We start from the raw sequence: 143,556 nt of genomic DNA, 5'->3' as shown, positions 1-143,556 counted from the left end.
AAAATGAGAAGTTATCCAATTCAGTAGGAAAAACAGAAATACAGAGTATTTCTTAAATGGTGAGAGATTGGGAGTGTTGATGACCCAATGTTCCTGGTGCTCTGTTCATGAGTCACTGAAAGTTAACACAGGTGCTGCCAGAGATACAGAGCAGATGATCCATCTTGGCCTCCTCCAGAGATCCCCCACATCACAGACGACAGTCTTCAGCCAATTCGATTCACTCCGTGTGGTATCAATGAACAGCTGTAGGCACTGGATACTGCAAAAGATATGTGCCCTGACAATATTCCAGCAATAATACTGAAGACGTGCTCCAGAACTTGCCACACCCTTAGCCTAGCTATTTCAGCACAGCTACAACACTGGCATCTACCCAGCAATGAGGAACATTGACCAGGTATGTCTGTACACAAAAAGCAGGACAAATCCAAGCTGATCAATTACCACCCCATCAGTCTACTCTTGATCATCAGTAAAGTGATGGAAGAGGTCATCAACAGTGCTATCAAGAGGCACTTGCTTAGCAATACCCTGCTCACTGATGCTCAGTTTGGGATCCGCCTGGGCCACTCAGCTCCTGACCTCATTACAGACTTGGTTCAAATATGGACAAAAGAGCTAAGGTCCAAATTGAGGTAAGAGTGACGGCCCTTGACATCAAGGCAGCATTCAACTGAGTGTGGAATCAAGGGGCCCTAGCAAAATTGAAGTCAGTGAGAATAAGGGAGAAAACTCTCCATTGGTTGGAGTCATACATAGCACAAAGGAAGATGGTTGTGGTTGTTGGAGGTCAGTCATCTCAACTCCAGGACATCACTGCAGGAGTTCCCCATTTTCAGTTGCTTCATCAGTGACCTTCCTTCCATCACAAGGTCAGAAATGGGGATGTTTGCTGATGTTCAGCACCATTGTGACTCCTCAGATACTGAAGCAGTCCATGTCTAAATACAGCAAAATCTGGACAACATCCAGGCTTGAGCTGACAAGTGGCAAGTAACATTTGTGCCAGACAAATGCCAGGCAATGACCATCTCCCGCAAGATGGAATGTAACCATCACCCATTGACATTCAATGGCATTACCATCGCTGAATTCCCCACTATCAACATCCTGGGGGGTCACCATTGACCAGGAACTGAACTGGACTAGCCATATAAACACTGTGGCTGCAAAAGGCCTATTCCTGTTCCTATTTCTGATGTTCCTACTGACCCTTCTGCCACTGGAAACATTTTCTCCTTCTTTACTCTATCAAAACAACTTGTGATATTGAACGCCTTGATTAAATCTCCCCTTTAACCTTCTCTGCTCTAAGGAGAACAATCCCAGCTTCTACATTCTCTCCACATTAACTAAATTCCCTTCTAGCTGGAACCATTCCAGTAAATCTCCTCCGCATGCTCTAGGCCTTGACATCATTCCTAAAGCGTGTGGTGACCAGCATTGCTCATAATACTCCAGCTGAGGCCTAACCAGTGATTTATAAAGATTTACTATAAATCTTTTGTCATCTATGCCTCCATTGATAAAAACAAGAATCCCATATGCCTTTTTAGCAGCCTTCTCAATTTGTCAAGCAACCTTCAAAGATTGGCTCGCTTGGATCGCTCTGTTCCTGCATCCTCTGTAAAATTGTACCTGTAGCCCATATTGCCTCTCCCCATTCTTCTGATTAATATCTGACTAATGTTTCACACTTCTCCTTTCACAATCAGAAGTAACTCCAAGGCACTTCTCAGCCAATTAAGTGTTGTACTTTTTGAAGTGAAGTTACAATTGTAATTGTGGGTAAGACTAGAACAAGGGGACCATCAATATAAGCTAATCACTAATAAATCTAATTGGGAGTTCAGCAGAAACTTCTTTACCCAGAGAGTGGTGAGAATGTCGAACTCACTACCTCAGGGAATGGTTAAGGTGAATAGTACCGATAAATTTAAGGGGGAAGGTGGATAAACACATGAAGGAGGGAGGAATGGAAGGATATGGTGATGGGGTAATATAAAGAGGGTGAAGGAGGAGGCTAGTTTAGCATAAACATCAGCCTGTCCAGTAGGGCATGTTTCAGTGCTGGAGATGCTTTGTAATTGTACCTATATTTAAGGGTTGCAATATCACTTATGACATTCTAGAAGTACACCTCACTCAGTCCAGATGCTGGAATCATACAGTGCTAAATTTAACAAGAAGCAACTGTTTTAAAATTTTGGAGGCTTGAAACATATTAGAGATCATTCTTTCATGGTATTGCTTGTAAATTGATTCCAAATTAACTTATTTTAAAAAAGTTAACAGTTTAAAATTTGCAGGAATGTGGTGAAAAGGCTGGGGATTTGACACTATATGAGTTGCTCTTACAGAGAGATAGCTGGACACGATGGGCTGAATGTCATTCTTTTGTGCCGTAATCATTCAATGATTCTATATGATTCCAATTCCAAGGTCAGCGGTTGTTTGTATTTCTCTGGCGCTGTTGATTACATGAAATAGGCACTGCTGGAATTTATTGCCACGACCTTTGAGGCTTTGCTTCCTAATGGTGTGTTTGTTTGTTGCTTGTTGATTGCTGCATCATTTTTTTTTTGTCTTTTCAATATCTGATTCTGTAGTGATATATAGAGTCAAAATAGCTGGAAACCCAAAGCTTAGGCTGTGGGATCGTGCCCATACGACTGGGTGAGAGCTGGGTTACTTTGATTCTTAGAACTTGGGCAAGGCTTGCATTTATGCCCATCCTTAGTTGGCACATGTTTTAACATATGCTGAATTTGCAGAGATTAACATCTTCACAAAGGTTACCTAATATATTATCCCTCTACGTTAAGTGTAATGGAGCTATTTCTCTGAGAGCAAGATAAATTTCAAAGAACAAGCAAAATCATCTTAAATGCATACAACAATGCCATATATGCATACAATTGTAATGCAACCACTAGGCTAAAGTAACACAACCCAGAGAGCAATAATATAGAGGGCTGAAGAGCATTAAGGAGTGAAGGTGTAAGTAAAAAAAAGACATCATTAACCATAAAAATCAAGGAAATGCATAGACAGCTACTTGGATTTTGATTGTATTTGTACTGAATGCAAAAAAATAACCATAACCACAGTGTGTAATCTGTGCACAAGTTCAGTCCAATGAATCTTTGAAATCTGTCGAATTACAGAGACATTAGGTTACCGAGCAGGAAATGTACAAGGACAGGCAGTGTTTGTTTTCCAAGCAAAAGGAACTACTCAGTATGAAAGCAGAAATGAAACTCACAACCAACTGCTGATTAAAAAGCTTGGAGTCATATCCTACATAGTGGGTAGAAAATTGCTGAAACGAAAAAAAATCACATCTGACTCCCAAAGATTTAATAACCATGTACCATTGAAATTGTGAGGGAAATGTTTGGAGAGAAGAAGGCTGGATTTGTTTTTTAAATTCATTCATGGGGCGTGGGCATGGCTGGCTCAGCCAGCATTTATTGCCCATCCCTAATTACCCTTGTTCAGAGGGCATTTAAGAATCAGCTGCAAGTGTCGTAGGCCAGACCAGGTAAGGACAGCAGATTTCCTTCCTGAATAGGCATTAGTGAACCAGGTGGGTTTTTATAACAATCGGCAAAGGTTTCATGAACATCATCAGACTGTTAATTCCAGATTCTTATTGAACTCAAATTTCACTACGTGCTGTGGTGGGATTCAAACCCAGGTACCCAGAGCATTATCCTGGGTCCCCAGAATACTAGGCAGCAACAACGCCACTATGCCACTGCCTCCCCATCATGTCAAATGTTACTGTCAAATGATGAAGGGAGTAAATGTCAGAAGGGAGGGTTGTAGGGCATTGATCAGCTGCATAAAAAGGACTTGCCAAGTGACTTGATGAACCCACAAGCACTTCGGAAATGTCCCATATGCTCACCTGTATTCGGTATGTCTAACAAAAACTGCCAAGAAAACCAGCTCAGGATGAAGCTTCAGCAGGCAATGAGCCAAAGGCCTCGTTTCAGACAGAGCATTCATGGAATTGGGTATGTGTGGAATAAGGAAGTAAAAGACAATTTTTTTTTGTCTTGCGAAAATCTCAAGACAAGAACAGCAATGTCAGATGCTAATTTTTGAAATATCAAATTATTTTATGACTTCAGTAGAAGTCAGCTGGATGAATTGCACCGACAGGTCTGCAGCAATGACCTGAAAACATTTTAATTTTTCTGATTGGTGTCTGGTTGGAATCATATCTAGCACAAAGGAAGATGATTTTGGTTGTGGGAGGTCAATCATCTTAGCCCCCAGACATCACTGCAGAGTTCCTCAGCCCACCAGCTTCAGCTGCTTCATCAATGACCTTCTTTCCATCATAAGATCAGAAGTGGGGATGTTCGCTGATAATTGCACAATGTTCAGCACTATTTGTGACTCCTCAGACACTGAAGCAGTCCATGTCTAAATGCAGCAAAATCTGGACAACATCCAGGCTTGAGCCAAGTGGCAAGTAACATTTGTGCCAGACAAATGCCAGGCAATGACCATCTCCAATAAGATGGAATGTAACCATCACCCATTGACATTCAATGACATTACTATCGCTGAATCACCCACTATCAACATCCTGGGGGGTCACCATTGACCAGGAACTGAACTGGACTAGCCATATAAACACTGTGGCTGCAAAAGGCCTATTCCTGTTCCTATTTCCGATGTTCCTACTGACCCTTCTGTCACTGGAAACGTTTTCTCCTTTACTCTATCAAAACAACTTGTGATATTGACCGCCTCGATTAAATCTCCCCTTTAACCTTCTCTGCTCTAAGGAGAACAATCCCAGCTTCTACATTCTCTCCACATTAACTGAATTCCCTTCTCCCTGGAACCATTCCAGTAAATCTCCTCCACATGCTCTAGGCCTTGACATTATTCCTAAAGCGTATGGTGACCAGCATTGCTCACAATACTCCAGCTGAGGCCTAACCAGTGATTTATAAAGATTTACTATAAATCTTTTGTCATCTATGCCTCCATTGATAAAACCAAGAATCCCATATGCCTTTTTAGCAGCCTTCTCAATTTATCAAGCAACCTTCAAAGATTGGCTCGCTCGAATCGCTCTGTTCCTGCATCCTCTGTAAAATTGTACCTATAACCCATATTGCCTCTCCCCATTCTTCTGATTAATATCTGACTAATGTTTCACACTTCTCCTTTCACAATCAGAAGTAACTCCAAGGCACGTCTCAGCCAATTAAGTGTTGTACTTTTTGAAGTGAAGTTACAATTGTAATTGTGGGTAAGACAAGGGGACCACCAATATAAGATAATCACTAATAAATCTAATTGGGAGTTCAGCAGAAACTTCTTTACCCAGAGAGTGGTGAGAATGTCGAACTCACTACCTCAGGGAGTGGTTGAGGGGAATAGTATCAATAAATTTAAGGGGGAAGATGGATAAACACATGAGGGAGGGAGGAATGGAAGGATATGGTGATGGGGTAAGATAAAGAGGGTGAAGGAGGAGGCTAATTTAGCATAAACATCAGTCTGTCCAGTTGGGCATGTTTCTGTGCTGAAGATGCTAATTTTTGAATTATCAAATTATTTTATGACTTCAGTAGAAGTCAGCTGGATGAATTGCACCGACAGGTCTGCATCAATGACCTGAAAATATTTTAATTTTTCTGATTGGAGTCTGGCTGGAATCATATCTAGCACAAAGGAAGATGATTTTGGTTGTTGGGAGGTCAATCATCTTAGCCCCCAGGCATCACTGCAGAGTTCCTCAAGGTAGTGTCCTTGGCCCACCAACTTCAGCTGCTTCATCAATGACCTTCTTTCCATCATAAGGTCAGAGGTGGGGATGTTCGCTGATGATTGCACAATGTTCAGCACCATTCACAACTTCTCAGATTCAGATGTACTCCATGTCCACATGTCACAAGACCTGGACAATATCCAAAGCTTGAGCTCATAAGTAGCAAGTAACACTCACTCCAGACAAGTGCCAGGCAATGATCATCTCCAGCAACAGAAAATCTAACTAGCTCCCCTTGACATTCAATGGCCTTACCATCGCTGAATACCTCACTCAACATCCTGGGGGGTTACCATTGACCAGAAAATGAACTGGGCTAACCATATAAATACTGTGGCCACAAAAGCAGGTCAGAGGCTAGGAATTCTGAGATGAACTCACTTTCTGACTGCCCAAAATGTACAAAACACAAGTCAGGAGTGGATGGAATACCCTCCACTTGCCTGGATGAGTGCAGCTCCAACAACACTCAAGAAGCGTGACATCATCCAGAATAAAGCAGCCTGCTTGACTGGCACCCCATCCACCACGTTAAACATTTGCTCACTCCACCAGCGACACACAATGGCAGCAGTCTACAAGATGTACTGCAGCAATTCACCAAGGCTCCTTCGACAGTATCTTCCAAACCATAAGACCATAAGGCATAGGAGCAGAATTTAGGCCATTCGGCCCATCGAGTCTGCTCAGCCATTCAATCATGGCTGATAAGTTTCTCAACCCCATTCTCCCGCCTTCGCCCCGTAACCTTTGATCCCCTTACCAATCAAGAACCTATCTATCTCGGTCTTAAATACACTCAGTGACCTGGCCTCCACAGCCTTCTGTGGCAATGAATTCCATAGATTCACCACTCTCTGGCTAAAGAAGTTTCTCCTCATCTCTGTTCTAAAAGGTCTTCCCTTTACTCTGAGGCTGTGCCCTCGGGTCCTAGTCTCTCCTACTAATGGAAACATCTTCCCCACGTCCACTCTATCCAGGCCTTTCAGTATTCTGTTAGTTTCAATCAGATCCCTGCTCATCCTTCTAAACTCCATCGAGTATAGACCCAGAGTCCTCAAATGTTCCTCGTATGTTAAGCCTTTCATTCCTGGGTCATTCTTGTGAACTTCCTCTGGACCCTCTCCAGGGCCAGCACATCCTTCCTGAGATACGGGGTCCAAAATTGCTCACAATATTCTAAATGTGGTCTGACCAGAGCCTTATAAAGCCTCAGCAGCACATCCCTGCTTTTATATTCTAGTCCTCTCAAAATAACTGCCAACATTGCATTTGCCTTCCTAACTACCGACTCAACCTGCAAGATAACCTTAAGAGAATCCTGGACGAGGACTCCCAAGTCCTTTGCACTCCAGATTTCTGAATTCTCTCCCCGTTTAGAAAATAGTCTATGTCTCTATTCTTCCTACCAAAGTGCATGACCTCACACTTCTCCATGTTGTATTCCATCTGCCAGCTTCTGCAGCCTCCCTGCCTCCTCAATACTACCTGTCCTTCCACCTATCTTTGTATCATCTGCAAACTTAGCCAGGATGCCCTCGGTTCCTTCACCTAGATCATTAATGTATAAATTGAAAAGTTGTGGTCCCAACACTGACCCCTGCAGAACTCCACTAGTCACCAACTGCCATCCTGAGAAGGACCCCCTTATCCCCACTCTCTGCCTCCTGCTCGACAGCCAATCTTCTATCCATGCTAGTACCTTGCCTCTAACACCATGGGCTCTTATCTTACTGAGCAGCCTCCTGTGTGGCACCTTGTCAAAGGCCTTCTGGAAGTCCATGTAGATAACATCCATTGGCTCTCCTTTGCCTAACCTACTCGTTACCTCCTCGAAGAATTCTAACAGATTTGTCAGGCATGACCTCCCCTTGATGAAACCATGCTGATTTTGCCCGATTTTACCATGCACTTCCAAATATTCTGAAATCTCATCCTTAATGGACTCTAAGATCTTACCAACGACCGAGGTCAGGCTAATCGGCCTGTAATTTCCCGTCTTTTGTCTCACTCCCTTATTAAACAGGGGGGTTACATTAGCGATTTTCCAGTCCTCTGGGACCCTCCCTGATTCCAGTGATTCCTGAAAGATCACCACTAACACCTCCACTATCTCTTCAGCTATCTCCCTCAGAACTCTGGGGTGTAATCCATCTGGTCCAGGTGATTTATCCACCTACAGACCTTTCAGTTTTCCTAGCACCTTCTCCTTGGTAATGGCTACCATATTCACCGCTGCCCCCCGACTCTCTTGAACTTTGGGGATGTTACTCATGTCTTCCACCGTGAAGACTGACGTAAAGTACCTATTCAGTTCCTCCGCCATTTCTTTGTTCCCCACTATTACTTCTCCAGCATAATTTTCCAGTGGCCCAATGTCCACTTTTGCCTCTCTCTTATCCTTTATATATCTAAAAAAACTCTTGCAATCTTCTTTTATATTACTGGCTAGTTTACCCTCATATTTAATCTTCTCCCTCCTTATTTCTTTTTTAGTTGTCCTCTATGGTCTTTGTAGGCTTCCCAATCCCCTGGTTTCCCACTGTTCTTCACCGCATTGTATGCTTTCTCTTTAGCTTTTATGCTGTCCCTGACTTCTCTTGTCAGCCATGGTTGCCTCGTCCTCCTTTTAGTATGCTTCTTCTTCCTAGGGATGAAATTTTGCTGTGTCTCCCAAATTAATCCCAGAAACTCCTGCCATTGCTGTTCCACTGTCTTTCCTACTAGGCTCATCTCCCAGTCAATTCTGGCCAGCTCCTCCCTCATTCGTCTGTAGTTGCCTTTATTCAACTGTAATACCGATACATCTGATTCCAGCTTTTTCCTCTCAAATTGCAGGGTAAATTCTATCAAATTATGGTCACTTCCTCCTAAGGGTTCCTTCACCTTAAGCTCCCATATCAAATCTGTCTCATTATACATCACGAAATCTAGAATTGCCTGTTCCCTAGTGGGCTCCACCACAAGCTGCTCCAAAAAGCCATCTCGTAGATATTCCACAAACTCCTTTTCTTGGGATCCACTACCAACCTGGTTTTCCCAGTCTACCTGCATAGTGAGGTCCCCCATGATCACTGTAACCTTGCCTTTCTTACACACCTTTTCTATCTCCTGGTGTTTCTTGTACCCCACATCCTGACTACTGTTCGGAGGCCTGTACATAATTCCCATTATGGTTTTTTTACCGTTGCGGTTCCTCAATTCTACCCACCAGATTCTACATCATCTGACCCTACGTCATTTCTTGCTATCGATTTAATTTCATTTCTTACTAACAAAGCAACCCCACCACCCCCTCTGCCAACCTGCCTATCTTTTCGATAGGATGTACATCCTTGAATATTTAGCTCCCAGTCCTGATCCCCTTGCAGCCATGTCTCCGTGATGCCCACCCCATCATACCTGCCAATTTCAATCTGGCCACAAGCTCATTTACCTTATTTTGTATAATGCGTGCATTCAGATACAACACCTTCAGTCCTGCATTTCCCATCCCTTTTCTCATTGCCGTCCCTTTATCTGATGTGCTTGAAGTTAGATTCCTAGCCCTTTCCAAACACTCTGTCCTATGTTGTCTTCTGGAGACTTTAATAGCCTCTCCTGGGCTCTCCTTTCTTTTCAGTTTTTTCATAATTTTCCATGAAGTGGAATCGACCACCCCCCACCCACACACGCCAACCTGCTGCTTTGTTTCCCATTAGTCATACTTCTTCGAGTTTTACCCTTCCCTCCCCCCACCCCTCACTTTCTAGTTTAAATTCCTGTTGACCACCCTATTTACCCTTTTCGCTAGGACATTGGTCCCAGATCAGTTCAGGTGGAGACCGTCCCAATGGTACAGATCCCTCCTGTTCCAATACTGATGCCAGTGCCCCACGAAATGGAACCCCTCTTTCTCGCACCACTCCTTTAGCCACATGTTTACTTCCCTTATTCTCGTGTCCCTTTGCCAATTTGCATGTGGCTCGGGTAGTAATCCGGAGATTATAACCCTTGAGGACCTGTTCTTTAACACTCCCTGGCACTCAGTGCTCACACAAAACATCCAGATACTGCACCTCATCCTCACACACCTACCAATGCTGTCAATCGCTCAACAATCTCTTGTTGTCTCCACATACCTCCAGCTATTCGGCTATGTCAGGCACATTACCCAAACACAGGGCTACACAATCACTGATATTCCCCCCTCTCTCCTGTGACCCATAATGGCTAGCCTCTTTTTTTTCTTTTATGGCCAGCGCAGACACAATGGGCTTGTTAGGGGAAAATTAAAAATGCTAAAAGAGAACACTGTAAGAATTTACTGAAGAACATTTGAAATCTCCAGGCAGACATGGCTGCTAAGCATATTAAGAATTGACGATTACCAGATGAACATTGCACAGCCTTGAGAGTCAGGCTGAAAACACAGGCAGGACATATAAAATAGATTAAGTGCATTCCCATCTCACATAGGGAAGGGGCAGATGGTTTTAGCTTAGATATGGGAAAACATACAATGGACAAAGAGGGGACTTTGATGAAACACGAACAGTCTTGAGCTATGAGAGCCAAGGTCTTTGCGTATGTGTTTTAATTTTGATTGGATAATATATTTTATATAAATATCCTTTAGAATAATTGGTTAGCAAAATCATATGTTTATGTACTCAACAGGATAGTGTTAGCATGGGACCGGCGTGTCGGTTACTGATTAGATGTATTCAAATGTACTCAAATGTATTATGATAAGAAAAAGTACAAAAGTAATGAAATGTAATCAATTTGGGAGCTAGGTCTTCATTCTTAGGAATGATTGCAACTCCCTTGCATGTGCTTGAATAAAACTGGTTAAAGGAAGCCTGAGACTCTGTGGTTGCTGTGTGATCGGGGATTGTAACTTCTCCTCTTCAACTGGCCTATGCAGTAGTTGCTGGATTGCAGGGGGTACTTTCTTCAGGCTGAATGCCCTCTTTCTGCGCTGTAACATTTCTATGGTTTTATAACATCAAGGAGCAGAGCTGACCCTGGGGGTGGGTGGGTGGGTGGGTGAGGGATGCACAAGGCCGTCTGCATCTCCTGAGCCCTTTGGAATTCAGCTCCTTCTGGCACAGGCACTTTGACCACTCTTCTCAACATGACATGCAGTGGCTACATGCTGGAAATGGCTGGAGAGCACGCCCTAAGGAGAGTGTTCAGTCAACAACAACAATGTCAGGCATCTGATTCTCACACCCATAGAGTACACTGTTGGGTTACTACTGGGTTTGTTTCAGTATTGAAGACATGGTGAACTTCCTCAAACCTGTCGTTGAGCTGATTTGGATCACTCTAATTTGATGTTATACTTGGACACGCTTCCCTTTTTATCTCTATGCATTACCCAGGACACATGGAACACTCCTGTCATTTTCTGTTGGCAATGTATTTTCAGTGTTGAAGACACATTGAACTTCCTCATAGATGTGGTTGAACTGGTTTGGATACTTCATAGAGTCATAGAGGTCTACAGCCCAGAAAAAGGCCCTTCAGCCCATCGAGTCTGCGCCAGTCAAACAAGTATCTAACTATTCTAATCCCATTTTCCAGCACTGGGCACCATGGCCTTGTATGCCATGGCATCGCAAGTGCACATCCAAATACTTCTTAAACGTTATGAGGGTTTCTGTCTCTACTACCCTTTCAGGCAGTGTTCCAGATTCCCACCACCCTCTGGGTGAAAAAAATTCTTCCTCACGTCCCCTCTAAACCTCCTGCCCCTTACCTTAAATCTATGTCCCTGGTAATTGATCCCTCCACCAAGGGAAAATGTTCCTTCCTGTCTACCCTATCCATGCCCCTCATAGTTTTATATACCTCAATCATGTCTCTTTAGAATTTTAATCAGACACTCCCTTTCTCTCTCTATTACATTACTCAGGACACAAGGAGTATCCATTTGGTTGCTGTTTGGCTTGTTTTCTTCTTTCTGTAGGTTTCCTGTGCCTTTAGATGCATGAAGCAGATGAATCATGCACTTACATTTGCTTTTGTCACTCCATTTTCCTGGAACAGATCGCTTAGCTGAAGCTGGAGGCCAGAGCTTGCAGAATGCCACTCCTTATCTAGCATGGTTGACCAGGAGACTCTCCCCCTCGAAGCACCTCCCATTGGCATATTGGAAGGATTTGCAGGTTGATAATCAACCTGTTTGGCCAAGGCAAGGAAGGAACTCAGTAGACAGGAAGGAACTTTTCTCCTTGGTGAAGGAATCAATAACCAGGGGGCATAGATTTAAAGTAAGGGCAGGAGATTTAGAGGGGATGTGAGGAAGGATTTTTTTCACCCAGAGGGTGGTGGGAATCTGAAACTCACTGCCTGAAAGGGTGGTAGTGGCAGAAACCCTCATAACTTTTAAGAAGTATTTGGATGTGCACTTGCGATGCCTTGGCATACAAAACTATGGGCCTAGTGCTGGAAAATGGGATTAGAATAGTTAGGTACTTGATTGACTGGTGCAGACTTGATGGACCAAAGGGCCTTTTGCTGTGCTGTAGACCTCTTTGACTCTTTGTTGTGAACAATCTTCCGTGGCCATCAATTCCTGTCATGGAACACAAACCCAGGGCTCTGGCTGAGAGACAGAGACTCTATCAACTCCACCATAAGACCTTCTTGGGCTTGTTTTGGTATTCAAGAAAAATTGAAGCTGCTTATAGCTGTAGTTTTATCAGCAGACATCTTTTTACCTTCATGTGTGTTACCTCTAACCCAGTGAGCAGAGGCAAGACTTAACAGTCTCAACAGGGAACTGGCAGTTGAGAGTGGAGTGTCAACACACCACCCATTGTAAGTACTCAGACCTTCCTGATAGGGCATTGTTAGTCAGGCTAAGGATTTGCCTCTGTAAAAAGTCTTCATTATGGAACACAATTTACTGGATGTAAAAGCAGTGGAAGGAATGCGTTGTCTCATCTTTGCAATGATACATTAATCCTGAAGACGTAGGTGTCACTGGCAAGGCCGATGTTTATAGTCCATCCTGAGACATCCCTTGAGAAGGTGGTGATGGGCCTTCTTCTTGAGCCGTTTCAGTCCCGTGTGCTGAAGGTGCTCCCACGGAGCCGTTAGGGAGGCAGTTCCAGGAATTTGTCCCAGTGACAATGAAGGAACGGCCGGTATATCTCCAAGTCGAGGTGGTGTGTGTGTGACTGGGAGGGGAGCTTGGAGGTGATGCTGTTCCCACGCTCCTGCTGCCCTTGTCCTTCTCGGGGAGGCTGGAGGTTGTGGATTTGGGAGGTTTTATTGAAGAATGTGGAACTGGGAACAGAAGAGAAGGACGACTTGTGCTCCTTGTCCTGTAGCCCTCCTCTAGAAGGCACGGAGGAGACTTGATAGAGGTTTGCAAAGTCTTGAGGGGTGTGGACAGAGTAGATAGGGAGGAACTAGAGAACCAGAGGGCACAGCTTTGAAAGTGTTTTGCAAAAGAAGCAAATGCCAGGTGAGGGGGGGGGGGGGGGGGGGGGGGGGGTGGGGGGGGGGGAAAAAAAACTTCTTCACACATGGAGTAGTTAGGGTTTGGAATGCACTGGCTGGAAGTGTGGTGGAGGCAGGCTCGATGGAAGCATTCGAGAGGGTATTGCATGATTATTTAAACAGAAACAACCTGCAGGGTTAAGGGGAAAAGGCCAAGGAGATTGGCACTGAGCTAAAACGCTCAGGGAGCCGGTGCGGACACGATGGGCTGAATGGCCTCCTTCTGCACCGCGACGATTCTCTGAATCCCAGGCAACGAATTCATTCCTTGAAATAGAAGAGGCTCCTTTAGAGTGAATCCAACTGCTTCTCCCGTCCCAATTAAATATTTTCCCCTCCAACAAGTTCTTCTCCGAGCTTCCTTCATGAGACTCTTCCCTCCAATAAGCTGAACGTACTCAGGTCGGCCATTCAGTTTTGGCTGTGGTTTGTTCGTCTGGCTCTGGAGCCGCCAACAGACACCATTGGAGGGTGGGGGAGGGGGGGGAGGGGGGGGAGGGGAAAAGGACGGTTCAAATTTAACGGTGGGCCGGGAAGTGCGGGGGGGGGGGGGGGGGGGCGGGGGGGGGGCCACCCTGTCAATCGGCACGGGCCCGGTGCCAACCGACCAATCAGGTGTCGGAATAGCTGGTCAATCAGCACTTACCCCGCCCCATTGACCATGCACCAACGGACCAATCATTGCTGGGTCGATTTGTCTTTTCCCGCCGGGGCCAACCTGGTTCAGGGCCAAGGATTTTCTCCAGCGGGGCGGGGGGAACCCATGCGGACGCTAAGAGGAAGTAGGGAGGTGGGGGGTGGGGGGGGGGGGGGGGAGAGGAGGGGTTGGGTAAGGCGGAGGGGCGGAGCGAGCACTGATTGACATACCAGTCCTGAGCCTGATTGGTTGGCTGGCTCCGGATCCGCTCCGGGCGCGATGGACAGTCCATTGCGGGGGGGGGGGGGGGAACCCCAATGGTAATTTCCAGTTTCAGTTTTTTATCCTCAGTTCCAGGTGGTTCCAACATTAAAGAAAGGCCAACAATTCTCCAGCCTTCCACTCCGGGAATGCTCTACCCTGAAGACAAGGCCCATGGCTCAGCATCTGATAAAGCTTCATCCTGAGCTGCCCTTGTCCCCACTCTCGGGGGGTGGAGGTGGGCGGGGGGGTCGAGAGAGCGCGAGAAGGCAGGTCCCAGGTTCCTCCTTTACTAACTTCTGGGGACTTGTGCCAAAACTGGGAGAGCTGTCTCACAGACGAGTGAAGCAACAGCCTGACACGGTCATCCACACGGAATCATAGCTGATGGAAAATGTCCCAGAAACCACCATCGCCGTCCCTGGGTATGTCCTCTCCCACCTGCAGGACAGACTCAGCAGAGGTGGCAGCACAGTGGTACACAGTCGGGAGCGAGTTGCCCTGAGAGAGTCCTCACCGTCAACTCCTGACCCCATGAAGACCCAGGGCATCGGGTCAAACATGGGCAAGGAAACCTGCTGCCGATTCCAATGTACCGTGGCAAACCCCACCACCCTCCTGAGCTGATGAATCAGTGCTCCTCCATGTTGAACGTCACTTGGAGGAAGCACTGAGGGTGGCAAGGGCGCAGAATGTACTCTGGGTGGGGAACTTCAGTGTCCATCACCAGAAGTGGCTTGGTAGCACCACCACAGGCTTGCTGGCTGAGTCCTAAAGCTCAGAGCTGCTAGACTGGGTCTGCGACAGGTGGCGAGGGAACCAATGAGAGGGAAAAACATACTTGACCTGCTCCTCACCAACCTGCCTGACACAGATGCATCTGTCCATGGCCCTATCAGTAGGAGTGACCACCACACAGTTGCTGTGGAGGCAAAGTCCCACCTTCACATTGAGGATACCCTCCATCGTGTTGTTTGGCACTACCACAGTGCTAAATGGGATAGATTTTGAACATATTATAGCAACTCAAGATTGCAGAAGGACCGTCAGCATCTAATATGTACTCAGGTCACTGCAATGGGGTTTGAACCCACAACCTTCTCAAGCTGAGGTGAGAGTGTTACCCACTGAGTCATGGTTGACATGTGGATACCTGTCGCCCTCTGTTAGCCCCGCATCAACATCCATTCTTCAGGTGTGAGTTTTGACAGTGAGGGTTCAATCCTCAATTGCCTCATTCCGCCAGGAGGTGGCGCCGCTCTCCAGCTCAACCGGCCAATAGAAACGGAGCAGCAGCGCCACCTAGCGAACGAAAGGCGTCATTGCAGCAACTCGTTGCAGCAACTTTTAACATAGACTTGCATTTATAAAGCGCCTTTCAGGACCACGGACGCCTCAAAATGCTTTATAGCCAATGAAACACTGTTTTTTGAAGTGTAGTCACACTTGTAATGCACTAAACAGGGCAATGAACTTACACACAGAAGCTCCCAGAAACGCCATCAAAAAAAGGGGTTTGCTTTTTGTGATTTCTTTAAAAATTCATTCATGGGATATGGGCGTCGCTGGCTCAGCCAGCATTTATTGAACATCACAATTGCCCTTGTTCAGAGGGCATTTAAGAATCAACCACATTGCTGTGGGTCTGGAGTCACGTGCAGGCCCAACCAGGTAAGGGCAGCAGCAGATTTCCTTCCCTGAAGGATGTTAGTGAAGCAGGTGGGTTTTTATGACAATAGTTTTGTGGTTATCATCAGACTTTTAATTTTAGATTTTTATAGAATTCAAATTTCACTATCAGCCAAAGCATGATGTGAACTCAGCGCCTCAGAGAATTACCCTGGGTCTCTGGAAAACTAACCCTGTGATAATACCACCACTTCCCCATTGTGGTTTTTCTAAGGCACCAGGGAAAAGTTCTCTGTTCTGGTTCGTCATAGTGGCTTTGGGAGTTTTTCATCCACCTCAGAAGGAAGACAGCACTGCATTTTAATGTTTCACCCTCTATTTTGAATGATGGAACAAGCTTTGGGAGCCGAACGGCCTCCTCCTGCTCCTATTTCTGATCTTTTGAAAATGGATGTTCCAAGTGTGGGAAGGACAGTCCTGCCTATTGCCCTGTCCCTTACAGTGTGTAATGAAGACTCGGTGGTGTGAGGGACTGAAGCCTCCACCAATATCACGGCTTCCCCATGGTTCAGTGAGTAGCTCTGAGTCTGAGTTCACAGAGCCACTCCAGAGAGCTGAGCCCAAATTTCATGCTGACTTTCTTGAGCACCAGTACTGAGGGAGTTCTACACTATCAGCTGGTCAGAACTGTGGGAGAGCTGCACTGCCAGAGGGTCAGTACTGAGGGAGTGCTGCACTGTCATAGTTATCATTTGAATGAGACAGTGAAACAAGGCTCAGTCTGCCCTCTCAGGTAGATAAGACAACATCACCCCAACCACTAATTGGAAGAAGGACAGGGGAAGTTCTCCCTGTTGTCCTGGAGCCAATATTTAGCCCTCAATCACTGAAAACAGATGATCTGGGTTATTATCACATTGTTGTTTGTGGGAATATGCTGATGGAATTAACACGCTCCAGGATCTCTAAGGTGGTGACCTGATCCTGCCAAGAGATGCTGAGAATATGTCTGAGACACAGAATGTGGAAACGGTTCGGTGTTTTCTCCTACTGAGTGTATGTTGTCCAGGTCTCAGTTCTGTACAGGAGACGGCTGAAGATGCAGAAATCCTGGAACATACTAATTCCCTCAGCCTCCTGTCATTGCTAAGCCAACGATGCCTGTGCTGGCTCAGCCACGTTCATCGGATGGTTAATGGCCATATACCCAAAGGCCTTCTTAACGATGAAGTGGCCACTGGGTCCCGACCCCCTCAGTGTCCATATCACCACTGTAAGGGACACCTGTAAGGGAGATATGAAGATGGTAGATATTGACATTGTCAATTTGGAGACAGCTGATGGCTGTGACCTCTAGAGGCTGAACAAGGGCAATTAGGGTAGAAGCGAGCAGAAACAAAAAGCTCGGCTGGCCAAGAAGAGGGCCCAGAGAAACCAGAGGCCAGAGAATCATGCACCTTCTCAACCCACAGTCTTCCACTGCAGCAACTGTGGCAGATACTGTCATGCCAACGTGGGGTACCACATGGCCTATGGAGACAGGGCTGGCAATTAAAAGGAGTTTGACTGTGTGATTGGTCATGTTGCTCAATTGCTTTAATAATGTTTTTCTCAGGCTGTTGAATGCTTCTCCCAATCTACTGCTGTGTGGCACCAGTACCCTCACAAGCTGGTGCAATATACCACTTCCTCCCAGCCCATCCCCGATTGGCTACTATCTGATACCCAGACTGGACAAGGGCCTATGTCCTCCCCCAGGCTTTCTCCTGACTCAGGGGCAAGCCCACCACTTGAAGATTGGCAGATGATGCAAGTAAGAAGTTTCAAGTTTGGCCAGAGCTGTGCCCAACCCTGTGCTTGAGGCTCTGTACGAACACCCACGGGCAAGCCTGCAAGCAGGTGAGCTGTGTGTGTGTGTGAGAGAGAGGGGGATATTGCTATATTCAACGTTCACTATGTGTGTATATTTGTGTATGCGTGCGTGTGTGCGTTTGTAAGGCTCACACTGCCTGTATGTAAAGTTCACCTGTGGGTGGTGTATATTTTATAATTGAGGCATTCTTTGCATTAGAAATCTAAAAACTCAGGGATCTTAGAAAATACATGGTGTGTCCACATTGCCTGACAACTGATTGCTATTTATAATATTTACAGCAGGGAGTGTGTAATATTAAGCAAATATCCCAGAGATTCTGTTACTATATATCCATAAAATAATAATCTATCTGGTATATGTGCCTGTTTAATGTTTTGTACTGTTCACTCCTATTGAAATTTATGAGCCTCTCTCTCAGATATGAAGCTTCACGATGATGTGGTGACGTTGTGATATTGTCACTGGACTGCTAATCCAAAGACTCAGGGTAATGCGCTGGGGACTGGGGTTCGAACGCCACCAGGTGGAATTTGTGTTCAGTAAAAATCTTGAATTACAAGTCTAATGCTCGATTGTCATAAAAATCCATCTGGTTCACTAATGCCTTTTAGGGAAGGAAAGCTGCTGTCTCAGCTGGTCATGCCTCTGTGATTCCAGATCCGCAGTAAAGTGGTTGACTTTGAAATGACCTAGTAAGCCACTCAGTTGTATCAAACCACTAAAATGTCAATAAAAAGCAATGAAACCGGACAGACCACCCAGCATCGACCTAGCCACCGGAAACGATAAAGCCAAACCAAGCTCTGTCAAGCCTGCAAAGTCCTTCATTACCAACATCAGGGGACTTGTGCCAAAATTGGGAGAGCTGTCTCACAGACTAGTGAGGCAACAGCCTGACACAGTCATCCTCACGGAATCATATCTGACAAAATGTCCCAGAAACCACCATCGCCATCCCTGGGTATGTCCTGTCCCACCTGCAGGACAGACTCAGCAGAGGTGACAGCACAGTGGTAAACAGTCAGGAGCGAGTTGCCCTGAGAGTCCTCAACATCAACTCCTTACCCCATGAAGACTGATGGCATCCAGTTAAACATGGGCAAGGAAACCTCCTGCTGATTACCATGTACTGTGGCAAACCCCACCACCCACCACCCCCCACACCCCTGAGCTTATGAATCAGTACTCCTCCATATTGAACATCACTTGGAGGAAGCACTGAGGAAAGCAAGGGTGCAGAATCTACTCTGGGTGGGGAACTTCAATGTCAATCACCAGGAGTGACTTGGTAGCACCACCACAGGCCTAGCTGGCTGAGTCCTAAAGCTCATAGCTACTAGACTGGGTCAGCGGCAGGTGGCGAGGGAATCAATGAAAGGGAAAAACATACTTGACCTCATCCTCACCAACCTGCCTGCAGCAGATTCATCTGTCCAAGACAGTATCAGTAGGAGTGACCACCACACAGTCATCATGGAGGCAAAGTCCCGCCTTCACACTGAGGATACCCTCCATCGTGTTGTGTGGCACTACCAACGTGCTAAATGGGATAATTTTGGACAGATGTAGTAACTCAAGACTGGGCATTCATGAGGCACTTTGGGCCATTAGCAGCAGCAGAATTCTACTCAACGACAACCTGTAACCTCATGGCCCAGCATGTTACCCGCTCTACCATTAACAAGTCAGGGGATCAACCTTGGATCAATGAAGAGTGCAGGAGGGCATGCCTGGAGCGGCACCAGCCATACCTCACAATGAGGTGTCAACCTGCTGAAGCTAACCCAGGACTACTTGCCAAACAGCGTAAGCAGTCTAAGTGATAGACAGAGCTAAGCATTTCCACAAACAATGGATCAGATCTAAGCTCTGCAGACCTGCCATAAACAGTCATGAATGGTGGTGGACAATTAAACAATCACTGGAGGAGGCGCCACAAATATCCCCATCCCCAATGATGGAGGAGCCCAGCACATAAGTGGAGAAGATAAGGCTGAAGTATTCGCAACAATCTTCAGCCAAAAGTGCCGAGTGGATGATTTGTCTCAGCCTCCTCCAGAGGTCCCCAGCGGTCTTCAGCCAATTCGATTCACTCCACGTGATATCAAGAAACGGCTGAACGCCCTGGATACTGCAAAGGCTATGGGCCCTGACAACATTCTGGTAATAGTACTGAAGAGTTGTGCTCCAGAACTTGCTGTGCCCCCAGCCAAGCTGGCCCATTACAGCTACAACACTGGCATCTGCCCAGGTACGTCCTGTACACAAAAGGCAGGAGAAATCCAACTTGGCCAATTACAGCCCCATCAGTCTACTCTCGATCATCAGTAAAGTGATGGAAGGGGTTATGAACAGTGCTGTCAGTGGCACTTACTTAGCATTAACCTGCTCACTGATGATCAGTTTGTGTTGCACCAGGGCCACTCAGCACCTGACCTCATAACAGCCTTGGTTTAAACATGGACAAAAGAGCTGAACTCAGGTGAGGTGAGAGTGACTGCCCTTGACATCAAGGCAGCATTTAACAGATTGAGGCATCAAGGATCCCTAGCAAAACTGGAGTCAATAGGAATCGGGGGAAAGCTCTCCACTAGTTAAAGTCATACCTAGCACAATGAAAATGGTTGTGGTTGTTGGATGTCAATCATCTCAGCTCCAGGACATCATTGCAGGAGTTCCTCAGGGTAGTGTCCTAGGTCCAACCATCTTCAGCTGCTTCATCAATGGCCTTCTTTCCATCATAAGGTCAGAAGTGGGGATGTTCACTGACGATTGCACAATGTTCATCACCATTCATGACTCCTCAGATACTGAAGCAGCCTATGTCCAAATGCATAAGGCTGGACAATACCCTGGCAAATAACATTTGTGCCACACAAGTGCCAGGCAATGACCATCTCCAATAAGAGAAAATCTAACCATCACCACATGACATTCAATTGCATTAACATCGCTTAATCCCCCACTGTCAACATCATGGGGCGAGCAACTCTCTGGAATCCTGAGGTGCACAACTCACCTCCTGACCTCCTAAAGCCTGTCCACCTGTCTACAAGGCACAAGTCAGGAATGTGATGGGAATACTCCCCACCTACCTGGGTGGGTGCAGCTCGAAAAACGCACAAACTCGACACCATACAGGACAAAGCAGCCTCCTTGATTTGTATCACCTACAAGATGCACTGAGCAATCACCATGGCACCTTCGGCAGCACAACCGCTCCCACCTGGAAAGACAAGGGCAGCAGATGCATGGGAACACCACCACCTGGAAGTTCTCCTCCAAGCCACTCAACATCCTGATTTGCAACCACATCGCCGTTCCTTCACTGTCGCTGGGTCAAAATCCTGGAACTCCCTCCCTAACAGCACTGTGTTCCTACAACACATGGACGGCAGCGGTTCAAGAAGGCAGCTCACTACCACCTTCTAAAGGGCAATTAGGGATAAGCAATAAATGCTGGCCCAGCCAGCGACACCTACATCTCATGAATGAATATTTTGAAAAATAACAGGAGACAGTGAAAGTGTTACCGCTCTCCAATTTGTGAATGGGAGGCTTTTTATAAAATTCAGTATTTATTTACTGACAGTTAAAAATTCCACAGCTGAATATCTGTGATTCAATACAAATTCAGCAAATTTATCCCAATAATAATGCATAAATCTGAAGTGTGATTAGGTGCTGCCTGAAAGGGCTGTGGAAGTAGATTCAATAGGAACTTTCAAAGGGGAACTGGGCAAATACTTGAAGGGGATATAATTGCAGGCGTCTGGTGGAAAGAGCGGGGAATTAGGTCTAAATGGATATAAAGTCACTACAAGCATGATGGGCTGAATGGCCTCCCCTCTATCATTCCATGGCTCCACCTATCCAAGGTTTGCATTAAAAACTGTGGATTAAAGCGAGAGTCAAATATACAAATGCATAATTTTTGGTCACAGGCAGTTTTAATCTGTAAACCAGTTAGAATCAAAATTCTGGATATAAAACAGGCACTGATAATAATGTAATAATAATTCCAAAAGAAAAGTACCATTTAAATATAAATATGTCTGCATAATACATATAAAATATTTAATATATCCATTGACTAATATGACCAGAGTTGAAACTAAAACTTCATTGTGTTAATAACCATTCTAAAAATATAACGGAAAAGTAAGATTGAAAGAAAAGGATATATCAGCATATCTTTGGCCAGATGCAGAGGGAATTTCTGAAGCCTCTTTCCACATTTACCTCCATGGGAGCAGCATCACTACAAGGACTGCAGTGCTTCAAGTAGTGATGGACAATAAATGGGGCCCTGGCAGCATCATCCACACTGAGAACAAGTGAATACATTCACCAGAAACTGCCTGATGCTCCCACTCACTCATCAATAGGATTTTTTGGAAGTTACCATCTCACACGGAGTGGTTAATGGGTTACACAGCTAAAGATTGTCCTGTATGTTCCTGAGAGTTTGAAATACTTGGACTACTTTTCCAGTAAAGGGAAAATACTTCCACAATGAGTTTCCCTCCCGTTTGTGCAAAATGGGAAGTGATTGTTGGTCCCAATCCTGAGCTCAGCCTTTCCACCAGGAATCACTCGATAACCACAAATACTGGGCTGATTTTCCCCTCCCTGACCCAGGCTCAGTGCAGTGGAAGGTCAGTTAATGCTGGGCAGTCCTGGTCCCCAGAAGATTTTGTTCTCCAGCCGCTCCATCCGATGCTCAGGTGCTGTTGTCACAAGGCCCCGTGCTTCACCTCAATAGGTTACCTCTGTCAAAGGACATCATTAGGTCCTTCATTCTGATTGTTGGAGTGTTGATTTTGAACACAATTCCTAGGAGAGAAAAACCAGCAGAGTTCAGGTGACATGAAAAGAATCCAACACTTTGGACAAGTGTGTAAAGGAGCCGTTCAGGAGCACAGATCGATGAAATTACACTCCATATTCTGGGTACCAATGACAGCTGGCAAATGGGTCACAGGAGCTGCACGGTGATGGAGCACAGAGGGCAGAGGAGAGGAGGCTTATAGGGGAGGCAATGGGCAAGAGTTGGACACTCCACAGGAGCTGTGGAAGGGCCAGGGATAGAGTTAGAGAATCCTCCAATAGTTCCTCCTCCCACTGTGAGGGGCGTATGTGGGGACAGGTGGTGAGCATGGAAATGTGGAGATTGAATGAAACAAGGGAATCCAAGATGGCCTTCCCAGTGACTGAATCATCAAATATCCTGGTTAAAGGGCAGTGGTTTGAAAAGTGTAGCATACTGAACAACAACAACTTGCGTTTATATAGAACCTTGAACAGAACATATCTAAGTGCTAACGAAGCAAATTTTGACATCAAGCTACACGAGAGTTCAGACAGTGGGGTAGGCTTTAAGGAGCAAATAGTGTTGTTCGGAGGTAAGGAAGAGAGACAGACACACACAGAGAGGCAGAGGTTGAGGGAGGGAATTCCAGAGTTTGGGCCCAGGCAGCTAAAGGCTCAGCCACCAATGATGTAGCGATGGAAAATCAAGGATTCTGAAGACACCAGAATTGGAGGAGTGCAGAGATCTGAGGGTTGTGGGGCTGAAGGAGGTTACACATGGGGAGGAGTGAGGCCACAGAATGTTTGATAAAAGGATGAGAATGTTAAAATCTGTCTATCTCAGTCCTAAATAAATTCAAGGATGAACAGCAGCAGATTTACAATCAAACCCTTGTGGCACGGGGCCCCCCAAACAATAGGGGAGTGGGGGGAAGGGGGGGAGCGAGTGAGTGCTGAACTGTTGGAAGTGCTGTCTTTCAGCTGAGATGTTAAACTGCCTGCTCGGCTGTCTAGCAGCCTCCTGTGCAGCGAAGTGTTCGGGCACAGCATGCCGAAATTATTCACCAAAACCACTTCCCGGTCTCTGGGCTCTAGCTCGGCCAGGCAATGCACTGTGGGCAGCGCACAGCTACCGTTTTCCGTAGCCAGCCAAGGCATAAGACCATAAGATGCAGGAGCAGAAATAGGCCATTCAGCCCATCAAGTCAGCTCTGCCATTCAATGAGATCATGGCTGATCTGATAATCCTGAACTCCACTTCCCTGCCTGTTCCCCATAACCCCCGATTCCCTTACTGATTAAAAATCTATCTCAGCCTTGAATATACTTAACGACCCAGCCTCTACAGCCCTCTGCAGATTCACAACCCTCAGAGAAGAAATTCCTCCTCAGCTCTGTATTAAACAGGCGACCCCTTGCTCTGAGAGTATACCGTCTGGTCCTAGACTCTCCCACAAGGGGAAACAACCTCAGCGCTTCTACCCTGTCAAAACCCTTGAAGAATCTTTAATGTTCGAATAAGGCCGCCTCTCATTCTTCTAAATTCCAATGAGTACAGGCCCAACCTACTCAACGTCTCCTCATAACAAAAGCCCCACAAGCAGCTGTTGACCATGTGTCAATCCCACCGTCCATCCTGGAGTTATGGCCCAGAAAGCAGTACTCAGTCTCTGCGCCATCCTGCAGCCGGGCAGAGAGCCAGCGGAAGGGCACTCGCACCGGACTACACACGATGACAAGCTGGAAGTGATTGGATAATGCTGCTCAACGATAGGGTGGATTGAAGCATCCTCACAGCTCAGTAAATGGACAGGTTTAGATGTCAGCAATATTGAAGAGAACATTATAAAACAAAAACAGGATTAAAATGGAAACAATGAAACATTCTTCAACTCACCATTTTTGTCGCTTTTGGAATACGCAAACCACAATTCCAGAAAGCAAAACTCCAGCAAAAAAACCAACAAGAACTCCAATTCCAATTCCAAATTCAAATCCAGACCGTACTCCTGTACAAAGTACATGATGTAGCGACAGAATGAAGATATTAACAGACTGGGACACAGTAACAAAATTAACAGCAGAGACCTTCAGCACCTAGTGTTTCAGAACCAACCCCACTACAAACAGATCCCCGGTTAATTCTAGACCTGGAGGGATGTGGGAGGTTAGATACAATTATCACACACACACACCAGGCCACCCCACAGCTTCTTGCGCACACACTTTGTCCCACAATGTGATGGATACATGCTTTCCAATTGAGATAACTGGACACTGACCAGCAACAAACTCCCTCCAATTAAACCCAACTGTCCGCTGAAATAGAACGTGAATTTTAAACTAATTTGCAGATCAGGAAAGCCACGGGATTGCGTGAAACATGGATTTACACCCAGGTCAATATTACTCTCCACTGACATCAACCAGTGTTACACCAAATCCCCTCAGTTTCCCAACAGGAGGTTTCGGTTATAATTGTACCGAGACTTTCCACACAGAATTCCAGAATGCTAGTGGGAACAGGAATCCTCAGAGTTTTGCATCTGAGAGACAGGAAGGTGAGATTCAAACAGAAATAACAGTTCCAGGTAGTTTAAGGACAGTTACAGGTTACAGTGATCCACACCATTCACTCTCACAGAATCATTCTATGGTGAAATACCACACAGCATTTCAAACCTTCCATGTTACTACCTGTCTCTGCAGCATGTTCAAATGTAAGAGCTGAAAACAAATGCAATAGTTTAGATACAGATTTACCTGGTACAGGCATGGTCGGTACAGGTGTTTGATCTCGCTCTAAAGAAAACATCATTTGTTTAGTATTGTGTGTGAAACAAACTGCAGAACTTTTCAAAGACTCTAAATTAGTCCATTAGCATAATCACTGACCTCTGAAAGCATAAAATCAGAAATTAAATGAAGAATGTCAAAACCCGAAACCGCTCACCTGTCAGAAAGAAGAACAGAATCAACTTGCTCCCAACTAAAGCGCAAACCCATCCTCCTGTAAATCTGACATTCATATTTGTTCTGGTCTGACTCCCTGAGGTCAGAGATCAGAACTGACCAGTTGCCTTGTTCCAGTTGATCTTTGAACAGGTTTGTTCTGTTTCTGAATTGTGGGTCTTGTTCTGTCAAATCATCTTTCCCATCGACAAACTTGTGTAAAAATTCATAATTGGGTGTGCCCCAGATTACCTGTAAATCCGAGACTGGGACAGTCCCCTTGTAGGTACAGGGCAGCACAACCTGCTCCCCAAGGAACCCAGAAACTGGGACAGGCGAATCACCTAGAAAAGCTTGAAAGTATTTATCAACAGATATAACCTCCCTGCTGATACATTACATCCCAAGCTTCACATGGTTACACTGTGATGCTCGATTTACAAGAAACACTGATCAGTAACTCTTTTCATTTCTGTGGGAAGGTTAAAGCTCAGGCATTAAGGGCTTTCAACTAAAACCAGCTAGTGCTAGATATTTGTAAGCACAGAGCAGCTGGACAGCACTTTGAATCACGTATCCTCCCAGCGTGTGTACAAATGGAAAATATATCAGGATATTGGTCACCTCCCTTGGGACACAATTCACAGACTATGGGCTGCACAATGTGAGGTGGAGCTCAGGAACAGAAAACTGACCCTGAAATGTAAGATTGGAATCCCCAGTCCTGATGACTCTACTCCCCATGCTCTTGGACAATTCCCAGTTCTATTTGATCCCAGGACTGTCTCAGACTCCTGATCCCAGTGCTCAGGACCCCATCCCAGTCCCACCGGATCCCAGTCACCCATCCCAGTGTCACCCAGTGTTGCTCAGTGTACAAATCCCACTCTTCACATCACAGGGGTTAATCTGAAGACATTAACTGCCTTCCTTTCAACTCTCATGGTCATTATTTTATGAATAAAGTATAGTTTTGGAGAAAGAAATCTGAATGAACATTCCAAATCATTTCAAAATGGTGATTACACAAAGAGCAATGAACTTCAAATTTGACATAATGTTGCACTTGAGATACCTCAATACCACCGTGATACATGTGACATTTAATATATCAAATCAATGTCGTGCATACAGCCCGAGGGGTCTACACAATTCCCAGCCCCTCTGTGCGCTCTATCTGGAAGGTCAGAGACAGTGACCTTACCCCATTGCATCTTTACGCCGGCTGCTCCAAGCAGTCGTGCATGTCTCAGCACGTGGTCCTGGATCTTGGAATGTGCCAGTCTGCAACACTCGGTCAGGGACAACTCTTTGTGCTGGAAAACCAACAAGTTTCGGGCCGACCAAAGAGCACTGAGTTGATGATCCTTCAGCTGCAGTTGATGTTTGTCTTGGTGTGCTCCCTGGGAACAGCCCATGGAGCATACAGTCCTGTGTCACGGAACTGCTCAGGATGAACCCCAACAAAAACCACTGCGTCTTGTTCCAGACCTTCTTTGCAAAGGCACATTCCACAAGAAGTTGAACAACGGTCCCTTCCCTACCAAAGCCATCTCCAGGGCAATGGGGATGAGACTCCTGGCATGTAGGAAGGATCTGACGGGGAGGACATTTCTCACCACCAGACAAGCTACGTCTTGATGCTTGTTGGAAAGTTCTGGTGATGAGACATTCTGCAAAATGACTGACAGTCTACACAGGGAACCATCCAACAGGATTCATCATCTCCTTTTCCCTCAGGGCCTCAAGGACATTGTATGCAGGCCACTGCCTGATGGGCTTGTGGTCAGAAGGCATTTTCTGCATAAACTTCTCCATGAGGGACAGGTCAGAAGGCATATTCTGTGTAAACGTCTCCATGAGGGACAGGTTGAAGGGCACGGTCTAACTACTTGGAACGTTCCGCAGCAGGGTGGCCAGACCCATCCTTCACAACCTCAGCACAGAGTGACGCTTGCTGTTTGCATACCGAGGGACTACAAAAAGATGGCCAGCAGGATGAGGGCGATGTTGAGCTCATCTTTCTCCCACGCACACCTCTCTATCCAGAGCCTCTGGCATCCCCATGCACACAATCCATCTTTGACCTCCGGATAAAAAGTCGAAGGTAGTTCGGCTGATCACTGCTGCACAAGATCAGGGTACAGGCAACACCTGCGCCATGAACAGCAATGCCCAGAGTGCCTCACACCTCATAATTAATCCTATCATGCCCAGATCCTTCCTGATGGACTCAGTAACGGATTCTATGCAACACACAAACAGGACAGGGGAGAGACGGCAGCCCTGCCTGACTCCAGATTTCATTGGAAAGCTTTCTGATTCCCTCGCATTGATTGAAACTACACTAGTGATGTTTGTGTAGAGCAGTTGGATCCAATTGCAGATTCCCTCCCCAAACCCCATTTTAGAGAGTACATCCACCATGTAGGTCTGCGTTATTCTGTCAAAGGCCTTCTCCTGGTCCAGGCTGATGAGGCAGGTGTCCACACCCATGTGTTGTACATAGCCTTGCACTACTCAGGGAGGAAATGGCGGTGGATGATCCTTTGAATGCGGAGGCTGGTGGGGTGATAAGTGAGGACAAGGGGGTCATCCTCCGCCATTTCCGCCAACTCCAGCATGATGCCACCACCAAACACATCTTCCCTTCACCCCCCCTATCGGCATTGCATAGGGATCGCTCCCTCCGGGACACCCTGGTCCACTCCTCCATCACCCCCTACTCATCAACCCCCTCCTATGGCACAACCCCATGCCCACGCAAAAGATGCAACACCTGCCCCTTCACTTCCTCTCTCCTCACCGTCCAAGGACCCAAACATTCCATTCAAGTGAAGCAGCATTTCACTTGCATTTCCCCCAACTTAGTCTACTGCATTCGTTGCTCCCAATGTGGTCTCCTCTACACTGGAGAGACCAAACGTAAACTGGGCGACCGCTTTGCAGAACACCTGCGGTCTGTCCGCAAGAATGACCCAAACCTCCCTGTCGCTTGCCATTTTAACACTCCACCCTGCTCTCTTGCCCACATGTCTGTCCTTGGCTTGCTGCATTGTTCCAGTGAAGCCCAATGCAAACTGGAGGAACAACACCTCATCTTCCGACTAGGCACTTTACAGCCTTCCGGACTGAATATTGAATTCAACAACTTTAGCTCGTGAGCTCCCTCCCCCATCCCCACCCCCTTTCTGTTTCCCCCTTCCTTTTTTTTCCAATAAATTATGAAGATTTTCCTTTTCCCACCTATTTCCATTATTTTTTAAAAAAACACCCTTACTAGAGCTATACCTTGAGTGCCCTACCATCCATTCTTAATTAGCACATTCGTTTAGGTAATATCACCAACTTTAACACCTATGTGTTCTTTTGTATATTGTTGTTGACATCTTTTGATGATCTGCTTCTATCACTGCTTGTTTGTCCATACAACCACACCACCCCCCCCAATCCACCTCTCTCTCTCTCTCTCTCCGCCCCCCCCACACACACCTTAAACCAGCTTATATTTCAACTCTTTCTTGGACTCGAACTCAAGTTCTGTCGAAGGGTCATGAGGACTCGAAACGTCAACTCTTTTCTTCTCCGCCGATGCTGCCGGACCTGCTGAGTTTTTCCAGGTAATTCTGTTTTTGTTTTTGTTCTCCCTCCCGATCCCAGTTCTATTTTTTTAATGTTAATCCCCGGTTCGCGGATCACTTCAGTTTCCTTTTGCCCCACATTTCACCCGCATCCAAACCCCCCATTCCCGGTCCCCACAGCTCCCTTTCCATCCATTCCGGCCAATACAGGGTTAAAGGTAAAAGTCGATCCTTTCACTATTTCAGAAATCTGCAGCGATCCGATAGAGGAAACTGGCTTTTTATTCACCAACAGACCCGCAGCATCTCAATCGACACAGCCAAAAACTACCGGCCGCTCAGTCTCTCCCTTTACCTCAAAACAACTCGTTTGTTTCATTCTCTCTTTCTGGGCGCACCCGCTCCACTGAATAAACCAGGAAAAACACCCTCTGCAGTGAGAAAACCGCAGCAAAGACTGAAATATCCGAGCAGCAAGAGATATGTGGCTTTCAGCTAAATTATATACCAAATAAACAATCCCATAGTGACTCCGGACTGAACACTCCCTCCTGTTATAGCCAAGAGCGGGTGGATAAAACACAAACAGATAACAACAGAGTTCAGTGAGAATAAAACCGCAGTCTGGTTCCTGTATTAAAAGGGTTCAGCGAGAATAAACCCAGAGTCTGGTTCCTGTGTTAAAGGGGTTCAGCGAGAATAAACCAGAGTCTGGTTCCTGTGTTAAAGGAGTTCAGTCAGATAAACCCAGAGTCTGGTTCCTGTATTAAAGGGGTTCAGTGAGAATGAACCCAGAGTCTGGTTCCTGTATTAAAGGGATCCAGTAAGAATAAACCCAGAGTCTGGTTCCTGTATTAAAGGGGTTCAGTCAGATAAACCCACAGTCTAGTTCCTTAATTAAAGGGTTCAGTCAGATAAACCCAGAGTCTGGTTCCTTTATTAAAGGGGTTCAGTCAGATAAACCCAGAGTCTGGTTCCTGTATTAAAGGGGTTCAGTCAGATAAACCCAGAGTCTGGTTCCTGTATTAAAGGGGTTCAGTGAGAATAACCCAGAGTCTGGTTCCTGTATTAAAGAGATTCAGTGAGAATGAACCCAGAGTCTGGTTCCTGTATTAAAGAGAATCAGTGAGAAACCCAGAGTTTGCTTCCTGTATTAAGGGAGTTCAGTCAGATAAACCCAGAGTCTGGTTCCTGTATTGAAGGGATTCAGTGAGAATAAACCCAGAGTCTGGTTCCTGTATTAAAGGGGTCCAGTAAGAATAAACCCAGAGTCTGGTTCCTGTATTAAAGGGGTTCAGTCAGATAAACCCACAGTCTAGTTCCTTAATTAAAGGGGTTCAGTCAGATAATCCCAGAGTCTGGTTCCTGCATTAAAGGGTTCAGTCAGATAAACCCAGAGTCTGGTTCCTTTATTAAAGGGGTTCAGTCAGATAAACCCAGAGTCTGGTTCCTGTATTAAAGGGGTTCAGTCAGATAAACCCAGAGACTGGTTCCTGTATTAAAGGGGTTCAGTCAGATAAACCCAGAGACTGGTTCCTGTATTAAAGGGGTTCAGTCAGATAAACTCACAGTCTGGTTCCTGTATTAAAGGGGTTCAGTCAGATAAACCCACAGTCTGGTTCCTGTATTAAAGGGGTTCAGTCAGATAAACCCAGAATCTGGTTCCTGTATTAAAGGGTTTCTTTCTTTTTCAGGGAGAGCACGAACGGAGTCCCCCACTACCACAAATTTTGCAGTCGAGTATCCCGCACTTGGGGACATCGCAGGTGTCAGCACACGCGAAGTGCAATGGGCTGGTCTCGTCCTGCCAGAAACAGCTTCATGATCATGGTCTCTCCGCTGCCAGGGAGTCAGTCACTTGATGCCGCTGCTGAGCACCAGCGCCACCAGGTGAACAAAGGCCAGTATTGCAGAGAGATATTTTGAGCTTCTTTGATGACAAGACTTGCATTGATGTAGCAGCTTTCATGGACACAAGATCTCCCAAAGTGATTTATAATCAACAACATACTTTACTACTTACAATAAAATAATATACAAACTGGGAAGTGAATTCTTTTTGAACCATGGTAATGCATGAAATGCGGTAGTGAATTTGTGCACAGCAAGCTCCCACAAATGCTGGGTCGGGACAAAAGCAGATCACCTGTTTTTAATGATGTGGCTTTAGGGATAAATATTGGGCCCAGGTCTTCGGGAAAACTCCCCCCGATTAACTTCCAAATAGTGACCATGGGATTTTTCTCATTTCTCTGAGAGAGCAGACAGGCTTCGGTTTAATGTTTCATCCGAACAACAGCATATCCAACAGTGCAGCTCTCCCGGGATGTGGACCCTCCGACAGTGCAGCACTCACTCAGTACTGACCCTGCGACAATGCAGCACTCCCTCAGTACTGACGCTCGGACAGTGCAGCACTCCCTCAGTGCTGACCATCCGACAGTGCAGCACTCCCTCAGTACTGATATTCCGACAGCGAAGTACTCCCTTTAGTGAAACCCCGAAAGTTCAGCACTCCCTCAGTATTGCACTGGGAATGTTAGACTGGATATGGGGCTCATGTCTCTGGAATGGGATTCAGAAGTGAGAGTGATCCCACTAAGTCATTGTTGGATTTTAATACAGACACTCAGCACTGAATCAATGCTGTCCTGAATTGGATCCCAGGAGATGTGAAAGCCAACCGGTATATTCAAGGCTGAGAGATTTTGACTCGAAGAGAATTCCAGGATGTGATGATCAGGTGGAAAGTGGAGTTGATGTACAAGATCAGGCATGATCTTAATGAGGGGGGAAAGGGTGTTGAGGGGCTGAAAGGCCTCCTCCTGCTCCTATTTCTGATGTGTTTGAAATGGATGTTCCCAGTGTGGGATGCACAGCCCCGCCTATTCCCCTGTACCATACAGTGTGTAAGGGACCCGGTGGTGTGAGGGACTGAAACCTCCCCAAACTCCCCCGCTCCCCTTTGGCTCAGTGGATAGCTCTGAGTCTGAAGATCGTGAGTTCACAGAGCGGCTCCAGAGAGCTGAGCATGAAATTCTGGCCGACACCAGCTTCACTGCGATGCCAGATTAAACCTCCCCACATCTCTCTTCCCTTCTTTGAGAATCTGCCTAAAACTTTGAATATCTTTTTTCCCCTAATATCCCCTCATGTGGATCTGACTAAAGGACCATCTGGACCCCAGAGGGAAAAGATGCCTCAGCCAGAGCAGCAGCTAATATTGATCTCAGTGCTCAGAGTGAGAGAGGGGAATGACTTGATGACATTCCTGTCCTGGTCCCTTTCAGGAAACTCCTGCCAGACATCAGGATCAGGCTTCGATGCAATGTTAAATAAGCGGCTGAATCTAAAGGCGTTGTCTAACAAGGTTCTGCTCCCAGCAGCGAGTCTTCCTACACAGTGAATGTAGTCAGAGAGAAAGGGCTACAACACAGCTGGTCAAATGTTCCAACCTTCACTTACCCTGAGTGAGGATCCACATTGAGGATTAAACCTTGTGAAATTAAATCCCCTCTGTCAAAACTCTCACAGATGAAGGATGGATGTTAATGTGGGGCTAACAGAGGGCTGCAGGTATCCCACATGTCAGCCATGACTCAGTGGGTAACACACTCACTCAGAGTCTGAAGGCTGTGGGTTTAAACCCCACTCCAGAATGGTGGGGTGGAAGGTGAGCACAAGGGGACTACTGATGTGGTCTTCAGTGGGCAGGAGGGCGGGGGGAGGGGGGTGGGGGGGGGGGGGGGTGGTGTGTGGAGCGTGGTGGTGGTGGTGTCAGAGGGGTGAGAGAATAAGTGGCGGAATTGGGATGAGGGCCTTGTTAACCACAGTGTTAGGGAATAGGTTGAGGAAAAAGATCAGTTGTATGATCAGAACAGATGTTACCATGTGGGAGAAACTTGTGAGAAGTATCGTCGAGGTAGCTGTGGGATTGGGTGGGATTCTAGTGAATATTCTTTGACAGACTATCCCCAGAAATGGTGAGAGAATTTGAGGAAAGCAAGAGTTGGAAATGGACTGTGTGAAGGTGAGGAAAGGGTGGAAAATGAAAGCAGAGTTCAAGAAATTTTCCAGTTCAGGCTGAGTCTAAAGCAGCACCAATTCAGTCATCGTCATCAACGTAGCAGTAAAAGAGGTGGGGGATGGGGCCCGAGTAGGACTGGACCAAGGGAAGTTCCACATATCCTACTAAAAGGCCGGCAGAGCTAGTGTCCACGTGAGTGTTCATAGCTCACACCTTTGATGTGGAGTGAGTGAGTGGAGTTAAAAGTGAGAACAAGTTCAGCCAGGTGGAGAAGGATGGAGGCAGGAGGAGAAACTGGCAGCCAAAGAGAATTTGTGTTTTGGGGGGCTGCAATGTAACTCCATTTATATTAAAAGAGAATTTTTCCTTAAAAGGTGTCTGCAATTCAGTTGTCTGGGCCCCAAGCTCTGGAAAACTGATCTCATTTTCATCCTCTGACCTAATATCTCCAGATGTGGTTTGGTATCAAATTCTCTTTTAGCATGTTCCTGTGAAGCACCTTGGGACATTTATAAAATATTTTTTAACATTATAAAATATAACTTGTTCATGACGAGGTTCAGGAACAAATCTGGACTCCTGTCATTATTCAGTTGCTATTGTGATGCGTGAATACTATTTCCATGTTCCTGTATTTTCTCTCTGTGTCTGTGTAAGGGTCTCCACCCCTGAAGAAGTTGAATTGCTCTGCTTGTTCATGCCAAAACCACTTCCACCCCAGGAAAGGTGAAGGGAGATCACACACTCCCTTCCTCCCAATCCCTCTCTCCACGCCTTCCCTTCCCCAGCACCCCAATCACCAGAACGGCTGACTGGATGATCATTCCTGTCCTCCGGAAATTCCCACAATCACAGATACCAGTCTTCAGCCAATCTCATTCACTTCTCACATCGGGAGACTTACTGCCTGCAGACAGCATGGCCTCTATTCAGGCAGTGACTACCAGAGTCATTAAACATCAGACTGTAGATCCACTCATTTTAGCATCGGTTTATCTTTAATTAGATCTTGGATCAAAAACAACATGTAGAAGGGTAAAACATATACCAGACTGAAATGTATCGGCACATTCAGAAAATATTTACATTAGAAATTTTATATAACATTTGTAAAATATGACCACTCACTGTTTGCCACAAAAAACTACATAAAAAAGACAAAATTAAAATATACCGAATATATCTTTATAATTTCTGGCAAGAAACAGTTTCAATCTGTGAACCATCTACAATCTGAATTCAGGATATAAAACAGTTGCTGACAATAATGTCGTTGCTGGTTTTTACCGAGCGAATGCTGTTGCAGAGGGAGTTTCTGAAGCCTCTTCCCATATTTACCTCTATGGGAGCACAAATCACGACAAGACTGCAGTGGTTCAAGTAGAGATGGACAATAAATAGGCCCCTACCGCTTCCTCTTCACCATGGACGTCCAATCCCTCTACACCTCCATCCCCCACCAGGATGGTCTGAGGGCACCTTAGCTTCTTCCTTGAACAGAGGCCCGAACAATCCCCATCCACCACTACTCTCCTCCGTCTGGCTGAACTTGTTCTCACGCTGAACAATTTCTCCTTCAACTCCTCTCATTTCCTCCAAATAAAAGGTGTGGCTATGGGTACCCGCATGGGCCCCAGCTATGCCTGTCTCTTTATGGGGTATGTGGAACATTCCTTGTTGCAGTCCTACTCCGGCCCCCTTCCACAACTCTTTCTCCGGTACATCGATGATTATTTCGGTGCCGCTTCATGCTCTCGTCAGGACTTGGAAAAATTTATTAATTTTGCTTCCAATCTCCACCCCTCCATCATTTTCACGTGGTCCATCTCTGACACTTCCCTTCCCTTCCTTGACCTCTCTGTCTCAATCTCTGGTGATAGACTGTCCACCAATATCCATTACAAACCCACCGACTCCCACAGCTATCTCGACTACAGCTCCTCACACCCTGCTTCCTGTAAGGACTCCATCCCATTCTCTCAGTTCCTTCACCTCCGTCGCATCTGTTCCGATGATGCTACATTCAAAAACAGTTCCTCTGACATGTCCTCCTTCTTCCTTAACCGAGGTTTTCCACCCACGGTCGTTGACAGGGCCCTCAACCGTGTCCGGCCCATCTCCCACGCATCCGCCCTCACTCCTTCTCCTCCCTCCCAGAAACATGATAGGGTCCCCCTTGTCCTCACTTATCACCCCACCAGCCTCCGCATTCAAAGGATCATCCTCCGCCATTTCCGCCAACTCCAGCATGATGCCACTACCAAATACATCTTCCCTTCACCCCCCCTATCGGCATTCCGTAGGGATCGCTCCCTCCGGGACACCCTGGTCCACTCCTCCATCACCCCCTACTCCTCAACCCCCTCCTATGGCACAAACCCATGCCCACGCAAAAGATGCAACACCTGCCCCTTCACTTCCTCTCTCCTCACCGTCCAAGGACCCAAACACTCCTTTCAAGTGAAGCAGCATTTCACTTGCATTTCCCCCAACTTAGTCTACTGCATTCGTTGCTCCCAATGTGGTCTCCTCTACATTGGAGAGACCAAACATAAACTGGGCGACCGCTTTGCAGAACACCTGCGGTCTGTCCGCAAGAATGACCCAAACCTCCCTGTCGCTTGCCATTTTAACACTCCACCCTGCTCTCTTGCCCACATGTCTGTCCTTGGCTTGCTGCATTGTTCCAGTGAAGCCCAACGCAAACTGGAGGAACAACACCTCATCTTCCGACTAGGGACTTTACAGCCTTCCGGACTGAATATTGAATTCAACAACTTTAGGTCGTGAGCTCCCTCCCCCATCCCCACCCCCTTTCTGTTTCCCCCTTTTTTTTCCAATGAATTATAAAGATTTTCCTTTTCCCACCTATTTCCATTATATAAAAAAAAACCCAGTAGAGCTATACCTTGAGTGCCCTACCATCCATTCTTAATTAGCACATTCGTTTAGATAATATCACCAACTTTAACTTTAACACCTATGTGTTCTATTGTACTATTGTCGTTGACATCTTTTGATGATCTGCTTCTATCACTGCTTGTTTGTCCCTACAACCACACCAACCCCCTCCACCTCTCTGTCTCTCTATCTCTCCGCCCCCCCCCCACACACACACCTTAAACCAGCTTATATTTCAACTCTTTCTTGGACTCGAACTCAAGTTCTGTCGAAGGGTCATGAGGACTCGAAACGTCAACTCTTTTCTTCTCCGCCGATGCTGCCAGACCTGCTGAGTTTTTCCAGGTAATTCTGTTTTTGTTTCCCTGGCAGCATCATCCACACCAAGTGAATAAAGTCACCAGGAACTGCCAGATGTTCCCACTCACTCATCAGTAGGAAGTAAACATCTCACACAGGGAGTGATCAATGGGTTACACAGCCCCACCCCCCCCTCCACTTCTCTCTCTCTCTCTCTCTCTCCGCCCCCCCCACACACACCTTAAACCAGCTTATATTTCAACTCTTTCTTGGACTCGAATTCAAGTTCTGTCGAAGGGTCATGAGGACTCGAAACGTCAACTCTTTTCTTCTCCGCCGATGCTGCCAGACCTGCTGAGTTTTTCCAGGTAATTCTGTTTTTGTTAAAGATGGTTCTGTACATTCCTGAGATTGGGTATGGACACAGTCTGTAACAGGAATGCTGAGAGATAATGCAGAGAATGAAATACTTGGACAGTTTTCTTAGTAAAGGGATTATAGTTCCACTGGGAGTTTCCCTCCTGAGATTGTGCTGATCAGGACGGTTTGTGCAAAGTGGGAAGTGATTGTTGATCCCAATCCTGAGCTCAGACATTCCACCAGGAATCACTAGATAACCACAATACTGGGCTGATTTTCCCCTCCCTGACACATGCTCAGTGCAGGGGAAACTCAGTTAGTGCTGGACAGCCCTGGTCCCCACAAGGTTTTCTTCTCCATTCTGATGCTCAGGTGCTGTTGTCACAAGGCCCTGTGCTTTACCTGGACAGCTCACCCCTGTCAAAGGGACATCCTTAGATGCTTCATTTCGATTGTTGGAGTGTCGATTTTGAACACAATTCCTAGGAGAGAAAAACCATCACTGTGACAATGTAAGACGCTTCATTTTGAGTGTTCTGGTGTCTATTTTGTGTTCTGGTGTCTATTTTTTTTCCTAGGACAGAAAAACCAGCAGAGTTCAGGTGACATTAAAAGAATCCAACACTTTGGACAAGTGTGTAAAGGAGCCGTTCAGGAGCACAGGCCCGATTAAATTACACTCAACATCCTGGGTACCAATGGCAGCTGGAAAATGGGTCACAGGAGCTGCATGGTGATGGAGCACAGACTGTAGAGGAGAGCAGGCTCACAGGGGATGCAATGGGCAAGAGCTGGACACTCCACAGGAGCTGTGCTGACTGACAGAGGGAGGGCCAGGGGATAGAGTTATAGAACCCTACAATAGTTTCTGCTCCCACTGTGTGGGGTGTATGTGGAGACAGGCGGTGAGCACGGAGATGTGGATATTGAGTGTGCGAAGGGAATTCGAGATGGCCTTCCCAGTGACTGAATCATCTAATGTCCGGGTTAAAGGGCGGTGGTTTGGAAAGTGCAGGAGGAGACTGAACAACAACAACTTGTGTTTATATAGAACCTTGAACAGAACATATCCTAAATGCTTATGAAACAAAATTTGACACTGAGCTACACAATGGTTCAGGCAGTGAGGTAGGCTTTAAGGAGCAAATGGTGTTGTTGGGAGGTAAGGAAGAGAGACAGACACAGACATACACACAGACAGGCAGAGGTTGAGGGAGGAAATTCCAGAGCTCGGGGCCAGGCAGCTAAAGGCTCAGCCACCAATGATGTAGCGATGGAAAATCAGGGAGTCTGAAGACAACAGAATTGGAGGAGTGCAGAGATCTGAGGGTTGTGGGGCTGAAGGAGGTTACACATGGGGAGGAGTGAGGCCACAGAATGTTTGATAAAAGGGTGAGAATGTTAAAATCTGTCTATCACAGTCCTAAATAAATTCAAGGATGAACAGCAGCAGATTTACAATCAAACCCTTGTGGCACGGGCCCCCCCAAACAATAGGGGAGTGGGGGGAAAGGGGGGGAGTGAGCGAGTGAGTGCTGAACTGTTGGAAGTGCTGTCTTTCAGCTGAGATGTTAAACTGCCTGTTCGGCTGTCTAGCAGCCTCCTGTGCAGCGAAGTGTTCGGGCACAGCACGCCGAAATTATTCACTGAAAACCAGTTTCCGGTCTCTGGGCTCTAGCTCGGCCAGGCAATGCACTGTGGGCAGCGCACAGCTACCGTTTTCCGTAGCCAGCCAAGGCATAAGACCATAAGATGCAGGAGCAGAAATAGGCCATTCAGCCCATCAAGTCAGCTCTGCCATTCAATGAGATCGTGGCTGATCTGATAATCCTGAACTCCACTTCCCTGCCTGTTCCCCATAACCCCCGATTCCCTTACTGATTAAAAATCTATCTCAGCCTTGAATATACTTAACGACCCAGCCTCTACAGCCCTCTGCAGATTCACAACCCTCAGAGAAGAAATTCCTCCTCAGCTCTGTATTAAACAGGCGACCCCTTGCTCTGAGAGTATACCGTCTGGTCCTAGACTCTCCCACAAGGGGAAACAACCTCACCGCTTCTACCCTGTCAAGCCCCTTGAAGAATCTTTAATGTTCGAATAAGGCCGCCTCTCATTCTTCTAAATTCCAATGAGTACAGGCCCAACCTACTCAACGTCTCCTCATAACAAAAGCCCCACAAGCAGCTGTTGACCATGTGTCAATCCCACCGTCCATCCCGGAGTTATGGCCCAGAAAGCGGTACTCGGTCTCTGCACCATCCTGCAGCCGGGCAGAGAGCCAGCGGCAGGGCACTCGCACCGGACTGCACAGGATGACAAGCTGGAAGTGATTGGATAATGCTGCTCAATGATAGGGTGGATTGAAGCATTCTCACTGCTCAGTAAATGGACAGGTTGAGGTGTCAGCAACATTTAAGAAAACATTATAAAACAAAAACAGGATTAAAATGGAAACCATGAAACATTCTAGAACTCACCATTTTGGTCGCCTTTGGAATACACAAACCACAATTCCAGAAAGCAAAACTCGAGCAAAAAAACCAACAGGAACTCCAATTCCAAATCCAAATCCAAATCCAAATCCAGGCTGTGCTTCTGGACAAAGTACATGATGTAGAGACAGAATGAAGATATTAACAGACTGGGACATAGTAACAAAATTAACAGCAGAGACCTTCAGCACCTAGTGTTTCAGAACCATCCCCAGTACTAACAGATCCCTGGTTAATTCTGGACCTGGAGGGATGTGGGAGGTTAGATACAATAATCACACACACACCAGGCCACCCCACAGCTTCCTGCGCACACACACACACTGTCCCGCAATGTGATGGATACATGCTTTCCAATTGAGATAACTGGACACTGACCCGCAGCAACTCCTTCCAATTAAACCCAACAGTCCATTGAAATAGAGCGGGAATTTTAAACTAATTTGCAGATCAGGAAAGCCACGGGATTGGGTGTAACGCGGATTTACACCTGGGACAATATTACTCTCCACTGACTTCAACCAGTGGTACACCCAATCCCTTCACTTTCCCAACAGGACGGTTTGGTTATAATTGTACCAAGACTTTCCACACAGAATTCCAGAATGCTAGTGGGAAGCAGGAAACCTCAGAGTTTTGTATCTGAGAGACAGGAAGGTGAGACTCAAACAGAAATAACATTTCTAGGTAGTTTCAGGGCCACTTACAGGTAACAGTGACCCACACCACTCACTCTCACAGAATAATTCTATGGTGAAATATCACACAGCATTTCAAACCTTCCCATGTTACTACCTGTCTCTGCAGCATGTTCAAATGTAAGAGCTGAAAACACATGCAGTAGTTTAGAAACAGATTTACCTGGTACAGACATAGTTGGTACAGGTGTTTGAGGTCGCTCTAAAGAAAACAACATGTGTTTAGTATTGTGTGTGAAACAAACTGCAGAAATGTTCGAAGACTTTTTTGGGCTTTAGGGAAACACATCCCGGGAGGAACGAGACCCGGATCAAACTAATCGGGAAGGATCAGGAACAGGGTCGGCAGAGTGAAAAATCCAACAGGATTGCATTAACTGTGGGGCGTAGAATGGAAGTTTTCCAGAGTTACCCTGAGCAGGATCATTCCCAGCAGCCTACATCCCCCTGTGGAGAGAATCCCCACAGGATCCTGGGTCTACTGGGATACACTTTCAAGATAAGCGCACTGGGTCTTGTAAAGGCTGCCTGAGAGGTGTGATGGGCCCCACCTCCTGCACCCCGACATTTGGAGCCAGATGGAACACATTTCTGGAGAGTGAGTGCTGTGGGGAGTGATCACTGGAATCCTCCACATTGGTCTAAACCCCATGAACTCTGGCAGCTTTCGGTCAACAATGGGCCTGGAAACCTCCTGCTGCTTATCACCTTCTGCCCTCCCTTAGCTGATGAATCAGGACTCCTCCATGTTGAACACCACTTGGTGTGTGCGATGAGTGCATTGGTGAGCGAGTGCAGCTTGATAGCAATGTTAACTCCTTCCATCACCCAGTTTGACCGCTCTGTCCTTCAGGGCTCCATCAGCTTGGTCAGTGATGGTATTACTGAGCCACCCTTGGTGATGGACAGTGAAGTCCCCACTCAGTACATTCTGTGTCCTTTCCACTCTCACTGCTTCCTCCAAGTGGTGTTCAGCATGGAGGAGTACTGATTCATCAGCTGAGGGAGGGCAGTAGCTGATAATCAGCAGGAGGTTTCCAGGTCCATGTTTGACCTGAAGCTGTGAAACTTCATGGGGTTCAGAGGCAATGTTGAGGATTCCCAGTGCCACTGACTCCGGACTGCATACCACTGTGCCCCCACCATGTGACAGGACATACCCAGGGATGGTGATAGAGGAGTTTGGGATGTGGGGTTAATTCTGTGAGAATGACTCTGCCAGACAGCTCTCCCAACTTGGACAGCAGTTCCCAGGTGTTAGTGAAGGGACTTTGCAGAGTCGACTGGGTTGGGTGTGTCTTTGTTGTATCCTGATTCAATACCTGGGTCACAGCCAGTGATCCATTCAGTTTTATCCTGTTTTGCTCTCCAGCCTTAGATACAAACCGATACAGGTCAGTTAATAAGCAACTAGGTTAACGTGGGACTGGAGTCACATAGAGACCAGACTGGGTATGGACGGCAGGTTTCCTTCCCTAAAGAGACATTAGTGAACCAGTTGGGGTTTTACAACAATCCAACAGCTTCAGGGTCACTTTTCCTGGGACCAAATTGATATTTCCAGGTTTGTATTTAAAGAACTGAATTTAAAATCTGACAGTGCCATGGGGGGATTTTATTCTCTGAATTATTAGTCCAGGCCTCTGGATTACTCATCTAGTAATTTAACCACCGACCCCATAAAATCAGGGATTAAATACAGAATTAAAAACAAAAAAACTGCGGATGCTGGAAATCCAAAACAAAAACAAAAACAGAATTACCTGGAAAAACTCAGCAGGTCTGGCAGCATCGGCGGAGGAGAAAAGAGTTGACGTTTCGAGTCCTCATGACCCTTCGACAGAACTTGAGTTCGAGTCCAAGAAAGAGTTGAAATATAAGCTGGTTAAAGGTGTGTGTGTGGGGGGCGGAGAGAGAGAGAGAGAGAGAGAGAGAGAGAGAGAAGTGGAGGGGGGGTGTGGTTGTAGGGACAAACAAACAGTGATAGAAGCAGATCATCAAAAGATGTCAACAACAATAGTACAAAAGAACACACAGGTGTTAAAGTTGGTGATATTATCTAAACGAATGTGCTAATTAAGAATGGATGGTAGGGCACTCAAGGTATCGCTCTAGTGGGGGTGGGGAGAGCATAAAAGATTTAAAAAAAAAAATTTTTAAAGTTAAAGTTGGTGATATTATGTAAACGAATGTGCTAATTAAGAATGGATGGTAGGGCACTCAAGGTATAGCTCTAGTGGGGGTGGGGAGAGCATAAAATTTAAAAAAAAATTAAATACAGAATACCTGAAACAAAAGCTTCTTACCCAATACAAAGAGATGGACGACATCAGATTTCACTAAATAATGGACCTCCTCTTTCTTCTTGTAAATCTGACACTCATACATTTTCTTGTCAGACTTCCTGAGGTCAGAGATCAGAATTGACCAGTTGCCTTGCTCCAATTGATCTTTGAACAGTTTTGTTCTGTTTCTGAACCGTGGGTCTTGTTCTGTCAAATCATCATTGCCATCGACAAACTTGTGTAAAATTTCAGATCTTGATATTCCCCAAATCACCTGTAAATCTGAGACTGGGACATTCCCTTTGTAGGAACAGGGCAGCACAATCTGCTCTCCAAGGAACCCAGAAACTGACCAGTCACCTGGAAAAGATTAAAAGCATTTATCCACAGAGATAACCTCCCTGCTGGTACATCACATCCCAAGCATCACGTGGGTACACTGCGATGCTCAATTTGCAAGATGCACTGATCAGTAACTCACAGCTTTCATTTCTGTGGGAAGGTTAAAGCTCAGGCATTAAGGCCTTCAACTAAACCCAGCTTGTGCTGGATATTTTTTCACACAGAGCAGATGGACAGAGCAGAAAAATCACCTTTTCCATTTATACACAAGCTGGGAGAACTCATCAGTATATTGGTCACCTGCCCTTAGGAGGAATTCAGAGACCGGGGGTACACAATGTGAGGTGGAGCTCAGCAGCTGAAAAATGACCCTGAAATGTAATGACATGAACAGGTGGGGTGGGGGTTCCCAAGGAAGTAGGAAGGGGTTTGGACAGCTTGGGGGTGGGAGGGAATGACGGTCGAATACACTGGGTAGGGGTTTGAGGCAGAACCTGATTTACTTTCTTTATTCTTTCATGGGATGTGGGCATCGCTGGCAGGTCCAGAATTTGTTGTCCACCCCGAATGGTCCTTGATCTGAGTGGCTTGCTCGGCTACTTCAGAGGACAATTCAGAGTCAACCACATTGCTGTCTGGGTCTGTAGTCACAAAGTCAGGACAGCAGATTTCGCTTCATAAGAGGGCATTCATAAACCAGATGGCTTTTTACTAAAATCAATAACAGTTTCATATATTGTAGGTTTGTATTATTATATATTATGATAATATTATCATAGATTTATTAACTAGTTGCCATGGTGGGATTTGAACTCATGTCCCCAGAGCATTAGTCTGGGCCTCTGGGTTCCTAGTCCTGTGACAGTGCCACTATTACCATCTCTCCACTGGTCTGAAAAGGATTGAGGCAGTGTGTATTCTCACCACCCTCAAGATTACAAGGTCAGAGGATACAGGTGCAGGAGTAAGCCATTTGGCCCCTCAAGCCTGCTGTCTCATTTAATAAGATCATGGCTGATCTGATTGTGGCCTTAACTCCACTTTCATGCCTGTGCCCCCTTGTCAATCAAAATTCTGTCTAACTCAGCCTTGGTTATATTCAATGAGCCAGCCTTCACTGCTCTCCGGGGAAGACAATTCCAAAGTCTAACAACCCTTAGAGAAGAAATTCCTCATTTCCATCTTAAATACCAGACATCTTATTCTTAAACTGTACCCCACAGTTCCAGATTCCCCTACAAGGGGAAATATCCTTTCAGTGTCTATCCTATCAAACTCCCTCAGAATCTGATCTGTTTCAATAAGATCATCTCCCATTCCCCTAAACTCCAACGGATACAGGGACAGCCTGCTCAACCTTTCCTCCTAACACAAACCCCTTCATCCCAGGAATCAGCCGAGTGAACATTCTCTGAACTGCCTCCAATGCAAGTATATCTCTCCTTAAGTAAGGAGACCAAAACTGTGCACAGTACACCAGGTATGGTCTCACCAATGCCCTGTACAGCTGTAGCAAGTCTTCCCTACTTTTATACTCCATCCCCCTTGCAATAAAGACCAACATTCATTTGCCTTCCTAATTACTTGCTGTGCCTGCATGCTGACCTTTTTGTGATTCATGTACAAGGACACCCAGATCCCTCTTTACTGTAACATTCTGCAGTCTGTCTCCGTTTCAGATAACATTCTGCTTTTCCATTCTTGCTGCCAAAGTGGACAAGTTCACATTTCCCACATTCTGCTCCATCTGCCAAATTTTTGCCCACTCACTTTACCTGTCTGTATCTCTTTGCATTCTCCTCTTGTCTTGCTTTCCATATTTGTACCAGCACCAAATTAGATACAATACAGTCAGTCCCTTTATTCAAGTCAATAATATAGATTGTATGCAGCTGACTCCCCAGCACTGATCCCTGTGGCATTGCACTAGTTATAGTTTGCCGACCTGAGAAATATCCATTTACCACAATGTTCTGTTCTCTGTTAGTTTGCTAATCCTTAATCTATGCCAATACATCATCTCCAGCAACATAAACGGGTAAAAACTAAATGCTGCAGATGTTGGAAATCTGAAGGGATAACAGAAAATCCTGGAAAAACTCAGCAGGTCTGACAGCATCTGTGGAGAGAGAAATAGAGTCAAAGTTTCGAGTCTGTATGACCCTTATTCAGAGCTAAAGAGAGGTAAGAAATGTGATGAAATTTATACTGTTTTAAGGTGGTGGAAAAGGTGAAGCTGGATAGAAGGCCAGCGATAGGTGGGGATAGCAAAAGAGAAATTGACAAAGATGTCATGGACGAAAAAAACAAAGGGAGTGTTAATGGTAGTGGTAAGGGCTAAAGGAGGTGTTGATAGTAGCTTAAAGGTCAGACAGCAGAATGTGTTAATAGCAGGACAAGGGTTATCACTCTGTGAAAAAACAACATGGAAGAAGTAACAGCTGGTCCTTTTGAGGGATGTGTGGGGGAGGGGAAAAAGGATGGAAAAGGGGATAAAATGTTATTTCAGAAGATGTGGCACCTTATTGAGTGCCTTCTAGAAATTGAAATACATGAAATCAACTGGTTCCTCTTTATCCATCCAGCTTGTTATGTCCTCAAAGAATTCTACTAAATTTGTCAGTTTCCCTTTTGCAAAACCATGTTTACTCCACCTGATTGTGTTATGATTTTCTAAATGTCCTTCTACTATCTCCTTAATAATGGAATCCAGGTGGTGGTGGTGGCAGAGGTTGAGGTTTTTGAATGAAATGTCGAAGGAGCCTTGGTGAGTTCCTGCAGTGCATCTTGTAGATGGTACACACACTGCTGCCACTGAGTCGATAGTGGATGTTGAAGTTGGTGGATGGGGTGCCAATTAAGTAGACTGCTATGATCTGAATGGTGTCAAACTGCTTGAGTGTTGCTGGAACTGCACTCATCCAGACAAGTGGAGATTATTCCATCGTACGCCTGACTTGTAGATGGTGGGCAGGCTTGGCGGGGGAGGGTAACAAGGTGAGTGACTCTCATCAGGATTCCTAGCCGCTGACCTGCTCTTGAAGCCACAGTATTTATATGGCTGGTCCAGTTCAGTTTCTAGTCAATGCTAACCCTCCAGGATATTGATAATGGCAATGACAGACGTTAGACTAACTGGCCTATATAGTTTCTAGTTTTTTGTCTCCTTCCTTTCTTGAACAGAAATGTAAAATTTGCGAATTTCCAATCCGGTGGGACCTTTACAGAATCTAGGAAATTTTTTGTGAATTATAACCAATGGATGCACTCTCTGTAGCCGCTTCCTTTAACTCCCTAGGATGCAGGCCACCAGGTCCATGGGACTTGTCAGCCTTTTGTCCCACTGGTTTTTCTCTGGTGATCGTGATCTTTTAAGTCCCTCTCTCCCTTTTTGCTCCCTACTTTTCTATTATTCCTGGGATGCTTTGTGTGTCTTCTGCTGTGAAAATACAAAAAACGTGTTCAATGTCTCTGTCATTTCCTTGTTTCTCATTAATTCCTCAGTCTCACTCTCTAAGGGATCAATGCTCATCACCACTATTCTTTTTATACTTGTAGAAGACTGTCTGTTTCTATATTTTTTGCTAGTTTCCTCTTATACTCCAATTTCTGTCTCTATTATTTTTTAGTCATCCTTTGCTGGTTTCTAAAATTTTCCCAATCTTCTGCCAATTTCTAATCTTTGCAGCATTGTACATCTTTTCTTTCAAGTTGATTTCATCCTTAGTTAGCCACACATGGTGCACCCTTTCTTTCTTAATGGAATATATTTTTGTTGAGGGTTACTGAATATCTCCTTAAATTTCTGCCAATGCTTCTCTACTGTCCTTTATTTTAACCTATGCTCCCAATCCAGTTTTGCCAGCTCTGCCTTTGTACCCTTGTAATAGTCTTTATTTAACTTTAAGGCACTAGTTTCAGACCCAAAGTTCTCACCCTCAAACCGAATGTGAAATTCTATCTTGATCATTCTTCCCTAGAGGATCCCTGATATGAGGTCAGTTATTAGTCCTGTCTCATTGCACAATACCAGGTCTAAAGTAGTACATTCCCTGGTTGGCTCCAGAATGTATGTTTCTAAGAAGCTGTCCCAAATAAACTCTATGGACCCATTCTTCAGGCTAGCTTTGCCAATTTAATTAGTCCAATCTAAATGAAGATTAAAATCTCTCATAATTATTGCAGTACTTTTTTTTAAACAAGTAACCTCCCCTCCCCCATTTTATTTATTTATACTCTGTCCTACAGTATATCTACTGTCAGGGGGCCTATAAACTTGTCCCACCAGTAACTTGCTTCTTTTGCTTCTTCTTATCTCCAGGCTGATTCTGCATTTTGACCCTCCAGACCAAGATTATTTCTCATTATTGTACTGGTTTTATCCTTGATTAACAGAGCCACCCCACCTTATTCTCCTTTCTTCCAGATCTTCAGAAATGTTCAAATACAATGGAATATTCAAGTCCTGGCATGGTCACTTTGCAACCATTTGTCTGTAACAGCAATATCAGACTGGGTCACTGGATTCCAGTCACCCATCCCAGTGTCAGAGTGTTGCTCAGTGTCCCACTGTTCACATCACAGGGGTTAAGCGAAAGACATTAACTGCCTTCCTTTCAGTTCTCATGATCATGATGTGTGATGTGAACCTACTGTGTCCACTCCCTCAATGGCACCACTTGCAGTACACACAGCTCCTTAAAGCAAGATGAATTCCTGATTCCCCCCCAACCCTTTGATCACTGCTGAAATGTTCCAGCAGTCACAGCACTTACCTGAAACAGCAGCAACAACATTGAGCAGCAGCAACAGCAGTAGTTTCTGTAGGTTGTGTCCCTGCAACAAGAAACCACAGTTACCCCCTTTACAACAGATTCACTTCTGGTTGATGACTGGGCTGGGCCGGGCTAAGCGCACGCGTGGGTTTGATCCCCGCCCCTTTTTACCTGCAGCTCCTTTCCATCCATTCCGGCCAATACAGGGTTAAAGGTAAAAGTCGATCCTTTCACTATTTCAGAAATCTGCAGCGATCCGATAGAGGAAACTGGCTTTTTATTCACCAACAGACCCGCAGCATCTCAATCGACACAGCCAAAAACTACCGGCCGCTCAGTCTCTCCCCTTACCTCAAAACAACTCGTTTGTTTCATTCTCTCTTTCTGGGCGCACCCGCTCCACTGAATAAACCAGGAAAAACACCCTCTGCAGTGAGAAAACCGCAGCAAAGACTGAAATATCCGAGCAGCAAGAGATATGTGGCTTTCAGCTAAATTATATACCAAATAAACAATCCCACAGTGACTCCGGACTGAACACTCCCTCCTGTAGCAGCCAAGAGCGGGTGGATAAAACACAAACAGGTAAAAACAGAGTTCAGTGAGAATAAACTCACAGTCTGGTTCCTGTATTAAAGGGGTTCAGTTAGATGAACCCAGAGTTTGGTTCCTGTATTAAAGGGGTCCAGTGAGAATAAACCCAGAGTCTGGTTCCTCTATTAAAGGGGTTCAGTGAGAATAAACCCAGAGTCTGGTTCCTGTATTAAAGGGGTCCAGTGAGAATAAACCCAGAGTCTGGTTCCTGTATTAAAGGGGTTCAGTCAGATAAACCCAGAGTCTGATTCCTGTATTAAGGGGGTCCAGTGAGAATAAACCCAGAGTCTGGTTCCTGTATTAAAGGGGTTCAGTCACATGATGGCGCTACTGAGTTCAGTATTGCAGGGACATTTGAGCATTTTTGATAACAAGACTTGCATTGATATAGCACCTTTCATGGCCACAGGATGTCCCAAAGTGATTTATGATCAACAAAATACTTAACTACTTACAATAAAATAATATGCTAACTGTGAAGTGAAGTCTTTTTGAACCATGGTAATGCACGAAACGCGGCAATTAATTTGCGCACAGCAAACTCCCACAAATGCTGGCTCAGGACAAAAGCAGATCTCACCTGTTTTTAATGATGTGGGTTCAGGGATAAATATTGGGCCCAGGTCTTCGGGAAAACTCGCCCTGCTTAACTTCTAAATAGTGGCCATGGGATTTTTCTCATTTCTCTGAGAGAGCAGACAGGCTTCGGTTTAATGTTTCATCCAAACAACAGCATATCCAACAGTGTGGGTCTCCCAATCTGTAGACCCTCCGACAATGCAGCACTCTCTCAGTACTGACCCTCCGACAATGCAGCATTCCCTCAGTACTGACCCTCCGACAATGCAGCATTCCCTCAGTACTGACCCTCCGACAGTACAGTGTCCCCTCAATACTGATCCTCTGACAGTGCAGTTCCCCCTCAGTACTGACAGTCAGAAAATGCAGTACTCCCTCAGTATTGCACTGGGAATGTTAGACTGGATCTGGGGCTCATGTCTCTGGAATGGGATTCAGAAGTGAGAGTGTTCCCCACTCAGTCATTGTCAGACTTTAATACAGACACTCAGCACTGGATCAATGCTGTCCTGAATTGTTCCCAGTAGATGTGAAACCCAGTCTATACATTCAAGGCTGAGAGGTTTTGACTCAAAGGGATATGATGATCAGATGGAAAGTGGAGTTGATGGAGAAGATCAGGCACGATCTTATTGAGGGGGCAAGTTTTGAGGGGATGAATGGCCTCCTCCTGCTCCTATTTCTGATGTGTTTGGAATGGATGTTCCCAGTGTGGGATGGACAATCTTGCCTATTCCCTTGTCCCTTACAGTGTGTAGTCAAGACCCGACGGTGTGAGGGACTGAAACCTCCCTCAGCATCCCAACTACCCTGTGGTTCAGTGGTAGCTCTGAGTCTGAAGGTCGTGAGTTCACAGAGCGGCTCCAGAGAGCTGAGCATGAAATTCAGGCCAACACCAGCTTCACTGCGATGCCAGATTAAACCTCCCCACATCACTTTTCCCTTCTTTGAGAATCTGCCTAAAACTTTTATCCTCTAATATCCCTTCATGTGGATCTGGCTAAAGGACCATCTGGACACCAGAGCAAAAAGATGCCTCAGCCAGAGCAGCAGCTAATATTGATCTCAGTGCTCAGAGTGAGAGAGGGGAATGACTTGTTGACATTCCTGTCCTGGTCCCTGTCTGGAAACTCCTGCTGGACATCAGGATCAGGCTTCAATGCAACGTTAAATAAGCTGCTGAATCTAAAAGGAGTTGACTAACAAGGCTCTGCTCCCAGCAGCGAGTCTTCCTACACAGTGAATGTAGTCACAGAGAAAGGGCTACAACACAGCTGGTCAAATGTTCCAACCTTCACTTACCCTGAATGAGGATCCACATTGAGGATTAAACCTTGTGAAATTAAATCCCCTCTGTCAAAACTCTCACAGATGAAGGATGGATGTTTATGTGGGGCTAACAGAGGGTGACAGGTATCCACATGTCAGCCATGACTCAGTGGGTAACACTTGCACTCAGAGTCTGAAGGCTGTGGGTTTAAACCCCACTCCAGGCTGGTGGGGTGGAAGGTGAGGACAAAGGGACTCCTAACGTGGTCTTCGGGGGTGGGGGGTCAGAGGGGTGAGAGCATAAGTGCAGGAAATGGGATGGGGTTCTTGTTAATCACAGTGTTGGGGAATTGGTTAAGGAAAAAGATCAGTTGTACGATCAGAACAGATGTTACCAAGCGGTAGAAAATTGTGAGAAGTATCGTCGAGGTAGCTGTGGGATTGCGTAGGATTTTAATGAATATTCTTTGACAGGAGATCCCCAGAAATGGTGACAGAGAATTTGAGGAAAGCAAGAGTTGGAAATGGACTGTGTGTAGGTGAGGAAAGGGTGGAAAATGAAAGCAGAGTTGAAGAAATTTTCCAGTTCAGGGTGAGAATCTAAAGCAGCACCAATTCAGTCATCGTCATCAACGTAGCAGTAAAAGAGGTGGGGAATGGGGCCCGAGTAGGACTGGACCAAGGAAAGTTCCACATATCCTACTAAAAGGCCGGCAGAGCTAGTGTCCACGTGGGTGCTAATAGCTCACACCTTTGATGTAAAGTGAGTGAGTGGAGGTAAAGGTGAGAACAAGTTCAGCCAGGTGGAGAAGGATGGAGATAGGAAGAGAAACTGGCAGCCAAAGAGAATTTGTGTTTTTGGGGGCTGCAATGTAACTCCATTTATATTAAAAGAGAATTTTTCCTTAAAAGGTGTCTGCAATTCAGTTGTCTGGGCCCCAAGCTCTGGAAAACTGATCTCATTTTCATCCTCTGACCTAATATCTCTAGATGTGGTTTGGTATCAAATTCTCTTTTATAATGCTCTGTGAAGCACCTTGGGACATTTATAAAACACCTTTAGCATTATAAAATATAACTTGTTCATGACAAGATTCAGGAACAAGTCTGGACTCCTGTCATTATTCAGTTGCTATTGTGATGTGTGAATACTATTTCCATGTTCCTGTATTTTCTCTCCGTGTCTGTGTAAGGGTCTCCACCTGTGAAGAAGTTGAATTGCTCTGTTTGTTCATGCCAAAACCATTTCCACCCCAGGAAAGGTGAAGGGAGATCACACAATCCCTCCCTCCCCTTCCCCTAATGCCCAATCACCAGAGGTGCTGACTGCATGATCATTCCTGGCCTACGGAAGTTCCCACAATCACAGATACCAATCTTCAGCCAATCTCATTCACATCTCACATCAGGAGACCTACTGCCTGCAGACAGCATGACCTCTGTTCAGGCAGTGACTACCAGAGTCATTAAACATCAGACTGTAGATCCATTCATTTCAGCATCGGTCTATCTTTAATTAGACCTTGGATCAAAAATGACATGTAGAAAAGTAAGAAAAATACCTGACAGAAATATTTAGATTAGAAATTCTAGACATCCTTTGTCAAATATGATCAATCACTGTTTGGAATAAAAGCTGCATTTAAAAAAGGCAAGATTCAAATATACCAAGTGTATCTGCATCATTTCTGGCATGAAACAGTTTCAATCTGTAAACTATCTACAATCTGAATTCTGGCTGTAAAACACTTGCTGACAATAATGTCGTTGCTGGCTTTTGCCCAGAGGGAGTTTCTGAAGCCTCTTCTCATGTTCAACACTGTGGAAGCAGCATCACTACAAGGGCTGCAGTGTTTAAACTTGAGACGGACAATAAATGGGACCCTGGCAGCATCACCCACACTGAGAACAAGTGAATAAACTCTTCAGAAATTACCTGATGTTCCCACTCACTCATCAATAGGAAGTTACCATCTCACACAGGGAGTGATCAATGGGTTACACAGCTAAAGATGGTCCTGTACATTCCTGAGACTAGGTTTAGACACAGTCTGTAACAGGAATGCAGAGAGATAATGCAGAGAATGAAATACTTGGAGAGCTTTTCTAGTAAATGGAGAATACTTCCACTGGGAGATTCCCTCCTGAGATTGTGCTGGTCAGGACGGTTTGTGCAAAGTGGGAAGTGATTGTTGATCCCAATCCTGAGCTCAGCCTTTACACCGGGAATTACTCGATAACCACAATACTGGCCTGATTTTCCCCTCCCTGACACATGCTCAGTGCAGGGGAAACTCAGTTAGTGCTGGACAGCCCTGGTCCCCAGAAGGTTTTGTTCTCCAGCAGCTCCATCCTGCTGCTCAGGTGCTGTTGTCACAAGGCCCCGTGCATCACCCCAACAGGTCACCTCTGCGACAACGTAAGATGCTTCATTTTGATTGATATGGTGTCTACTTTGTTTCCCAGGAGAGAAAAACCAGCAGATTTCAGGCGACATTAAAAGAATCCAACACTTTGGACAAGTGTGTAAAGGAGCCGTTCAGGAGCACAGACCAATTAAATTACACTCAACATCCTGGGTACCAATAGCAGCTGGAAAATTGGTCACAGGAGCTGCACGGTGATGGAGCACAGAGTGTAGAGGAGAGGAGGCTTATAGGGGAAGCAATGGGCAAGAGGTGGACACTCCACAGGAGCTGTGCTGACCGACAGAGGGAGGGTCAGTGGATAGAGTTAGAAATCCTGCAATCGTCCCTCCTCCCACTGCGAGGGGTGTATGTGGAGACAGGCAGTGAACATGGAGATGTGGATATTGAGTGAAACAAGGGAATCCAAGATGGCCTTCCCAGTGACTAAATCATCAAATATCCGGGTTAAAGGGCGGTGGTTTGAAAAGTGTAGGAGGAGACTGAACAGCAACAACTTGCATTTATATAGAACCTTTAACAGAACATACCCCAAGTGCTTACAAAACAAAAGCTACAGAAGGATTCAGGCAGTGAGGTAGGCTTTAACGAGCAAATGGTGTTGTTGGGAGGTAAGGAAGAGAGACAGACACAGACACAGACACACACACAGACAGGCAGAGGTTGAGGGAGGGAATTCCAGAGTTCAGGCCCAGGCAACTAAAGGCTCAGCCACCAATGATGTAGCGATGGAAAATCAGGGAGTCTGAAGACACCAGAATTGGAGGAGTGCAGAGATCTGAGGGTTGTGGGGCTGAAGGAGGTTACACATGGGGAGGAGTGAGGCCACAGAATGTTTGATAAAAGGGTGAGAATGTTAAAATCTGTCTATCTCAGTCCTAAATAAATACAAGGATAAACAGCGGCAGATTTACAATCAAACCCTTGAGACACGGGACCCCCCAAACGACAGGGGAGTGGGGGGGGGGGGGAGATACCAAAATGAGTGAGTGAGTGCTGAACTGTTGGAAGTGCTGTCTTTCAGCTGAGATGTTAAACTGCCTGCTCGGCTGTGTGACCCCTTGCTCTGAGATTATGCCCTCTGGTCCTAGACTTTCCCACAAGGAGTAACAACCTCTCAGCATCTACCCTGTTCAAATAAGGTCACCTCTCATTCATCTGAATTCCAATGAGCACAGGCCCAACCTACTCAACCTCTCCTCATAACAAAAGCCCCACAAGCAGCTGTTGACCATGTGTCAATCCCACCGTCCATCCCGGAATTATGGCCCAGAAAGCAGTACTCGGTCTCTGCGCCATCCTGCAGCCGGGCAGAGAGCCAGCGGCAGGGCACTCGCACCGGACTGCGCAGCTCGGTCAGCACCTGTACTCACCGCTTAAGTGAGCCAATCCGATTGTCTGGCCTGTAGCTATGGACTGGAAAGCAGTACTCGGTCTCTGCACAGCCCCATAGAGAGCCAGTGATGGGACATGGACACCACCACCCCCCCCCCCCCCTGTTTTATTGGAGAGACTGGCGGGAGGTGGGGAAGGGACTGGGTGTACAACACGTCACCGAGTGACCGGCAATCCTGGATCGACTCAAATTCATTTCTATCTGAAATCTGCTCCCAGTCCCGGGACAGGAATCATTGGATCCGGGGATCAGCTATTTCCTGAGAGACCTGGGAGACTCTGAGAAGAGCCTCTGGGTTCAGCTCTTTGCAATCTGCACGGCCTCTTTCACTTCCTTCCGGACACTGCTTTCTTAGTCTTTGTTCCTTTCACTGTGAGCTGCGCCTTCGAGTTATTCACTTTTTTTAAAGCCTTTCCACCCGTGACCATCTTCACAGGAGATGTTCCCTGAAGCGCTGCTTTCTTCACTGACTTGTTTGGTCTTGTTGCTTTCTGGCTGATCATTTCGTTCTCTGTCGGTTTATTGACTGGAGATTTCTTGTCTGTCGCTTTATTGGCTGGAGATTTCTTGTCTGTCGCTTTATTGACTGGAGATTTCTTGTCTGTCGCTTTATTGACTGGAGATTTCTTCTCTCCCTTTATTGACTGGAGATTTCTTGTCTGTCGCTTTATTGACTGGAGATTTCTTGTCTACGGTGTTTTTGTTGCCACCTTGGTTGCAAAGTATTTACTTAATATCTCGTTCATGGCCTCTGCATCCATGTTCATATCCATTTTCTTGTCCCTCATTGCACCGACTCCCGCTGTAACCACCTTTTTACTGTCTATTTCCCATTGAAGACTTTGCGATTCTCTTTTACGTCAGCTGCCGGTCTCTTTTCATACTCCCTCTTTGCTTCTCTTAATTCCTCTTCCACCTCCCTGGAGATCCTTTTGATTGCATTTTCTACCCCACACCAGTCATAATCAAAGATTTCTCTTCTGATCTGAATTTCTATCTTTTTTCATCCAGGGAATTCTGGATTTAGTTTGCCCAATATTTCCCTTTTGAGGGAATAACATCCGGCCAGATCAACCCAGAGTTTGGTTCCTGTATTAAAGGGGTTCAGTCAGATAAACCCAGAGTCTGGTTCCTGTATTAAAGGGGTTCAGTCAGATAAACCCAGAGTCTGGTTCCTGTATTAAAGGGTTTCTTTTTTTCCTGGGGAGAGCACGAACGCAGTCCCCCACTACCATAAATTTTGCAGTCGAGTATCCCGCATTTGGGGACATCGCAGGTGTCAGCACACCCGAAGTGCAATGGGCTGGCCTCGTCCTGGGAGAACCAGTTTCATGATCATGGTCTCTCCCCAGCCAGGGAGTCAGTCACTTGATGCCGCTGCTGAGCACCAGCGCCACCAGGTGAACAAAAGCCAGTATTGCAGGGAGATTATTGAGCGTCTTTGATGACAAGACTTGCATTGATATAGCAGCTTTCATGGCCACAAGATCTCCCAAAGTGATTTATAATCAACAACATACTTTACTATTTACAATAAAATAATATACAAACTGCGAAATGAATGTTTTTGAACCATGGTAATGCATGAAATGCGGTAGTGAATTTGTGCACAGCAAGCTCCCATAGTCATACAGAGTCCTACGGACTCGAAACGTTAACTTTGTTCCTCTCCGCAGATGCTGCCAGACCTGCTGAGTTTTTCCAGGTATTTTTAGTTTTGTTTTTAAGCTCCCACAAATGCTGGGTCAGGACAAAAGCAGATCACCTGTTTTTAATGATGTTGGTTTAGGGATAAATATTGGGTCCAGGTCTACGGGAAAACTCCCTCCGTTTAACTTCCAAATAGTGACCATGGGATTTTTCTCATTTCTCTGAGAGAACAGACAGGCTTCGATTTAATGTTTCATCCGAACAACAGCATATCCAACAGTTCAGCTCTCCAGACATGAGGACCCTCCAACAGTGCAGCACTCCCTCATTACTGACCCTCCAAAAGTGCAGCACTCCCTCAGTACTGACCGTCTCATTATGCAGCACTCCCTCAGTACTGACGCTCCAACTGTGCAGCATTCCTTCAGTACTGACCCACCGACATTGCAGCACTCCCTCAGTACTGACCCTGTGACAGTGCAGCACTCCCTCAGTACTGATCCTCCGACAATGCAGCACTCCCTCAGTACTGACCCTCCAACAGTGCAGTGCTCCCTCAGTACTGAAACTCCAACAGTGCAGAACTCCTACAGTGCTGACGCTCCGACAGTGCAGCACTCCTTCAGTATTGCACTGGGAATGTTAGACTGGATATGGGGCTCATGTCTCTGGAATGGGATTCAGAAGTGAGAGTGTTCCCACTAAGTCATTGTTGGATTTTAATACAGACACTCAGCACTGAATCAATGCTGTCCTGAATTGGATCCCAGGAGATGTGAAAGCCAACCGGTATATTCAAGGCTGAGAGATTTTGACTCGAAGAGAATTCCAGGATGTGATGATCAGGTGGAAAATGGAGTTGATGTACAAGATCAGGCATGATCTTAATGAGGGGGGAAAGGGTGTTGGGGGCTGAAAGGCCTCCTCCTGCTCCTATTTCTGATGTGTTTGAAATGGATGTTCCCAGTGTGGGATGCACAGCCCTGCCTATTCCCCTGTACCATACAGTGTGTAAGGGACCCGGTGGTGTGAGGGACTGAAACCTCCCCAAACTCCCCCGCTCCCCTTTGGTTCAGTGGATAGCTCTGAGTCTGAAGGTCGTGAGTTCACAGAGAGGCTCCAGAGAGCTGAGCATGAAATTCTGGCCGACACCAGATTCACTGCGATGCCAGATTAAACCTCCCCACATCTCTCTTCCCTTCTTTGAGAATCTGCCTAAAACTTTGAATATGTTTTTGCCCCTAATATCCCCTCATGTGGATCTGGCTAAAGGACCATCTGGACCCCAGAGGGAAAAGATGCCTCAGCCAGAGCAGCAGCTAATATTGATCTCAGTGCTCAGAGTGAGAGAGGGGAATGACTTGTTGACATTCCTGTCCTGGTCCCTGTCTGGAAACTCCTGCCGGACATCAGGATCAGGCTTTGATGCAATGTTAAATAAGCTGCTGAATCTAAAGGAGTTGTGTAACAAGGCTCTGCTCCCAGCAGCGAGTCTTCCTACACAGTGAATGTAGTCACAGAGAAAGGGCTACAACACAGCTGGTCAAATGTTCCAACCCTCACTTACCCTGAGTGAGGATCCACATTGAGGATTAAACCTTGTGAAATTAAATCCCCTCTGTCAAAACTCTCACAGATGAAGGATGGATGTTAATGTGGGGCTAACAGAGGGCTGCAGGTATCCCACATGTCAGCCATGACTCAGTGGGTAACACACTCACTCAGAGTCTGAAGGTTGTGGGTTTAAACCCCACTCTAGACTGGTGGGGTGGAAGGTGAGGACAAGGGGACTCCTAACGTGGTCTTCAGTGGGCGGGGGGGGGGGTGGGGGTGGGGGGGGTCAGAGGGGTGAGAGAATAAGTGGTGGAATTGGGTTGAGGGCCTTGTTAACCGCAGTGTTAGGGAATAGGTTGAGGAAAAAGATCAGTTGTACGATCAGAACAGATGTTACCAAGTGGGAGAAACTTGTGAGAACTATCGTCGAGGTAGCTGCGGGATTGGGTGGGATTCTAGTGAATATTCTTTGACAGACTATCCCCAGAAATGCTGACAGAGAATTTGAGGAAAGCAAGAGTTGGAAATGGACTGTGTGAAGGTGAGGAAAGGGTGGAAAATGAAAGCAGAGTTGAAGAAATTTTCCAGTTCAGGGTGAGAGTCTAAAGCAGCACCAATTCAGTCATCATCATCAACGTAGAAGTAAAAGAGGTGGGGGATGAGGCCTGAGTAGGACTGGACCAAGGAAAGTTCCACATATCCTACTAAAAGGCCGGCAGAGCTAGTGTCCACGTGGGTGCTCATAGCTCACACCTTTGATGTGCAGTGAGTGAGTGGAGTTAAAGGTGAGAACAAGTTCAGCCAGGTGGAGAAGGATGGAGGCAGGAGGAGAAACTGGCAGCCAAAGAGAATTTGTGATTTGGGGGCTGCAATGTAACTACATTTATATTAAAAGAGAATTTTTCCTTAAAAGGTGTCTGCAATTCAGTTGTCTGGGCCCCAAGCTCTGGAAAACTGATCTCATTTTCATCCTCTGACCTAATATCTCCAGATGTGGTTTGGTATCAAATTCTCTTTTAGCATGTTCCTGTGAAGCACCTTGGGACATTTATAAAACACCTTTAACATTATAAAATATAACTTGTTCATGACGAGGTTCAGGAACAAGTCTGGACTCCTGTCATTATTCAGTTGCTATCTCGATGTGTGAATACTAACTCCATGTTCCTGTATTTTCTCTCCGTGTCTGTGTAAGGGTCTCCACCCCTGAAGAAGTTGAATTGCTCTGCTTGTTCATGCCAATACCACTTCCACCCCAGGAAAGGTGAAGGGAAATCACACACTCCCTCCCTCCCAATCCCTCTCCCCACACCTCCCCTTCCCCTAATGCCCAATCACCAGAAAGGCTGACTGCATGATCATTCCTGGCCTCCGGAAGTTCCCACAATCACAGATACCAGTCTTCAGCCAATCTCATTCACATCTCACATTGGGAGACTTACTGCCTGCAGACAGCATGACCTCTGTTCAGGCAGTGACCACAGAGTCGTTAAGCATCATTTCAGCAGCAGTTTATCTTTAATTAGACTTTGGATCAACAACAACATGTAGAAAAGTAAAAAATAAACCTGACAGAAACGTATAGACACATTCAGAAAATATTTACATTAGCAATTTTATACATCCCTTGTAAAATATGACCACTCACTGTTTGCCACAAAAAACTGCATATAAAAAAGACAAAATTAAAATATACCGAATGTATCTATATAATTTCAGGCAAGAAACAGTTTCAATCTGTGAACCATCTAGAATCTGAATCCCTCCTGAGATTGTGCTGATCAGGACGGTTTGTGCAAAGTGGGAAGTGATTGTTAATCCCAATCCTGAGCTCAGACATTCCACCAGGAATCACTGGATAACCACAATACTGGCCTGATTGTCCCCTCCCTGACACAGGCTCAGTGCAGGGGAAACTCAGTTAGTGCTGGAGAGTCCCGTTCCCCAGAAGGTTTTCTTCTCCAGCCACTCCATCCTGATGCTCAGGTGCTGTTGTCACAAGGCCCCATGCTTCACCTGGACAGCTCACCCCTGTCAAAGGGACATCATTAGGTCCTTCATTTCGATTGTTGGAGTGTCGATTTTGAACACAATTCCTAGGAGAGAAAAACCATTACTGTGACAACTTCATTTTGAGTGTTCTGGTGTCTATTTTGTGTTCTGGTGTCTATTTTGTTTCCTAGGACAGAAAAACCAGCAGAGTTCAGGTGACATTAAAAGAATCCAACACTTTGGACAAGTGTGTGAAGGAGCCGTTCAGGAGCACAGTCCCGATTAAATTACACTCAACATCCTGGGTACCAATGGCAGCTGGAAAATGGGTCACAGGAGCTGCATGGTGATGGAGCACAGAGTATAGAGGAGAGGAGGCTCATAGGGGAGGCAATGGGCAAGAGCTGGACACTCCACAGGAGCTGTGCTGACCGATAGAGGGAGGGCCAGAGGATAGAGTTAGAGAACCCTACAATAGTTTCTGCTCCCACTGCAAGGGGTGTATGTGGAGACAGGCGGTGAGCACGGAGATGTGGATATTGAGTGTACGAAGGGAATTCGAGATGGCCTTCCCAGTGACTGAATCATCTAATATCCGGGTTAAAAGGCGGTGGTTTGGAAAATACAGGAGGAGACTGAACAACAACAACTTGTGTTTATATAGAACCTTGAACAGAACATATCCTAAATGCTTATGAAACAAAATTTGACATTGAGCTACACAAGGGTTCAGGCAGTGAGTTAGGCATTAAGGAGCAAATGGTGTTGTTGGGAGGTAAGGAAGAGAGACAGACACAGACACACACAGACAGGCAGAGGTTGAGGGAGGGAATTCCAGAGTTTGGGCCCAGGCAGCTAAAGGCTCAGCCACCAATGATGTAGCGATGGAAAATCAGGGAGTCTGAAAACACCAGAATTGGAGGAGTGCAGAGATCTGAGGGTTGTGGGGCTGAAGGAGGTTACACATGGGGAGGAGTGAGGCCACAGAATGTTTGATAAAAGGGTGAGAATGTTAAAATCTGTCTATCACAGTCCTAAATAAATTCAAGGATGAACAGCGGCAGATTTGCAATCAAACCCTTGTGGCACGGGACCCCCCAAACAATAGGGGAGTGGGGGGAAAGGGGGGGAGTGAGCGAGTGAGTGCTGAACTGTTGGAAGTGCTGTCTTTCAGCTGAGATGTTAAACTGCCTGCTCGGCTGTCTAGCAGCCTCCTGTGCAGCGAAGTGTTCGGGCACAGCACGCCGAAATTATTCACTGAAAACCAGTTTCCGGTCTCTGGGCTCTAGCTCGGCCAGGCAATGCACTGTGGGCAGCGCACAGCTACTGTTTTCCGTAGCCAGCCAAGGCATAAGACCATAAGATGCAGGAGCAGAAATAGGCCATTCAGCCCATCAAGTCAGCTCTGCCATTCAATGAGATCATGGCTGATCTGATAATCCTGAACTCCACTTCCCTGCCTGTTCCCCATAACCCCCGATTCCTTTACGGATTAAAAATCTATCTCAGCCTTGAATATACTTAACGACCCAGCCTCTACAGACCTCTGCAGATTCACAACCCTCAGAGAAGAAATTCCTCCTCAGCTCTGTATTAAACAGGCGACCCCTTGCTCTGAGAGTATACCGTCTGGTCCTAGACTCTCCCACAAGGGGAAACAACCTCACCGCTTCTACCCTGACAAAACCCTTGAAGAATCTTTTATGTTCAAATAAGGCTGCCTCTCATTCTTCTAAATTCCAATGAGTACAGGCCCAACCTACTCAACGTCTCCTCATAACAAAAGCCCCACAAGCAGCTGTTGACCATGTGTCAATCCCACCGTCCATCCCGGAGTTATGGCCCAGAAAGCAGTACTCAGTCTCTGCGCCATCCTGCAGCCGGGCAGAGAGCCAGCGGAAGGGCACTCGCACCGGACTGCGCAGGATGACAAGCTGGAAGTGATTGGATAATGCTGCTCAATGATAGGGTGGATTGAAGCATTCTCACTGCTCAGTAAATGGACAGGTTGAGGTGTCAGCAACATTTAAGAAAACATTATAAAACAAAAACAGGATTAAAATGGAAACCATGAAACATTCTAGAACTCACCATTTTGGTCGCCTTTGGAATACACAAAACACAATTCCAGAAAGCAAAACTCCAGCAAAAAAACTAACAGCAACTCCAACTCCAATTCCAAATCCAAATCCAGACCGTACTCCTGTACAAAGTACATGATGTAGAGACAGAATGAAGATATTAACAGACTGGGACACAGTAACAAAATTAACAGCAGAGACCTTCAGCACCTAGTGTTTCAGAACCATCCCCAGTACTAACAGATCCCTGGTTAATTCTGGACCTGGAGGGATGTGGGAGGTTAGATACAATAATCACACACACACCAGGCCACCCCACAGCTTCCTGCACACACACACACTGTCCCGCAATGTGATGGATACATGCTTTCCAATTGAGATAACTGGACACTGACCCGCAGCAACTCCTTCCAATTAAACCCAACAGTCCATTGAAATAGAGCGGGAATTTTAAACTAATTTGCAGATCAGGAAAGCCACGGGATTGGGTGTAACGCGGATTTACACCTGGGACAATATTACTCTCCACTGACTTCAACCAGTGGTACACCCAATCCCTTCACTTTCCCAACAGTACGGTTTGGTTATAATTGTACCAAGACTTTCCACACAGAATTCCAGAATGCTAGTGGGAAGCAAGAAACCTCAGAGTTTTGTATCTGAGAGACAGGAAGGTGAGACTCAAACAGAAATAACATTTCTAGGTAGTTTCAGGGCCACTTACAGGTAACAGTGACCCACACCACTCACTCTCACAGAATCATTCTATGGTGAAATATCACACAGCATTTCAAACCTTCCCATGTTACTACCTGTCTCTGCAGCATGTTCAAATGTAAGAGCTGAAAACACATGCAGTAGTTTAGAAACAGATTTACCTGGTACAGACATGGTCGGTACAGGTGTTTCAGGTCGCTCTAAAGAAAACAACATGTGTTTAGTATTGTGTGTGAAACAAACTGCAGAAATGTTCAAAGACTTTTTTGGGCTTTAGGGAAACACATCCAGGGAGGAACAAGACCCGGATCAAACTAATCGGGAAGGATCAGGAACAGGGTCGGCAGAGTGAAAAATCCAACAGGATTGCATTAACTGTGGGGCGTAGAATGGAAGTTTTCCAGAGTTACCCTGAGCAGGATCATTCCCAGCAACCTACATCCCCCTGTGGAGAGAATCCCCACAGGATCCTGGGTCTACTGGGATACACTTTCAAGGTAAGCGCACTGGGTCTTGTAAAGGCTGCCTGAGAGGTGTGATGGGCCCCACCTCCTGCACCCCGACATTTGGAGCCAGATGGAACACATTTCTGGAGAGTGAGTGCTGTGGGGAGTGATCACTGGAATCCTCCACATTGGTCTAAAGCCCATGAACTCTGGCAGCTTTCGGTCAACAATGGGCCTGGAAACCTCCTGCTGCTTATCACCTACTGCCCTCCCTTAGCTGATGAATCAGGACTCCTCCATGTTGAACACCACTTGGTGTGTGCGGTGAGTGCATTGGTGAGCGAGTGCAGCTTGATAGCAACGTTAACTCCTTCCATCACCCAGTTTGACCGCTCTGTCCTTCAGGGCTCAGCCAGCTCGCTCAGTGATGGTATTACTGAGCCACCCTTGGTGATGGACAGTGAAGTCCCCACTCAGTACATTCTGTGTCCTTTCCACTCTCACTGCTTCCTCCAAGTGGTGTTCAGCATGGAGGAGTACTGATTCATCAGCTGAGGGAGGGCAGTAGCTGATAATCAGCAGGAGGTTTCCAGGTCCATGTTTGACCTGAAGCTGTGAAACTTCATGGGGTTCAGAGGCAATGTTGAGGATTCCCAGTGCCACTGACTCCGGACTGCATACCACTGTGCCCCCACCATGTGACAGGACATACCCAGGGATGGTGATAGAGGAGTTTGGGATGTGGGGTTAATTCTGTGAGAATGACTCTGCCAGACAGCTCTCCCAACTTGGACAGCAGTTCCCAGGTGTTAGTGAAGGGACTTTGCAGAGTCGACTGGGTTGGGTGTGTCTTTGTTGTATCCTGATTCAATACCTGGGTCACAGCCAGTGATCCATTCAGTTTTATCCTGTTTTGCTCTCCAGCCTTAGATACAAACCGATACAGGTCAGTTAATAAGCAACTAGGTTAACGTGGGACTGGAGTCACATAGAGACCAGACTGGGTATGGACGGCAGGTTTCCTTCCCTAAAGAGACATTAGTGAACCAGTTGGGGTTTTACAACAATCCAACAGCTTCAGGGTCACTTTTCCTGGGACCAAATTGATATTTCCAGGTTTGTATTTAAAGAACTGAATTTAAAATCTGACAGTGCCATGGGGGGATTTCATTCTCTGAATTATTACTCCAGGCCTCTGGATTACTCATCTAGTAATTTAACCACCAACCCCATAAAATCAGGGATTAAATACAGAATTAAAAACAAAAAAACTGCGGATGCTGGAAATCCAAAACAAAAACAAAAACAGAATTACCTGGAAAAACTCAGCAAGTCTGGCAGCATCGGCGGAGGAGAAAAGAGTTGACGTTTCGAGTCCTCATGACCCTTCGACAGAACTTGAGTTCGAGTCCAAGAAAGAGTTGAAATATAAGCTGGTTAAAGGTGTGTGTGTGGGGGGCGGAGAGAGAGAGAGAGAGAGAGAGAGAGAGAGAGAAGTGGAGGGGGGGGTGTGGTTGTAGGGACAAACAAACAGTGATAGAAGCAGATCATCAAAAGATGTCAACAACAATAGTACAAAAGAACACATAGGTGTTAAAGCTGGTGGTATTATCTAAACGAATGTGCTAATTAAGAATGGATGGTAGGGCACTCAAGGTATAGCTCTAGTGGGGGTGGGGAGAGCATAAAAGATTTAAAAAAAAAATTTTTTAAAGTTAAAGTTGGTGATATTATGTAAACGAATGTGCTAATTAAGAATGGATGGTAGGGCACTCAAGGTATAGCTCTAGTGGGGGTGGGGAGAGCATAAAATTTAAAAAAAAATTAAATACAGAATACCTGAAACAAAAGCTTCTTACCCAACACAAAGAGATGGACGACATCAGATTTCACTAAATAATGGACCTCCTCTTTCTTCTTGTAAATCTGACACTCATACATTTTCTTGTCAGACTTCCTGAGGTCAGAGATCAGAATTGACCAGTTGCCTTGCTCCAATTGATCTTTGAACAGTTTTGTTCTGTTTCTGAACCGTGGGTCTTGTTCTGTCAAATCATCATTGCCATCGACAAACTTGTGTAAAATTTCAGATCTTGATATTCCCCAAATCACCTGTAAATCTGAGACTGGGACATTCCCTTTGTAGGAACAGGGCAGCACAATCTGCTCTCCAAGGAACCCAGAAACTGACCAGTCACCTGGAAAAGATTGAAAGCATTTATCCACAGAGATAACCTCCCTGCTGGTACATCACATCCCAAGCGTCACGTGGGTACACTGCGATGCTCAATTTGCAAGATGCACTGATCAGTAACTCACAGCTTTCATTTCTGTGGGAAGGTTAAAGCTCAGGTATTAAGGCCTTCAACTAAACCCAGCTTGTGCTGGATATTTGTTCACACAGAGCAGATGGACAGAGCAGAAAAATCACGTTTTCCATTTATACACAAGCTGGGAGAACTCATCAGTATATTGGTCACCTGTCCTTGGGAGGAATTCAGAGACCGGGGGTACACAATGTGAGGTGGAGCTCAGCAGCTGAAAAATGACCCTGAAATGTAATGACATGAACAGGTGGGGTGGGGGTTCCCAAGGAAGTAGGAAGGGGTTTGGACAGCTTGGGGGTGGGAGGGAATGACGGTCGAATACACTGGGTAGGGGTTTGAGGCAGAACCTGATTTACTTTCTTTATTCTTTCATGGGATGTGGGCATCGCTGGCAGGTCCAGAATTTGTTGTCCACCCCGAATGGTCCTTGATCTGAGTGGCTTGCTCGGCTACTTCAGAGGACAATTCAGAGTCAACCACATTGCTGTCTGGGTCTGTAGTCACAAAGTCAGGACAGCAGATTTCGCTTCATAAGAGGGCATTCATAAACCAGATGGCTTTTTACTAAAATCAATAACAGTTTCATATATTGTAGGTTTGTATTATTATATATTATGATAATATTATCATAGATTTATTAACTAGTTGCCATGGTGGGATTTGAACTCATGTCCCCAGAGCATTAGTCTGGGCCTCTGGGTTCCTAGTCCTGTGACAGTGCCACTATTACCATCTCTCCACTGGTCTGAAAAGGATTGAGGCAGTGTGTATTCTCACCACCCTCAAGATTACAAGGTCAGAGGATACAGGTGCAGGAGTAAGCCATTTGGCCCCTCAAGCCTGCTGTCTCATTTAATAAGATCATGGCTGATCTGATTGTGGCCTTAACTCCACTTTCATGCCTGTGCCCCCTTGTCAATCAAAATTCTGTCTAACTCAGCCTTGGTTATATTCAATGAGCCAGCCTTCACTGCTCTCCGGGGAAGAGAATTCCAAAGTCTAACAACCCTTAGAGAAGAAATTCCTCATTTCCATCTTAAATACCAGACATCTTATTCTTAAACTGTACCCCATAGTTCCAGATTCCCCTACAAGGGGAAATATCCTTTCAGTGTCTATCCTATCAAACTCCCTCAGAATCTGATCTGTTTCAATAAGATCATCTCCCATTCCCCTAAACTCCAACGGATACAGGGACAGCCTGCTCAACCTTTCCTCCTAACACAAACCCCTTCATCCCAGGAATCAGCCGAGTGAACATTCTCTGAACTGCCTCCAATGCAAGTATATCTCTCCTTAAGTAAGGAGACCGCGTTAGGGTTAGGGTTAGGTTTAGGGTTAGGGACTGGAACACACTAACAAAATTAACAGCAGAGATCACTGGCATCTAGTGTTTCAGAACCAACCCCACTACAAACAGATCCCTGGTTAATTCTAGTCCTGGAGGGATGTGGGAGGTTAGATATCAATAATCACACACACACCAGGCCACCCCACAGCTCCGTGCACACAAACACTGTACCACAATGTGATCGATACATGCTTTCCAATCGAGATAACTGGGCACTGACCAGCAGCAGCCTCCCTTCAATTAAAGCTAACAACCTGCTGAAAGAGAGAGGGGGAATTTTAAAAAAATAACATTTTTTGGCTGGGAATGCAATGAGGTTGGATGGGTCACCTGTTTGAACCCAGATCAATATGATTCTCCACTGAATTCAATGTTGACGATTCCCGGGGTCACTCCCTCCTGACTGTATATCACTGTGCCCACACCTTTGTTGGGTCTGTCCTGCCGGTGGGACAGGACATGCCCAGGGATGGTGATAGAGGAGTCTGAGATGTAGGGCTGATTCTGAGAGTATGACTATGTCACACAGCTCTCCCAACTTGGACACTAGTCCCCAGATGTTAGTGAAGGAACTTTGCAGAGTTGACTGGGCTGGGTGTGTCTTTGTTGTTTCCTGATTCGATACCTGGGTCTCAACCAGTAATCCGTTCAGTTTCGTTCCGTTTTTTCTGTCTCACGGTTTGATACAACCTGATTGAAGTGACCGAGTAAGTCAGAGGACAGTTAAAAGTCAACCAGGTTAATGTGGGGCTGGAGTCACACAGAGACCAGACTGGGTATGGACGGCAGGTTTCCTTCACTAAAGGGACATTTGTGAACCAGTTGGGCTTTTACAACAATCCAACAGCTCCAGGGTCACTTTTATTGGGACCAACTTTATATTTCCCAGATTTTAAATTTAAATTCAGTTTATTACTTAAAGTGCCATAGTGGATCTGAATTCATATTGTCTGGATTATTAGTCCAGGCCTCTGGATTTCTAGTCTAGTAATATAATCACTGCACTACCAAACCCATAAAATCGGAGATTAAATATAGAACACCTGAAACAGAAACCTCTCACCTCTTACAGAAAGATGGATGTGATCAGTGTGCTCCCAGTGTAATCCTGCACCTGTTCTCTTGTAAATCTGACACTGATCCTGGTTCTGGTCAGAGATTAGAACTGACCAGTTGCCTTGTTCCAGTTGATCAGTGAACAGGTTTGTTCTGTTTCTGAACTGTGGGTCTTGTCCTGTCACTTCCCATTCCCATTGACAAATTTCACACTCAGATATCCCCCAGGCTACCAGTAAATCTGAGACTGGGACATTCCCTTTGTAGGTACAGGGAGCACAAGCTGCTCCCAAAGGAACCCAGAAACTGGCACAGGCGAGTCACCAGGGAAAGATTGAAAGTATTTATCCACAGATATAACCTCCCTGATTGTACATTACAGACGAGGCTTCACGTGGTTACACTGCGATCCTCGATTTGCAAGAAGCACTGATCAGTAACTCACTGCTTTCATTTCTGTGGGCAGGTTAAAGCTCAGGAATATACTATTTATAATGACAAGTTCCCTGTGCAGAGAGTATAATTCTTGCCATTCTTTTTAAAATGGAAAATTCTCAAAGTCACACTTTGAACAAAGAAAATCTCAAAATGTTTTTAAAATTCAATTTTTCTACAGGATTGGGTGGAATGTCGGTGTACACCTGGATCAATGTTACTCTCCACTGACTTCAACCAGCGTTGTACCCAATCCCGTCAGTTTCCCAACAGGAGGGTTCAGTTATAATTGTACCAAGACTTTCCACACAGAATTCCAGACACACTAATGCTAGTGGGAAGCAGGAATCCTCAGAGTTTTGCATCTGAGGGACAGGAAGGTGGGGCTCAGAAACATAACTAAAAATTCCATAAAATAAAAGCAAAATACTGCGGATGCTGGAAATCTGAAACAAAAATTGCTGGAAAAACTCAGCAGGTCTGACAGCATCTGTGGAGAGGAAGACAGAGTTAATGTTTCGAGTCCGTTTGACTCTTCATCAGAACTAAAGAGGAATAGAAATGTGGTAAAATATAAGCTGTTTAACGGGGGGTGGGACAGGTGGAGCTGGATAGAGGGCCAGTGATAGGTGGAGGCAAAGGAGAGATTGCCAAAGATATCATAAGCAAAAGGACAAAGGGGTGTTGATGACAGTGATATTAGCTAAAGGATGTGCTAATGGTGACATTAATGGTAGAAAGTAGGATAAGCAAGTGACAGATGGCCCTAGTGGGGTGGGGTGGAGTGGGGTGAAGGGACCCTAATATCCTCACCAGTGCGTTTGGTCGTGCTGTTGGGGAAGGTTTAAACTTGATTGGCAGGGGGATGGGAACCTGGGGCGGCCGGAGGGGCGGCGCGAATTCAGAGTGCAGAGGAGAAAAACTGGCAGTGGGAAGTAGAGAAATATCAGCTCATAATGAGGATATATCAGAGAATTGCATCAAGGTAGATAGGATACCTGGAGAGTGTGCTAGAATTAGAGTAGGCAACGGTAAGGCATTAGGTGGGGTCGGGATAAGGGGGGGAAAGTAAAAACAAGCCTAAATCGGAGCTAATGTGCATGTATGTGAATGCACGGTGTGTGATTAATAAGATTGGTGAACCGCAGGCACAGGTTGACAAATGGAATTATGATATTATCGCTATAACAGAGACCTGGCTCAAAGAAGGGCAGGACTGGGCATTAAATATTCCTGGGTACAAGGTGTTTAGGAGAGACAGGAAAGGAAGGAACAGGGAAGGAGTGACAATATTGGTTAACGATAGCATTACAGTACTGGAGAGAGAGGATGTTCCAGAGGAGTCAGGGATGGAATCTCTCTGGCTAGAGGTAAGGAATTGTAAAGGTGCAATAACAGGTGTGGTATATAGAGCACCAACTAGTGGAAGGGATGTGGAGAAACAAATTTGCAAAAGAAATTACAGAGAGGTGCAAGAGTTATAGAGAATCATACGGGTGTCTTCCATTCTCCAAATATAGACTGGGATAGCAAGAGTACAAAAGCACAAGAGGGGCAAGAGTTCCTGGAACGTGTTCAAGATCATTTTCTACAGCAGTATGTTTCCAGTCCAACAAGAGGACATGCACTTTTGGACCTGGTTCGGGGAAATGAATTGGCCCACGTGGATCAAATATCAGTGGGAGAGCATCTACAGGACAGTGACCATGTATCATAAGGTTTAGGTTAATCATGGAAAAGGACAGAGAACAATCCACAGCAGAAATAATTAATTGGAGGAAAGCAAACTTCAATGGGATGAGAATGCATCTGAGTTGAGTGAGTTGGAATCAAATGTTGGCAGAAAAGACAATGGCTGAACAATGGGCCGCCTTCAAAGAAAAAGTATTCCAGGCAATGTCAAGATGTATTCCCTTGAAGGGGAAAGGTCGGACAAATAAATCCAGAGTGTCCTGGATGATTAGAGAGATAGCAGTAAAGATGAAAAGGAAGAAGTGCACAGACGACAGATGTCAGGTAGAAAATACAATGGAGAATCAGACTGAATATAGAGGGACTAGAAAGGATGTGAAGGACTAAAAAGAAAAGCAAGGAGAGAGCATGAAAAGAGGCTGGCAGCAAACAAAAAAGGGAATCCTAAGGACATCTATAAGCATTTAAATAATAAAAGGATGGTAAAAGGAAGAGTAGGGCTGATTCGGGACAAAGAAAAGGGACCTGCATGTGGAGGATGGGGAAATAGCGCAGGTATTGAACGAGTACTTTGCATCTGTCTTTATAAAGAAAGAACTTGTTACCCAGGCGGAGGTGAGAGAGGAGGTAACTGGAACACTAGAAGAACTTACAATCGAGAGGAAGGAGGTGTTGGAAAGGCTATCTTTACTTAAAATAGATAAGGTACCTGGACTGGATGAGATGCATCCAAGGATACTGAGAGGGGTGAGAGTGGAAATTAGAGGCACTAGTAATACTTTTCCAGTCTTCCTTAGGCACAGGGGAGGAGCCAGAGGACTGGAGAAATGTGAATGTTACATCCTTGTCCAAAAGTGGGTGCAAGGATAAAGCTGACAACTACAGGCCAGTCAGTTTGACACCAATGGGAGGGAAACTTCTGGAAACTATAGTACGGGATGAAATCAATAATCACTTAGACAAGTGCAGGATAATTAAGGAAAGCCAGCATGGATTCATCAGGGGAAAATCATGTTTCACTAACTTGATGGAATGTTTTGAAGAGGTAACAGAGAAGGTTGATAAGGGCAATGCTGTTGATGTGGTGTATATGGATTTTCAAAAGGCATTTGATACAGTGCCACACAACAGACTTGAGTGGAATAAAAGAGAAAGTAGGCACTTGGATAAGAAATTGGCTGAGTGATAGGAAACAGAGAGTAGTGATAAATGGTTGTTTTTCAGATTGAAGGACGATTTGTAGTGGAGTTCCTCAGGGGTTAGTGTTGGGACCCTTGCTCTTCCTGATATATATAAATGATCGAGGCTGTGGTGTGCAGGGCATGATTTCAAAATTTAAAGATGATACGAAGAATGGAAATGTTGTCATCTGTGATGGGGATAGTCCTGAACTTCAAAAGGACATAAACATATTGGAAGATTGGGCAGACAAGTAGCAGATGAAGTTCAATGCAGAGAAGAGTGGGCTGATTCACTTTGGCAGGAAAGATATGGTGAGAGAGTATAAAATAAAGGGAGATCCTCTAAAGGAGGTGCAGGAACAGAGGGATCTCGGTGCATATGTACACTGATCATTGAAGATGACTGGGCATGTCCAGAGTGCAGTTAATAAAGAATATAGTATCTTAGGGTTTATTAATAGGGGCATTGAGTACAAGAGTAAGGAAGTGATGTTAAACTTGTATAAGACACTAGTTAGGCCTCATCTGGAGTACTGCGTCCAGTTCTGGGTGCCATACTTGAGGAAGGATGGGAAGGTATTGGAGAGAGTACAGAGGAGATTCACAAGGATAATTCCTGGGATGAAGAACTGGAGCTATGAGGATAGATTGGAGAGGTTGGGACTGATTTACTTGGAGAAAAGAAGGCTGAGAGGAGACTTGACAGAGGAATTCGAGATCCTGAGGGGTAAGGACAGGGTAAATAGTGAGAAACTGTTCCTACCCAGGAGAACATCAAGAACTAGAGGGCACAGATACAAAATAATTGGCTAAAGTAGTAAATGTGATGTGGGGAAAGATTTTTTCACCCAGAGGGTGGTTGGAGTCTGGAACAAACTTCCTGAAAGGGTGGTGGAGGCTGGTTCGATCGAGGTATTCTAAAGGGAATCAGATTGCTCCCTGAAAAGAGAGAATGTGCAAGGTTATGGGGATAAGGCAGTGGAGTGAGACTAAGCAGATTGCTCTTTCAGAGAGCCAGTGCAGACACAATGAGCCAAATGTCCTCTTTCTGCACTGTAAAGATACTGTGATATCTGTACAGGTACATTATCCTGTACTCCCCCCTCACTCATTCTGTGAATCAGCTGCTGCTGCTGTCAATATTAACTATCAAAAGGAAATTGGATGAATTATTAAAGGGAAGGATAATTACAGGGAGAACAAAAATTTGCAAAACTGATTTGGCCTTGCAAGTGATAAAGTCATTTCAGAAGCAGCTGGCTGCTGCAGGGAGAGATCATTTGTCTCTGGGTGAATGAATTTAAAAAGGGACAAAGTGTCTCTTCCTCAAACCCGTTTCTCGATCTTGTGATTAAAGTGATACAACCCCACCCTCTGCTGGCAGATGGAAGCTACTACACAAGCGGAGGGGAATATTCAGGGATTCAGCAAGAGAGCAGGTCAATCAAAAATGACAGGGAAAAGTGTGGTTCAGTATCTTCAGAGGAAAGCTGTAACGTACAGGTCGGGTGAAGTAGAAATTAAGTTCTATTTTTGATTGGAAAATCAGGGGAGAGCGCCAGCGCAGTACCCCCACGCCTGGAGTCACATCTCGACCAGACTGGGTAAGGACGGCAGGTTTCCATCCCTAAAGACACATCAATGAACCAATTGGGGTTTTACCACAATCCAACAGCTTCATGGTCACTTTTATTGCAACTAACTTCAGATTTCCAGATTTTCAGACAGTACTGAGCCTCGGACAGTGCAGCACTCCCACAGCAGGGATATGGTGTTTTCTGGGAACACTAGGATTTACGCACTGAGTATTTATGGAGTGGGAATTGAGACAGTTAAACTGTGGCCTATCTATTGTGTGGATCCAGGATCACATGGATTTACAGGACCAGTTGTGAACAGCAGCAGATTGTTAGAGGGGAATCGCACAGACTCCAGGGTCTGAATGGGTGACTCCTGTTCCTGGGAACAAACTGAACACTGCAATGGGAAGGAAGGGACAGGAAGGGGCTCACTCTCACAGACTCATTCTTTGGTGAAATATCACACAGCATTTCAAACCTTCCAATGTTACTACCTGTCTATCCAGCATGATCAAATGTAAGAGCTGAAAACACATGTAGTAGTTTAGAAACAGATTTACCTGGTACAAGCGTGGTCGGTACAGGTGTTTGAGGTCGCTCTAAAGAAAACATCATGTGTTTAGTATTGTGTGTGAAACAAACTGCAGAAATGTTCAAAGACTCTATCGGGCTTTAGGGAAACACATCATGGGAGGAACGAGACTTGGTTCAAACTGATCAGGAAGGGTCAGGAACAGGGTCGGCAGAGTGAAAAATCCAACAGGATTGCATTAACTGTGGGGGGTAGAATGGAAGTTTTCCAGAGTTACCCTGAGCAGGATCATTCCCAGCAGCCTACATCCCCCTGTGGAGAGAATCCTCCCAGCATCCTGGGTCTACTGGGATACACTTTCAAGGTAAGCGCACTGGGTCTTGTAAAGGCTGCCTGAGAGGTGTGATGGGCCCCACCTCCTGCACCCCAACATCTGGAGACAGACAGAGCTCTTTGCTGGAGAGTGAGTGCAGCTTGATAGCTCCATTAACTCCTTCCATCACCCAGTTTGACCGCTCTGTCCTTCAGGGCTCCGTCAGCTTGGTCAGTGATGGTATTACTGACCCACCTTGGTGATGGACAGTGAAGTCCCCACTCAGTACATTCTGTGTCCTTGCCACTCTCACTGCTTCCTCCAAGTGGTGTTCAGCATGGAGGAGTACTGATTCATCAGCTGAGGTAGGGCAGTAGGTGATAATCAGCAGGAGGTTTCCAGGTCTGTGTTTGACCTGAAGCTGTGAGACTTCATGGGGTTCACAGTCAATGTTGAGGATACCCGGCACCACTCCCTCCGGACTGTATACTGCACCTCTGGTGGGACTGTCCTGCCAGTGGGACAGAATATACTCAGGGATGGTGATAGAGACTGGCATTCAGAGTTAATTCTGTGAATATGACTCTGCCAGACAGCTCTCCCAACTTGGACATCAGATGTTAGTGAGGGGACTTTGCAATGTCAACTGGCCTGGGTTTGTCTGTGTTGTTTCCTAGTTCGATGCCTGGGGTGAAGCTAGTGATGATTCAGTTTTATTCTACTCTTTCTTTCCAATGGTTTGATATCAATTCATTTTTAACTGCCCTCTGACCTCCTAGGCCAGCTTAACCAACCAGGTTACTGTGGGACTGGGTAAGGACAGCAGGTTTCCTTCCCTCAAGGGACATTCGTGAACCAGTTGGGATTTTACAACAATCCAACAGCTTCAGGGTCACTTTTATTACAACTAACTTTATATTTCCAGATTTTTATTTAATAAACTGAATTTAAATTCTGGAAGTGCCATGCTGGGATTTGAACTCTCATCCTCTGGATTGTTAGTCCAGGCCTCTGTATTACTAGTCTACTAACATAACCACTGAACTACCAAACCCATACAGAGATTACATACAGAATACCTGAAGCAGAAACCTCTCACCTGTCACAGAAAGATGGATGATATCAGTTTGCTCTGTTATATAACCCACAGCTATCCTCTTGTGAATGTCACATAAATACTGGTTCTGGTCTGACTCCCTGAGGTCAGAGATCAGAACTGACCAGTTGCCTTGTCCCAGTTGATCTTTGAACAGGTTTGTTCTGTTTCTGAATCGTGGATCTTGTTCTGTCAAATCATTGTTCCCAGTGATGAACTTCTGCAAAATTTCACCCTTGGCTGTCTCCCAGATCACCAGTAAATCAGAGACTGGGGCATTCCCTTTGTAGGTACAGGGCAGTACAACCTGCTCCCCAAGGAACCCAGAAACTGAGACAGGTGAGTCACCTGGAAAAGATTGAAAGTATTTATCCATAAATATAACCTCCCTGCTGGTACATTACATCCCAAGTTTCACATGGTTACACTGCGATGCTCGATTGACAAGAAACACTGATCAGTAACTCACTGCTTTCATTTCTGTGGGAAGATTAAAGCTCAGGAATTAAGGGCCTTCAACTAAAACCAGCTTGTGCTGGAGATTTGTAAGCACAGAGCAGCTGGACAGCACTTTGAGTCACATGTTTTTAATTTGTACACATGCTGGGAGAACACATCAGGATATTGGTCACCTCCCATTGGGAGAAAAATCACAGACTGTGGGCTGCACAATGTGAGGTGGAGCTCAGGAACAGAAAACTGACCCTGAAATGTAAGATTGGAATCCCCAGTCCTGATGACTCTACTCCCCATGCTCTTGGACAATTCCCAGTTCTATTTGATCCCAGGACGGTCTCAGACTCCTGATCCCAGTGCTCATGACCCCATCCCAGTCCCACCAGATCCCAGTCACCCATCCCTATGTCACCCAGTGTTGCTCAGTGTCCAAATCCCACTCTTCACATCACAGGGGTTAATCTGAAGACATTAACTGCCTTCCTTTCAACTCTCATGATCATTATTTTATGAATAAACTTTAGTTTTGGAGAAAGAAATCTGAATGAACATTCCAAATCATTTCAAAATGGTCATTACACAAAGAACAATGAAATTCAAATTTGACATAATGTTGCACTTGAGATACCTCAATACCACCGTGATACATGCGATATTTAATATATCAAACCAATGTCTAGCATACAGCCCGAGGGGTCTATACAATTCCCAGCCCCTCTGTGCGCTCTGTCTGGAAGGTCAGAGACAGTGACCTTGCCCCATTGCATCTTTACGCCGGCTGCTCCAAGCAGTCGTGCATGTCTCAGCACGTGGTCCTGGACCTTGGAATGTGCCAGTCTGCAACACTCGGTCAGGGACAACTCTTTGCACTGGAAAACCAACAGGTTTCGGGCAGACAAAAGAGCGTCTTTCACTGAGTTAATGATCCTCCAGCTGCAGTTGATGTTTGTCTCAGTGTGTGTCCCTGGGAACGGCCCGTAGAGCACAGAGTCCTGTGTCATGGAACTGCTCAGGATGAACCTCGACAAAAACCACTGCGTCTTGTTCCAGACCTTCTTTGCAAAGGCACATTCCACAAGAAGTTGAACAACGGTCTCTTCCCCACCAAAGCCATCTTCAGAGCAATGGGGGTGAGGCACCTGGCATGTAGGAAGGATCTGACGGGGAGGACCTTTCTCACCACCAGCCAAGCCATGTCTTGGTGCTTGTTGGAAAGTTCTGGCGATGAGGCTTTCTGCCAAATGCCTGACAGGCTACACAGGGAACCATCCAACAGGATTCATCATCTTCTTTTCCCACAGGGCCTCAAGGACATTGTATGCAGGCCACTGCCTGATGGGCTTGTGGTCAGAAGGCATTTTCTGCATAAACTTCTCCATGAGGAACAGGTCAGAAGGCATTTTCTGTGTAAACGTCTCCATGAAGGACAGGTTGAAGGGCATGGTCTAACTACTTGGAACGTTCCGCAGCAGCGTGGCCAGACCCATCCTTCACAACCTCAGGACAGAGTGACACTTGCTGTTTGCATACCGAGGGACTTCAAAAAGATGGCCAGCAGGATGAGGGCGATGTTGAGCTCATCTTTCTCCCACCCACACCTCTCTATCCAGAGCCTCTGGCATCCCCATGGACACAATCCATCTTTGACCTCCGGATAAAAAGTCGAAGGTGGTTCGGCTGACCACTGCTGCACAAGATCAGGGTACGGGCAACACCTGCGCCATGAACAGCAATGCCCAGAGTGCCTCACACCTCATAATTAATCCTATCATGCCCAGATCCTCCCTGATGGACTCAGTAACGGATTCTATGCAACACACAAACAGGACAGGGGAGAGACGGCAGCCCTGCCTGACTCCAGATTTCATTGGAAAGCTTTCTGATTCCCTCGCATTGATTGAAACTACACTAGTGATGTTTGTGTAGAGCAGTTGGATCCAATTGCAGATTCCCTCCCCAAACCCCATTTTGGAGAGTACATCCACCATGTAGGTCTGCGTTATTCTGTCAAAGGCCTTCTCCTGGTCCAAGCTGATGAGGCAGGTGTCCACACCCATGTCTTGTACATAGCCTTGCACTACTCAGGGAGGAAATGGCGGAGGATGATCCTTTGAATCCGGAGACTGATGGGGTGATAAGTGAGGACAAGGGGGTCATCCTCCGCCATTTCCGCCAACTCCAGCATGATGCCACCACCAAACACATCTTCCCTTCACCCCCCCTATCGGCATTCCGTAGGGATCGCTCCCTCCGGGACACCCTGGTCCACTCCTCCATCACCCCCTACTCCTCAACCCCCTCCTATGGCACCACCCCATGCCCACGCAAAAGATGCAACACCTGCCCCTTCACTTCCTCTCTCCTCACCGTCCAAGGACCCAAACACTCCTTTCAAGTGAAGCAGCATTTCACTTGCATTCCCCCCAACTTAGTCTACTGCATTCGTTGCTCCCAATGTGGTCTCCTCTACACTGGAGAGACCAAACGTAAACTGGGCGACCGCTTTGCAGAACACCTGCAGTCTGTCCGCAAGAATGACCCAAACCTCCCTGTCGCTTGCCATTTTAACACTCCACCCTGCTCTCTTGCCCACATGTCTGTCCTTGGCTTGCTGCATTGTTCCAGTGAAGCCCAACGCAAACTGGAGGAACAACACCTCATCTTCCGACTAGGCATTTTACAGCCTTCCGGACTGAATATTGAATTCAACAACTTTAGGTCGTGAGCTCCCTCCCCCATCCCCACCCCCTTTCTGTTTCCCCCTTCCTTTTTTTTCCAATAAATTATAAAGATTTTCCTTTTCCCACCTATTTCCATTATTTTTTTTAAAAAACACCCCCACTAGAGCTATACCTTGAGTGCCCTACCATCCATTCTTAATTAGCACATTCGTTTAGGCAATATCACCAACTTTAACTTTAACACCTATGTGTTCTATTGTACTATTGTCGTTGACATCTTTTGATGATCTGCTTCTATCACTGCTTGTTTGTCCCTACAACCACACCCCCACCACCCCCCCCCCCACTCCACCTCTCTCTCTCTCTCTCTCTGCCCCCCACACACACATCTTAAACCAGCTTATATTTCAACTCTTTCTTGGACTCGAACTCAAGTTCTGTCGAAGGGTCATGAGGACTCGAAACGTCAACTCTTTTCTTCTCCGCCGATGCTGCCGGACCTGCTGAGTTTTTCCAGGTAATTCTGTTTTTGTTTTTGTTCTCCCTCCCGATCCCAGTTCTATTTTTTTAATGTTAATCCCCGGTTCGCGGATCACTTCAGTTTCCTTTTGCCCCACATTTCACCCGCATCCAAACCCCCCATTCCCGGTCCCCACAGCTCCCTTTCCATCCATTCCGGCCAATACAGGGTTAAAGGTAAAAGTCGATCCTTTCACTATTTCAGAAATCTGCAGCGATCCGATAGAGGAAACTGGCTTTTTATTCACCAACAGACCCGCAGCATCTCAATCGACACAGCCGAAAACTACCGGCCGCTCAGTCTCTCCCTTTACCTCAAAACAACTCGTTTGTTTCATTCTCTCTTTCTGGGCGCACCCGCTCCACTGAATAAACCAGGAAAAACACCCTCTGCAGTGAGAAAACCGCAGCAAAGACTGAAATATCCGAGCAGCAAGAGATATGTGGCTTTCAGCTAAATTATATACCAAATAAACAATCCCATAGTGACTCCGGACTGAACACTCCCTCCTGTTACAGCCAAGAGCGGGTGGATAAAACACAAACAGATAACAACAGAGAGTTCAGTGAGAATAAACCCGCAGTCTGGTTCCTGTATTAAAGGGGTTCAGCGAGAATAAACCCAGAGTCTGGTTCCTGTATTAAAGGGGTTCAGCGAGAATAAACCCAGAGTCTGGTTCCTGTAATAAAGTGGTCCAGTAAGAATAAACCCAGAGTCTGGTTCCTGAATTAAAGGAGTTCAGTGAGAATAATCCAGAGTCTGGTTCCTGTATTAACGGTGTTCAGTCAGATAAACCCAGAGTCTGGTTCCTGTATTAAAGGGATTCAGTGAGAATGAACCCAGAGTCTGGTTCCTGTATTAAAGAGATTCAGTGAGAAACCCAGAGTTTGCTTCCTGTATTAAGGGAGTTCAGTCAGATAAACCCAGAGTCTGGTTCCTGTATTAAAGGGATTCAGTGAGAATAAACCCAGAGTCTGGTTCCTGTATTAAAGGGGTCCAGTAAAAATAAACCCAGAGTCTGGTTCCTGTATTAAAGGGGTTCAGTCAGATAAACCCACAGTCTAGTTCCTTAATTAAAGGGGATCAGTCAGATAATCCCAGAGTCTGGTTCCTGCATTAAAGGGTTCAGTCAGATAAACCCAGAGTCTGGTTCCTTTATTAAAGGCGTTCAGTCAAATAGACCCAGCATCTGGTTCCTGTATTAAAGGGGTTCAGTCAGATAAACCCAGAGACTGGTTCCTGTATTAAAGGGGTTCAGTCAGATAAACCCAGAGACTTGTTCCTGTATTAAAGGGGTTCAGTCAGATAAACCCACAGTCTGGTTCCTGTATTAAAGGGGTTCAGTCAGATAAACCCACAGTCTGGTTCCTGTATTAAAGGGGTTCAGTCAGATAAACCCAGAATCTGGTTCCTGTATTAAAGGGTTTCTTTCTTTTTCAGAGAGAGCACGAACGGAGTCCCCCACTACCATAAATTTTGCAGTCGAGTATCCCGCACTTGGGGACATCGCAGGCGTCAGCACACGCGAAGTGCAATGGGCTGGTCTCGTCCTGCCAGAAACAGCTTCATGATCATGGTCTCTCCGCTGCCAGGGAGTCAGTCACTTGATGCCGCTGCTGAGCACCAGCGCCACCAGGTGAACAAAGGCCAGTATTGCAGAGAGATATTTTGAGCTTCTTTGATGACAAGACTTGCATTGATGTAGCAGCTTTCATGGACACAAGATCTCCCAAAGTGATTTATAATCAACAACATACTTTACTACTTACAATAAAATAATATACAAACTGGGAAGTGAATTCTTTTTGAACCATGGTAATGCATGAAATGCGGTAGTGAATTTGTGCACAGCAAGCTCCCACAAATGCTGGGTCGGGACAAAAGCAGATCACCTGTTTTTAATGATGTGGCTTTAGGGATAAATATTGGGCCCAGGTCTTCGGGAAAACTCCCCCCGATTAACTTCCAAATAGTGACCATGGGATTTTTCTCATTTCTCTGAGAGAGCAGACAGGCTTCGGTTTAATGTTTCATCCGAACAACAGCATATACAACAGTGCAGCTCTCCCGGGATGTGGACCCTCCGACAGTGCAGCACTCACTCAGTACTGACCCTCTGACAGTGCAGCGCTCCCTCAGTACTGACCCTCCGACAATGCAGCACTCCCTCAGTACTGACTCTTCAACAGTGCAGAACTCCCTCAGTACTGATATTCCGACAGCGAAGTACTCCCTTTAGTGAAACCCCGAAAGTTCAGCACTCCCTCAGTATTGCACTGGGAATGTTAGACTGGATATGGGGCTCATGTCTCTGGAATGGGATTCAGAAGTGAGAGTGATCCCACTAAGTCATTGTTGGATTTTAATACAGACACTCAGCACTGAATCAATGCTGTCCTGAATTGGATCCCAGGAGATGTGAAAGCCAACCGGTATATTCAAGGCTGAGAGATTTTGACTCGAAGAGAATTCCAGGATGTGATGATCAGGTGGAAAGTGGAGTTGATGTACAAGATCAGGCATGATCTTAATGAGGGGGGAAAGGGTGTTGAGGGGCTGAAAGGCCTCCTCCTGCTCCTATTTCTGATGTGTTTGATATGGATGTTCCCAGTGTGGGATGCACAGCCCCGCCTATTCCCCTGTACCATACAGTGTGTAAGGGACCCGGTGGTGTGAGGGACTGAAACCTCCCCAAACTCCCCCGCTCCCCTTTGGCTCAGTGGATAGCTCTGAGTCTGAAGATCGTGAGTTCACAGAGCGGCTCCAGAGAGCTGAGCATGAAATTCTGGCCGACACCAGCTTCACTGCGATGCCAGATTAAACCTCCCCACATCTCTCTTCCCTTCTTTGAGAATCTGCCTAAAACTTGGAATATGTTTTTTCCCCTAATATCCCCTCATGTGGATCTGACTAAAGGACCATCTGGACCCCAGAGGGAAAAGATGCCTCAGCCAGAGCAGCAGCTAATATTGATCTTAGTGCTCAGAGAGAGAGAGGGGAATGACTTGATGACATTCCTGTCCTGGTCCCTTTCAGGAAACTCCTGCCAGACATCAGGATCAGGCTTCGATGCAATGTTAAGTAAGCGGCTGAATCTAAAGGCGTTGTCTAACAAGGTTCTGCTCCCAGCAGCGAGTCTTCCTACACAGTGAATGTAGTCAGAGAGAAAGGGCTACAACACAGCTGGTCAAATGTTCCAACCTTCACTTACCCTGAGTGAGGATCCACATTGAGGATTAAACCTTATGAAATTAAATCCCCTCTGTCAAAACTCTCACAGATGAAGGATGGATGTTAATGTGGGGCTAACAGAGGGCTGCAGGTATCCCACATGTCAGCCATGACTCAGTGGGTAACACACTCACTCAGAGTCTGAAGGCTGTGGGTTTAAACCCCACTCCAGAATGGTGGGGTGGAAGGTGAGCACAAGGGGACTACTGATGTGGTCTTCAGTGGGCAGGGGGGCGGGGGGGGGGGGGGGGGGGGGGGGGGGGGGGGGAGTGTGGTGGTGGTGTCAGAGGGGTGAGAGAATAAGTGGCAGAATTGGGATGAGGGCCTTGTTAACCACAGTGTTAGGGAATAGGTTGAGGCAAAAGATCAGTTGTATGATCAGAACAGATGTTACCAAGTGGGAGAAACTTGTGAGAAGTATCGTCGAGGTAGCTGTGGGATTGGGTGGGATTCTAGTGAATATTCTTTGACAGACTATCCCCAGAAATGCTGACAGAGAATTTGAGGAAAGCAAGAGTTGGAAATGGACTGTGTGAAGGTGAGGAAAGGGTGGAAAATGAAAGCAGAGTTGAAGAAATTTTCCAGTTCAGGCTGAGAGTCTAAAGCAGCACCAATTCAGTCATCATCATCAACGTAGAAGTAAAAGAGGTGGGGGATGGGGCCCGAGTAGGACTGGACCAAGGGAAGTTCCACATATCCTACTAAAAGGCCGGCAGAGCTAGTGTCCACGTGAGTGCTCATAGCTCACACCTTTGATGTGGAGTGAGTGAGTGGAGTTAAAGGTGAGAACAAGTTCAGCCAGGTGGAGAAGGATGGAGGCAGCAGGAGAAACTGGCAGCCAAAGAGAATTTGTGTTTTGGGGGGCTGCAATGTAACTACATTTATATTAAAAGAGAATTTTTCCTTAAAAGGTGTCTGCAATTCAGTTGTCTGGGCCCCAAGCTCTGGAAAACTGATCTCATTTTCATCCTCTGACCTAATATCTCCAGATGTGGTTTGGTATCAAATTCTCTTTTAGCATGTTCCTGTGAAGCACCTTGGGACATTTATAAAATATTTTTTAACATTATAAAATATAACTTGTTCATGACGAGGTTCAGGAACAAATCTGGACTCCTGTCATTATTCAGTTGCTATTGTGATGTGTGAATACTATTTCCATGTTCCTGTATTTTCTCTCTGTGTCTGTGTAAGGGTCTCCACCCCTGAAGAAGTTGAATTGCTCTGCTTGTTCATGCCAAAACCACTTCCACCCCAGGAAAGGTGAAGGGAGATCACACACTCCCTCCCTCCCAATCCCTCTCTCCACGCCTTCCCTTCCCCAGCACCCCAATCACCAGAACGGCTGACTGGATGATCATTCCTGTCCTCCGGAAATTCCCACAATCACAGATACCAGTCTTCAGCCAATCTCATTCACTTCTCACATCGGGAGACTTACTGCCTGCAGACAGCATGGCCTCTATTCAGGCAGTGACTACCAGAGTCATTAAACATCAGACTGTACATCCACTCATTTCAGCATCGGTTTATCTTTAATTAGATCTTGGATCAAAAACAACATGTAGAAGGGTAAAACATATACCAGACTGAAATGTATCGGCACATTCAGAAAATATTTACATTAGAAATTTTATACAACATTTGTAAAATATGACCACTCACTGTTTGCCACAAAAAACTTTATAAAAAAAGACAAAATTAAAATATACCGAATATATCTTCATAATTTTTGGCAAGAAACAGTTTCAATCTGTGAACTATCTACAGTCTGAATTCAGGATATAAAACAGTTGCTGACAATAATGTCGTTGCAGGTTTTTACCGAGCGGATGCTGTTGCAGAGGGAGTTTCTGAAGCCTCTTCCCATATTTACCTCTATGGGAGCACAAATCACAACAAGACTGCAGTGGTCCAAGTAGAGATGGACAATAAATAGGACCCTGGCAGCATCATCCACACCAAGTGAATAAAGTCACCAGGAACTGCCAGATGTTCCCACTCACTCATCAGTAGGAAGTAAACATCTCACACAGGGAGTGATCAATGGGTTACACAGCCCCACCCCCCCCTCCACTTCTCTCTCTCTCTCCGCCCCCACACACACACCTTAAACCAGCTTATATTTCAACTCTTTCTTGGACTCGAACTCAAGTTCTGTCGAAGGGTCATGAGGACTCGAAATGTCAACTCTTTTCTTCTCCGCCGATGCTGCCGGACCTGCTGAGTTTTTCCAGGTAATTCTGTTTTTGTTAAAGATGGTCCTGTACATTCCTGAGATTGGGTATGGACACAGTCTGTAACAGGAATGCTGAGAGATAATGCAGAGAATGAAATACTTGGACAGTTTTCTTAGTAAAGGGATTATAGTTCCACTGGGAGTTTCCCTCCTGAGATTGTGCTGGTCAGGACGGTTTGTACAAAGTGGGAAGTGATTGTTGATCCCAATCCTGAGCTCAGACATTCCACCAGGAATCACTAGATAACCACAATACTGGCCTGATCTTCCCCTCCCTGACACAGGCTCAGTGCAGGGGAAACTCAGTTAGTGCTGGACAGTCTTGTTCCCCACAAGGTTTTCTTCTCCATTCTGATGCTCAGGTGCTGTTGTCACAAGGCCCTGTGCTCTACCTGGACAGCTCACCCCTGTCAAAGGGACATCCTTAGATGCTTCATTTCGATTGTTGGAGTGTCGATTTTGAACACAATTCCTAGGAGAGAAAAACCATCACTGTGACAATGTAAGACGCTTCATTTTGAGTGTTCTGGTGTCTATTTTGTGTTCTGGTGTCTATTTTTTTTCCTAGGACAGAAAAACCAGCAGATTTCAGGTGACATTAAAAGAATCCAACACTTTGGACAAGTGTGTAAAGGAGCCGTTCAGGAGCACAGACCCAATTAAATTACACTCAACGTCCTGGGTACCAATGGCAGCTGGAAAATGGGTCACAGGAGCTGCACGTTGATGGAGCACAGACTGTAGAGGAGAGCAGGCTCACAGGGGATGCAATGGGCAAGAGCTGGACACTCCACAGGAGCTGTGCTGACTGACAGAGGGAGGGCCAGGGGATAGAGTTAGAGAACCCTACAATAGTTTCTGCTCCCACTGCAAGGGGTGTATGTGGAGACAGGTGGTGAGCACGGAGATGTGGATATTGAGTGAGCGAAGGGAATTCGAGATGGCCTTCCCAGTGACTGAATCATCTAATGTCCGGGTTAAAGGGCGGTGGTTTGGAAAGTGCAGGAGGAGACTGAACAACAACAACTTGTGTTTATATAGAACCTTGAACAGAACATATCCTAAATGCTTATGAAACAAAATTTGACACTGAGCTACACAATGGTTCAGGCAGTGAGTTAGGCTTTAAGGAGCAAATGGTGTTGTTGGGAGGTAAGGAAGAGAGACAGACACAGACACACATAGACAGGCAGAGGTTGAGGGAGGAAATTCCAGAGCTCGGGGCCAGGCAGCGAAAGACTGATCCACCAGTGATGTAGCGATGGAAAATCAGGGAGTCTGAAGACAACAGAATTGGAGGAGTGCAGAGATCTGAGGGTTGTGGGGCTGAAGGAGGTTACACATGGGGAGGAGTGAGGCCACAGAATGTTTGATAAAAGGGTGAGAATGTTAAAATCTGTCTATCTCAGTCCTAAATAAATTCAAGGATGAACAGCAGCAGATTTACAATCAAACCCTTGTGGCACGGGACGCCCCAAATGACAGGGGAGTCGGGGGGGAGATACCAAAATGAGTGAGTGAGTGCTGAACTGTTGGAAGTGCTGTCTTTCAGCTGAGATGTTAAACTGCCTGCTCGGCTGTCTAGCAGCCTCCTGTGCAGCGAAGTGTTCGGGCACAGCACGCCAAAATTATTCAATGAAAACCAGTTTCCGGTCTCTGGGCTCTAGCTCGGCCAGGCAATGCACTGTGGGCAGCGCACAGCTACCGTTTTCCGTAGCCAGCCAAGGCATAAGACCATAAGATGCAGGAGCAGAAATAGGCCATTCAGCCCATCAAGTCAGCTCTGCCATTCAATGAGATCATGGCTGATCTGATAATCCTGAACTCCACTTCCCTGCCTGTTCCCCATAACCCCCGATTCCCTTACGGATTAAAAATCTATCTCAGCCTTGAATATACTTAACGACCCAGCCTCTACAGCCCTCTGCAGATTCACAACCCTCAGAGAAGAAATTCCTCCTCAGCTCTGTATTAAACAGGCGACCCCTTGCTCTGAGAGTATACCGTCTGGTCCTAGACTCTCCCACAAGGGGAAACAACCTCACCGCTTCTACCCTGAAAAGCCCCCTGAAGAATCTTTTATGTTCAAATAAGGCCGCCTCTCATTCTTCTAAATTCCAATGAGTACAGGCCCAACCTACTCAACCTGTCCTCATAACAAAAGCCCCACAAGCAGCTGTTGACCATGTGTCAATCCCACCGTCCATCCCGGAGTTATGGCCCAGAAAGCGGTACTCGGTCTCTGCGCCATCCTGCAGCCGGGCAGAGAGCCAGCGGAAGGGCACTCGCACCGGACTGCGCAGGATGACAAGCTGGAAGTGATTGGATAGTGCTGCTCAATGATAGGGTGGATTGAAGCATCCTCACAGCTCAGTAAATGGACAGGTTTAGATGTCAGCAACATTTAAGAAAACATTATAAAACAAAAACAGGATTAAAATGGAAACAATGAAACATTCTAGAACTCACCATTTTGGTCGCCTTTGGAAGACACAAACCACAATTCCAGAAAGCAAAACTCCAGCAAAAAAACCAACAGCAACTCCAATCCCAAATCCAAATCCAAATCCAGGCTGTGCTCCTGGACAAAGTACATGATGTAGAGACAGAATGAAGACATTAACAGACTGGGACACACTAACAAAACTAACAGCAGAGACCTTCAGCACCTAGTGTTTCAGAACCAACCCCACTACAAACACATCCTTGGTTAATTCTGGACCTGGCGGGATGTGGGAGGTTAGATACCAACAATCACACACACACCAGGCCACCCCACAGCTTCTTGCACGCACACACACTGTCCCACAATGTGATGGATACATGCTTTCCAAATTGAGATAACTGGACACTGACCAGCAACAACCTCCCTCCAAATAAACCCAACAGTCCGCTGAAATAGAGCGGGAATTTTAAACTAATTTGCAGATCAGGAAAGCCGCGGGATTGGGTGAAACACAGATTTACACCCAGGTCAATATTACTCTCCACTGACATCAACCAGTGTTACACCAAATCCCCTCAGTTTCCCAACAGGAGGATTCGGTTATAATTGTACCAAGACTTTCCACACAGAATTCCAAACTGCTAGTGGGAAGCAGGAATCCTCAGAGTTTTGTATCTGAGAGACAGGAAGGTGAGACTCAAACAGAAATAACAATTCCAGGTAGTTTCAGGGCCAGTTACAGGTAACAGTGACCCACACCACTCACTCTCACAGAATCATTCTATGGTGAAATATCACACAGCATTTCAAACCTTCCGATGTTACTACCTGTCTCTGCAGCATGTTCAAATGTAAGAGCTGAAAACACATGCAGAAAACTTCATCTGTTTAGTATTTTGTGTGAAACAAACTGAAGAACTTTTCAAAGACTCTAAATTAGTCCAACAAAATAATCACTGACTTCTGAAAGCATAAAATCAGAAATTAAATGAAGAATGTCAAAACCAGAAACTGCTCACCTGTCACAGAAAGAAGAACGGAATCAACTTGCTCCCAACTAAAGCGCAAACCCATCCTCCTGTAAATCTGACATTCATATTTGTTCTGGTCTGACTCCCTGAGGTCAGAGATCAGAACTGACCAGTTGCCTTGATCCAGTTGATCTTTGAACAGGTTTGTTCTGTTTCTGAATTGTGGGTCTTGTTCTGTCAAATCATCTTTCCCATCGACAAACTTGTGTAAAAATTCATAATTGGGTGTCCCCCAGATTACCTGTAAATCTGAGACTGGGGCAGTCCCCTTGTAGGTACAGGGCAGCACAACCTGCTCCCCAAGGAACCCAGAAACTGGGACAGGCGAATCACCTGGAAAAGATTGAAAGTACTTATCCACAGATATAACCTCCCTGATGGTACATTACATTCCAAGCTTCACATAGTTACACTGCGATGCTCGATTTACAAGAAACACTTATCAGTAACTCACTCTTTGCATTTCTGAGGGAAGGTTAAAGCTCAGGCATTAAGGGCCTTCGACTAAAACCAGCTCGTGCTGGAGATTTGTAAGCACAGAGCAGCTGGACAGCACTTTCAATCACATGTTTTTCATTCGTACACATGCTGGGAGAACATATCAGGATATTGATCACCTCCCCTTGGGAGAAAAATCACAGACTGTGGGTGCATAATGTGAGGTGGAGCTCAGGAACAGAAAACTGACCCTGAAATGTAAGATTGGAATCCCCAGTCCTGATGACTCTACTCCCCATGCTCTTGGACAATTCCCAGTTCTATTTGATCCCAGGACTGTCTCAGACTCCTGATCCCAGTGCTCACGACCCCATCCCAGTCCCACCGGATCCCAGTCACCCATCCCAGTGTCACCCAGTGTTGCTCACTGTCCAAATCCCACTCTTCACATCACAGGGGTTAATCTGAAGACATTAACTGCCTTCCTTTCAACTCTCATGGTCATTATTTTATGAATACAGTATAGTTTTGGAGAAAGAAATCTGAATGAACATTCCAAATCATTTCAAAATGGTCATTACACAAAGAACAATGAAATTCAAATTTGACATAATGTTGCACTTGAGATACCTCAATACCACCGTGATACATGTGATATTTAATATATCAAACCAATGTCTAGCATACAGCCCGAGGGGTCTATACAATTCCCAGCCCCTCTGTGCGCTCTGTCTGGAAGGTCAGAGACAGTGAGCTTGCCCCATCGCATCTTTACGCCGGCTGCTCCAAGCAGTCGTGCATGTCTCAGCACGTGGTCCTGGACCTTGGAATGTGCCAGTCTGCAACACTCGGTCAGGGACAACTCTTTGCACTGGAAAACCAACAGTTTCGGGCAGACAAAAGAGCGTCTTTCACTGAGTTGATGATCCTCCAGCTGCAGTTGATGTTTGTCTCAGTGTGTGTCCCTGGGAACGGCCCGTAGAGCACAGAGTCCTGTGTCATGGAACTGCTCAGGATGAACCTCGACAAAAACCACTGCATCTTGTTCCAGACTTTCTTTGCAAAGGCACATTCCACAAGAAGTTGAACAACGGTCTCTACCCCACCAAAGCCATATTCAGAGCAATGGGGGTGAGGCACCTGGCATGTAGGAAGGATCTGACGGGGAGGACCTTTCTCACCACCAGCCAAGCCATGTCTTGGTGCTTGTTGGAAAGTTCTGGCGATGAGGCTTTCTGCCAAATGCCTGACAGGCTACACAGGGAACCATCCAACAGGATTCATCATCTTCTTTTCCCACAGGGCCTCAAGGACATTGTATGCAGGCCACTGCCTGATGGGCTTGTGGTCAGAAGGCATTTTCTGCATAAACTTCTCCATGAGGGACAGGTGGTACGGCATGGTCCAACTATTTGGAGCGTTCCGCGGCAGCGTGGCCAGACCCATCCTTCACAAACCTCAGCACAGAGTGACACTTGCTGTTTGCATACCGAGGGTCTACGCACAACTTGATGCGACTACACAAAAATGGCCAGCAGGATGAGGGCGATGTTGAGCACATCTTTCTCCCACCCACACCTCTCTATCCAGAGCCTCTGGCATCCCCATGGACACAATCCATCTTTGACCTCCGGATAAAAAGTTGAAGGTGGTTCGGCTGACCATAGCTGCACAAGATCAGGGTACGGGCAACACCTGCGCCATGTACAGCAATCCCAGAGTGCCTCACACCTCATAATCAATCCTATCATTCCCAGATCCTTCCTGATGGACTCAGCAAAGGATTCTATGCAACACACAAACAGGATAGGGGAGAGAGGGCAGCCCTGCCTGACTCCAGATTTCATTGGAAAGCTTTCTGATTCCCTCGCATTGATTGAAACTACACTAGTGATGTTTGTGTAGAGCAGTTGGATCCAATTGCAGATTCCCTCCCCAAACCCCATTTTAGAGAGTACATCCACCATGTAGGTCTGCGTTATTCTGTCAAAGGCCTTCTCCTGGTCCAGGCTGATGAGGCAGGTGTCCACACCCATGTCTTGTACATAGCCTTGCACTACTCAGGGATGAGATCTTCCCACAGGGTACAACACAGGTCTGGTCAGGCTGGACGTCAAATCCAAAGCAGAGGTGACCCGATTGGCAATGAGCTTGGACCAAATTTTATAGTCCACAGTCAGCAGTGAAATAGGTCTAACATTTCTAATTTCCTCCCTTTCCCCTTCCAATGGTAGATGGGGGTGATGATGCCTTTCCTCATGGATTCTGACATGCTGCCGGCCAGAAGCATACTCTCGTACACTCCCAGGGCCGGGCTGCGCTGGTTGTGTTGCCGCTCCTGGTTTCCCAGGGCCAGGCTGCGCTGGTTGTGTTGCTGCTCCTGGTTTCCCAGGGCCGGGCTGCGCTGGTTGTGTTGCTGCTCCTGGTTTCCCAGGGCCGGGCTGCGCTGGTTGTGTTGCTGTTCTCACATTCCTGGAGCTGGGGAACGTTGGCAGCAATGCTGCTCCCGGTGATCACTGGGCCCCTCGCCACCTCTGGTGTTTCTCAGCTGGGAACCCTTGGACTCCTTTACGGCCTTGGTGCTTTGCTGTTTTTCTGGTTGGTAGAGATTTTTCGGCCCTTCCTCGCCTGAGAAGCAGCTGCCACTGGTGTCTGCTTGAGATATTCGCCGCTACTTGCTTGGATAGCAGCTCTTCCCTTCTGTAATCTTTTCCTCTAAGTTTTTTCTTTTGACTGTTTGTTAGCCTCCTTGTTCTGTTGGTGCCTCCTCCAGGTTATGCTGGAACTGTATAAAACTCTGGTTAGGCCACAGCTAGAGTATTGCGTGCAGTTCCGGAATCCGCATTATAGGAAGGATGTAATTGTACTAGAGAGAGTGCAGAGGCGATTTACCAGGATGTTGCCTGAGCTGGAGAGTTTTTGTTATGAGGAAAGATTGGATAGACTGGGGTTATTTTCCTTGGAGGAAAGGAGATCGAGGGGGGACATGGTTGAGGTGTATAAAATTATGAGGGGCATAGATAGGGTAGACAGGAAGGAACTTTTCCCCTTGATGGAGAGATCAATAACCAGGGGGCATCGATTGAAGGTAAGGGGCAGGAGGTTCAGTGGGGATGTGAGGAAGAATTTTTTCACCCACAGGGTGTTGGGAATCTGGAACTCTCTGCCTGAAAGGGTGGTAGAAACCTTCACAACTTTTAAGAAGTATTTGGATGTGCACTTGCGATACCATGGCATACAAGGCTATGGGCCGAGTGCTGGAAAACAGGCGTCAAATAGTTAGGTACTTGTTTGACTGACGCAGAGTCGATGGGCCGAAGGGCCTTTTTCTGTGCTGTAGACCTCAATGACTCTATGAGCACCCGCTTAACAAAATAATGCCGGTCCGCAGGTACCTCGGTCCAATGTCTTCCCTGTCACCTGAACAGTTATCGGCAACCTCTGGCCTAGTGCTGGTGCTTTTCCGTTAAGCAGGTGCTGGAGATTTTGCTGTATCAACGACATTAGGGCTAAACCAGAATTAGGCTAAGACCAGCATTAAGATCCACTAAACGCAGCAGAGCTCAAACTTTGTCTTTGTTGCTGTTTTCTTCATCATCATCATTGTCGTCACTTTGAATTCACCATCAAAATCCACACAAAAAGTTTCAGGATCATGATGTGTAATGTGAACCTACTGTGTCCAGATCCCACTGTTCACATCACAGGGGTTAATCTGAAGACATTAACTGCCTTCCCTTCAGCTCTCATGATCATGGTGTGTGATGTGAACCTACTGTGTCCACTCCCTCAATGGCTCCACTTGCAGTACACACAGCTCCCTAAAGCAAGATGAATTCCTGATTCCCCCTCCCTTTGATCACTGCTGAAATGTTCCAGCAGTCACAGCACTTACCTGAAACAGCAGCAACAACATTGAGCAACAGGAGTAGTTTCTGTAAGTTGTGTCCCTGCAACAAGAAAACACAGTTACCCCCTTTACAACAGACTCACTTCCTGATCAGGTTGATGACTGAAGAGGAACGTAATACGCGCATGCGTGGGTTTGATCCCCGCCCCCTGGGGAAAAGATAGAATCTGCGCATGCGGCCCGGAGCTGGAGAAAGAGCCCGGGCTCTGGAGAGCCGCATGCGCACCGAGCCGGCGGAGAATGAATGGCTTCTCCCGCTGCACAAACTGAGACTGGCCCGGAGTTGCTATTAGCAAATACCTGACTCTCGCTCTTTGTCTGTCTGTCTCTCCCTCTGTCTCCGTCTCTCCCTCCACTCCAACCTGATCCTCATCATTGCTCCGGTCACTTTCCCGCCTTTTTGGATAATCACACACTGTCTCCAGTAACAGACCCTCATTCCCAGCCCATGGTCCGGTCTGAACCCTGGGCTCTCCCTCCCTCCACCCGGGACACGGGCTCCAGTCCTCAGTCTGAGCCCTGCAGCAAGGGGTGAAAACTGTCCAATAATCCCGGTCAGAGAGGATGAAGTGTCCCCGAGTCCATCCAACCAGGAGCCGGAGAATAAAGAGCTGAATCCCGGTGAAGATAAAGGAAAGTTTCCCCCCCCGGGTGTGAGACACTGACAGTACCTGCAGCTCCTTTCCATCCATTCCCCGAGAGAGGGATCCGCTCAGAGCCGGGGACAGGGGGACAACACGAGAGGGACAAACGGGTTAGAAACACAATCCCGGAGGGAGAGAAATAAAATCCGCCAGAATTAAAAATAACCGGATGGTATTGAAATCAGTAAAACATCAAAATCAACACAACATTACAACTCAGTTACAACCTGAACATGGAACTTAAACCGGAACATAGATGCGGGGCCTGTGTCCAGCTCCATTCAGACGTGGGGGGCGGGGGGTGAATAATTCCCGGTCTCTCTCCATCTCCCCCCGGGGCTGAAGTGAACAGTTTCCCTGGAACCGGTCCTCGGATCGTTGATTTATTCCTAGCCCTTCAGGGCTAAAGCAGCTTTTAACCCGGCTTGTCCTGACAGAAGCTGGGTCATTATTCCTGACACAACACCCCCCCCAACTCAGTGACAATGTGACAATCCAGCCCCGCCCCCAACTCACTGACAATGTGACAATCCAGCCCCGCCCCCGTCCCGCGCTTTTAGTTTTGAACATCACGTGATGCCGACGCGCCAAAAACATCTGAAATCGGTTCCGCGAGAATAAACCCAGAGTCTGGTTCCTGTATTAAAGGGGTTTATCCAGGAGATGGTGAGGTGAATAAAGATCAGTGCTGCAGGGAATCCTTTCAGCAACTGTGAAAAAAAAATTACAGCAAAAAGTTGCGGATGCTGGAAATCTGAAACAAAAATAAAAATACCTGGAAAAACTCAGCAGGTCTGGCAGCATCTGCGAAGAGGAAAACTTTTTTTTGAAAAATATACTTTATTCATAAAATACCTGGAAGAACATTCCAAAACATTTCAAATTCACCATCACATAAGTACAACCAGAATCAACTTTTACACATGGACCACAAGGTACATCAATACAATCAATGAATGTTATAAATCATTTCAATATGGTCAATGCAGACAATCAGACAATGGGATTGGAGTTATCAACATACGTCATGTTGCTCTCTGAGGTGCTTCAATACATTTATAATACAATTAGTATTCAATGCACACATTCATTTTGAGCTGTACAGCCTGAGGGGCTCTCAGCAGTTCCAAGCCCCTCGGTTCACGACGGCAGAAAGATCTTAGACAGCGACCGTTCCACATTGGGCCTTTGCGGCAGCTGTCCCAAGCTTTAGTGCGTCCCTCAGCACCTAGTCCTGGACTTTGAAATGTGCCAATCTGCAACACTCGTTCGGGGACAATTCTTTGCGCTGGAAGACCAACAAGTTTCGGGCAGACCTAAGAGCGTCATTCACCAAGTTGATGTTTGTCTCCGTGTGTGTCCCTGGGAACAGCCCATAGAGCACAGAGTCCTGTGTCACAGAACTGCTCAACAGAAACCACTGCATCTCTCTCCAGACCTTTGCAAAGGCACAATCCACAAGGAGGTGAACAATGGTCTCATCCCCACCACAGCCACCTCGAGGGCAGCGTGCAGAGGGGGTGAGACTCCTGGCGTGTTGGAAGGATCTGACGGCAAGGGCCTTTCTCACCACCAGCCAAGCTACATCTTGGTGCTTGTTGGAAAGAGTCAGGGACAGGAGGACAACAGGAGAGACACATTCACCAGACCGAATGAGAAAAAGGCAGGGCCTGTGTCCAGCTCCATTCAGACGGGAGTGTGGAGGGGGGGGAATCATTCCTGGTCTCTCCTCCCTCTCCCCCTGGTGCTGAGGTGAACAGTTTCCCGGGAGCTGACAGTCGGATTGTTGATTTACTCCAATCCCTTCAGGGGAAAAGCAGCTTCTAACCTGGCAGAGGCTGGGACATTATTCTCCCCACTCCGGGCCAGAAACCAGAGTTCTAAATCGGGGGAAAAGGCTGATTTTAATATCAGGTATGATTTGGCCAGAGTGGACTGGGAGCAGCTACTTTTAGGTAAATCTGCATCAGAGCAGTAGGGCTCATTCAAGAAGCAAATAGGGAGAGTACAGGGCCAACATATTCCAGTAAAGATAAAGGGTGGGACCAACAAATCCAGGGAACCCTGGATGTCGAGGAATATACAGGATTGGATAAAGAGAAAAAGGGAGGCTTATGGCAGATACTGAGGGCTTAAAATAGCGGAAGCCCAAGTGGAGTATAGAATGTGTAGGGGGGAACTTAAAATTAGGACAGCAAAAAGGAGGATAGAAAAAACAGTAGCATGTAAAATAAAGGAAAATACAAAGTTATTTTACAAGTACCATTAAGAGTAAGAGGATAACTAGGGAAAGAGTAGGGCCCATTAAGGACCATAGTGGTAATTTGTGTGTGGAGCCGGAAGACATAGATAAGGTTCTAAATTAATACTTTGTGTCGGTGTTCACAAGTGAGAGGGACATCGTGGGTATGGAAATCAGGCAGAAGGAGATTGTTAAAATTAAAGAAATTAGCACAGAAGGCTTAAAAGACGATAAATCTCTAGGCCCGGGTGAAATGTATCCCAGGCTTTTGAGTGACGCAAGGGAGGAGTTAGGAAGGGTGCTGGCAATAATTTTCAGTACCTCTCTGGTCACATGAGAGGTGCCAGAGGACTGGAGGACAGCCAATGTGGTACTGTTATTCAAGAAGGGATAAACCAGGGAACTACAGGCCAGTCAGTCTAACCTCAGTGGTGGGGAAACTATTAGAAGCAATTCTGAGGGACAGAATTAATCTACACTTGGAGAGGCAGGGATTAATCAAGGACAATCAGCATGGCTTTGTTAAGGGGAGGTCATGTCTGACCAATTTGATTGAATTTTTTGAACAGGACACCAGGTGTGTAGATGAAGGTAATGCATTTGATGTAGTCTACTTGGACTTGAGCAAGGCTTTTGATAAGGTCCTGCATGGGAGATGACGAAGGTAAGAGCCCAAGGGATCCAAGGCAATTTGGCCAACTGGGTCCAGAATTGGCTGAGTGGCAGGAAGCAGATGGTGAAGGTCGAGGGGTGTTTTTGTGACTGGATGCCCGTGTCCAGTGGGGTTCCACAGGAATCAGTGTTGGGTCCCTTGCTGTTTATGGTATATATAAATAATTTTAGACTTGAATGTGGGAGGGTTGATCAGTAAGTTCGCGGATGACACGAAAATTGGTGGGGTGGTAAATAATGAGGATAGCCTTAGATTACAGGAAGATATAGATGGGCTGATCAGTGGCAAATGAAGAAAAGAGTTGACGTTTCGAGTCCTCATGACCCTTCGACAGAACTTGAGTTCGAGTCCAAGAAAGAGTTGAAATATAAGCTGGTTTAAGGTGTGTGTGTGGGGGGCGGAGAGATAGAGAGAGAGAGAGGTGGAGGGGGGGCGGTGTGGTTGTAGGGACAAACAAGCAGTGATAGAAGCAGATCATCAAAAGATGTCAACGACAATAGTACAAAAGAACACATAGGTGTTAAAGTTAAAGTTGGTGATATTATCTAAACGAATGTGCTAATTAAGAATGGATGGTAGGGCACTCAAGGTATAGCTCTAGTGGGGGTATTTTTATTTTTTTTATATAATGGAAATAGGTAGGAAAAGGAAAATCTTTATAATTTATTGGAAAAAAAAGGGGAAGGGGGAAACAGAAAGGGGGTGGGGATGGGGGAGGGAGCTTACGACCTAAAGTTGTTGAATTCAATATTCAGTCCAGAAGGCTGTAAAGTCCCTAGTCGGAAGATGAGGTGTTGTTCCTCCAGTTTGCATTGGGCTTCACTGGAACAATGTAGCAAGCCAAGGACAGACATGTGGGCAAGAGAGCAGGGTGGAGTGTTGAAATGGCAAGCGACAGGGAGGTTTGGGTCATTCTTGCGGACAGACCTCAGGTGTTCTGCAAAGCGGTCGCCCAGTTTACGTTTGGTCTCTCCAATGTAGAGGAGACCACATTGGGAGCAACGAATGCAGTAGACTAAGTTGGGGGAAATGCAAGTGAAATGCTGCTTCACTTGAAAGGAGTGTTTGGGTCCTTGGACGGTGAGGAGAGAGGAAGTGAAGGGGCAGGTATTGCATTTTTTGCGTGGGCATGGGGTGGTGCCATAGGAGGGGGTTGAGGAGTAGGGGGTGATGGAGGAGTGGACCAGGGTGTCCCGGAGGGTGCGATCCCTACGGAATGCCGATAAGGGAAGTGAAGGGAAGATGTGTTTGGTGGTGGCATCATGCTGGAGTTGGCGGAAATGGCGGAGGATGATCCTTTGAATGTGGAGGCTGGTGGGGTGATAAGTGAGGACAAGGGGGACCCTATCATGTTTCTGGGAGGGAGGAGAAGGCGTGAGGGCGGATGCACGGGAGATGGGCCGGACACGGTTGAAGGCCCTGTCAACGACCGTGGGTGGAAAACCTCGGTTAAGGAAGAAGGAGGACATGTCAGAGGAACTGTTTTTGAATGTAGCATCATCGGAACAGATAAAGCGGTTGTCCTGCAGGCATTTTGCACTTTTAATGGGCTGAGGGTGAGACTTCTGCCCCCCCCCCCCCCCCCCCCCCCGCGGCTTCGGAGAGCCTCGACGATCCATCCGGTTGGCCGGCAGCTCGGCGGTCCCAGCAGCGGCAGGATTGAACCACGGCCACGGCTGGGATGACAGCCGGTCCCCGAAGAAGAAGGAGAGGAAGAAGAGGTTACGGAGGCCGGGCTCAAGGTAAGACCCAGGAATTGGAGGGACCTGGCTGCCCAGGCACTAGTGAGGGAGGTTGGGGAGCTGGGCTTGAGAGGGCAGGCGTAGGGTTAAAGGGGTAAGGTGTATGATCTGGGAGGGAGGGTGGGGGGGGTGGGGTGGGGTGGGGTGGGAATGTCTCTGATGGGAACAGGGGACCCCACCCCCCCATCCCAAACTGGGAACATCCATTGTAGCGACCCCCTCTTCTTGCCTGACATCAGTTTGCCTGGCAATAGCTGCTGGGCCATCCACTTGGTCTCAGCCTCCCACTGCAGTGAGTAAAATAGCGGCAGGCCCGCATGAGGCACTTGAGTGGCCCAAGGGCGACTGGGCCATCTGCTGCCTGAACTGCCCACCATAGAATGGGGGACAGGTAGGGGCAGACAGGCCTTGTGCTGTGCTGTACAAGCTCCCCAAACCACCAAACACACCAGTGGAGATCTACAAAATCCTGCCCAACGTCTCAGCTGAGAGAGACGGCACCTCTGCCAATGCAGGACTCCCTCAGCACTGCAGAAGGACTGTCAGCATCTAATATGTACTCAGGTGACTGGAGTGGGGTTTGACCCCACGACCTTCTCACTCTGAGGTGACAGTGTTACCCATTGAGTCATGGTTGACATGTGGATACCTGTCGCCCTCTGTTAGCCCCACATCAACATCCATTCTTCAGGTGTGAGTTTTGACAGTGAGGGTTCAATCCTCAATGTGGACCCTCATTCCGCCAGGAGATGGCGCTGCTCTCCAGCTCTACCGGCCAATAGAAACGGAGCAGCAGCGCCACCTAGCGAAGGGAAGGCGTCTTTGCAGGGACACCGTGCAGCAACTTTTAACATAGACTTGCATTTATATAGCGCCTTTCAGGACCACGGACGCCTCAAAATGCTTTATAGCCAATGAAACACTGTCTTTTGAAGTGTAGTCACAGCTGTAATGCACGAAACAGGGCAATGAACTTACACAAAGAAGCTCCCAGAAACACCATCAGAAAAAGGAGTTTGCTTTTTGTGATTTTTTTAAAAATTCATTCATGGGATGTGGGCGTCGCTGGCTCAGCCAGCATTTATTGCACATCCCAATTGCCCTTGTTCAGAGGGCATTTAAGAACCAACCACATTGCTGTGGGTCTGGAGTCACATGCAGGCCCAACCAGTTAAGGGCAGCAGCAGATTTCCTTCCCTGAAGGATGTTAGTGAAGCAGGTGGGTTTTTATGACAATAGTTTTGTGGTTATCATCAGACTTTTAATTTTAGATTTTTATAGAATTCAAATTTCACTATCTGCCAAAGCATGATGTGAACCCAGCGCCTCAGAGAATTACCCTGGGTCTCTGGAAAACGAACCCTGTGACAATACCACCACTTCCCCATTTTGGTTTTTCTAAGGCACCAGGGAAAAGTTCTCTGTTCTGGTTCGTAATAGTGGCTTTGCAAGTTTTTCATCCACCTCAGAAGGAAGACAGCACTGCATTTTAATGTTTCACCCTCTATTTTGAATGATGGAACAAGTTTTGGGAGCCGAATGGCCTCTTCCTGCTCCTATTTCTGATCTTTTGAAAATGGATGTTCCAAGTGTGGGAAGGACAGTCCTGCCTATTCCCCTGTCCCTTACAGTGTGTAATGAAGACTCGGTGGTGTGAGGGACTGAAGCCTCCACCAATATCACGGCTTCCCCATGGTTCAGTGAGTAGCTCTGAGTCTGAGTTCACAGAGCCACTCCAGAGAGCTGAGCACAAATTTCATGCTGACTTTCTTGAGCACCAGTACTGAGGAAGTTCTACATTATCAGCTGGTCAGAACTGTGGGAGAGCTGCACTGCCAGAGGGTCAGTACTGAGGGAGTGCTGCACTGTCATAGTTATCATTTGAATGAGACAGTGAAACAAGGCTCAGTCTGGCCTCTCAGGTAGATAAGACAACATCACCCCAACCACTAATTGGAAGAAGGACAGGGGAAGTTCTCCCTGTTGTCCTGGAGCCAATATTTAGCCCTCAGTCACTGAAAACAGATGATCTGGGTTATTATCACATTGTTGTTTGTGGGAATATGCTGATGGAATTAACACGCTCCAGGATCTCTAAGGTGGTGACCTGATCCTGCCAAGAGATGCTGAGAATATGTCTGAGACACAGAATGTGGAAACGGTTCGGTGTTTTCTCCTACTGAGTGTATGTTGTCCAGGTCTCAGTTCTGTACAGGAGACGGCTGAAGATGCAGAAATCCTGGAACATACTAATTCCCTCAGCCTCCTGTCATTGCTAAGCCAACGATGCCTGTGCTGGCTCAGCCACGTTCATCGGATGGTTAATGGCCATATACCCAAAGGCCTTCTTAACGATGAAGTGGCCACTGGGTCCCGACCCCCTCAGTGTCCATATCACCACTGTAAGGGACACCTGTAAGGGAGATATGAAGATGGTAGATATTGACATTGTCAATTTGGAGACAGCTGATGGCTGTGACCTCTAGAGGCTGAACAAGGGCAATTAGGGAAGAAGCGAGCAGAAACAAAAAGCTCGGCTGGCCAAGAAGAGGGCCCAGAGAAACCAGAGGCCAGAGAATCATGCACCTTCTCAACCCACAGTCTTCCACTGCAGCAACTGTGGCAGATACTGTCATGCCAACGTGGGGTACCACATGGCCTATGGAGACAGGGCTAGCAATTAAAAGGAGTTTGACTCTGTGATTGGTCATGTTGCTCAATTGCTTTAATAATGTTTTTCTCAGGCTGTTGAATGCTTCTCCCAATCTACTGCTGTGTGGCACCAGTACCCTCACAAGCTGGTGCAATATACCACTTTCTCCCAGCCCATCCCCGATTGGCTGCTATCTGATACCCAGACTGGACAAGGGCCTATGTCCTCCCCCAGACTTTCTCCTGACTCAAGGGCAAGCCCACCACTTGAAGATTGGCAGATGATGCAAGTAAGAAGTTTCAAGTTTGGCCAGAGCTGTGCCCAACCCTGTGCTTGAGGCTCTGTACGAACACCCACGGACAAGTCTGCAAGCAGGTGAGCTGTGTGTGTGTATGAGAGAGGGGGATATTGCTGTATTCAACCTTCACTATGTGTGTATATTTGTGTATGCGTGCGTGTGTGCGTTTGTAAGGCTCACACTGCCTGTATGTAAAGTTCACCTGTGGGTGGTGTATATTTTATAATTGAGGCATTCTTTGCATTAGAAATCTAAAAACTCAGGGATCTTAGAAAATACATGGTGTGTCCACATTGCCTGACAACTGATTGCTATTTATAATATTTACAGCAGGGAGTGTGTAATATTAAGCAAATATCCCAGAGATTCTGTTACTATACATCCATAAAATAATAATCTATCTGGTATATGTGCCTGTTTAATGTTTTGTACTGTTGACTCCTATTGAAATTTATGAGCCTCTCTCTCAGATATGAAGCTTCACGATGATGTGGTGACGTTGTGATATTGTCACTGGACTGCTAATCCAAAGACTCAGGGTAATGCGCTGGGGACTGGGGTTCGAACACCACCAGGTGGAATTTGTGTTCAATAAAAATCTTGAATTACAAGGCTAATGCTCGATTGTCATAAAAATCCATCTGGTTCACTAATGCCTTTTAGGGAAGGAAAGCTGCTGTCTCAGCTGGTCATGCCTCTGTGATTCCAGATCCGCAGTAAAGTGGTTGACTTTGAAATGACCTAGTAAGCCACTCAGTTGTATCAAACCACTAAAATGTCAATAAAAAGCAGTGAAACCGGACAGACCACCCAGCATCGACCTAGCCACCGGAAACGATAAAGCCAAACCAAGCTCTGTCAACCCTGCGAAGTCCTTCATTACCAACATCTGGGGACTTGTGCCAAAATTGGGAGAGCTGTCTCACAGACTAGTGAGGCAACAGCCTGACACAGTCATCCTCACGGAATCATATCTGACAGAAAATGTCCCAGAAACCACCATCGCCATCCCTGGGTATGTCCTGTCCCACCTGCAGGACCGACTCAGCAGAGGTGACAGCACAGTTGTAAACAGTCAGGAGCAAGTTGCCCTGAGAGTCCTCAACATCAACTCCTTACCCCATGAAGACTGATGGCATCCAGTTAAACATGGGCAAGGAAACCTCCTGCTGATTACCATGTACTGTGGCAAACCCCACCACCCCACCACCCACCGCCCCCCACACCCCTGAGCTTATGAATCAGTACTCCTCCATATTGAACATCACTTGGAGGAAGCACTGAGGAAGGCAAGGGTGCAGAATCAACTCTGGGTAGGGAAATTCAATGTCAATCACCAGGAGTGACTTGGTAGCACCACCACAGGCCTAGCTGGTTGAGTCCTACAGCTCATAGCTACGAGACTGGGTCAGCGGCAGGTGGCGAGGGAATCAACGAAAGGGAAAAACATACTTGACTTCATCCTCACCAACCTGCCTGCCGCAGATTCATCTGTCCAAGACAGTATCAGTAGGAGTGACCACCACACAGTCATCATGGAGGCAAAGTCCCGCCTTCACACTGAGGATACCCTCCATCGTGTTGTGTGGCACTACCAACGTGCTAAATGGGATAATTTTGAACAGATGTAGTAACTCAAGACTGGGCATTCATGAGGCACTTTGGGCCATTAGCAGCAGCAGAATTCTACTCAACGACAACCTGTAACCTCATGGCCCAGCATGTTACCCGCTCTACCATTAACAAGTCAGGGGATCAACCTTGGATCAATGAAGAGTGCAGGAGGGCATGCCTGGAGTGGCACCAGCCATACCTCACAATGAGGTGTCAACCTGCTGAAGCTAACCCAGGACTACTTGCCAAACAGCGTAAGCAGTCTAAGTGATAGACAGAGCTAAGCATTTCCACAAACAATGGATCAGATCTAAGCTCTGCGGACCTGCCACAAACAGTCATGAATGGTGGTGGACAATTAAACAATCACTGGAGGAGGCGCCACAAATATCCCCATCCGCAATGATGGAGGAGCCCAGCACATAAGTGGAGAAGATAAGGCTGAAGTATTCGCAACAATCTTCAGCCAAAAGTGCCGAGTGGATGATTTGTCTCAGCCTCCACCAGAGGTCCCCAGCGGTCTTCAGCCAATTCGATTCACTCCACGTGATATCAAGAAACGGCTGAACGCCCTGGATACTGCAAAGGCTATGGGCCCTGACAACATTCTGGTAATAGTACTGAAGAGTTGTGCTCCAGAACTTGCTGTGCCCCCAGCCAAGCTGGCCCATTACAGCTACAACACTGGCATCTGCCCAGGTACGTCCTGTACACAAAAGGCAGGAGAAATCCAACTTGGCCAATTACAGCCCCATCAGTCTACTCTCGATCATCAGTAAAGTGATGGACGGGGTTATGAACAGTGCTGTCAGTGGCACTTACTTAGCATTAACCTGCTCACTGATGATCAGTTTGTGTTGCACCAGGGCCACTCAGCACCTGACCTCATAACAGCCTTGGTTTAAACATGGAAAAAACAGCTGAACTCAGGTGAGGTGAGAGTGACTGCCCTTGACATCAAGGCAGCATTTAACAGATTGAGGCATCAAGGATCCCTAGCAAAACTGGAGTCAATAGGAATCGGGGGAAAGCTCTCCACTAGTTAAAGTCATACCTAGCACAATGAAAATGGTTGTGGTTGTTGGAGGTCAATCATCTCAGCTCCAGGACATCATTGCAGGAGTTCCTCAGGGTAGTGTCCTAGGTCCAACCATCTTCAGCTGCTTCATCAATGGCCTTCTTTCCATCATAAGGTCAGAAGTGGGGATGTTTGCTGACGATTGCACAATGTTGAGCACCATTCATGACTCCTCAGATACTGAAGCAGCCTATGTCCAAATGCATAAGGCTGGACAATACCCTGGCAAATAACATTTGTGCCACACAAGTGCCAGGCAATGACCATCTCCAATAAGAGAAAATCTAACCATCACCACATGACATTCAATTGCATTAACATCGCTTAATCCCCCACTGTCAACATCATGGGGCGAGCAACTCTCTGGAATCCTGAGGTGCACAACTCACCTCCTGACATCCTAAAGCCTGTCCACCTGTCTACAAGGCACAAGTCAGGAATGTGATGGGAATACTCCCCACCTACCGGGGAGTGCAGCTCGAAAAACGCACAAACTCGACACCATACAGGACAAAGCAGCCTCCTTGATTTGTATCACCTACAAGATGCACTGAGCAATCACCATGGCACCTTCAGCAGCACAACCGCTCCCACCTGGAAGGACAAGGGCAGCAGATGCATGGGAACACCACCACCTGGAAGTTCTCCTCCAAGCCACTCAACATCCTGATTTGCAACCACATCGCCCTTCCTTCACTGTCGCTGGGTCAAAATCCTGGAACTCCCTCCCTAACAGCACTGTGTTCCTACAACACATGGACGGCAGCGGTTCAAGAAGGCAGCTCACTACCACCTTCTAAAGGGCAATTAGGGATAAGCAATAAATGCTGGCCCAGCCAGCGACACCTACAAGTCATGAATGAATATTTTGAAAAATAACAGGAGACAGTGAAAGTGTTACCGCTCTCCAATTTGTGAATGGGAGGCTTTTTACAAAATTCAGTATTTATTTACTGACAGTTAAAAATTCCACAGCTGAATATCTGTGATTCAATACAAATTCAGCAAATTTATCCCAATAATAATGCATACATCTGAAGTGTGATTAGGTGCTGCCTGAAAGGGCTGTGGAAGTAGATTCAATAGGAACTTTCAAAGGGGAACTGGACAAATACTTGACGGGGATATAATTGCAGGGGTCTGGTGGAAAGAGCGGGGAATTAGGTCTAAATGGATATAAAGTCACTACAAGCATGATGGGCTGAATGGCCTCCCCTCTATCATTCCATGACTCCACCTATCCAAGGTTTGCATTAAAAACTGTGGATTAAAGCGAGAGTCAAATATACAAATGCATAATTTTTGGTCACAGGCAGTTTTAATCTGTAAACCAGTTAGAATCAAAATTCTGGATATAAAACAGGCACTGATAATAATGTAATAATAATTCCAAAAGAAAAGTACCATTTAAATATAAATATGTCTGCATAATACATATAAAATATTTAATATATCCATTGACTAATATGACCAGAGTTGAAACTAAAACTTCATTGTGTTAATAACCATTCTAAAAATATAACGGAAAAGTAAGATTGAAAGAAAAGGATATATCAGCATATCTTTGGCCAGATGCAGAGGGAATTTCTGAAGCCTCTTTCCACATTTACCTCCATGGGAGCAGCATCACTACAAGGACTGCAGTGCTTCAAGTAGTGATGGACAATAAATGGGGCCCTGGCAGCATCATCCACACTGAGAACAAGTGAATACATTCACCAGAAACTGCCTGATGCTCCCACTCACTCATCAATAGGATTTTTTGGAAGTTACCATCTCACACGGAGTGATTAATGGGTTACACAGCTAAAGATTGTCCTGTATGTTCCTGAGAGTTTGAAATACTTGGACTACTTTTCCAGTAAAGGGAAAATACTTCCACAATGAGTTTCCCTCCCGTTTGTGCAAAATGGGAAGTGATTGTTGGTCCCAATCCTGAGCTCAGCCTTTCCACCAGGAATCACTCGATAACCACAAATACTGGGCTGATTTTCCGCTCCCTGACCCAGGCTCAGTGAAGTGGAAGATCCTTCCTGATGGACTCAGCAAAGGATTCTATGCAACACACAAACAGGATAGGGGAGAGAGGGCAGCCCTGCCTGACTCCAGATTTCATTGGAAAGCTTTCTGATTCCCTCGCATTGATTGAAACTACACTAGTGATGTTTGTGTAGAGCAGTTGGATCCAATTGCAGATTTCTAATTTCCTCCCTTTCCCCTTCCAATGGTAGATGGGGGTGATGATGCCTTTCCTCATGGATTCTGACATGCTGCCGGCCAGAAGCATACTCTCGTACACTCCCAGGGCCGGGCTGCGCTGGTTGTGTTGCCGCTCCTGGTTTCCCAGGACCGGGCTGCGCTGGTTGTGTTGCTGCTCCTGGTTTCCCAGGGCCGGGCTGCGCTGGTTGTGTTGCTGTTCTCACATTCCTGGAGCTGGGGAACGTTGGCAGCAATGCTGCTCCCGGTGATCACTGGGCCCCTCGCCACCTCTGGTGTTTCTCAGCTGGGAACCCTTGGACTCCTTTACGGCCTTGGTGCTTTGCTGTTTTTCTGGTTGGTAGAGATTTTTCGGCCCTTCCTCGCCTGAGAAGCAGCTGCCACTGGTGTCTGCTTGAGATATTCGCCGCTACTTGCTTGGATAGCAGCTCTTCCCTTCTGTAATCTTTTCCTCTAAGTTTTTTCTTTTGACTGTTTGTTAGCCTCCTTGTTCTGTTGGTGCCTCCTCCAGGTTATGCTGGAACTGTATAAAACTCTGGTTAGGCCACAGCTAGAGTATTGCGTGCAGTTCCGGAATCCGCATTATAGGAAGGATGTAATTGTACTAGAGAGAGTGCAGAGGCGATTTACCAGGATGTTGCCTGAGCTGGAGAGTTTTTGTTATGAGGAAAGATTGGATAGACTGGGGTTATTTTCCTTGGAGGAAGGGAGATCGAGGGGGGACATGGTTGAGGTGTATAAAATTATGAGGGGCATAGATAGGGTAGACAGGAAGGAACTTTTCCCCTTGATGGAGAGATCAATAACCAGGGGGCATCGATTGAAGGTAAGGGGCAGGAGGTTCAGTGGGGATGTGAGGAAGAATTTTTTCACCCACAGGGTGTTGGGAATCTGGAACTCTCTGCCTGAAAGGGTGGTAGAAACCTTCACAACTTTTAAGAAGTATTTGGATGTGCACTTGCGATACCATGGCATACAAGGCTATGGGCCGAGTGCTGGAAAACAGGCGTCAAATAGTTAGGTACTTGTTTGACTGACGCAGAGTCGATGGGCCGAAGGGCCTTTTTCTGTGCTGTAGACCTCAATGACTCTATGAGCACCCGCTTAACAAAATAATGCCGGTCCGCAGGTACCTCGGTCCAATGTCTTCCCTGTCACCTGAACAGTTATCGGCAACCTCTGGCCTAGTGCCTGGTGCTTTTCCGTTAAGCAGGTGCTGGAGATTTTGCTGTATCAACGACATTAGGGCTAAACCAGAATTAGGCTAAGACCAGCATTAAGATCCACTAAACGCAGCAGAGCTCAAACTTTGTCTTTGTTGCTGTTTTCTTCATCATCATCATTGTCGTCACTTTGAATTCACCATCAAAATCCACACAAAAAGTTTCAGGATCATGATGTGTAATGTGAACCTACTGTGTCCAGATCCCACTGTTCACATCACAGGGGTTAATCTGAAGACATTAACTGCCTTCCCTTCAGCTCTCATGATCATGGTGTGTGATGTGAACCTACTGTGTCCACTCCCTCAATGGCTCCACTTGCAGTACACACAGCTCCCTAAAGCAAGATGAATTCCTGATTCCCCCTCCCTTTGATCACTGCTGAAATGTTCCAGCAGTCACAGCACTTACCTGAAACAGCAGCAACAACATTGAGCAACAGGAGTAGTTTCTGTAAGTTGTGTCCCTGCAACAAGAAAACACAGTTAGCCCCTTTACAACAGACTCACTTCCTGATCAGGTTGATGACTGAAGAGGAACGTAATACGCGCATGCGTGGGTTTGATCCCCGCCCCCTGGGGAAAAGATAGAATCTGCGCATGCGCCCCGGAGCTGGAGAAAGAGCCCGGGCTCTGGAGAGCCGCAAGCGCACCGAGCCGGCGGAGAATGAATGGCTTCTCCCGCTGCACAAACTGAGACTGGCCCGGAGTTGCTATTAGTAAATACCTGACTCTCGCTCTTTGTCTGTCTGTCTCTCCCTCTGTCTCCGTCTCTCCCTCCACTCCAACCTGATCCTCATCATTGCTCCGGTCACTTTAACGCCTTTTTGGATAATCACACACTGTCTCCAGTAACAGACCCTCATTCCCAGCCCATGGTCCGGTCTGAACCCTGGGCTCTCCCTCCCTCCCTCCACCCGGGACACGGGCTCCAGTCCTCAGTCTGAGCCCTGCAGCAAGGGGTGAAAACTGTCCAATAATCCCGGTCAGAGAGGATGAAGTGTCCCCGAGTCCATCCAACCAGGAGCCGGAGAATAAAGAGCTGAATCCCGGTGAAGATAAAGGAAAGTTTCCCCCCCCGGATCCCCCTCCCTCCCCCCGGGTGTGAGACACCGACAGTACCTGCAGCTCCTTTCCATCCATTCCCCGAGAGAGGGATCCGCTCAGAGCCGGGGACAGGGGGACAACAGGAGAGGGACAAACGGGTTAGAAACACAATCCCGGAGGGAGAGAAATAAAATCCGCCAGAATTAAAAATAACCGGATGGTATTGAAATCAGTAAAACATCAAAATCAGCAGAAAATTAAATCTCAGTTACAAGCGGAACATGGAACTTAAACCGGAACATAGATGCGGGGCCTGTGTCCAGCTCCATTCAGACTTGACGGGCGGGGGGTGAATAATTCCCGGTCTCTCTCCATCTCCCCCCGGGGTTGAAGTGAACAGTTTCCCTGGAGCCGGTCCTGGGATCGTTGATTTATTCCTAGCCCTTCAGGACTAAAGCAGCTTTTAACCCGGCTTGTCCTGACAGAGGCTGGGTCATTATTCCTGACCCAACCCCCCCCCCCCCAACTCACTGACAATGTGACAATCCAGCCCCGCCCCCAACTCACTGACAATGCGACAATCCAGCCCCGCACCCAACTCACTGACAATGTGACAATCCAGCCCCGCCCCCAACTCACTGACAATGTGACAATCCAGCCCCGCCCCCAACTCACTGACAATGTGACAATCCAGCCCCGCCCCCATCTCACTGACAATGTGACAATCCAGCCCCGCACCCGTCCCGAGCTTTTAGTTTTTAACAAAAACAGAATTACCTGGAAAAACTCAGCACGTCTGGCAGCATCGGCGGAGAAGAAAAGAGTTGACGTTTCGAGTCCTCATGACCCTTCGACAGAACTTGCATTCGAGTCCAAGAAAGAGTTGAAATATAAGCTGGTTTAAGGTGTGTGTGTGGGGGGCGGAGAGATAGAGAGACAAAGAGGTGGAGGGGGGGGGTGGTGGGGTGTGGTTGTAGGGACAAACAAGCAGTGATAGAAGCAAAACAAAAACAGAATTACCTGGAAAAACTCAGCAGGTCTGGCAGCATCGGCGGAGAAGAAAAGAGTTGACGTTTCGAGTCCTCATGACCCTTCGACAGAACAGATAGAAGCAGATCATCAAAAGATGTCAACGACAATAGTACAATAGAACACATAGGTGTTAAAATTAAAGTTGGTGATATTATCTAAACGAATGTGCTAATTAAGAATGGATGGTAGGGCACTCAAGGTATAGCTCTAGTGGGTTTTTTTTATAATGGAAATAGGTGGGAAAAGGAAAATCTTTATAATTTATTGGAAAAAAAAGGGAAGGGGGAAACAGTCTCCGACTTACCCCACGTGGATTTCAACTGAAATTCCACCCCTCATGTTTCGAACCCACCCAGGATTACAGGTATCTCCGGGACATAAAACGTTTCTCGGACTGCTGTTCCCGTCACATTCTGAAATCCACACTCAGTGCCATGCGCCGCCATATGAACACACTTGACCTCTCCCTCCAGCAGCACCGCCGTACCCTTTTTCAAAGCTGCGCGTGCCCCCAGTTTCATTTTATCCTTTGGCTCATCCGACGCCTCAACAAGAAACTTTTTCTCTTTCTCTCAAGTGCTAAGGAACGCAAGCTGCAACAACTCATTGACACCAACACCCATCTAGGACCCTCCACCCCTGCCTGTTCCTCCGTCCTCACCCTTTCTTCCAATCCCAACCCCAGCCGTGTATTCACTATACCCCCTGACCTTCTCCTCTCCGATGCTGAACGTTCAGTGCTCAGCAAAGGACTTAGTTTCATACCCTTACGCCCTCACCTCAATGAATTTCGGGCTCGGCATGATGCTGAACTCTTCTTCCGCCGTCTTCGTCTCCGGGCTCACTTCTTTGGGCAGGAGTCCTCTCCCAGTTCAACGGATCCTTTTACCCATCTCCAATATTCTCCCTCCACCTGGACCCCTCCCTCTGGATTCTTACCTTCTCTTGATCTTTTCATTGAGAACTGTCGGCGCGACATTAGTCGTCTCAATTTCTCTGCTCCTCTCACCCATTCTAACCTGTCTCTCTCTGAACTTACTGCACTCCATTCTCTCAGGTCCAACCCTGACATTGTCATCAAACCCGCTGACAAGGGTGGTGCTGTTGTTGTCTGGCGCACTGACCTCTACCTCGCGGAGGCTGAGAGTCAACTCGCAGACACTTCCTCCTACCTCTCCCTGGACCATGACCCCACCACTGAACATCAAGCCATTGTTTCCAGGACTGTCACTGACCTCATCTCCTCTGGGGATCTCCCTCCCACAGCTTCCAACCTGATAGTCTCCCAACCTCGGACGGCCTGCTTCTATCTCCTACCCAAAATCCACGAACAGAACTGCCCCGGTAGACCGATCGTCTCAGCTTGTTCCTGCCCCACAGAACTCATTTCTCGTTATCTTGACTCCCTTCTCTCTCCCCTTGTCCAGTCCCTTCCCACCTACATCCGTGATTCCTCTGACACCTTACGTCACATCAACAATTTCCAGTTCCCTGGCCCCAACCGCTTCCTCTTCACCATGGACGTCCAATCCCTCTACACCTCCATCCCCCACCAGGATGGTCTGAGGGCCCTTAGCTTCTTCCTCGAACAGAGGCCCGAACAATCCCCATCCACCACTACTCTCCTCCGTCTGGCTGAACTTGTTCTCACACTGAACAATTTCTCCTTCAACTCCTCTCATTTCCTCCAAATAAAAGGTGTGGCTATGGGTACCCGCATGGGCCCCAGCTATGCCTGTCTCTTTATGGGGTATGTGGAACATTCCTTGTTGCAGTCCTACTCCGGCCCCCTTCCACAACTCTTTCTCCGGTACATCGATGATTACTTCGGTGCCGCTTCATGCTCTCGTCAGGACTTGGAAAAATTTATTAATTTTGCTTCCAATCTCCACCCCTTCATCATTTTCACGTGGTCCATCTCTGACACTTCCCTTCCCATCCTTGACCTCTCTGTCTCAATCTCTGGTGATAGACTGTCCACCAATATCCATTACAAACCCACCGACTCCCACAGCTATCTCGACTACAGCTCCTCACACCCCGCTTCCTGTAAGGACTCCATCCCATTCTCTCAGTTCCTTCGCCTCCGTCGCATCTGTTCCGATGATGCTACATTCAAAAACAGTTCCTCTGACATGTCCTCCTTCTTCCTTAACCGAGGTTTTCCACCCACGGTCGTTGACAGGGCCCTCAACCGTGTCCGGCCCATCTCCCGCGCATCCGCCCTCACGCCTTCTCCTCCCTCCCAGAAACATGATAGGGTCCCCCTTGTCCTCACTTATCACCCCACCAGCCTCCGCATTCAAAGGATCATCCTCCGCCATTTCCGCCAACTCCAGCATGATGCCACCACCAAACACATCTTCCCTTCACCCCCCCCTATCGGCATTCCGTAGGGATCGCTCCCTCCGGGACACCCTGGTCACTCCTCCATCACCCCCTACTCCTCAACCCCCTCCTATGGCACCACCCCATGCCCACGCAAAAGATGCAACACCTGCCCCTTCACTTCCTCTCTCCTCACCGTCCAAGGACCCAAACACTCCTTTCAAGTGAAGCAGCATTTCACTTGCATTTCCCCCAACTTAATCTACTGCATTCGTTGCACCCATTGTGGTCTCCTCTACATTGGAGAGACCAATCGTAAACTGGGCGACCGCTTTGCAGAACACCTTCTGTCTGTCCGCAAGAATGACCCAAACCTCCCTGTCGCTTGCCATTTTAACACTCCACCCTGCTCTCTTGCCCACATGTCTGTCCTTGGCTTGCTGCATTGTTCCAGTGAAGCCCAACGCAAACTGGAGGAACAACACCTCATCTTCCGACTCGGGACTTTACAGCCTTCCGGACTGAATATTGAATTCAACAACTTTTGGTCGTGAGCCCCCTCCCCCATCCCCACCCCCTTTCTGTTTCCCCCTTCCTTTTTTTGCCAATTAATTATAAAGATTTTCCTTTTCCCACCTATTTCCATTATATAAAAAAAACCCCCCACTAGAGCTATACCTTGAGTGCCCTACCATCCATTCTTAATTAGCACATTCGTTTAGCTAATATCACCAACTTTAACTTTAACACCTATGTGTTCTTTTGTACTATTGTCGTTGACATCTTTTGATGATCTGCTTCTATCACTGCTTGTTTGTCCCTACAACCACAGCGCCCCCCCCCCCCCCCCAACCTCTCTGCGACTCTATCTCTCCGCCCCCCCCCACACACACCTTAAACCAGCTTATATTTCAACTCTTTCTTGGACTCGAACTCAAGTTCTGTCGAAGGGTCATGAGGACTCGAAACGTCAACTCTTTCCTTCTCCGCCGATGCTGCCAGACCTGCTGTTTTTCCAGGTAATTCTGTTTTTGTTTTGGATTTCCAGCATCCGCAGTTTTTTAACTCAAGGTTTTTGTTCTCTTCCTCAAACCCGTTTCTCGATCTTGTGATTAAAGTGATATAATCCTACCATCTGCTGGTGGATGGACACTACTACACAAGCGGAGAGGAAATCATCTGGGATTCAGCAAGAGAGCACGTCAATAAAAAATGACAGAGAAAGATGGTACAAAATAGAACAATGCTGTAGGTACCTGTGTTTTCACAGAGCTCAAAATGATTTATGTTAATGTGACTGCAATTTGTTTTCTAAAGCCAAACGAGTTTTTTGGATTTATTTAGTAAACATATTTGACGCAAGGTACATGTAGAGTCCAATCTTTCGTTTTGCAGCGTGTTCTGTTTTATTCAAAAAATTTGCAGAGTCATATTGAAAAAAATCACAGATAAAATCAATAACCACACGAGAGCGGAGCCAACCGTTGGGAAAGTCAGCATTAATGTTAAAAGAGCGTTCGTTGTACGAACATGTGCGCATTTTAACCCCAATATAGAGAGCACATTCAGCCACCCAAACAACAGGAGGACCCCTTCAGATCTAAATCGGCTACTGCAGGAACCAGACCCTGGGTTTATCTGACTGAACCCCTTTAATACAGGAACCAGACTCTGGGTTTACCTGACTGAACCCCTTTAATACAGGAACCAGTCTCTGCGTTTATCTGACTGAACCTCTTTAATACAGGAACCAGACTCTGGGTTCATTCTCATTGGACCCCTTTAATGCAGGAACCCGACTCTGGGTTTATCTGACTGAATCCCTTTAATACAGGAACCAGACTCTGGGTTTATCTGACTGAACCCCTTTAATACAGGAACCAGACTCTGGGTTTACCTGACTGAACCCCTTTAACACAGGAACCAGACTCTGGGTTTATCTGACTGAATCCCTTTAATACAAGAACCAGACTCTGGGTTTACCTGACTGAACCCCTTTAATACAGGAACCAGACTCTGGGTTTATCTGACAGAACCCCTTTAATACAGGAACCAGACTCTGGGTTTACCTGACTGAACCCCTTTAATACAGGAACCAGACTCTGGGTTTACCTGACTGAACCCCTTTAACACAGGAACCAGACTCTGGGTTTATCTGACTGAATCCCTTTAATACAGGAACCAGACTCTGGGTTTATCTGACTGAATCCCTTTAATACAGGAACCAGACTCTGGGTTTATCTGACTGAATCCCTTTAATACAGGAACCAGACTCTGGGTTTATCTGACAGAACCCCTTTTAGACATGAACCAGACTCCGGGTTTATTCTCACTGAATCCCTTTAATATAGAAACCAGACTCTGGGTTTATTCTCAGTGAACCAATTTAACATGTTAATAAGTTTAGAAATAAAAATTATTAAATGAAGGATCATCGCCGGATGGTTGGGTTAGATGCGAATACCCCATTAACCCTGAAAGGACTCATCCAGTCTCTGTCCCGGAAATGACGTTTATACCTTTGGGAGTTTAGGTCATTACTGGGGCGGAGACCGGATTGTTCCATTATCTGTGAGTTAGGCGGGGGGTGTGTGATCAATTTCCAGTCTCTGTCAGGAACAGCCGGCTTCAAAGCTGCTTTTCCCCTGAAGGGATTGTACGGAATAAATTATTCGAGGCCCTGCTCCTGGGAAACTGTTCGCTTCAGACCCGGGGGTAGAGAGGGAGGAGAGAATGATAATAATTCCCCCCCACACACATTGTGAAGCCTTGGTCCTGCCCAGCGCATGGCACTTTTGGCTTCCTTCATGTTTCACGTGGAGTTTGAGTTTTATGTTCAGGTTGTAACTGAGGTTTAATTTTCTGTTCATTTTGATATTTTACTGATTTCAATACCATCCGGTTATTTTTAATTCTGGCGGATTTTATTTCTCTCCCTCCGGGATTGTGTTTCTAACCCGTTTGTCCCTCTCCTGTTGTCCCCCTGTCCCCGGCTCTGAGCGGATCCCTCTCTCGGGGAATGGATGGAAAGGAGCTGCAGGTACTGTCAGTGTCTCACACCCGGGGGGAGGGAGGGGGATCCGGGGGGGGAAACTTTCCTTTATCTTCACCGGGATTCAGCTCTTTATTCTCCGGCTCCTTGTTGGATGGACTCGGGGACACTTCATCCTCTCTGACCGGGATTATTGGACAGTTTTCACCCCTTGCTGCAGGGCTCAGACTGAGGACTGGAGCCCGTGTCCCGGGTGGAGGGAGGGAGGGAGGGAGAGCCCAGGGTTCAGACCCGACCATGGGCTGGGAATGAGGGTCTGTTACTGGAGACAGTGTGTGATTATCCAAAAAGTCGGGAAAGTGACCGGAGCAATGATGAGGATCAGGTTGGAGTGGAGGGAGAGACGGAGACAGAGGGAGAGACAGACAGACAAAGAGCGAGAGTCAGGTATTTGCTAATAGCAACTCCGGGCCAGTCTCAGTTTGTGCAGCGGGAGAAGCCATTCATTCTCCGCCGGCTCGGTGCGCATGCGGCTCTCCCGAGCCCGGGCTCTTTCTCCAGCTCCGGGCCGCATGCGCAGATTCTATCTTTTCCCCAGGGGGCGGGGATCAAACCCACGCATGCGCGTATTACGTTCCTCTTCAGTCATCAACCTGATCAGGAAGTGAGTCTGTTGTAAAGGGGGTAACTGTGTTTTCTTGTTGCAGGGACACAACTTACAGAAACTACTCCTGTTGCTCAATGTTGTTGCTGCTGTTTCAGGTAAGTGCTGTGACTGCTGGAACATTTCAGCAGTGATCAAAGGGAGGGGGAATCAGGAATTCATCTTGCTTTAGGGAGCTGTGTGTACTGCAAGTGGAGCCATTGAGGGAGTGGACACACCATGATCATGAGAGCTGAAGGGAAAGCAGTTAATGTCTTCAGATTAACCCCTGTGATGTGAACAGTGGGATCTGGACACAGTAGGTTCACATTACACATCATGAACCTGAAACTTTTTGCATGGATTTTGATGGTGAATTCAAAGTGACGACAATGATGATGATGAAGAAAACAGCAACAAAGACAAAGTTTGAGCTCTGCTGCTTTTAGTGGATCTTAATGCTGGTCTTAGCTTAATTCTGGTTTAGCCCTAATGTCGTTGATACAGCAAAATCTCCAGCACCTGCTTAACGGAAAAGCACCAGGCACTAGGCCAGAGGTTGCCGATAACTGTTCAGGTGACAGGGAAGACATTGGACCGAGGTACCTGCGGACCGGCATTATTTTGTTAAGCGGGTGCTCATAGAGTCATTGAGGTCTACAGCACAGAAAAAGGCCCTTCGGCCCATCGACTCTGCGTCAAACAAGTACCTAACTATTTGACGCCTGTTTTCCAGCACTCGGCCCATAGCCTTGTATGCCATGGTATCGCAAGTGCACATCCAAATACTTCTTAAAAGTTGTGAAGGTTTCTACCACCCTTTCAGGCAGAGAGTTCCTGATTCCCACCACCCTGTGGGTGAAAAAATTCTTCCTCACATCACCACTAAGCCTCCTGCCCCTTACCTTCAATCAATGCCCCCTGGTTATTGATCTCTCCATCAAGGGGAAAAGTTCCTTCCTGTCTACCCTATCTTTGCCCCTCATAACGTTATACACCTCAACCATATCCCCCCTCGATCTCCTTTCCTCCAAGGAAAATAACCCCAGTCTATCCAATCTTTCCTCATAACAAAAACTCTCCAGCTCAGGCAACATCCTGGTAAACCTCCTCTGCACTCTCTCTAGTACAATCACATCCTTCCTATAATGCGGATTCCGGAACTGCACGCAATACATTAGCTGTGGCCTAACCAGAGTTTTATACAGTTCCAGCATAACCTGGAGGAGGCACCAACAGAACAAGGAGGCTAACAAACAATCAAAAGAAAAAACTTAGAGGAAAAGATTACAGAAGGGAAGAGCTGCTATCCAAGCAAGTAGCGGCAAATATCCCAAGCAGACACCAGTGGCAGCTGCTTCTCAGGCGAGGAAGGGCCGAAAAATCTCTACCAACCAGAAAAACAGCAAAGCACCAAGGCCGTAAAGGAGTCCAAGGGTTCCCAGCTGAGAAACACCAGAGGTGGCGAGGGGCCCAGTGATCACCGGGAGCAGCATTGCTGCCAACGTCCCCCAGCTCCAGGAATGTGAGAACAGCAACACAACCAGCGCAGCCCGGCCCTGGGAAACCAGGAGCAGCAACACAACCAGCGCAGCCCGGCCCTGGGAAACCAGGAGCGGCAACACAACCAGCGCAGCCCGGCCCTGGGAGTGTACGAGAGTATGCTTCTGGCCGGCAGCATGTCAGAATCCATGAGGAAAGGCATCATCACCCCCATCTACCATTGGAAGGGGAAAGGGAGGAAATTAGAAATGTTAGACCTATTTCACTGCTGAATGTGGACTATAAAATTTGGTCCAAGCTCATTGCCAATCGGGTCACCTCTGCTTTGGATTTGATGTCCAGCCTGACCAGACCTGTGTTGTACCCTGTGGGAAGATCTCATCCCTGAGTAGTGCAAGGCTATGTACAAGACATGGGTGTGGACACCTGCCTCATCAGCCTGGACCAGGAGAAGGCCTTTGACAGAATAACGCGCACCTACATGGTGGATGTACTCTCTAAAATGGGGTTTGGGGAGGGAATCTGCAATTGGATCCAACTGCTCTACACAAACATCACTAGTGTAGTTTCAATCAATGCGAGGGAATCAGAAAGCTTTCCAATGAAATCTGGAGTCAGGCAGGGCTGCCCTCTCTCCCCTATCCTGTTTGTTTGTTGCATAGAATCCTTTGCTGAGTCCATCAGGAAGGATCTGGGAATGAGAGGATTGATTATGAGGTGTGAGGCCCTCTGGGCATTGCTGTACATGGCGCAGGTGTTGCCCATACCCTGATCTTGTGCAGCAGTGGTCAGCCGAACCACCTTCAACTTTTTATCCGGAGGTCAAAGATGGATTGTGTCCATGGGGATGCCAGAGGCTCTGGATAGAGAGGTGTGGGTGGGAGAAAGATGTGCTCAACATCGCCCTCATCCTGCTGGCCATCTTTGTGTAGTAGCATCAAGTTGTGCGTAGACCCTCGGTATGCAAACAGCAAGTGTCTATCTGTGCAGAGGTTGTGAAGGATGGGTCTGGCCACGCTGCCGCGGAACGCTCCAAATAGTTGGACCATGCCGTACCACCTGTCCCTCATGGAGAAGTTTATGCAGAAAATGCCTTCTGACCACAAGCCCATCAGGCAGTGGCCTGCATACAATGTCCTTGAGGCCCTGTGGGAAAAGAAGATGATGAATCCTGTTGGATGGTTCCCTGTGTAGCCTGTCAGGCATTTGGCAGAAAGCCTCATCGCCAGAACTTTCCAACAAGCACCAAGACATGGCTTGGCTGGTGGTGAGAAAGGTCCTCCCCGTCAGATCCTTCCTACATGCCAGGTGGCTTACCCCCATTGCTCTGAAGATGGCTTTGGTGGGGAAGAGACCGTTGTTCAACTTCTTGTGGAATGTGCCTTTGCAAAGAAGGTCTGGAACAAGACGCAGTTGTTTTTGTCGAGGTTCATCCTGAGCAGTTCCATGACACAGGACTCTGTGCTCTACGGGCCGTTCCCAGGGACACACACTGAGACAAACATCAACTGCAGCTGGAGGATCATTAACTCAGTGAAAGACGCTCTTTTGTCTGCCCGAAACCTGTTGGTTTTCCAGTGCAAAGAGTTGTCCCTGACCGAGTGTTGCAGACTGGCACATTCCAAGGTCCAGGACCACGTGCTGAGACATGCACGACTGCTTGGAGCAGCCGGCGTAAAGATGCAATGGGGCAAGGTCACTGTCTCTGACCTTCCAGACAGAGTGCACAGAGGGGCTGGGAATTGTATAGACCCCTCGGGCTGTATGCTAGACATTGGTTTGATATATTAAATATCACATGTATCACGGTGGTATTGAGGTATCTCAAGTGCAACATTATGTCAAATTTGAATTTCATTGTTCTTTGTGTAATGACCATTTTGAAATGATTTGGAATGTTCATTCAGATTTCTTTCTCCAAAACTAAAGTTTATTCATAAAATAATGATCATGAGAGTTGAAAGGAAGGCAGTTAATGTCTTCAGATTAACCCCTGTGATGTGAAGAGTGGGATTTGGACACTGAGCAACACTGGGTGACATAGGGATGGGTGACTGGGATCTGGTGGGACTGGGATGGGGTCATGAGAACTGGGATCAGGAGTCTGAGACCGTCCTGGGATCAAATAGAACTGGGAATGGTCCAAGAGCATGGGGAGTAGAGTCATCAGGACTGGGGATTCCAATCTTACATTTCAGGGTCAGTTTTCTGTTCCTGAGCTCCACCTCACATTGTGCAGCCCATAGTCTGTGATTTTTCTCCCAATGGGAGGTGACCAATATCCTGATGTGTTCTCCCAGCATGTGTACAAATTAAAAACATGTGATTGAAAGTGCTGTCCAGCTGCTCTGTGCTTACAAATCTCCAGCACAAGCTGGTTTTAGTTGAAGGCCCTTAATTCCTGAGCTTTAATCTTCCCACAGAAATGAAAGCAGTGAGTTACTGATCAGTGTTTCTTGTCAATCGAGCATCGCAGTGTAACCATGTGAAACTTGGGATGTAATGTACCAGCAGGGAGGTTATATCTATGGATAAATACTTTCAATCTTTTCCAGGTTACTCACCTGTCTCAGTTTCTGGGTTCCTTGGGGAGCAGGTTGTACTGCCCTGTACCTACAAAGGGAATGCCCCAGTCTCTGATTTACTGGTGATCTGGGAGACAGCCAAGGGTGAAATTTTGCAGAAGTTCATCACTCGGAACAATGATTTGACAGAACAAGATCCACGATTCAGAAACAGAACAAACCTGTTCAAAGATCAACTGGGACAAGGCAACTGGTCAGTTCTGATCTCTGACCTCAGGGAGTCAGACCAGAACCAGTATTTATGTGACATTCACAAGAGGATAGCTGTGGGTTATATACCAGAGCAAACTGATATCATCCATCTTTCTGTGACAGGTGAGAGGTTTCTGCTTCAGGTATTCTGTATGTAATCTCTGTATGGGTTTGGTAGTTCAGTGGTTATGTTACTAGACTAGTAATACAGAGGCCTGGACTAACAATCCAGAGGATGAGAGTTCAAATCTCAGCATGGCACTTCCAGAATTTAAATTCAGTTTATTAAATAAAAATCTGGAAATATAAAGTTAGTTGTAATAAAAGTGACCCTGAAGCTGTTGGATTGTTGTAAAATCCCAACTGGTTCACGAATGTCCCTTGAGGGAAGGAAACCTGCTGTCCTTACCCAGTCCCACAGTAACCTGGTTGGTTAAGCTGGCCTAGGAGGTCAGAGGGCAGTTAAAAATGAATTGATATCAAACCATTGGAAAGAAAGAGTAGAATAAAACTGAATCATCACTAGCTTCACCCCAGGCATCGAACTAGGAAACAACACAGACAAACCCAGGCCAGTTGACATTGCAAAGTCCCCTCACTAACATCTGATGTCCAAGTTGGGAGAGCTGTCTGGCAGAGTCATATTCACAGAATTAACTCTGAATGCCAGTCTCTATCACCATCCCTGAGTATATTCTGTCCCACTGGCAGGACAGTCCCACCAGAGGTGCAGTATACAGTCCGGAGGGAGTGGTGCCGGGTATCCTCAACATTGACTGTGAACCCCATGAAGTCTCACAGCTTCAGGTCAAACACAGACCTGGAAACCTCCTGCTGATTATCACCTACTGCCCTACCTCAGCTGATGAATCAGTACTCCTCCATGCTGAACACCACTTGGAGGAAGCAGTGAGAGTGGCAAGGACACAGAATGTACTGAGTGGGGACTTCACTGTCCATCACCAAGGTGGGTCAGTAATACCATCACTGACCAAGCTGATGGAGCCCTGAAGGACAGAGCGGTCAAACTGGGTGATGGAAGGAGTTAATGGAGCTATCAAGCTGCACTCACTCTCCAGCAAAGAGCTCTGTCTGTCTCCAGATGTTGGGGTGCAGGAGGTGGGGCCCATCACACCTCTCAGGCAGCCTTTACAAGACCCAGTGCGCTTACCTTGAAAGTGTATCCCAGTAGACCCAGGATGCTGGGAGGATTCTCTCCACAGGGGGATGTAGGCTGCTGGGAATGATCCTGCTCAGGGTAACTCTGGAAAACTTCCATTCTACCCCCCACAGTTAATGCAATCCTGTTGGATTTTTCACTCTGCCGACCCTGTTCCTGACCTTTCCCGATCAGTTTGAACCAAGTCTCGTTCCTCCCAGGATGTGTTTCCCTAAAGCCCGATAGAGTCTTTGAACACTTCTGCAGTTTGTTTCACACACAATACTAAACAAATGATGTTTTCTTTAGAGCGAGATCAAACACCTGTACCGACCACGCCTGTACCAGGTAAATCTGTTTCTAAACTATTGCATTTGTTTTCAGCTCTTACGTTTGAACATGCTGCAGAGACAGGTAGTAACATGGAAGGTTTGAAATGCTGTGTGGTATTTCACCATAGAATGATTCTGTGAGAGTGAATGGTGTGGATCACTGTAACCTGTAACTGTCCTTAAACTACCTGGAATTGTTATTTCTGTTTGAATCTCACCTTCCTGTCTCTCAGATGCAAAACTCTGAGGATTCCTGTTCCCACTAGCATTCTGGAATTCTGTGTGGAAAGTCTCGGTACAATTATAACCGAACCCTCCTGTTGGGAAACTGAGGGGATTTGGTGTAACACTGGTTGATGTCAGTGGAGAGTAATATTGACCTGGGTGTAAATCCGTGTTTCACCCAATCCCGTGGCTTTCCTGATCTGCAAATTAATTTAAAATTCACGTTCTATTTCAAAGGACAGTTGGGTTTAATTGAAGGGAGTTTGTTGCTGGTCAGTGTCCAGTTATCTCAATTGGAAAGCATGTATCCATCACATTGTGGGACAAAGTGTGTGTGCAAGAAGCTGTGGGGTGGCCTGGTGTGTGTGTGATAATTGTATCTAACCTCCCACATCCCTCCAGGTCTAGAATTAACCGGGGATCTGTTTGTAGTGGGGTTGGTTCTGAAACACTAGGTGCTGAAGGTCTCTGCTGTTAATTTTGTTACTGTGTCCCAGTCTGTTAATATCTTCATTCTGTCTCTACATCATGTACTTTGTACAGGAGTACGGTCTGGATTTGAATTTGGAATTGGAATTGGAGTTCTTGTTGGTTTTTTTGCTGGAGTTTTGCTTTCTGGAATTGTGGTTTGCGTATTCCAAAAGCGACAAAAATGGTGAGTTGAAGAATGTTTCATTGTTTCCATTTTAATCCTGTTTTTGTTTTATAATGTTTTCTTCAATATTGCTGACATCTAAACCTGTCCATTTACTGAGCTGTGAGGATGCTTCAATCCACCCTATCGTTGAGCAGCATTATCCAATCACTTCCAGCTTGTCATCCTGCGCAGTCCGGTGCGAGTGCCCTTCCGCTGGCTCTCTGCCCGGCTGCAGGATGGCGCAGAGACTGAGTACTGCTTTCCGGGCCATAACTCCGGGATGGACGGTGGGATTGACACATGGTTACCAGCTGCTTGTGGGGCTTTTGTTATGAGGAGACGTTGAGTAGGTTGGGCCTGTACTCATTGGAATTTAGAAGAATGAGAGGCTACCTTGTTTGAACATTAAAGATTCTTCAAGGGGCTTGACAGGGTAGAAGCGGTGAGGTTGTTTCCCCTTGTGGGAGAGTCTAGGACCAGACGGTATACTCTCAGAGCAAGGGGTCGCCTGTTTAATACAGAGCTGAGGAGGAATTTCTTCTCTGAGGGTTGTGAATCTGCAGAGGGCTGTAGAGGCTGGGTCGTTAAGTATATTCAAGGCTGAGATAGATTTTTAATCAGTAAGGGAATCGGGGGTTATGGGGAACAGGCCGGGAAGTGGAGTTCAGGATTATCAGATCAGCCATGATCTCATTGAATGGCAGAGCTGACTTGATGGGCTGAATGGCCTATTTCTGCTCCAGCATCTTATGGACTTATGCCTTGGCTGGCTACGGAAAACGGTAGCTGTGCGCTGCCCACAGTGCATTGCCTGGCCGAGCTAGAGCCCAGAGACCTTAACTGGTTTTCAGTGAATAATTTCGGCGTGCTGTGCCCGAACACTTCGCTGCACAGGAGGCTGCTAGACAGCCGAGCAGGCAGTTTAACATCTCAGCTGAAAGACAGCACTTCCAACAGTTCAGCACTCACTCGCTCACTCCCCCCCTTTCCCCCCACTCCCCTATTGTTTGGGGGGTCCCGTGCCACAAGGGTTTGATTGTAAATCTGCCGCTGTTCATCCTTGAATTTATTTAGGACTGAGATAGACAGATTTTAACATTCTCACCCTTTTATCAAACATTCTGTGGCCTCACTCCTCCCCATGTGTAACCTCCTTCAGCCCCATAACCCTCAGATCTCTGCACTCCTCCAATTCTGGTGTCTTCAGACTCCCTGATTTTCCATCGCTGCATCATTGGTGGCTGAGCCTTTAGCTACCTGGGCCCAAACTCTGGAATTCCCTCCCTCAACCTCTGCCTGTCTGTGTGTGTCTGTGTCTGTCTCTCTTCCTTACCTCCCAACAACACCATTTGCTCCTTAAAGCCTACCTCACTGCCTGAACCATTGTGTAGCTCAGTGTCAAATTTTGTTTCATAAGCATTTAGGATATGTTCTGTTCAAGGTTCTATATAAACACAATTTGTTGTTGTTCAGTCTCCTCCTGCACTTTCCAAACCACCGCCCTTTAACCCGGATATTAGATGATTCAGTCACTGGGAAGGCCATCTCGAATTCCCTTCGCTCACTCAATATCCACATCTCCGTGCTCACCGCCTGTCTCCACATACACCCCACACAGTGGGAGCAGAAACTATTGTAGGGTTCTCTAACTCTATCCCCTGGCCCTCCCTCTGTCAGTCAGCACAGCTCCTGTGGAGTGTCCAGCTCTTGCCCATTGCCTTCCCTGTGAGCCTGCTCTCCTCTACAGTCTGCGCTCCATCACCGTGCAGCTCCTGTGACCCATTTTCCAGCTGCCATTGGTACCCAGGATGTTGAGTGTAATTTAATCGGGTCTGTGCTCCTGAACGGCTCCTTTACACACTTGTCCAAAGTGTTGGATTCTTTTAATGTCACCTGAAATCTGCTGGTTTTTCTGTCCTAGGAAAAAAAATAGACACCAGCACACAAAATAGACACCAGAACACTCAAAATGAAGCGTCTTACGTTGTCACAGTGATGGTTTTTCTCTCCTAGGAATTGTGTTCAAAATCGACACTCCAACAATCAGAATGAAGGACCTAATGATGTCCCTTTGACCTGTCCAGGTGAAGCACGGGGCCTTGTGACAACAACACCTGAGCATCAGGATGGAGCGGCTGGAGAACAAAACCTTCTGGGGACCAGGACTGCCCAGCACTAACTGACCTTCCACTGCACTGAGCCTGGGTCAGGGAGGGGAAAATCAGCCCAGTATTTGTGGTTATCGAGTGATTCCTGTTGGAAAGGCTGAGCTCAGGATTGGGACCAACAATCACTTCCCATTTTGCACAAACGGGAGGGAAACTCATTGTGGAAGTATTTTCCATTTACTGGAAAAGTAGTCCAAGTATTTCAAACTCTCAGGAACATACAGGACAATCTTTAGCTGTGTAACCCATTAATCACTCCGTGTGAGATGGTAACTTCCAAAAAATCCTATTGATGAGTGAGTGGGAGCATCAGGCAGTTTCTGGTGAATGTATTCACTTGTTCTCAGTGTGGATGATGCTGCCAGGGCCCCATTTATTGTCCATCACTACTTGAAGCACTGCAGTCCTTGTAGTGATGCTGCTCCCATGGAGGTAAATGTGGAAAGAGGCTTCAGAAATTCCCTCTGCATCTGGCCAAAGATATGCTGATATATCCTTTTCTTTCAATCTTACTTTTCCGTTATATTTTTAGAATGGTTATTAACACAATGAAGTTTTAGTTTCAACTCTGGTCATATTAGTCAATGGATATATTAAATATTTTATATGTATTATGCAGACATATTTATATTTAAATGGTACTTTTCTTTTGGAATTATTATTACATTATTATCAGTGCCTGTTTTATATCCAGAATTTTGATTCTAACTTGTTTACAGATTAAAACTGCCTGTGACCAAAAATTATGCATTTGTATATTTGACTCTCGCTTTAATCCACAGTTTTTAATGCAAACCTTGGATAGGTGGAGCCATGGAATGATAGAGGGGAGGCCATTCAGCCCATCATGCTTGTAGTGACTTTATATCCATTTAGACCTAATTCCCCGCTCTTTCCACCAGACCCCTGCAATTATATCCCCGTCAAGTATTTGTCCAGTTCCCCTTTGAAAGTTCCTGTTGAATCTACTTCCACAGCCCTTTCAGGCAGCACCTAATCACACTTCAGATGTATGCATTATTATTGGGATAAATTAGCTGAATTTGTATTGAATCACAGATATTCAGCTGTGGAATTTTTAACTGTCAGTAAATAAATACTGAATTTTATAAAAAGCCTCCCATTCACAAATTGGAGAGCGGTAACACTTTCACTGTCTCCTGTTATTTTTCAAAATATTCATTCATGAGATGTAGGTGTTGCTGGCTGGGCCAGCATTTATTGCTTATCCCTAATTGCCCTTTAGAAGGTGGTAGTGAGCTGCCTTCTTGAACCGCTGCCGTCCATGTGTTGTAGGAACACAGTGCTGTTAGGGAGGGAGTTCCAGGATTTTGACCCAGCGACAGTGAAGGAACGGCGATGTGGTTGCAAATCAGGATGTTGAGTGGCTTGGAGGAGAACTTCCAGGTGGTGGTGTTCCCATGCATCTGCTGCCCTTGTCCTTCCAGGTGGGAGCGGTTGTGCTGCCGAAGGTGCCATGGTGATTGCTCAGTGCATCTTGTAGGTGATACAAATCAAGGAGGCTGCTTTGTCCTGTATGGTGTCGAGTTTGTGCGTTTTTCGAGCTGCACCCACCCAGGTAGGTGGGGAGTATTCCCATCACCTTCCTGACTTGTGCCTTGTAGACAGGTGGACAGGCTTTAGGAGGTCAGGAGGTGAGTTGTGCACCTCAGGATTCCAGAGAGTTGCTCGCCCCATGATGTTGACAGTGGGGGAATTAAGCGATGTTAATGCAATTGAATGTCATGTGGTGATGGTTAGATTTTCTCTTATTGGAGATGGTCATTGCCTGGCACTTGTGTGGCACAAATGTTATTTGCCAGGGTATTGTCCAGCCTTATGCATTTGGACATAGGCTGCTTCAGTATCTGAGGAGTCATGAATGGTGCTCAACATTGTGCAATCGTCAGCGAACATCCCCACTTCTGACCTTATGATGGAAAGAAGGCCATTGATGAAGCAGCTGAAGATGGTTGGACCTAGGACACTACCCTGAGGAACTCCTGCAATGACGTCCTGGAGCTGAGATGATTGACCTCCAACAACCACAACCATTTTCATTGTGCTAGGTATGACTTTAACTAGTGGAGAGCTTTCCCCCGATTCCTATTGACTCCAGTTTTGCTAGGGATCCTTGATGCCTCAATCTGTTAAATGCTGCCTTGATGTCAAGGGCAGTCACTCTCACCTCACCTGAGTTCAGCTCTTTTGTCCATGTTTAAACCAAGGCTGTTATGAGGTCAGGTGCTGAGTGGCCCTGGTGCAACACAAACTGATCATCAGTGAGCAGGTTAATGCTAAGTAAGTGCCACTGACAGCACTGTTCATAACCCTTTCCATCACTTTACTGATGATCGAGAGTAGACTGATGGGGCTGTAACTGGCCAAGTTGGATTTCTCCTGCCTTTTGTGTACAGGACGTACCTGGGCAGATGCCAGTGTTGTAGCTGTAATGGGCCAGCTTGGCTGGGGGCACAGCAAGTTCTGGAGCACAAATCTTCAGTACTATTACTAGAATGTTGTCAGGGCCCATAGCCTTTGCAGTATCCAGGGTGTTCAGCCGTTTCTTGATATCACGTGGAGTGAATCGAATTGGCTGAAGACCGCTGGGGACCTCTGGAGGAGCCTGAGACAAATCATCCACTTGGCACTTTTGGCTGAAGATTGTTGCGAATACTGCAGCCTTATCTTCTCCACTTATGTGCTGGGCTCCTCCATCATTGGGGATGGGGATATTTGTGGCGCCTCCTCCAGTGATTGTTTAATTGTCCACCACCATTCATGACTGTTTGTGGCAGGACCGCAGAGCTTAGATCTGATCCATTGTTTGTGGAAATGCTTAGCTCTGTCTATCACTTAGACTGCTTACGCTGTTTGGCAAGTAGTCCTGGGTTGGCTTCAGCAGGTTGACACCTCATTGTGAGCTATGGCTGGTGCCGCTCCAGGCATGCCCTCCTGCACTCTTCATTGATCCAAGGTTGATCCCCTGACTTGTTAATGGTAGAGCGGGTAACATGCTGGGCCATGAGGTTACAGGTTGTCGTTGAGTAGAATTCTGCTGCTGCTAATGGCCCAAAGTGCCTCATGAATGCCCAGTCTTGAGTTACTACATCTGTTCAAAATTATCCCATTTAGCACGTTGGTAGTGCCACACAACACGATGGAGGGTATCCTCAATGTGAAGGCGGGACTTTGCCTCCATGATGACTGTGTGGTGGTCACTCCTACTGATACTGTCTTGGACAGATGAATCTGCGGCAGGCAGGTTGGTGAGGATGAGGTCAAGTATGTTTTTCCCTTTCATTGATTCCCTCGCCACCTGCCGCTGACCCAGTCTAGTAGCTATGAGCTTTAGGACTCAGCCAGCTAGGCCTGTGGTGGTGCTACCAAGTCACTTCTGGTGATTGACATTGAAGTTCCCCACCCAGAGTAGATTCTGCACCCTTGCCTTCCTCAGTGCTTCCTCCAAGTGATGTTCAATATGGAGGAGTACTGATTCATAAGCTCAGGGGTGTGGGGGGTGGTGGGTGGTGGGGTGGTGGGGTTTGCCACAGTACATGGTAATCAGCAGGAGGTTTCCTTGCCCATGTTTAACTGGATGCCATCAGTCTTCATGGGGTAAGGAGTTGATGTTGAGGACTCTCAGGGCAACTCGCTCCTGACTGTTTACCACTGTGCTGTCACCTCTGCTGAGTCTGTCCTGCAGGTGGGACAGGACATACCCAGGGATGGCGATGGTGGTTTCTGGGACATTTTCTGTCAGATATGATTCCGTGAGGATGACTGTGTCAGGCTGTTGCCTCACTAGTCTGTGAGACAGCTCTCCCAATTTTGGCACAAGTCCCCAGATGTTGGTAATGAAGGACTTTGCAGGCTTGACAGAGCTTGGTTTGGCTTTATCGTTTCTGGTGGCTAGGTCGATGCTGGGTGGTCTGTCCGGTTTCATTGCTTTTTATTGACATTTTAGTGGTTTGATACAACTGAGTGGCTTACTAGGTCATTTCAAAGTCAACCACTTTACTGCGGATCTGGAATCACAGAGGCATGACCAGCTGAGACAGCAGCTTTCCTTCCCTAAAAGGCATTAGTGAACCAGATGGATTTTTATGACAATCGAGCATTAGACTTGTAATTCAAGATTTTTATTGAACACAAATTCCACCTGGTGGCGTTCGAACCCCAGTCCCCAGCGCATTACCCTGAGTCTTTGGATTAGCAGTCCAGTGACAATATCACAACGTCACCACATCATCGTGAAGCTTCATATCTGAGAGAGAGGCTCATAAATTTCAATAGGAGTGAACAGTACAAAACATTAAACAGGCACATATACCGGATAGATTATTATTTTATGGATGTATAGTAACAGAATCTCTGGGATATTTGCTTAATATTACACACTCCCTGCTGTAAATATTATAAATAGCAATCAGTTGTCAGGCAATGTGGACACACCATGTATTTTCTAAGATCCCTGAGTTTTTAAATTTCTAATGCAAAGAATGCCTCAATTATAAAATATACACCACCCACAGGTGAACTTTACATACAGGCAGTGTGAGCCTTACACACGCACGCATGCACAAATATACACACATAGTGAACGTTGAATACAGCAATATCCCCCTCTCTCATACACACACACAGCTCACCTGCTTGCAGACTTGTCCGTGGGTGTTCGTACAGAGCCTCAAGCACAGGGTTGGGCACAGCTCTGGCCAAACTTGAAACTTCTTACTTGCATCATCTGCCAATCTTCAAGTGGTGGGCTTGCCCCTGAGTCAGGAGAAAGCCTGGGGGAGGACATAGGCCCTTGTCCAGTCTGGGTATCAGAAAGTAGCCAATCGGGGATGGGCTGGGAGAAAGTGGTATATTGCACCAGCTTGTGAGGGTACTGGTGCCACACAGCAGTAGATTGGGAGAAGCATTCAACAGCCTGAGAAAAACATTATTAAAGCAATTGAGCAACATGACCAATCACAGAGTCAAACTCCTTTTAATTGCCAGCCCTGTCTCCATAGGCCATGTGGTACCCCACGTTGGTATGACAGTATCTGCCACATTTGCTGCAGTGGAAGACTGTGGGTTGAGAAGGTGCACGATTCTCTGGCCTCTGGTTTCTCTGGGCCCTCTTCTTGGCCAGCCGAGCTTTTTGTTTCTGCTCGCTTCTTCCCTAATTGCCCTTGTTCAGCCTCTAGAGGTCACAGCCATCAGCTGTCTCCAAATTGACAATGTCAATATCTACCATCTTCATATCTCCCTTACAGGTGTCCCTTACAGTGGTGATATGGACACTGAGGGGGTCGGGACCCAGTGGCCACTTCATCGTTAAGAAGGCCTTTGGGTATATGGCCATTAACCATCCGATGAACGTGGCTGAGCCAGCACAGGCATCGTTGGCTTAGCAATGACAGGAGGCTGAGGGAATTAGTATGTTCCAGGATTTCTGCATCTTCAGCCGTCTCCTGTACAGAACTGAGACCTGGACAACATACACTCAGTAGGAGAAAACACCGAACCGTTTCCACATTCTGTGTCTCAGACATATTCTCAGCATCTCTTGGCAGGATCAGGTCACCACCTTAGAGATCCTGGAGCGTGTTAATTCCATCAGCATATTCCCACAAACAACAATGTGATAATAACCCAGATCATCTGTTTTCAGTGATTGAGGGCTAAATATTGGCTCCAGGACAACAGGGAGAACTTCCCCTGTCCTTCTTCCAATTAGTGGTTGGGGTGATGTTGTCTTATCTACCTGAGAGGGCAGACTGAGCCTTGTTTCACTGTCTCATTCAAATGATAACTATGACAGTGCAGCACTCCCTCAGTACTGACCCTCTGGCAGTGCAGCTCTCCCACAGTTCTGACCAGCTGATAGTGTAGAACTCCCTCAGTACTGGTGCTCAAGAAAGTCAGCATGAAATTTGTGCTCAGCTCTCTGGAGTGGCTCTGTGAACTCAGACTCAGAGCTACTCACTGAACCATGGGGAAGCCGTGATATTGGTGGAGGCTTCAGTCCCTCACACCACCGAGTCTTCATTACACACTGTAAGGGACAGGGCAATAGGCAGGACTGTCCTTCCCACACTTGGAACATCCATTTTCAAAAGATCAGAAATAGGAGCAGGAAGAGGCCATTCGGCTCCCAAAACTTGTTCCATCATTCAAAATAGAGGGTGAAACATTAAAATGCAGTGCTGTCTTCCTTCTGAGGTGGATGAAAAACTTGCAAAGCCACTATTACGAACCAGAACAGAGAACTTTTCCCTGGTGCCTTAGAAAAACCAAAATGGGGAAGTGGTGGTATTGTCACAGGGTTCGTTTTCCAGAGACCCAGGGTAATTCTCTGAGGCGCTGGGTTCACATCATGCTTTGGCAGATAGTGAAATTTGAATTCTATAAAAATCTAAAACTAAAAGTCTGATGATAACCACAAAACTATTGTCATAAAAACCCACCTGCTTCACTAACATCCTTCAGGGAAGGAAATCTGCTGCTGCCCTTAACTGGTTGGGCCTGCATGTGACTCCAGACCCACAGCAATGTGGTTGGTTCTTAAATGCCCTCTGAACAAGGGCAATTGGGATGTGCAATAAATGCTGGCTGAGCCAGCGACGCCCACATCCCATGAATGAATTTTTTAAAAAATCACAAAAAGCAAACTCCTTTTTCTGATGGCGTTTCTGGGAGCTTCTTTGTGTAAGTTCATTGCCCTGTTTCGTGCATTACAACTGTGACTACACTTCAAAAAACAGTGTTTCATTGGCTATAAAGCATTTTGAGGCGTCCGTGGTCCTGAAAGGCGCTATATAAATGCAAGTCTATGTTAAAAGTTGCTGCACGGTGTCCCTGCAAAGACGCCTTCCCTTCGCTAGGTGGCGCTGCTGCTCCGTTTCTATTGGCCGCTAGAGCTGGAGAGCAGCGCCATCTCCTGGCGGAATGAGGGTCCACATTGAGGATTGAACCCTCACTGTCAAAACTCACACCTGAAGAATGGATGTTGATGTGGGGCTAACAGAGGGCGACAGGTATCCACATGTCAACCATGACTCAGTGGGTAACACTGTCACCTCAGAGTGAGAAGGTCGTGGGGTCAAACCCCACTCCAGTCACCTGAATACATATTAGATGCTGACGGTCCTTCTGCAGTGCTGAGGGAGTCCTGCATTGGCAGAGGTGCCGTCTCTCTCAGCTGAGACGTTGGGCAGGATTTTGTAGATCTCCACTGGTGTGTTTGGTGGTTTGGGGAGCTTGTACAGCACAGCACAAGGCCTGTCTGCCCCTACCTGTCCCCCATTCTATGGTGGGCAGTTCAGGCAGCAGATGGCCCAGTCGCCCTTGGGCCACTCAAGTGCCTCATGCGGCCCTGCCGCTATTTTACCCACTGCAGTGGGAGGCTGAGACCAAGTGGATGGCCCAGCAGCTATTGCCAGGCAAACTGATGTCAGGCAAGAAGAGGGGGTCGCTACAATGGATGTTCCCAGTTTGGGATGGGGGGGTGGGGTCCCCTGTTCCCATCAGAGACATTCCCACCCCACCCCACCCCCCCCACCCTCCCTCCCAGATCATACACCTTACCCCTTTAACCCTACACCTGCCCTCTCAAGCCCAGCTCCCCAACCTCCCTCACCAGTGCCTGGGCAGCCAGGTCCCTCCAATTCCTGGGTCTTACCTTGAGCCCGGCTTCCGTAACCTCTTCTTCCTCTCCTTCTTCTTCGGGGACCGGCTGTCATCCCAGCCGTGGCCGTGGTTCAATCCTGCCGCTGCTGGGACCGCCGAGCTGCCGGCCAACCGGATGGATCGTCGAGGCTCTCCGAAGCCGCGGGGGGGGGGGGGGGGGGGCAGAAGTCTCACCCTCAGCCCATTAAAAGTGCAAAATGCCTGCAGGACAACCGCTTTATCTGTTCCGATGATGCTACATTCAAAAACAGTTCCTCTGACATGTCCTCCTTCTTCCTTAACCGAGGTTTTCCACCCACGGTCGTTGACTGGGCCCTCAACCGTGTCCGGCCCATCTCCCGTGCATCCGCCCTCACGCCTTCTCCTCCCTCCCAGAAACATGATAGGGTCCCCCTTGTCCTCACTTATCACCCCACCAGCCTCCGCATTCAAAGGATCATCCTCCGCCATTTCCGCCAACTCCAGCATGATGCCACCACCAAACACATCTTCCCTTCACTTCCCTTATCGGCATTCCGTAGGGATCGCTCCCTCCGGGACACCCTGGTCCACTCCTCCATCACCCCCTACTCCTCAACCCCCTCCTATGGCACCACCCCATGCCCACGCAAAAAATGCAATACCTGCCCCTTCACTTCCTCTCTCCTCACCGTCCAAGGACCCAAACACTCCTTTCAAGTGAAGCAGCATTTCACCTGCTTTTCCCCCAACTTAGTCTACTGCATTCGTTGCTCCCAATGTGGTCTCCTCTACATTGGAGAGACCAAACGTAAACTGGGCGACCGCTTTGCAGAACACCTGCGGTCTGTCCGCAAGAATGACCCAAACCTCCCTGTCGCTTGCCATTTTAACACTCCACCCTGCTCTCTTGCCCACATGTCTGTCCTTGGCTTGCTGCATTGTTCCAGTGAAGCCCAACGCAAACTGGAGGAACAACACCTCATCTTCCGACTAGGGACTTTACAGCCTTCTGGACTGAATATTGAATTCAACAACTTTAGGTCGTAAGCTCCCTCCCCCATCCCCACCCTCTTTCTGTTTCCCCCAAACCCTTTTTTTTTCCAATAAATTATAAAGATTTTCCTTTTCCCACCTTTTTCCATTATATAAAAAAATAAAAAAAAACCCACTAGAGCTATACCTTGAGTGCCCTACCATCCATTCTTAATTAGCACATTCGTTTAGATAATATCACCAACTTTAATTTTAACACCTATGTGTTCTATTGTACTATTGTCGTTGACATCTTTTGATGATCTGCTTCTATCACTAATGTTTGTCCCTAAAACCAGAAAGCCCCCCCCGCCTCCACCTCTCTCTCTCTCTATCTCTCCGCCCCCCACACACACACCTTAAACCAGCTTATATTTCAACTCTTTCTTGGACTCGAACGCAAGTTCTGTCGAAGGGTCATGAGGACTCGAAACGTCAACTCTTTTCTTCTCCGCCGATGCTGCCAGACCTGCTGAGTTTTTCCAGGTAATTCTGTTTTTGCTTTATTCATGGGGCGGGCAGACAACAGACTATTTATACGGTGGTGGGGGTGGGGAGTGGGGTTGATGGTGGTGGGGAGAGGGGTGGTGGTAGTGGTGGGAGGGAGGAAGGCGGTGCCCCCCCCCCACCCCAAAACCCGGCCCATTAAACTCCCAGATGGCTCCAAGAGATCCCACGGCCCCCCGATTGGAAAGGGGAATCTTCCTGGTTCATTTGCCAGCGTCGGGGGCATCAACCAACACCCAGCCATGAATCTGCCACGAAAGGCGCTATAACCCGCGTGGGTGGGGACAGTTCGCTCAGTTGGACAGACGGACAAGACCGTCAGACCTTGGAGCGGAAATTAGGCCATTCGGCCCATCGAGTCTGCTCCGCCGTTCAATCAGGGCTGATAAGTTTCTCCACCCCATTCTCCCGCCCTCTCCCCGTGACCTTTCATCCCCCTTACCAGTCAAGAACCTGTCTATCTCGCTCTTCAATACAATCAATGACCCGGCCTAACGTGTGATGCAGAGTAACACCGACAGTGGGTACGATTCTGGTCCTGGCTCAGGTGGACCTGGGACCTGCCTCCTCTCTAGCCCCCCCTCCACCCCACCCTCCACCCCCCGAGAGTGGGGACAAGGGCAGCTCAGGATGAAGCTTTATGGGCCTGTCTTCAGGGTAGAGCATTCCCGGAGTGGAAGGCTGGAGAATTGTTGGCCTTTCTTTAATGTTGGAACCACCTGGAACTGAGGATAAAAAACTGAAACTGGAAATTACCATTGGAGTTATATAACCAGCTTATATTTCAACTCTTTCTTGGACTCGAACTCAAGTTCTGTCGAAGGGTCATGAGGACTCGAAACGTCAACTCTTGTTCTCCGCCGATGCTGCCAGACCTGCTGAGTTTTTCCAGGTAATTCTGTTTTTGTTTTTGTTTTGGATTTCCAGCATTCGCAGTTTTTTTGCTTTTATCTTTTCAATAACAACCCTGCATCTAACAGAGTTAAGATCACTATCTACAAAATGCTACCCCCACTGATACCTCTACCACTTGCCTGGCTTCATTCCCTAAAATTAAGTCCAGGACCACCCCGTCTCTTGTAGGACCTTCCACGTACTGGCTTTAAAAGGTCTCCTGGTTGCATTTTAAGAATTGCGCTCCCTCTAAACCTATCACACTGACTAACCAAGTTAATGTTGGGGAAGTTGAAATTCCCTATGATTACTACCCTGTTACTTTTTTCTTCATATCTGCCCTTCTATTTCGCTGATTGTTTGGGGTAGTACACTCCCAGAAATGTGATTGATCCTTTTTTGTTTAAGTTCTACCCATAAGGCTTCATTTGAGGAGCCTTTTAAAATGTCATCCTTCCTGACTGCTGTAATTGATTCCGTGATCAACATTGCGATACCCCTTCCTCTTTTACCTCCTTCCCTGTCTCGCCTCAAGACCCAATATCCTGGAATATTAAGCTGCCAAACCAGCTCCTCTCTTTACCACGTCTCTGTGACAGCAATGACATCATACTTCCATGTGTTAATCTGTGCCCTCAACTCACCTGCCTTATTCAACTCACCATCTACTGGATGAACCACTTTAATACAGGAACCAGACTCTGGGTTTATCCAACTGAACCCCTTTAATACAGGAACCAGACTCTGGGTTTATCTGACTGAACTCCTTTAATACAGGAACCAGACTCTGGGTTTATCTTACTGAACTCCTTTAATACAGGAACCAGACTCTGGGTTTATTCTCACTGAATCCCTTTAATACAGGAACCAGACTCTGGGTTTATCTGACTGAACTCCTTTAATACAGGAACCAGACTCTGGGTTCATTCTCACTGAATCCCTTTAATACAGGAACCAGACTCTGGGTTTATTCTCACTGAACCCCTTTAATACAGGAACCAGACTCTGGGTTTATTCTCACTGAACCCCTTTAATACAGGAACCAGACTCTGGGTTTATTCTCACTGAACCCCTGTAATACAGGAACCAGACTCTGGGTTTATTCTCACTGAACCCCTTTAATACAGGAACCAGACTCTGGGTTTATTCTCACTGAACCCCTTTAATACAGGAACCAGACTCTGGGTTTATTCTCACTGAACCCCTGTAATACAGGAACCAGACTCTGGGTTTATTCTCGCTGAACTCTCTGTTTTTACCTGTGTTTTATCCACCCGCTCTTGGCTGTAACAGGAGGGAGTGTTCAGTCCGGAGTCACTATGGGATTGTTTATTTGGTATATAATTTAGCCGAAAGCCACATATCTCTTGCTGCTCGGATATTTCAGTCTTTGCTGCGGTTTTCTCACTGCAGAGGGTGTTTTTCCTGGTTTATTCAGTGGAGCGGGTGCGCCCAGAAAGAGAGAATGAAAGAAACGAGTTGTTTTGAGGTAGAGACTGAGCGGCCGGTAGTTTTCGGCTGTGTCGATTGAGATGCTGCGGGTCTGTTGGTGAATAAAAAGCCAGTTTCCTCTATCGGATCGCTGCAGATTTCTGAAATAGTGAAAGGATCGACTTTTACCTTTAACCCTGTATTGGACGGAATGGATGGAAAAGGAGCTGCGGGGACCTGGAATGGGGGGTTTGGATGCGGGTGAAATGTGGGGGAAAAGGAAACTGAACTGATGCGCGATCCGGGGATTAACATTAAAAAAATAGAACTGGGATCGGGAGGGAGAAACCTGTTGAACTCGGCCTCAGTGCGCATGCTCCTCGCCCGGGCCCGGCCTCTTTCTCCAGCTGCCAGGCGCTGGGTTTACAGTCACTGAGCCTTGCTATTGGTAGATGTATACACCCAATGTCCAATCCGCAATCAATATGGAATGACGAAAATAAGCCTCATTTGCTGTGATTGGTTAATTCATTTGCTGTTGTTTGTGACCAGGAATAACCCGAGAGAGGGAAACAGCCACTGGAGCCGGATCGGCCGCGGCTTGGACTGTCCCATTGTCGCAGTGAGGAATAATGACACAGTCTCTTTCAGGAAAAGTCAGGTTAAAAACTGCCTCTTTCCTATGGGGATTGGATTAACTCAACATTCCCGAGTGCCGGCTCCCGGGAAACTGTTCACTTCAGCCCCGGGGGGAAAGGGAGGAGAGACCGCCACCCGCCCCGGCCTGAATGGAGCCGGACACAGGCCCCGCCTCTTTCTCATTCGGGCCGGCGAGTGGTCACGAGCTATACGGATTCGAACCGTTATCTGTGTCCCTCTCCGCAGCTCAGTTCGGTCGAAGGGTCATGAGGACTCGAAACGTCAACTCTTTTCTTCTCCGCCGATGCTGCCGGACCTGCTGAGTTTTTCCAGGTAATTCTGTTTTTGATTTCCAGCATCCGCAGCTTTTTTGTTTTTATCTTGTTTTGTGTCTCTCCTGTTGTCCCCCTGTCCCCGGCTCTGAGCGGATCCCTCTCTCGGGGAATGGATGGAAAGGAGCTGCAGGTCCTGTCAGTGTCTCACACCCGGGGGGGGGGGGGGGGGAACTTTACATGATCTTCACCGGGATTCAACTCTTTATCCGGGGGGGGGGGGGGCGGGAAATGGATGGAAAAGGAGCTGCGGGTCCCTCAGTGAAAACCGGAGCGGGAACCGGGAGTGGGAGCAGCGACCGTGCGGTTCCTGCTGCTGATACCGGATTAAACTGTCCGGATTGGAGAGGGAACAGAATCAGCAAAAAATGACATCGGGAGAAAATGGCCGCAGCGAACGTAGAGATTCTGATTGACAGTTCGATCCTGCAGATGATTGGGTCCTGATTTGTGCTGGGCGGGGTGAACACTGATTGATATGGCGATCCTGCAGCTGATTGGATGCTGGTTTGTGCTGGGCGGGGGAACATATTGACATGGCGATCCAGCAGCTGATTGGATCCTGGCTTGTGCTGGGCAGGGGATCACTGACAGCTGATTGGATCTGCTCTCTGCTGGGCGCGGAATGTGGGCGGATTGAGCACTGATTGACAGGGCAATCCGGCAGCTGATTGGCTTTGCCTCTGGTTTCGCTCCTGTGGGTGGGGAGGACACATCATCCCGTCGAGTCTGTTAATGTGACAAATTCTGGAAACACAGCAGATCAGGAGGGAAACAGTTAATGATTCCAGTTTAATGTTGGTGCTTTTCTGTTTTTAGTTTAAACTTGCAGCATCTGCAGTATTTTTGCTTTTATTATAACAAGTTTTCTCTCTCTTCTGTTCCCAGTCCCACATTCTTCAATAAAACCTCCCAAACCCACAACCTCAGCCTCCCCGAGAAGGACAAGGGCAGCAGGAGCGTGGGAACAGCATCACCTCCAAGCTCCCCTCCCAGTCACACACACACCACCTCGACTTGGAGATATACCGGCCGTTCCTTCATCGTCACTGGGTCAAAATCCTGGAACTGTCTCCCTAACGGCTTCGTGGGAGCTCCTTCACCACACGGGGCTGAAACGGGTGAAGAAGGCGGCTCATCACCACCTTCTCAAGGGGCGTCTCGGGATGGACAATAAATGTCGGCTTTGCCAAAGACACTCCCATCTCAAGAATTAATATATTATTGTAAAGATTCCTTCCACTCCTTTTACGTCCAGTAGATTGTGCTCCATAAGGAATATTTTTTATATGGACAAGTCCTTATCCTGACTAACAATATGCTACCAGGAGTGTCTAGGTAGATATAATGGGTGGTGGGTTGATTTCCACTTCAATCAGACACCAGTTCCCAGCTGGATGTCAACCCAGTATCAGAATCTGGAATTCTCACCTACGCTTGCCGGGGTAGAGGGAACAAAGGATTGGAAGTGACAAGGGATTGTAATAAAGAGGGAAAAATATATCTGGTGAAAAAGCCACAGTCATGAGGATGTTCAGTGTGTCTCGGACACTGAACCTAGACAAACAGCAACTAAATGGAGCCATGAATGTGTCCTTGCTACTGAAGTAAACTCAATCACAACAATGAGGATGTTCCAGTTTATCTTGAAGTGTGGATGCCATTAAGTCTTGTGTCTTGAGGCCACACTGACAGTGAAACATGTTCCGAATCATAGCGACACGAGGAGAGACCCCCAACCAGCAGTTCAACGTATCTCAGACAGGTAAGTTCCAATTTCAGTTTTCTCCCATCACTTCAAAATGATTCCAACATTAATGACAGACCTGTGTTTATATTGCTTCTTTTCTGGTAATCTACAGCACTGTTAGGGATGTTGGTTGATGGCCAAATAAACCAGGAGGAAGTCACCTATTCTACTTCCAGTATTGGCTGTAGGATCACTTACATCCATGGGAGAGGGCAAAAGGGACCCTCAGTTTAATGTCTCAACTGAAAGACAGAACTTCCAATAGTGCAGCACTCCCTCAGTGCCGCAGTGGGAATGTCAGCATTTTTTTGAGCTCAGGTCTGTGGTGTGGGTTTTGAACCTCACTGTCGGGGGGTTCAGGGACAGGGACGTGCTGTCTTTTGGACAGGACATTGAACCAAAGCTCTGTCTCCCATCTCAGATGGATAGAAAAACTCCCACAGCCACTGTTTGGAAGAGGAACAGGGAGTTTCTCCCTTGAGTTCTGATCCAACATTTATTAGGTAACCAGCATCATGGAAAACAGAGCTGGGTTTGTTTCTGATGCTTCCAGTTTTGGGAGGTCGCTTTGCCTACATTTGTTCTGTTATTTCCTTCTTTACAGCAGTGACTAGACTTGCCTCGAGGTGTTGAAGGCAGTATATAAAAGTGTGTTTTTTTCACAGTTGCTCAAAAGGTCCCCTGCAATACTGACCTTATTCATAGCCATAGAGGTCTACGGCACAGAAAAAGACCCTCCGGCCCATCGCATCTTCTCCGGTCAAACAATTATCTACCTATTCTAATCCCATTTTCCAGCACTAGGCCCATAGCCTTGTATGCCGTGGCATTGCAAGTGCACATCCAAATACTTCTTAAATGTTATGAGGGTTTCTGCCTCTGCCACCCTTTCAGGCAGTGAGTTCCAGATCCCCACCACCCTCTAGGAAAAAAATTCTTCCTCACAACCCCACTAAACCTCCTGCCCCTTACCTTAAATCTATGCCCCCTGTTTATTGATCCCTCCACCAAGGGGAAAAGTTCCTTTCTGTCTACCTTATCTATGCTCCTTATAATTTTATACTCCTCAATCATGTCCCCCCTCAATCTCCTCTGCTGCAGAGAAAATAATCCCAGTCTGTCCAATCTCTGCTCATAACTGAAACTCTCCAGCCCAGGTAACATCCTGGTAAATCTCCTCTGCACTGCCTCTCGTGCAATCATATCCTTCCTATAATGTGGATTCCAGAACTGCACACAATACTCTAGCTGTGGCCTAACCAGCGTTTTATACAGTTCCAGCATAACCTCTCTGCTCTTATATTCTATGCCTCGGATAATAGAGGCAAGTATCCCATATGCCTCCTTAACGACCTGATCTACCTGTCCCTTAACGATCTTATCTACCTGTCCCGCTACTTCCTAGAGTCCTACCATTCATCATGTATTCCTGTGCCTTGTTTGTCCTGCGCAAGTGCATCACCTCACGCTTATCCAGATTAAATTCCATTTGCCACTGATCAGCCCATCTATATCTTCCTGTAATCTAAGGCTATCCTCATTATTTACCACCCCACCAATTTTCGTGTCATCCGCGAACTTACTGATCAACCCTCCCACATTCAAGTCTAAAATTATTTATATATACCATAAACAGCAAGGGACCCAACACTGATTCCTGTGGAACCCCACTGGACACGGGCATCCAGTCACAAAAACACCCCTCGACCTTCACCCTCTGCTTCCTGCCACTCAGCCAATTCTGGACCCAGTTGGCCAAATTGCCTTGGATCCCTTGGGCTCTTACCTTCGTCATCTCCCATGCAGGACCTTATCAAAAGCCTTGCTCAAGTCCAAGTAGACTACATCAAATGCATTACCTTCATCTACACACCTGGTGTCCTGTTCAAAAAATTCAATCAAATTGGTCAGACATGACCTCCCCTTAACAAAGCCATGCTGATTGTCCTTGATTAATCCCTGCCTCTCCAAGTGTAGATTAATTCTGTCCCTCAGAATTGCTTCTAATAGTTTCCCCACCACTGAGGTTAGACTGACTGGCCTGTAGTTCCCTGGTTTATCCCTTCTTGAATAACAGTACCACATTGGCTGTCCTCCAGTCCTCTGGCACCTCTCATGTGGCCAGAGAGGTACTGAAAATTATTGCCAGCACCCTTCCTAACTCCTCCCTTGCGTCACTCAAAAGCCTGGGATACATTTCACCCGGGCCTAGAGATTTATCGTCTTTTAAGCCTTCTGTGCTAATTTCTTTAATTTTAACAATCTCCTTCTGCCTGATTTCCATACCCACGATGTCCCTCTCACTTGTGAACACCGACACAAAGTATTAATTTAGAACCTTATCTATGTCTTCCGGCTCCACTCACAAATTACCACTATGGTCCTTAATGGGCCCTACTCTTTCCCTAGTTATCCTCTTACTCTTAATGGTACTTGTAAGATAACTTTGTATTTTCCTTTATTTTACATGCCACTGTTTTTTCTATCCTCCTTTTTGCTGTCCTAATTTTAAGTTTCCCCCTACACATTCTATACTCCACTTGGGCTTCCGCTATTTTAAGCCCTCAGTATCTGCCATAAGCCTCCCTTTTTCTCTTTATCCAATCCTGTATATTCCTCGACATCCAGGGTTCCCTGGATTTGTTGGTCCCACCCTTTATCTTTACTGAAATATGTTGGCCCTGTACTCTCCCTATTTGCTTCTTGAATGAGCCTCACTGCTCTGATGCAGATTTACCTAAAAGTAGCTGCTCCCAGTCCACTCTGGCCAAATCATACCTGATATTAAAATCAGCCTTTCCCCCGATTTAGAACTCTGATTTCTGGCCCGGAGTGGGGAGAATAATGTCCCAGCCTCTGCCGGGTTAGAAGCTGCTTTTCCCCTGAAGGGATTGGAGTAAATCAACAATCCGACTGTCAGCTCCCGGGAAACTGTTCACCTCAGCACCAGGGGGAGAGGGAGGAGAGACCAGGAATGATTTCCCCCCCCCCACCCCCGTCTGAATGGAGCTGGACACAGGCCCTGCCTTTTTCTCATTCGGTCTGGTGAATGTGTCTCTCCTGTTGTCCTCCTGTCCCTGACTCTTTCCAACAAGCACCAAGATGTAGCTTGGCTGGTGGTGAGAAAGGCCCTTGCCGTCAGATCCTTCCAACATGCCAGGAGTCTCACCCCCTCTGCACGCTGCCCTCGAGGTGGCTGTGGTGGGGATGAGACCATTGTTCACCTCCTTGTGGATTGTGCCTTTGCAAAGGTCTGGAGAGAGATGCAGTGGTTTCTGTTGAGCAGTTCTGTGACACAGGACTCTGTGCTCTACGGGCTGTTCCCAGGGACACACACGGAGACAAACATCAACTTGGTGAATGACGCTCTTAGGTCTGCCCGAAACTTGTTGGTCTTCCAGCGCAAAGAATTATCCCCGAACGAGTGTTGCAGATTGGCACATTTCAAAGTCCAGGACTAGGTGCTGAGGGACGCACTTAATCTTGGGGCAGCTGCCGCAAAGGCCCAATGTGGAACGGTCGCTCTCTAAGATCTTTCTGCCATCGTGAACCGAGGGGCTTGGAACTGCTGAGAGCCCCTCAGGCTGTACAGCTCAAAATGAATGTGTGCATTGAATACTAATTGTATTATAAATGTATTGAAGCACCTCAGAGAGCAACATGACGTATGTTGATAACTCCAATCCCATTGTCTGATTGTCTGCATTGACCATATTGAAATGATTTATAACATTCATTGATTGTATTGATGTACCTTGTGGTCCATGTGTAAAAGTTGATTCTGGTTGTACTTATGTGATGGTGAATTTGAAATGTTTTGGAATGTTCTTCCAGGTATTTTATGAATAAAGTATATTTTTCAAAAAAAAGTTTTCCTCTTCGCAGATGCTGCCAGACCTGCTGAGTTTTTCCAGGTATTTTTATTTTTGTTTCAGATTTCCAGCATCCGCAACTTTTTGCTGTAATTTTTTTTTCACAGTTGCTGAAAGGATTCCCTGCAGCACTGATCTTTATTCACCTCACCATCTCCTGGATAAACCCCTTTAATACAGGAACCAGACTCTGGGTTTATTCTCGCGGAACCGATTTCAGATGTTTTTGGCGCGTCGGCATCACGTGATGTTCAAAACTAAAAGCGCGGGACGGGGGCGGGGCTGGATTGTCACATTGTCAGGTCACATTGTCAGTTAGTTGGGGGCGGGGCTGGATTGTCACATTGTCAGTGAGTTGGGGGGGGTGTTGTGTCAGGAATAATGACCCAGCTTCTGTCAGGACAAGCCGGGTTAAAAGCTGCTTTAGCCCTGAAGGGCTAGGAATAAATCAACGATCCGAGGACCGGCTCCAGGGAAACTGTTCACTTCAACCCCGGGGGGAGATGGAGGAGAACCGGAAATTATTCACCCCCCGCCCCACACGTCTGAATGGAGCTGGACACAGGCCCCGCATCTATGTTCCGGTTTAAGTTCCATGTTCCGCTTGTAACTGAGTTGTAATGTTCTGCTGATTTTGATATTTTACTGATTTCAATACCATCCGGTTATTTTTAATTCTGGCGGATTTTATTTCTCTCCCTCCGGGATTGTGTTTCTAACCCGTTTGTCCCTCTCCTGTTGTCCCCCTGTCCCCGGCTCTGAGCGGATCCCTCTCTCGGGGAATGGATGGAAAGGAGCTGCAGGTACTGTCAGTGTCTCACACCCGGGGGGAGGGAGGGAGATCCGGGGGGGGAAACTTTCCTTTATCTTCACCGGGATTCAGCTCTTTATTCTCCGGCTCCTGGTTGGATGGACTCGGGGACACTTCATCCTCTCTGACTGGGATTATTGGACAGTTTTCACCCCTTGCTGCAGGGCTCAGACTGAGGACTGGAGCCCGTGTCCCGGGTGGAGGGAGGGAGAGCCCAGGGTTCAGACCCGACCATGGGCTGGGAATGAGGGTCTGTTACTGGAGACAGTGTGTGATTATCCAAAAAGGCGGGAAAGTGACCGGAGCAATGATGAGGATCAGGTTGGAGTGGAGGGAGAGACGGAGACAGAGGGAGAGACAGACAGACAGAGCGAGAGTCAGGTATTTGCTAATAGCAACTCCGGGCCAGTCTCAGTTTGTGCAGCGGGAGAAGCCATTCATTCTGCGCCGGCTCGGTGCACATGCGGCTCTCCCGAGCCCGGGCTTTTTCTCCAGCTCCGGGGCGCATGCGCAGATTCTATCTTTTCCCCAGGGGGCGGGGATCAAACCCACGCATGCGCGTATCCCGTTCCTTTTCAGTCATCAACCTGATCAGGAAGTGAATCTGTTGTAAAGCGGGTAACTGTATTTTCTTGTTGCAGGGACACAACTTACAGAAACTACTCCTGTTGCTCAATGTTGTTGCTGCTGTTTCAGGTAAGTGCTGTGACTGCTGGAACATTTCAGCAGTGATCAAAGGGAGGGGGAATCAGGAATTCATCTTGCTTTAGGGAGCTGTGTGTACTGCAAGAGGAGCCATTGAGGGAGTGGACACAGTAGGTTCACATCACACACCATGATCATGAGAGCTGAAGGGAAGGCAGTTAATGTCTTCAGATTAACCGCTGTGATGTGAACAGTGGGATCTGGACACAGTAGGTTCACATTACACATCATGATCCTGAAACTTTTTGCATGGATTTTGATGGTGAATTCAAAGTGACGACAATGATGATGATGAAGAAAACAGCAACAAAGACAAAGTTTGAGCTCTGCTGCTTTTAGTGGATCTTAATGCTGGTCTTAGCTTAATTCTGGTTTAGCCCTAATGTCGTTGATACAGCAAAATCTCCAGCACCTGCTTAACGGAAAAGCACCAGGCACTAGGCCAGAGGTTGCCGATAACTGTTCAGGTGACAGGGAAGACATTGGACCGAGGTACCTGCGGACCGGCATTATTTTGTTAAGCGGGTGCTCATAGAGTCATTGAGGTCTACAGCACAGAAAAAGGCCCTTCGGCCCATCGACTCTGCGTCAAACAAGTACCTAACTATTTGACGCCTGTTTTCCAGCACTCGGCCCATAGCCTTGTATGCCATGGTATCGCAAGTGCACATCCAAATACTTCTTAAAAGTTGTGAAGGTTTCTACCACCCTTTCAGGCAGAGAGTTCCTGATTCCCACCACCCTGTGGGTGAAAAAATTCTTCCTCACATCACCACTGAGCCTCCTGCCCCTTACCTTCAATCAATGCCCCCTGGTTATTGATCTCTCCATCAAGGGGAAAAGTTCCTTCCTGTCTACCCTATCTTTGCCCCTCATAACGTTATACACCTCAACCATATCCCCCCTCGATCTCCTTTCCTCCAAGGAAAATAACCCCAGTCTATCCAATCTTTCCTCATAACAAAAACTCTCCAGCTCAGGCAACATCCTGGTAAACCTCCTCTGCACTCTCTCTAGTACAATCACATCCTTCCTATAATGCGGATTCCGGAACTGCACGCAATACTCTAGCTGTGGCCTAACCAGAGTTTTATACAGTTCCAGCATAACCTGGAGGAGGCACCAACAGAACAAGGAGGCTAACAAACAGTCAAAAGAAAAAACTTAGAGGAAAAGATTACAGAAGGGAAGAGCTGCTATCCAAGCAAGTAGCGGCAAATATCCCAAGCAGACACCAGTGGCAGCTGCTTCTCAGGCGAGGAAGGGCCGAAAAATCTCTACCAACCAGAAAAACAGCAAAGCACCAAGGCCGTAAAGGAGTCCAAGGGTTCCCAGCTGAGAAACACCAGAGGTGGCGAGGGGCCCAGTGATCACCGGGAGCAGCATTGCTGCCAACGTTCCCCAGCTCCAGGAATGTGAGAACAGCAACACAACCAGCGCAGCCCGGCCCTGGGAAACCAGGAGCAGCAACACAACCAGCGCAGCCCGGTCCTGGGAAACCAGGAGCGGCAACACAACCAGCGCAGCCCGGCCCTGGGAGTGTACGAGAGTATGCTTCTGGCCGGCAGCATGTCAGAATCCATGAGGAAAGGCATCATCACCCCCATCTACCATTGGAAGGGGAAAGGGAGGAAATTAGAAATGTTAGACCTATTTCACTGCTGAATGTGGACTATAAAATTTGGTCCAAGCTCATTGCCAATCGGGTCACCTCTGCTTTGGATTTGATGTCCAGCCTGACCAGACCTGTGTTGTACCCTGTGGGAAGATCTCATCCCTGAGTAGTGCAAGGCTATGTACAAGACATGGGTGTGGACACCTGCCTCATCAGCCTGGACCAGGAGAAGGCCTTTGACAGAATAACGCGCACCTACATGGTGGATGTACTCTCTAAAATGGGGTTTGGGGAGGGAATCTGCAATTGGATCCAACTGCTCTACACAAACATCACTAGTGTAGTTTCAATCAATGCGAGGGAATCAGAAAGCTTTCCAATGAAATCTGGAGTCAGGCAGGGCTGCCCTCTCTCCCCTATCCTGTTTGTTTGTTGCATAGAATCCTTTGCTGAGTCCATCAGGAAGGATCTGGGAATGAGAGGATTGATTATGAGGTGTGAGGCACTCTGGGCATTGCTGTACATGGCGCAGGTGTTGCCCGTACCCTGATCTTGTGCAGCAGTGGTCAGCCGAACCACCTTCAACTTTTTATCCGGAGGTCAAAGATGGATTGTGTCCATGGGGATGCCAGAGGCTCTGGATAGAGA

The 143,556-nt window shown here is 46.9% G+C and overlaps 4 protein-coding genes, 2 long non-coding RNA genes and 3 other non-coding genes across 12 annotated transcripts in view; 2 read left to right on the top strand and 7 right to left on the bottom strand.

Annotated features, from left to right (window-relative positions):
- Positions 1–30,738: 30,738 nt before the first annotated feature.
- LOC121271135 lies at positions 30,739–30,901 on the bottom strand. Its single transcript, XR_005941681.1, has one exon. It is a non-coding gene; the product is annotated as a U1 spliceosomal RNA (small nuclear RNA).
- Positions 30,902–36,521: 5,620 nt separating this feature from the next.
- On the bottom strand, positions 36,522–48,331 carry LOC121271073. The gene is made up of 6 exons (XM_041176795.1): positions 47,583–48,331; positions 47,232–47,292; positions 42,136–42,474; positions 39,993–40,031; positions 39,117–39,234; positions 36,522–37,118 (listed from the first exon to the last, which is right to left on the bottom strand). The coding sequence occupies exons 1-6, from the start codon at positions 47,604–47,606 to the stop codon at positions 36,953–36,955; spliced, it is 747 nt and encodes a 248-aa protein (XP_041032729.1). The 5' UTR covers positions 47,607–48,331; the 3' UTR covers positions 36,522–36,952.
- Positions 48,332–54,695: 6,364 nt separating this feature from the next.
- Positions 54,696–54,858, bottom strand: LOC121271138. The gene has a single exon (XR_005941684.1). It is a non-coding gene; the product is annotated as a U1 spliceosomal RNA (small nuclear RNA).
- Positions 54,859–58,198: 3,340 nt separating this feature from the next.
- LOC121271071 (matrix remodeling-associated protein 8-like) lies at positions 58,199–91,436 on the bottom strand. Of its 2 annotated transcripts, XM_041176788.1 has the most exons (8): positions 91,122–91,304; positions 90,436–90,490; positions 73,502–73,846; positions 72,118–72,156; positions 63,795–64,133; positions 61,651–61,689; positions 60,783–60,894; positions 58,199–58,795 (listed from the first exon to the last, which is right to left on the bottom strand). In XM_041176788.1, the coding sequence occupies exons 1-8, from the start codon at positions 91,140–91,142 to the stop codon at positions 58,621–58,623; spliced, it is 1,125 nt and encodes a 374-aa protein (XP_041032722.1). In that variant the 5' UTR covers positions 91,143–91,304; the 3' UTR covers positions 58,199–58,620. The 2 variants fall into 2 exon arrangements, with proteins under 2 accessions (XP_041032722.1, XP_041032721.1); XM_041176787.1 differs by lacking the exons at positions 72,118–72,156; positions 91,122–91,304 and adding an exon at positions 91,341–91,436.
- LOC121271136 lies at positions 78,592–78,754 on the bottom strand. Its single transcript, XR_005941682.1, has one exon. It is a non-coding gene; the product is annotated as a U1 spliceosomal RNA (small nuclear RNA).
- LOC121271076 lies at positions 82,519–86,021 on the bottom strand. The gene is made up of 3 exons (XR_005941666.1): positions 85,900–86,021; positions 85,095–85,206; positions 82,519–83,097 (listed from the first exon to the last, which is right to left on the bottom strand). It is a non-coding gene; the product is annotated as an uncharacterized LOC121271076 (long non-coding RNA).
- Positions 91,437–111,964: 20,528 nt separating the features above from the next.
- Positions 111,965–122,826, top strand: LOC121271087 (CD276 antigen homolog). Of its 3 annotated transcripts, none has more exons than XM_041176830.1 (6): positions 111,965–112,080; positions 112,940–112,994; positions 116,934–117,278; positions 118,624–118,662; positions 119,415–119,526; positions 121,593–122,826. In XM_041176830.1, exons 1-6 carry the CDS (start codon positions 112,027–112,029, stop codon positions 121,594–121,596), a joined length of 609 nt encoding a protein of 202 aa, XP_041032764.1. In that variant the 5' UTR covers positions 111,965–112,026; the 3' UTR covers positions 121,597–122,826. The 3 variants fall into 3 exon arrangements, with proteins under 3 accessions (XP_041032764.1, XP_041032762.1, XP_041032763.1); XM_041176828.1 differs by having other exon boundaries at positions 111,968–112,080; positions 121,522–122,826; XM_041176829.1 differs by lacking the exon at positions 111,965–112,080 and adding an exon at positions 112,087–112,280 and having other exon boundaries at positions 121,522–122,826.
- A 3,034-nt stretch (positions 122,827–125,860) lies between these two features.
- Positions 125,861–129,561, bottom strand: LOC121271089. The gene is made up of 3 exons (XR_005941668.1): positions 129,352–129,561; positions 126,329–126,612; positions 125,861–125,943 (listed from the first exon to the last, which is right to left on the bottom strand). It is a non-coding gene; the product is annotated as an uncharacterized LOC121271089 (long non-coding RNA).
- Positions 129,562–140,373: 10,812 nt separating this feature from the next.
- The window catches only part of LOC121271088 (CD276 antigen homolog), a 10,645-nt gene continuing 7,462 nt past the window's right edge, over positions 140,374–143,556 (top strand). The window contains exons 1-2 of the mRNA XM_041176831.1: positions 140,374–140,580; positions 141,230–141,284. Coding sequence (XP_041032765.1) covers positions 140,560–140,580; positions 141,230–141,284 — 76 coding nt within the window. The 5' untranslated portion in view covers positions 140,374–140,559. The remainder of the gene's footprint in view (positions 140,581–141,229; positions 141,285–143,556) is intronic.

Source organism: Carcharodon carcharias, chromosome 29 (genome assembly GCF_017639515.1).
Source record: "Carcharodon carcharias isolate sCarCar2 chromosome 29, sCarCar2.pri, whole genome shotgun sequence".
NCBI classification, from domain to species: Eukaryota; Metazoa; Chordata; class Chondrichthyes; order Lamniformes; family Lamnidae; genus Carcharodon; species Carcharodon carcharias.
Note: the sequence above shows the minus strand (reverse complement) of the source record. Positions and strands in the feature narration are given on the sequence as shown.

Excerpts from the sequence above, each read along its gene's own strand:
- LOC121271073 (XM_041176795.1), bottom strand. The coding sequence starts at position 47,606 with ATGAAACAAACGAGTTGTTTTGAG. Across the intron at positions 40,032-42,135 it reads CGTCCATCTCTTTGTATTGG|AGCGACCTCAAACACCTGTA; the intron begins GTAAGAAGCTTT and ends TGTTTTCTTTAG. Across the intron at positions 37,119-39,116 it reads TTCCAAAGGCGACCAAAATG|GAATTGTGTTCAAAATCGAC; the intron begins GTGAGTTCTAGA and ends TTTCTCTCCTAG.
- LOC121271071 (XM_041176787.1), bottom strand. The coding sequence starts at position 91,421 with ATGGAGAGAGACCGGGAATTATTCACCCCCCGCCCCCCACGTCTGAAT. Across the intron at positions 64,134-73,501 it reads CATCCATCTTTCTGTGACAG|GTGACTGGTCAGTTTCTGGG; the intron begins GTGAGAGGTTTC and ends AATCTTTTCCAG. Across the intron at positions 61,690-63,794 it reads CGTCCATCTCTTTGTGTTGG|AGCGACCTGAAACACCTGTA; the intron begins GTAAGAAGCTTT and ends TGTTTTCTTTAG.
- LOC121271087 (XM_041176828.1), top strand. The coding sequence starts at position 112,027 with ATGGCACTTTTGGCTTCCTTCATGTTTCACGTGGAGTTTGAGTTTTAT. Across the intron at positions 117,279-118,623 it reads CATCCATCTTTCTGTGACAG|AGCGAGATCAAACACCTGTA; the intron begins GTGAGAGGTTTC and ends TGTTTTCTTTAG. Across the intron at positions 118,663-119,414 it reads ACCGACCACGCCTGTACCAG|GAGTACGGTCTGGATTTGAA; the intron begins GTAAATCTGTTT and ends TACTTTGTACAG.